Here is a 134,824-nt window from a genome sequence, read left to right as displayed (position 1 = left end):
AGGCTTGTGCTTTGGAGGAAGGGAGCATGAAGAGGGAAGGGGCACACTTGAGTTCTTACTCAACTTCTGGGGGAGTGCAGGCAGAGTCTTGACAGATCAACTGGAGGCCACACTTGCCTCCTCAGCTGCAGGAACTCCCAGCCCCTCCCAGTGAACACCGACCCACCCTCTGGAGCTGCCTGGAATGGTGCTTCTAGTGTCCTGTCTGCTCCTGCCGGGCACAACTGAGCACATTTCCTTGGTGGCCCCGCACACATCCCATCTCCACTGAGGTCTGAGCTCCAAGGCCTAGACTGACTTTCAGCAACCTTCTGCTCTTCAGGCAGAAGGTTTCCTGAGGATGTGACCCCATCTTGGCATCTTTCTATACCAATAAAATTTCTCAGAATATGACGGTGATCAAGTCAAGCCTCCAAGTCTTCACCAGACAGCTAAGCCTCCCTCCTTATCTCCCGGGTCAGAGCTTGGTTATCCCAAGGGTGTAGTGAGTGGTGAGTTGAATGGAATGAGGGTAAGAGGCTGGGAAGCAAGAGGGGGCCTTGGGGGCTAATGAAGAGTTCATGTCTGATGAGGGGCAGAGGCCAGATCCCTGTGAGTCACGTTTGACGTGACATCTGCTGTCCCCAAGGCTCAGGGAACAAGTGGGGAAATGAACCACAGGTCCTTGCCCAGGAACGTGCATAACCGCACAGGACCAGAGAGCTGAGCAGGAGTGGCTCACTCGGCTTCTGCCCATGCCCTGGGCAGGAGCAGACAAGTCAGATTTGGGAAAAGTTGAGTGGTACTTAGAACCTTGGCCAAGGAACTATGAGGGGCTGAAAACCTAGTCCAGACGAACAGGGCAGTCACCCCAGAACGGAGAGAACCTTGGGAGAGTCTCATCTTTATTTCTAGCCAGTTCCCCTGGTGACTGGACAGCACAGCCAGGGCTGAGAACACAGCAACCCGACATGTCTGTGTGCAGCATCTGTGCGTGAGACAGCGATGGGGCCTGGGCCTCCCAGGACCTGCCCCCAGCCCCCGGCCAGCAGCACAGGTACTCACTGAACTCGATCAGCAGCTTGCCGTAGCCCCGGCGCTGGTAGGGAGGCAGGGTCAGGATGCAGGCCACGTTGTAGTCTTCTGTGGATTCCTTTTCCTGGAAAAGAGGGGCAGGTGAGTGTGAGGGAAGGGACCTAGCTCAGGGCAGGACTGAGGAACAGCCTGGATGAGCACTCACCTTGGAGAAGTAGCCCACGATGTGGAAGCCCTTGCAGTCATACTCCGTCATGACGTAGAAGAGGAAAGGGTCTGTGTCATAGTACAGTGTCTTGTGGTCGAGGAAACACTTAGCCAGAAGACACAGGTTCTGGGAGTAACTCTACAAACGAAAAGGTCTGTCACCACGCTGGGTACCCAGCCTTGAGCATGGCCGTTACGCCAGGGTCAGCCTGAAGCTTCTTTGTCTCCCAGGCTGATAGGTGAGGAGCCTTCCTCCCTGGGGCCTGACCCAGTCCATCGGTCAGGCTGTCCGGTGCATGGGCCCTTCTTAGTGTCCAGGAGCCCATGTTTCAGCTCTGTGATGGTGTTCAAGCACCCGCCTCCCGGTGAGCTGGGCAGGTCTGTTCCTGCTCCCCATACCCCCTTCTAACTCTGGCCTGGAAGCCTCCACTGCCCTCTGCCACAGTTACCAGTCAACAAACTGATGTGTCCCCACGAAGAAAGACTGACCAAGGATTATGAGAAAAGCTCTGCCTGTGTGACAGTCTTAGGAAACTGGTTGTCAAAAAAACAACACTCTGCAACCCACAGTCACACCTCGTGAGAACTGATCTGCTCTTCTACAACAGGGGTAAAGAATTCTAGAATGTGACAAAATAACTGCCTCAAGGGCTGCCCCAGCAAAATTATTAATCTTGCTACTTTACTTCTATTCTCACAACTTTCCTGCATTTCAGATTTGGCTTTTTAAGCACCTGCTGGGCACGGCCATTTGGATACCCAAGCCCACACTTAATACAGTTAACAGTGGTTAAAGCAGCATCTTCCTCTCAAGTCCCCCCACCACCCAAGCAAGAGCTGTCCCCTGCCAGTCTAGGTGACTGCCTCTCCCTCCCCACCCTCCAGGCCCCAAGAATGGAGGCATTTCAGTTTTAAAGGTCCCTCCAGGTTATGCCCTTCTTCCTCCCCACAGCCAGACTAAGGCAGGTTTGAAGCCCCAAACCTGTAGTGTCCCCACTTCCCAGCTGACCTCAATCCCACCACCTGAGCTCTGTCCCATGTAAGAGAGCCTTGCCTCATCCTGTCTGCCCTCCAGCCAGAAGAAAGGATCTTCGCCTTTTACACTGTCTCTGCACATTTTTTTGCATTTCACAGATAACGCATTTTTTTTTTTACAAATTGAAGGTTCGTGGAAACCCTGCATTGAGTCTATCGGTGCCATTTTTCCAAAAGCATTTGCTCACTTCATGCCTGTGTCACATTTTCATAATTCTTGCAATAATATTACAAACTTTTTCATTATTATTATATTTGTTACGGTGACCAGTGATTCTCAATGTTACCACTGTAATTGTTTTTTTAGACACAATGTCACTGCACACTTAACAGACTACGGCATAGCGTAAATGTAACTTTAACATGCTCAGGGAAACCAAAAAAATTGGTGTGACCACTTTATTTCGATGTTCACCTGATTGCGGTGGCCTGAAACTGAACCCGCAGTATCTCTGGGGTCAGCATCCATTCCTGCCCTTCAGAACCCACTGCTTGTGTCACGGCTCAAAGGTTACCTCCTCTGTGAAGCTCTGCTGTCCACCTCTTCCGGATCCTGATAACCCATCCTTTGTGTTTCACGACACGTATCACACTGGGATCTATGCAGCCATTAGCATGTCTGCTTTCCCCTGTGAGCTCTCAGCAGAGATTTTGTATAATTCACCTTGTACAATATCTCCCACCACCTGCCCTACAGCAGGAATGCAATAAATGGGGTGAACAGATCTGTTAGCTAGAATGGTCAGTGTTTTCCTGAGCTGGAAGAAGCTGCTCACTTGACTCCCTCAGACTCCCGGCGACAAGGACTCCCCGCTGCCCCTCAGCCACTGACCTTGTTCTTACGTCCATCGATCTCAAAGAAGGAGATGGTGCCCTTTCGGTAAATCTCGTTGCCTGGAGGATGTCGCAGGTCACACTTGGTCTGAGGAAGAGAGAAGAATTAGGGGTGGGGGTGAAGGGTTGCTAGGAGGGTGGCCTCCTGGGACCCCTCATACCAAGTGACGCTGCAGACACTTGAGGCTTCGGCCGTACTTGAGGCAGAACTCGCAGAGGTAGAGGACGGGCAACGTGGTGAGCTCCTGTGGGTATGGGGAGAAGTACCAGGGCTTGAGGCGGTGCCGGCCCAGCTCGATGCACTCGATGTTCTTCATCCGGGTGACGATGTCGTCGTGGCTCCGGTCAGACACCAGGCTCCCAGTCATGCGAGGAGCTGACGGTATTCCATCTGAGCTGTCCTGCGAGTCCTGCCCAAGGCCAGTGGAAGACACCAGGTTACAGGAGACAATTCAAGCAGGGCACTTTACAGCTCACAGCCTTTCCACAGGTTTCCTTGTTCCAACCTAACAGCAAACCTATAGGAGGAGGTACTAAAATCCCCACTTTCCAGTTAAAGAAACCAAGACTTGGAAAGTTTTCATTTGGAATGTAGAAAAGATCACCCAATGCCTGATCTGAACCAGCTCCGCCTCACTCCTAATCCCACCAACACCATCTCTGCTCAGCACCCCTTGTTCATTTTTAAACTAGTCGCTAAAGTCTCCGCCCTGCCTATGTCCCCTCCTTTTCACCCAGCCTCCCTCTTCCTCAGACCTACCTCATCAGTGCCCAAACAATTCGATTTTCGCTTCCGCCCTGGCTGAGCTGCCACTGCCCTACGGGCTGATCCATTCTGCAGACGAGAAAGTAGGAATAGAAGACAGAGCTGTGAAATGAGCCCGAAAGGGGCTACCAGAGGTTAGAAGAAGGGAAGGGAAGAAGAGACGGTTTGGGGGACTCACCTGGGGAAAAACTGAGGCTGGGGCTGTCTCGCTGGGCACTGGAGTCGCTGGTGAAACCACCTCCACCTTCCGTTTCTGCAGAGAGAAACCAGGACAGGTGGGTCAGAAGGTAGAGAAGGTGGGACCTGAGAGGAAAGCAAGGTCCCTGGAATTGCTGAGGGTACCGTTGAGCGGTGGTTGGGCTGCAGGCAGGAGCTGGAGGAGAGCGGCTGGTCGGGCTCGCCACCGGGAATGGCCTCCCGCTCCTTGGGCAGGTTGAAGCGGAGTGTGATCTGGACCGGGATTGGCAAGGTCTTCCCGCTGGCCTGGGCGGAGGCCGGCTGTAGAGATAGGTCCAGGGTCTTCCTCTGGGGCGGGGTTGGTGGTGGGATCAAGAAGGGGAGTAGGGCTCCCTCAGCATGAAGTGATCAAACCCCACCCTCTGCCCTTTCAAGGACACAGGAACAGCCACTGGACTCTGGAAACTACATCTGCAATTCGGCCCCCATCCTTCGCAAGCTGAAACCAGGGTGGGAGGGGACAGCCTCCAGCCCATCCAGGAGCCACTGAAGCCAAGAGATTTAAAAAGTAGGAGGCAGAAGAGAGAAGGCGAAGCAGGGGACCTACTCACCACCTCTCTCTCTGGAGAGCCGGGGCGGGACCCAGGAAGTCCGTTCTTGGTGGGGGTCTTGGCCTCTTTCTTGGGGAACTGGATCTTCTTTAGGTCCAGCCGCTCGTGGGTCACCCATTCATCCAGGCGTTTGTTGACTGCAGCAGTGGGGATGGCTCAGGAAGGAGTGCCAGAGGCTGCCCCGCAACCCTGCAGCCCCACCTCATCCCGGCCCAGAACTCACAGTCAATGTAATGGACGTAGAAAAGCTTCCGGCCACTGATGTCCTTCACGCTCAGTATCTCAGCCAGGGCTGTGGGAACAGCAGAGGCAAGGGCCTTAGACAGACCAGGCCATGAGGCTCCACCCTCCTACGACCTGAACTCCACCACGAGGCCCGATTCCTAAGCCCCAGCACTTGGAACCGCTCGCTCAAGCCCCCGTTAGTCACCAAGTGCCATGCCCGCTCCAAGCCCTGCCCGGTCCCTCACAAACGGCTAAACGCCACGCCCCTCCTGAGTATCTGCGCCCCGCCCGCTCCAGGATTCTAGAGGCCCCACCCCCTCCCCGGGGTTCGGTTGACTCTCCCCCGCCCCTCGCCCTCAGGTTCCTTAGCCCCGCCCCCCGACGTCACTCACGCCACTCATCTTCGTTGTCTTGGTTCCGCCGCAGCACGGGCAGGCGGCAGCCCTCGATTATCTCCCCCTGGGGAGACAGCGCGGCGCCAGGGTCGGCTACTGGGGGGCCTCGGGCTCTACCCACCTCCCCTGGCTCCCTCCGCCCCGCCCCGGGCACCGGACTCACCACCTCCGCCATCTTCCCTCCCTCCACTGCCACTTCCGGCCCCTCTGGGAGACGTCACTTCCGGGACTGAACACGTTGTAGGCCCGGGCCTCCCCGAAGCGGCTTTACGAGAGGACCCTTGAGAGACATCGCCGCCCAGCTTGCTGACGGAGCCGGCGCGTTTGGCTGCTGGGGGAATGGTGTGTTTTAAGTCTCAGGCCAGGTCCTGGGTGGAATCCCCACAACGTGCACAACGATTGGAGGAAAACTGAGTCCGTCACGTGACGCTCACTGGGTGCGACGCCGGTCACGTGGGACTGGTGTTAGTGCTTTGAGGGCGGCCGGGCTGGGGCGTCTCCTACTGGCATAACGATGCGTCGCGGGGAGTGAACTGCGCGTGCTCGGCCGGGAGTTGGGGGGCGGGTCTGGAGAAGTGGCCGGGACTTGAAGGACTCAACGCGTCGCTAAGTTGTGGACTTCATTCTTTAGGGCTGGGAGTCACGGAAGATTTATGGGTTTGTTATTTTGTATAGTAGGTTGCTAATTATAAGAGTAATTACAACATTTTTCATTTATACATTAAACAAGTGCTTAGTTATCGCCTACCATGTGCCAGGCACCATTCTAGGAGCCTGGAATACATCAGTGAATAAAATAATCTCCTCCTCCTGGAGCTTGCATTCTTGGAGGTTGGGAAGAAAAAAAGAGGGGTATAGATAACAAACAGTAAATATATTTTAAAAATAAATTATTTAGTCTATTAAAGAGTGATAAGTGTTTTGGGAAATCAAAAAAAAAAAAAAAAAAGAACCTGCAAGGCGAAGGAAATGGGCAGTTAGGCAAACTGTGGCCTGCAGGCCAAATCCAACCCTCTGCTAGTTTTCCTACAGCCAGTGGGCTAAGAATGGTTTTTATATTTTTTAAAGCTTGGGGAAATATCAAAAGAATATTTCATGACACATGAAAATTATGAAATTCAAATTTCAGGGTCCGTAAACAATGTTTTGTTGGACCATAGCCACACTCATTCATTGACGTTTTGTCTATGACTCCATCCACATTAAAACTGAATAATTGGAACTTCCCTGGTGGCGCAGTGGTTAAGAAGCCGCCTGCCAATGCAGGGGACGTGGGTTCCAGCCCTGGTCCGGGAGGGTCCCACATGCCTCAGAACAACTAAGCCCGTGCGCGACAACTAGTGAGCCTGCATTCTAGAGCCCACGCACCTAGAGCCCGTGCTCTGCAACAAGAGAAGCCACCGCAATGAGAAGCCTGCGCGTAGGCCCCACTCGCCACAACTAGAGAAAGCCTGCGTGCAGCAACGAAGACCCAACGGAACCATAAATAAACAAACAAATAAATAAAATGGATAACTGGGACTCCCCTGGTGGTCCAGTGGTAAAGAATCCACCTTACAATGCAGGGGATGTGGGTTCGATCCCTGGTCAGGGAACTAAGATCCCACGTGCCATGGGGAAACTAAGCCCTCATGCCACAACTACTGAGTTTGCGTGCCTCAACTAGAGCCTGCGAGCCGCAAACTACAGAGTCCATGTGCTCTGGAACCCGTGCACCACAACTAGAGAAGAGAAAAAAAACCTGCACACCACAACTAGAGAGAAGACTGTGCGCCGCAAGGAAAGATCCCGCATGCCGCAACTAAGACCCAATGTGGCCAAATAAATAAATAAATATTAAAAAAAGAAAAGAAGAAGAAGGAAGGAACATGGACTTCTGTTTTCCAAATGTATGTGCTATGGTGCTTAAAAGATCCAGATCCATCAAAATGCTGGCTGAATTCAAGGTGGGGGTAAACAAGCATTTCCTCTAAACTGCACTAATGATGTGTCCGTGACCTTGAGGGCTGAAGATGTTTCTTCTGGGTAAGAGCTCTCGGGCTGGTGTGTTTTTCAGCGCAGAGTTGTCATTGCAGGTGGGCTGTGACCAGGCCCATGGCCTTTGTGGAACATTCCCTGTCACAGTGTCGTGGAAGAAATAACTAGTTCCCGGGAAAGACCCCGAGTCAGGAGAGGGGCCGGAAGCTGAGCCCCACCGGGCTCAACAGCTCGCTCATTTGGGAAAATGGACTTGTGCTCTCCTTTATATCTCAGGGGATCTAAAGGAAAACAAGTACCCAAGACAAAAGTCAAATATTCAGAATGACACCTTTTTGGCCCAGTGAAGGCTTAAAAAAAAAATTCAAGAACACAATTCATTTTCATCATCTCTAGTTTTCAGAGAGGGCTTTTTAAAAAGTGTATTTGCTGCACCCATTAAAATCATTTTCTACAAATGGTTACTATGAGTTGCACTTTCTGGGGTGGGACAGGTGAATGCTGATGTGGGGATGGGGGGGAACAAGGGCAGCAGGGGCCTGTCATAGAAGGGGGTCGTGGCTGTGGGAGAGAAGGTTCCATAGTGTAAACCTCATCCTACCAGCCGAGGGGACTTTTATTCTAAGAGAAGTTCATGAGGAATGGTTGCCGGTGTTGTTCTAGATTGACAAGGTGTTAATTTCTCGGTAGGTTGTAACTTTAAAAATAAAAAATTATTTCTGTTAAAAAAAACCCAAAAAAATCAAAGTGGGGGTAAAGACTGCTTGGCAGAGAGTCCAAGGCTGCAGGCCCAGGTCTGGGAATCCTCAGCATGGATGGCAGCAAGGGCAGGAAAATGCCCGCTGGGCTAGGTAGTTGGCTGGTCCTCCAAGGCTTCAGGGGGCACTCTCGCAGAGGTGGGGGTGAGAGAAAGCCAGACTCTGTAGGGGTCGAGGAACTGGAAGCAGCACAAATACACAATTCTTTAGGGTAGTTTGAGTTTGCATGAAAAGTTAAAATGACTCTTAGAGGAAAACATAGGCAGAACACTCTATGACATAAATCACAGCAAGATCCTTTTTGACCCATCTCCTAGAGAAATGGAAATAAAAACAAAAATAAACATGGGATCTAATGAAACTTAAAAGCTTTTGCACAGCAAAGGAATCCATAAACAAGACGAAAAGACAACCCTCAGAATGGGAGAAAATATTTGCAAATGAAGCAACTGACAAAGGATTAATCTCCAAAATTTACAAGCAGCTCATGCAGCTCAATATCAAAAAAACAAACAACCCAATCCAAAAATGGGCAGAAGACCTAAATAGACATTTCTCCAAAGAAGATATACAGATTGCCAACAAACACATGAAAGAATGCTCAACATCATTAATCATTAGAGAAATGCAAATCGAAACTACAATGAGATATCTCACACCGGTCAGAATGGCTATCATCAAAAAATCTACAAACAATAAATGCTGGAGAGGGTGTGGAGAAAAGGGAACCCTCTTGCACTGTTGGTGGGAATGTAAATTGATACAGCCACTATGGAGGTTCCTTAAAAACCTAAAAATAGAACTACCATACAACCCAGCAATCCCACTACTGGGCATATACCCTGAGAAAACCATAATTCAAAAAGAGTCACGTACCACAATGTTCATTGCAGCTCTATTTACAATAGCCAGGACATGGAAGCAACCTAAGTGTCCATCGACAGATGAATGGATAAAGAAGATGTGGCACATATATACAATGGAATATTACTCAGCCATAAAAAGAAACGAAATTGAGTTATTTGTAGTGAGGTGGATGGACCTAGAGTCTGTCATGCAGAGTGAAGTAAGTCAGAAAGAGAAAAACAAACACCGTATCCTAACATATACATATGGAATCTAAAAAACAAAAAAAAAATGGTCATGAAGAACCAAGGGGCAAGGCGGGAATAAAGACGCAGACCTACTAGAGAATGGACTTGAGGTTACGGGGAGGGGGAAGGGTAAGATGGGACAAAGTGAGAGAGTGGCATGGACATATATACACTACCAAATGTAAAATAGATAGCTAGTGGGAAGCAGCCGCATAGCACAGGGAGATCAGCTCGGTGCTTTGTGACCACCTAGAGGGGTGGGATAGGGAGGGTGGGAGGGAGACGCAAGAGGGAGGAGATATGGGGATATATGTATATGTATAACTGATTCACTTTGTTATAAAGTAGAAACTAACACACCATTGTAAAGCAGTTATACTCCAATCAAGATGTTAAAAAAAGAAAAAAAAAAGTTAAAATGAAAAAAAAATTTTTTTTTAGCTTTCTTTTTTTTTTTGGGCCACACCTCGCAGCTTCTGGGATCCTAGTGCCCAGACAAGGGATTGAACCCAGACCGCTGCAGTGGAAACGCCATGTCCTAACCACTGGACTGCCAGAGAATTCCAGCTTTTTACTTTTTTTTTTTTTAAGGAGAGTGATTGGAGGGGAACCAGAGGGGGCTGCAAGGATGAGGAAGGATGTTTCTATAAGACGTGCATCAGTTGGACATTCTTGGTTGTAAATAACAGAAAACAAAGAATAAACTCCGAATAAACTGGAGTTCTTACCTCCCTGGAGCTGGAGCAGCTCCAAAGCTGGTCAACTCTGTGGCTCAAAGATGGCACCTTTATCCACCAGCTCAGTCGGTTGGCTTTGTTTTCAAGGGGATTCCCCTTAGGGTGGCTCAATGCCCGCTGCAGCCGCTGGGCCACACACTTCTGCTTTCACACCTCCTGTTTCCAGGCATAAACGCCTTCTTGGCATTTCTCAGGAAGTTTGTGTTTTGCTGAATCCTGAGCAGGGCTGATTTCATGGGTGTAAGACCAGTGCAGTTGCACAGGGCCCAGAGCTTAGAAGGATCCTGCACTTAGTTTAATGCTCCATTGTTGACATCTTAAAAATTCTTAATTTTTGAACACGGGGCCCCGCATGTTCATTTTGCACCAGGCCCCACAAATTTCATGGCTGGACCTGATCCTGAAAAAAATCAAGAAAAAAAGGATTATAATTCTCCCTCAACAGTTAAGGCTTAGCAATCCACGTGGAGACGTTACTGCTTCAGAAGAACTCACTGATGTCAGGTTAAAAGCAAAAGCAGAAATAGGACTATGAAAGCCAGAAGTCATCGTGATGAAATTAGTCTTGCTTCTTGTAGCTGTTACCATTTTGTAAGTGTAGGTTTGTGGCCCTGATAACAGTGAGTCAGTCTTTTTTTTTTTTTAAGTTATGGTAAAATATACATAACATAAAATTTACCATTTTAACCATTTTTGAGTGTACAGTTTAGTGGCATTAAGTACATTCACTTTGTTGTGCAATCATCTCCACTATCCATCTCCAAATCTTTTCACCATCCCCAACATAAACTCTGTACCTATTAAAACACTAACTCCCCACCCCGCCCTCCCAGACTCTGGTAGCCACTATTCTACTTTCTCCCTCTAAGAATGTCACCACTCTAGATACCTCATACAAATGGGATCATACAATATCTGTCTTTTTGCATATGGCTTATTTCACTTAGAATAATGTTTTTAAGATTTGTCCATGTTGTAGAATGTATCAGAATTTCATTCCCTTTTAAGGTTGAATAATATTCCATTGCATGGATATACCACATCAATGAGTCATTCTGGCAACTAAAATATAAATTAATAAATTTATATACAAGTATTCTTTATACAAATTTTGTGAATGGTGTTCAAGAAATAACGCCTTTTGGAAGTAAAATAAGTTCTTAAATTGGTCATTTCACCAAGGGGTTCTGTGTAGTACTGCTAATCTTGCTGGAAGATCTAAATGTTACATTATTCAAATACTACCCAATAATGTTCACAGGAGTATTCCAGTATTTTAAATATTCACTATAGGCTACAGTTCTTTGTGAATACTTTAAGACAGGGGTCCTCAACCCCTGGGCCATGGACCAGTACCAGTCCGTGGCCTGCTAGGAACCAGGCCACACAGCAGGAGATGAGCGGCGGGCAAGCCAACAAAGCTTCACTGTATTTCAGCAGCTCCCCATCACTGGCATTTCCGCCCGAGTTCCGCCTCCTGTCAGATCAGCTGCGGCATGAGATTCTCATAGGAGCGCGAACCCTACGGTGAACTGTGCATGCGAGGGATCTAGGTTGTGCGCTCCTTATGAGAATCTAAAGCCTGGTGATCTGAAGTGGAGCTGAGGCATTGATGCTAGCACTGGGGAGTGGCTGCAAATACAGATTATCATTAGCAGAGAGGTTTGACTGTACAGAGACCATAATAAATCAATTGCTTGCAGACTCATATCAAAACCCTATCAGTGAGTGGCAAGTGACAAGCTGCATCTTGCAGAGTAGATTGGACATAAGCAACACACTTCGGGTGTCACTGTCTCCCATCACTCCCAGATTGGACCATCTAGTTGCAGGAAAACAAGCTCAGGGCTCCCCCTGATTCTGCATTATGGTGAGTCATATAATTATTTCATTATATATTACAATGTAATAATAATAGAAATAAAGTACACAATAGATGTAATGCGCTTGAATCATCCTGAAACCACCCTCCCCCCCCCCATCTGTGGAAAAACTGTCTTCCACGAAACCGGTGCCTGGTGCCAAAAAGGTTGGGGACCCCTGCTTTAAGAGGAGAAAAAAAAAGTTGTGAAAGTTATGTAATACTCCAACAGGAAACCAGAAACTGATCTGAAATCTGAATTAACAGTATTGATTTCAACAGCAAGACCAAAATCAGGACTAGCAGATAAAATATTTTCCTCATTAAGAAAGGAGATGAGGGACTTCCCTGGCGGTCCAGTGGTTAGGGCTCCGAGCTTCCACTGCAGGGGGCAGGGGTTCGATCCCTGGTTGTCGGGGAACTAAGATCCCGCAAACTGCATTGCCCAAAAAAAAAAAAAAAAAAAAAAGATGAGGAGATGAGCTTTTACAAAGGAACATATACACCCAAGTTGTTGAAGATGCTTGTGGGCACCCTTTTGACCAAGGTAAATGCAAAATGAAACGAAGGTTTTTACACCTGGTCTAGTTGTTATGAAACAGTTATCAAGAGTATCAGGGCAATGAATGCTTTGTAGGTTTTACATTGTCATTTTAAGAATGATAACTTCTAAATATTAAATGTTTCTAATATTATTTCTCAGTCATTGACTTTGGCATTTAATATGTGTTTATTTCCCTTCTTTTTTTTTTTTAAAGGTGACTTTTTTTTTTAAAATAAATGTATTTATGTATGTATTTATTTATTTTGGCTGCGTTGAGTCTTCGTTGCTGTGCGTGGGCTTTCTCTAGTTGCGGCGAGCGGGGGTACTCTTCGTTGCGGTGTGCCGGCTTCTCATTGAGGTGGCTTCTCTTGTTGCGGAGCACGGCCTCTAGGCCCGCGAGCTCAGTAGTTGTGGCTCAGGGGCTCTAGAGCACAGGCTCAGTAGTTGTGGCGCATGGGCTTATTTGCTCCATGGCATGTGGGATCTTCCCGGACCAAGGCTCAAACCTGTGTCCCCTGCATTGGCAGGCGGTTTCTTAACCACTGCGCCACCAGGTAAGTCCTATTTCCCTTCTTTTATTCCTTTGTATTGTCAGATGTCTGAATCAGGTCGAGATTATTTTTACTTATTGACATGTATAGTCTTGTGGTATACTGGTTCATAATAATAAATGTTTCAATTATTATTGTATCCTTTTTTTTTTTTTACAGAAACCTCAGAAACTTTCAGTACAAGCTTATTCCGTGTTTATGTTCAGTCATTTTTATTTAAAAACATATAAAGTTTTGGGAAAAATACAAAATAACTTATGGGTTTGGCAGGATCATCCATGGGGAGGGAAGGGGAGAGAGAGAGAGAGAGGGAGGGAGGGAGGGGGAGCGAGAGAGAGAGAGAGAGAGAGAGAGAGAGAGGGAGAGAGAGGTAGAGAGAGAACGCGCTCCCTCGAGGCTGGAGAGGGCAAGGACTGTTGCCTTTCAAACCTTGTAGAGGAGGCGTTGCCTTCCCCCACCAAGCCCTCTCTCAGGCTGCTCACTGCTCTTCCTGTCTGCCTCTCCAACATGCTTTCTCAGTTCACATGCGTCTTCCTCCAGGAAGGCCTCTGGACCTCACAGCCCAGGTTGCTTGTCAACCAATGACATCTGCTTCCCCCCCTCCGGCTTCCTCAAAGTCAGGCCCCATGGGGCCAGGGACTGTTTCTGCACCATCCATCCCAATTTCCCCAGTGCCAAAAAAGGTGCCTGCACAAAAGAGGCTCTCAGTGAACATTTGCTGGAGGAATGAATCTGACCCCACAGTCACCCTGTGAATGGGTTAGGTGCTGTACCCATTTGACAGGTGAACCACAAAAGCTCAGAAATCTGAGGACTTAACCAAGCCTCGGAGGCAAGCATTAGCAGAGACACCATTCAAACACAGACCCTTCCTTCCAATCCACTATCCAAACCCCTGCCAGCCCTGCTCCTGGAAAGCAAGAGCCAGTGGGGCAGGGACCCTAGGAGCACAGACTTCACCTCAGCAGAGAGACTGGGGCCGTGGTCTGAGTGGCTACAGCAGTGCTGCCGAGCAGGAGATCCTATAAGAACTGTGTGCCACCTTAAAGGTTATGTGACATTTTCTTATTCTACTTCACCAGAATGGACTTGCATTGTTGTTATCAGGTAGCATTAATTGGTGTTTGCTTCATTTGTCCTAATAAACACACTTCGCAGGTCAGGTGGTCTTGTGAGCTGTAGGGTTAACTTGAGCTCTACCTAGAACCATCCTGAAGATGGAGGGCTCGTGAAGGCTTTTCAGAATTTTTATTTCACCCCAAATATACTTTTTTTTTTTTGCTTAAAAATATTTCTATTCTCTGATTAGACACAACCACTATAAAGCCCTGTCTCCTGCAGTGTCACCATCCTTATCGGCCACATACAAAGTAGCTAGCAGAGAAAAAAGCCGTTGTCCACCCTTCAACATCAGCTTCAAGGATTTGGGCTTGAAAGGTGTTAATAAAGTGTTTGCTAGGGGAAATGGGCCTCTGGTCAGGCTGAGCAATCTCCTTCATGGTGGCACCCGCCTTCGATTCTGCATGTCACCAGCACAGAGGACCCCATCTCCATTCCATCTCTTTAGAAGAGCTTCTGTGCTGAAGCAGTGGAGAGATACTGGTTGCTGTATCACAGGGACAATAATGGTTACACCTACAGATGATGTGTGTGCAGGTCAGGTACCATATTCAGTACATGGTGAGCATCCAAAAATCAATAGGTCTTAACCACAAATAGCATGGTTAAGTGTTTTCAATACCCCACTTATGCCTGCTGTTGCAAAAATGCAACATATCTGGAGCAGGTGCTATCGTGCCCCTCCCCTCTCCCCTCCACATTCTTCTGTACACGGGGAAGGTCTCTCATTGCATATACCTGCAGCTCTGACAGAGGCTTCCTCAGACCACAGGGACGTATCCAGCCCATGCACAGGGAAGGCCGGAAGTTGGGGAAACGAACACCTTCAGAAGCTCCTCTCAACCAATGCCTGATGGGAGTGGGAAGATAAACACCCAGCTCCTTGCCCCTGGGGTGAGACCGCTCCAATTGAGGGCAGATTTTTAAATTTGAAATGTTTCTTAGATGTATCCCTTATACATAATTTTATATAAATGCATATATGGTCTGTGATGGTTAGTTTTATGTGTCAACTTGACAGGATCACAGGGCACCTAGATTTTATTTATTTATTTATTTATTTGTTTCTTTTTGACTGCTTTGGGTTTTCGTTGCAGCATGCGGGCTTTCTCTAGTTGTGGCGAGCGGGGGCTACTCTTCGTTGTGTTGCGCAGGCTTCTCATTGTGGTGGCTTCTCATGTTGCAGAGCACGGGCTCTAGGCGCGCAGGCTTCAGTAGTTGTGACACGTGGGCTCAGTAGTTGTGGCTCATGAGCTCTAGAGCGCAGGCTCAGTAGTTGTGGCGCACGGGCTTAGTTGCTCTGCAGCATGTGGGATCTTCCCGGAGCAGGGCTCAAACCTGTGTCCCCTGCATTGGCTGGCGGTTTCTTAACAACTGCACCAACAGGGAAGCCCTAAATGTGTGACTCTGTTTCTGTTTTGTAATTTAGTTAATGTGTAGCCATTTTTAGATTCCATCTATAAGTGATATCTTATGATAAGTCTCTTTTTCTGTCTGACTTATGTCACTTAGAATGATCATACCAAAGTCCACCCAAGTTGCTGCAACTGGCCCTATTTCATTGATTTCATGGCTGAGTAATATTCCATTGTACATAAGTACCACAACTTCTTTATCCATTTTTTCCTTCCAAGGACAGTTAGGTTGTATCCAAGTCGAGGCTCTTGTAAACAGAGCAGCACTAAACGTTGGGAGGCCTGTGTCCTGTCCATTTTTGGTTTCCCCAAGATATACGCCCATGAGTGGAAGTGCCGTATGCTCTGTAGCTCTGTTTTTTAGATTTTTTAGGAAACACGATGCACTTCTCCAGAGTGTCCATTGGCAATTTACATTCCCACCATCAGCGTAACAGGGCTCCCTTTTCTCCACTCCCTGTCCTGCATTTCTGGTTTTTACACTTTGTGCGGATGGCTCTTTGGACTGATGTGAAGTGATACCTCTTTGTAGTGTTGATTTGCATTGCCCTCCTGTTTGGTTGGCCAAATATATTTTCCTGAATATATTCAGGAAAAACACATACGCCCTTTTTGGCCAACTGCATCCTTGGTGAAGCTCAGCAGCTTATCATGTGCTTTAAGGGCGAGTCCAATCTACCTCTTGAAATTCCTTTCCTGCAATTCTACCTTGCTTACAAGTCCTTTTCAATGACTTACCTCAAGACATTTTTCGATGATAGGTATCATTAACAGTCCCACAGGTTTGTGAATTGCAGTGCCCCTGAGCTACATTTTTCAACTTGTTTTTTTGGGAACTGGCCACAGAACAGCAGGATTGCTTCAAGCCCTATTCTGGTTCCGGGGGCAAGCTGAGCCTTCGGTCAATTCCTCTTCCTGATTGGAAATTAGAGTGGCATGTGCCTGTCCAAACACCTAGGGCTTGTCTCTCGTTGGTTCCCTCCATTCCGCTTCATCATCCGGACAAATTCCAAACTGTGCGAAACAGGATGTTGAAGGTGCTGACTTCCCCAAGTGGGGAGATTGTTAGGAAAGAGGCTGCAGGGGGGAACCCAATGTCCAGGAGATGAGGAGATGAGGTGCCTTTTCCAAACTCTTCCCGATCAGACGGTGTACCATCCTCTGGGTGTCCCATGCATGTTTTAGCTGTAGGAGGGGTCCCCTGCACCTGGAGATTTGGGACCCATGGAATGGGAACCAGGCAGTATTACTCTAAAGGGGCTGCATTTGCTGGCCCATCCTCACCAAGCCTCTCAGCCCCACGAGTGTCCAGCCTTAGGCCCCATCCAGCTGTGGGTCTAGATGTGGTCAGTCCAGGTTGCATCACAGCCCCTGAAGGAATTCTGTAAGAATTTCTCTCTCTCTCACTGTCTTTTTTTGTTGTTGTTATAATTTATTTTTATAATGGTGTATAGCTGATTTTCAATGCTGTGTTACTTGCTGCTGTACATCCACTTGATTCACTTACAGAGAGCCAGCAATAAATTCTTTTTCAGATACTTGCTAGTCTTTTTTTTTTTTTTTTTAATTTATTTTTGGCTGTGTTGGGTCTTTGTTGCTGCGCGAGGGCTTTCTCTAGTTGTGGCAAGCGGGGGCTACTCTTCGTTGTGGTGTGCAGGCTTCTCATTGAGGTGGCTTCTCTTGCTGTGGAGCACGGGCTCTAGGCCTGCGGGCTTCAGTAGTTGTGGTACGCGGGCTCAGTAGTTGTGGCTCGCGAGCTCTAGAGCGCAGGCTCAGTATTTGTGGCGCGTGGGCTTAGTTGCTCTGCGGCACGTGGGATCTTCCCGGACCAGGGCTTGAACCCGTGTCCCCTGCATTGGCAGGCGGATTCTTAACCACTGCGCCACCAGGGAAGTCCCAGGGCACCTAGATATTTGATGAAACATTATTTCTGGGTGTGTCTGTGAAGGTGTTTTTGGATGAGATTAGCATTTGAATCAATAGACCTAGTAAAGAAGATGGCTCTCCCCACTGTGGGTGGGCATCATTCAATCTGTTGGGCCAGAATAGAACAAAAAGGCAGAGGAGGAGAATTTGCTCTCTGACTGACTGTGTGAGCTGGAACATCAGTCTTCGGCCTCAGACTGGAACTGTCACCATTCGCTCTTCTGGTTCTCAGACCTTCATATTTGGACTGGAACTACACCACCAGCTTTGCTGGGCCTCCAGCTTGCAGATGGCAGATGATGGGACATCCCAGCCGCCCTAATCATGTGAGCCAATTCCTTATAACAGAGAGAGAGAAAGAGAGGAAGAGACATACATATAATAAAATATATGTAAATATTAAAATGTAAATATATATCTATATCTCCTATTGGTTCTGGAGAACCTGATGAATACATGGTCATAATACATGTTTTTTATGCAGTCTAATTTTCCTTTGTCCTTTTTGCTTGACTTCTCCCTCCCTTCATCCATGTTTACCACCAATACCCCCCATAACCCAGATTAACACCCTGCTATGTAATCTCCCATATTTTACCAATACTCTTATAATCAAGAATAAACCTACATATAATTGTAAATATGTGCAAATGTACATACACAGGATGTGGGTTTTGTTTGGTTTTCTAGTTACTATAAGTGCTGTACCAGATGCACTTTTCTTTTCTCACTCAGCAATACCTCGTGGGGCTCTCATCAAGTCAACTGTTATAGCTTTAATTCACTCTTTTTTAAAGGCTATAATATTCTACAAGTGGAATTCAGCTACCTGTGGGTCTTTGCTTTGGTCTCAGTTGTATGCCAACATGAATATTGCTACAGTAAATCTCTTACAGGATCTAAGGGTTGGAGTCCCATGAGTGGGATTGCTGTGTTGAAAGATACAAGAATTTTCTATTTTGCTGAATATTAGTTGAGTGTTTCTTTTTTTAAGTAACATATCTCACTTCCACAAAAAATGCATGGAAATTCCTGTTTCCCTGTATCTTCTTCAGCCAAAAGATGCTAAAGTCCTTTAAAATTTTTGCCAGACCAGTGAGTAAAGTGGCATAGCAATATAATTTTAATTTGCATTTCCCAAACTTTCAGTCAGTTTAAGCATCTTTTCCTTTGTTTGCCATTTGGAATTTTCCTTCTGTGAACTGCCTCTTTATAAGCTTAGTTAATTTTTCTGTTGTGTTCTTTGTCCCATCTTGATTTGTAGAGCAATATTAACCTGTTATTGTCTTCTGCTTTGTAAATATTTTTTCCTAAATCTATTCTCTGTCTCTCCACTTTGTCTCTAGCATCTTTTGGCATACATACATTTAAATTTTTTATTTAGTCAAATATGCCTATCCTTCCTGTCATAACTTCTGGGTTTCCCGTCTTGGTTAAGAGGGTCTTCTCATCTTTTAAATTTTCCTGCAAGATTGTTATTATGTTATTTGTTACATTTAAGAATTTGATCCTTCTGGAATTTATTTTGGAGACTGGTGTAAGAAACAGGCCCAATTGTATTTTCTTCCGGATGGGTAGTGAGCTCTGTGCTGACACCTCTCATTAGGTAATACGGCCCTCTTTTTCTGCTAAATCAACATTCCACATGTGTTATATATTAAATCCTAAAATGGACTGGGACCCAGCTTTATATTCTTAATTTGGCTTCATGAATCTGTTTGTCTAATTATCTGCCAATACCATGTTGATTTGATTACAGTGTGCTTATAATGGCTCCTTTCCTGGAAGGCAAGGCCCCCCTCATTATTCTTTTTCATATATTTTGACTATTCCTAGACTTGTATTATTTGAGATAGGCATTACGATCATTTAAACCAATTAAAAGAGAAAACTTATTAGAATGCTAATTTAAATTGCATTAAATGTATATACTAATTTTGGGACAAGTGACCATTTTATGCTATTACGTCTAACCATCCAAAACCTGGGATAGCTTTCTATTTGCTCCATTTTTTAAAATGTCTTTCAATATGATGTTGAAAATATGATTGTTCATATTGATCTGTGCTTTTCTTGATAAATTTAGATTTATCTGTGATCATTTTGAGTTAATTTTTGTGTATGGTGTAAGGTAAAGGTCCAACTTCATTCTTTTGCATGTGAATATCCAGTTTTCCCAGTACCATTTGTTGAAAGACTGTCCTTTCCCCATCGAATGGTCTTGGCACTCCTGTCTAAAATCCGTTAACATAAATGTGAGGGTTTATTTCTGGGGTCTCCATTCTATTCCACTAGTCCATATATCTGTTGTTATGGCAATATCACAGAGTTTTTGGCAGGTCTTTTTTTTTTTTTAATTGAAATATATTTACCTGAAACTAACACAACATTGTAAATCAATTATACTCCAATAAAAATTTAAAAATAAAATAAAATAAAAATCTACCAAAAAAGAAATATATTTGACACGTAACACTGTGGAAATTTAAGGTGTACAACATGTTAATTTGATAATTTTATGTAGTGTAATATGATTGCCATTGTAGCAATAGTTAGTACCTCTATCAGGTTACATAATTATCCTTTCTTTTTAGTGGCTGGAATCATTAAGTTCTCTTAGCAAGTCTGATGATTATAATATAATATTGTTTGGCTGGTTTGGTTTTTTTTAAACTTATCTGGCAGTTTACCTTTTATTGCAGGTATCCAGTCCCTCACATTTAGTGTAACGAATGATATACTTTCAATTCTTTCAATATTGCTTTATAAGTAGAATTTATTTTACATTATTATTTCTTTACTTTTCTTTATTTTTTAAGTTTAAAGGAATCATGTCTGTCTTAAAAATGTTTTAACATACTATTGAATAAAAGTAATGTTCCAGAAAGAATCCTTACTCTGCCACTTATTAGCTATATGATTGGGCAAGTAATTTAACGTCTCTGAACCTCAATTTCTTGATCTATAAAATGTGAATAACAACACTTCTTTCAATTGGTGTTTGTGAGAAATAAATAACTATTGAACATAAAGGGCCCAGCAGAGTAAGTATACAATAAATAGTCACTAAAATACATTTTATTGAATCAAAGACTGCAAGTTTATCTTACGATGTCATGGGGCTTTGGCACTGCTGAGGTCTCCTGAGGTTTGAGAACCTCTTCCTTGGTCTCCATTTTTGGGGGGAGCAGGAGACCAGGTGCTCTGTTGAGGGTGTGGATGGATGTAGAGGCTTTAAAATGGAGATTAATGTTTGGAATAGTTGATAATGGGGACCGGAAAGGGAGCTGCCCAAGGGATGGGCCGAGATCCGGATGCAAATTTTCTTCCTTGTGACAGCCATGGGACTTCTGAGGTCCTCAGCAGATGGAGAGATCAAGGAGACAGTAGGGATTTTTGCTGCACAGAGCATGGAAGACCTGGCTGGAAGAGGGTGTGCAAGAGAATCTGGGAGTGTTCTGGAAAGAGTGGTTTAGAAGTCAAAAAAAACGATGCTGGGAATTCCCTGGCGGTCCAGTGGTTAGGACTCCGAGCTTCCACTGCAGGGGCCATGGGTTGGATCCCTGGTCGGGGATCCCACAAGCCGCACAATGAGGCCAAAAAAAAAAAAAAAAAAAAAAAAGGAGGGGGGTTTCCCTGGTGGCTTAGTGGTTAAGAATCCGCCTGCCAATGCGGGGGACACGGGTTCGAGGCCTGGTCTGGGAAGATCCTACATGCCTTGGAGCAACTAAGCCCGTGCGCCACAACTACTGACCCTGCGCTCTAGAGCCTGTGTGTCACAACTACTGAGCCCGAGTGCCACAACTACTGAAGCCCACGTGCCCTAGAGCCCGTGCTCCGCAACAAGAGAATCCACCACAATGAGAAGCCCGCGCACCGCAACGAAGAGTAGCCCCTGCTCGCGGCAATTAGAGAAAAGCCCGCGCACAGCAACGAAGACCCAGTGCAGCCAAAAATAAATAAATAAATTTATTAAAAAGAAATACCCACCACCATCACCACCAACAACAAAAAACTTTTCTAAATTTGATGAAAACTATAAACCCTCAGACTAAGAAGTTCAACCTACCTCAAGCACAAAAAATATGAAAAAAAAATCAAAGCCCATCATTATCAAATTGTTCAAAACGAGTGGTAAAAAGAAAAGCTTAGAAGCAGTCAGGAAAAAAAAATAGATATGCTACATACAGAGAAATAAAGATAAGGATGACAACAGATTTCTTGCTGGTAACAATGCAAGCAAAAAGACAGTGAAGGAACATCTTTAATGTGGTGAGAGGAAACAGAGGAGGGGACACGTCCCAACTCACTTTGTAAAGTGATTGGTATTACCCTGATACCATCAGCAATGCACAAGTGTTCCAATTTCTCCACATCCTCACCAACACAACCTGGAATAGCCAATACACTTTTGAAAAAGAAGAATGAGATCAGAGGACTTACAAGACAGGATAATATTAGCATTAGAATAGAAACATATGTCAAAACATAGATCTATGGAACAGAATAGGGCCCAGAAAGAGATCCGCACATATACAGTCAATTGAGCTGTGACAAAGGGGTCAAGAAAATTCAATGAGAAAAGGATAGGCTTTTAGGCAAATGAAGCTGGGACAGCTGGACATCCATTTGGGAAAAAAATGGGTTTTGATCCTTACTTTGTACCTCACACAAAAACTAATTCAAAATAGATCATAGGGACTTCCCTGGTGGCGCAGTGGTTAAGAATCCGCCTGCCAGTGCAGGGGACGTGGGCTCGATCCGGGAAGATCCCACATGCCTCGGAGCAACTAAGCCTGTGTGCCACAACTACTGAAGCCCTCACGCCTAGAGCCTGTGCTCTGCAACAAGAGAAGCCACTGCAATGAGAAGCCCGTGCACCGCAACACAGACCCAACACAGACAAAAAATAAATAATTAATTAATTAATTTAAAAAATAGATCATAGACCTAAACGTAGAACTAAAACTATTAAACTATAACTATAAAACTATAAAGCTCTCTAGAAGAAAACGCAGGAGAAATTTTTTGTGTCTTTAGGATGAGCAAAGATCTCTTTAATAGAACAGAACAAGCATGAACCATAAAAGAAAAAAAGTGATGAAATAAATTAAAATCTACTCTTAGACATCATTAGCAAAATGAAAAGGCAAGCCACAAACTGAGAAAAAATATTTGCAATACACATATTGCAAAGTCAAAGACTTGTATCCAGATGTATAAAGAACTCTAAAAACTCAATCACAAAACAAAAAAGAAGAGCAAAACATTTGAATGGAAACTTCACAATAGGTGACATATGAAGCCAGACACAAAAGAGTACATATTGTATGATTCCATTTTTATGAAATTCTAGGAAAGAAGAATGTAATTAATAGTGTCAGAGGGCGCAAGAGGGAGGAGATATGGGGATATATGTATATGTATAGCTGATTCTCTTTGTTATAAAGCAGAAACTAACACACCATTGTAAAGCAATTATACTTAGTGTCAGAGGGGACTTCCCTGGTGGTCCAGTGGTAAAGGATCCGCCTTCCAGTGCACGGGATGCAGGTTCCATCCTTGGTTGAGGAACTAAGATCCCACATGCTGTGGGGCAACTAAGCCCGCGTGCCACAGCTACTGAGCTTGGCGACCTCAACTGGAGAACCCGCGTGCCACAAACTACAGAGCCCATGCACCCTGGAGCCTGCGCGCTACAACAAGAGAGAAGCCCGAGTGCTGCAACAAAGAGACGGCGTGCCGTAACGAAAGATCCCGCATGCCTCAACGAAGATCCCGTGTGCCGCAACTAAGACCCGACGCAGCCAAAAAATAAATAAATAATAATAAGGAAAATAGTGTCAGAAAGCAGACCACTGATTGCCTGGGCCATGGGGTGGGTGTGGGATTGACTGGGAAAAGGCACAACGGAGCATTTTGGGGTGTTGGAAATGTTCTTTATCTTGATTGTGGGGATGTACACATGGCTGTTTGTATATGTTGTGGGGATGTATACATGGCTGTTTGTATATGTCAAAACTCATTGAGTCGGGAATTCCCTGGTGAGAATGATTAATGCCTAGACCTACTAGCCAAAGCATAGTATCACTTATTGATCCAAAAAATTGATCAACGGAACAAGTTACCCTAGGGATAACAGCGCAATCCTATTCTAGAGTCCATATCGACAGTAGGGTTTACGACCTCGATGTTGGACCAGGACATCCTAATGGTGTAACCGCTATTAAGGGTTCGTTTGTTCAACGATTAAAGTCCTACGTGATCTGAGTTCAGACCGGAGCAATCCAGGTCGGTTTCTATCTATTACGTATTTCTCTCAGTACGAAAGGACAAGAGAAATAAGGCCCACTTTAAATAAGCGCCTTCAAAGCAATTAATGATTCTGATCTCAACTTAATAAGCAAGCACAAATTAATTTACCCGAGACTAGGGTTTTGTTGGGGTGGCACAGCCCGGCAATTGCGTAAAACTTAAACCTTTATACTCAGAGGTTCAAACCCTCTCCCCAACAAAATGTTTATTATTAACATTTTAATGCTCCCCATCCCTCTCCTCCTAGCCGTAGCATTCCTGACACTCACTAGTAGAACGTAAGATCCTAGGCTACATGCAACTCCGAAGAGGACCAAACATTGTAGGCCCTCATGGCCTGCTCCAACCCTTTGCCGATGCAATCAAGCTGTTCACTAAGAAACCCCTGCGACCAGCCACGTCCTCCACCACTATATTCATCATTGCACCTATCCTAGCCCTGACCCTAACCCTCACAGTGTGAATCTCTCTGCCCATACCATACCCCCTCATCAACATAAACCTAGGAGTATTATTCATACTAGCAATATCAAGCCTAGCCGTATATCCCATTCTATGGTCCGGCTGGGCCTCCAACTCAAAATATGCATTAATTGGAGCTCTACAAGCAGTAGCACAAACAACTTCACATGAGGTAACACTAGCAATCCTTCTCCTATCAGTACTCTTAATAAATGGATCCTTCACCCTATCAACACTAACTACAACACAAGAACAACTATGGTTATTCTTCCCATCACGACCGTTAGCTATGATATGATCCATCTCTACCCTAGCAGAAACCAACCGAGCCCCATTTGATTTAACAGAAGGAGAATCAGATCAGAACTAGTATCCAGCTTCAATGTAGAACACTCAACAGGCCCTTTCGCCATATTCTTCTTAGCGGAATACGCCAACATCATTATAATAAATATACTCACAACTATTCTATTCCTGGGAGCATTCCACAACCCCTACACACCAGAACTATATACAGCAAATCTCATTGTTAAAACACTATTACTAACAACATCTTTCCTATGGATTCGAGCATCCTACCCTCGATTCCGATACGATCAACTAATAGACTTACTCTGAAAATACTTCCTACCTCTGACACTAGCCTTGTGTATATGACATGTCTCACTACCCATCATAACAGCAAGTATCCCTCCACAAACATAAGAAATATGTCTGATAAAAGAGTTACTTTGATAGAGTAAATAATAGAGGTTTAAGTCCTCTTAGTTCTAGAATCATAGGAATTGAACCTACCCTTAAGAATTCAAAGTTCTTCGTGCTACCACATTACACTACAATCTACAGTAAGGTCAGCTAAACAACCTATCAGGCCCATACGCCGAAAATGTTGGTTTATATCCTTCCCGTACTAATAAACCCCGTTATCTTTATTATTATCTTAACAACCATCATTTTAGGGACTACAATCGTAATTACTAGCTCTCACTGATTGCTAGCCTGAATTGGGTATGAAATAAACATAATAGCTATCATCCCCATCATAATAAAAAACTTTAGCCTGCGAGCTATAGAAGCCTCCACTAAATAGTTTCTAACACAGGTCACCGCATCCATATTACTTATAATAGCAGTCATCATTAATCTACTGCACTCTGGCCAATGAACCATCACAAAGCTATTCAACCCAACAGCATCCATAATAATAACAATAGCACTAGCTATTAAACTAGGACTATCCCCCTTCCACTTTTGAGTGCCCGAAGTAACACAAGGCATCCCCTTAACCGCAGGTCTAATCCTACTATCATGACAAAAACTTGCACCCCTGTCAATCCTTTATCAAATCTCACCATCAGTTAATCTATACCTAATATTAACCATATCCATACTTTCTATCCTAGTCAGAGGTTGAGGTGGATTAAACCAAACACAGCTCCGAAAAATCATGGCCTACTCGTCAATCGCGCACATGGAGTGAATAACAGCCATCTTACTGTATAACCCAACTATAACCATTCTAAACCTATTAATCTACATCATAACAATCCTCACTATATTCATGCTATTTATTCAAAACTCAACTACCACCACACTATCACTATCACAGACATGAAACAAAACACCTATTACCACAACCCTCACCACACTCACTCTACTCTCAATAGGAGGATTCCCACCACTATCAGTATTCATGCTTAAATGAATGATTATTCAAGAAATAACAAAAAATAATACCATTATTCTACCAACACTCATGGCCATCACAGCGCTACTCAACCTGTATTTCTACATATGGCTCACTTACTCCACAGCACTAACTTTATGCCCCTCTACAAACAACATGAATATAAAATGACAATTTGACTCCACGAAACAAATAACCCTTCTACCAACTATAATCGTAATATCCACAATACTTCTACCTCTCACACCAATACTGTCAATCCTAGACTAGGAATTTAGGTTAGACCACACCAAGGACCTTCAAAGCCCTAAGCAAGTACGATTTACTTAATTCCTGCCCAATAAGGACTGCAAGACTATATCTTACATCAATTGAATGCAAATCAAACACCTTAATTAAGCTAAATCCTCACTAGATTGGAGGGGTACATTTCCCATGAATTTTTAGTTAACAGTGAAATACCCTAATCAACTGGCTTCAATCTACTTCTCCCGCCTCGAGAAAAAAAAGGGGGGGAGAAGTCCCGGCAGGGTTGAAGCTGCTTCCTTGAATTTGCAATTCAAAATCATCAGTCACCATGGGACTTGGCAAAAAGAGGGCTCAACCTCTGTCTTTAGATTTACAGTCTAATGCCTGCTCAGTCATTTTACCTATGTTCATAAATTGCTGATTATTTTCAACCAACCACAAAGACATTGGCACCTTATACCTACTATTTGGCACCTGAGCAGGAATAGTGGGCACTGGCCTAAGCTTATTAATTCGCGCTGAACTAGGCCAACCCGGCACACTGCTCGGAGACGACCAAATCTACAACGTACTAGTAACAGCCCACGCGTTTGTAGTAATTTTCTTTATAGTCATACCCATTATAATTGGCGGATTTGGAAACTGACTAGTGCCCTTAATAATTGGGGCACCCGATACAGCTTTCCCCCGTATAAACAACATAAGTTTCTGATTGCTGCCTCCTTCATTCCTATTACTACTAGCATCGTCAATAGTTGAAGCCGGCGCAGGCACAGGCTGAACTGTGAACCCTCCCTTAGCCGGAAACCTAGCACATGCAGGAGCTTCAGTTGACCTCACCATCTTCTCTCTACACCTAGCTGGCGTTTCCTCAATTCTCGGGGCCACTAATTTTATTACTACTATTAGCAACATAAAACCACCTGCCATAACCCAATACCAAACACCACTCTTCGTATGATCAGGCCTAGTCACAACAGTATTACTTCTATTGTCCTTACCTATCCTAGCAGCCGGGATTACCATACTGTTAACCGACCGAAACTTGAATACAACTTTCTTTGATCCTGCAGGAGGAGGAGACCCAGTCCTATATCAACACTTATTTTGATTCTTTGGACATCCCAAAGTATACATTTGAATCCTACCTGGGTTTGGGATAATTTCACACATTGTAACTTACTACTCGGGAAAAAAAGAACCTTTCGGATATATAGGTATGGTATGAGCTATGGTATCAATCGGGTTCTTAGGTTTTATCGTGTGAGCTCACCATATATTCACAGTGGGTATGGACGTTGACCCGCGAGCATACTTTACATCAGCCACTATAATTATTGCTACCCCTACAGGAGTAAAAGTATTTAGCTGACTGGCAACACTTCACGGAGGCAATATTAAATGATCACCAGCCCTGATGTGAGCCTTAGGTTTCATCTTCCTTTTCACAGTCAGTGGACTGACAGGTATTGTCCTAGCCAATTTGTCATTAGACATTGTCCTTCATGATACCTACTATGTAGTCGCACACTTTCACTACGTGCTCTCAGTGGGAGCTGTTTTCACTATTACAGGGGGGTTTGTACACTGATTTCCACTATTCTCAGGATATACACTCAACTCAACATGAACAAAAATTCACTTTGTGATTATATTCGTGGGTGTCAACCTAACCTTCTTCCCACAACATTTCTTAGGCTTATCGGGCATGCCTCGACAAGACTCTGACTATCCAGACGCCTACACGACATGAAATACTATTTCATCAATAGGTTCATTCATCTCATTAACAGCAGTCATACTGATAATCTTCATTATCTGAGAAGCATTCACATCCAAATGAGAAGTATTATCAGTAGACCTTACTACCACAAATCTAGAGTGACTAAATGGATGCCCTCCACCATACCACACACTTGAAGAACCAGCCTACATTAATCTAAAGTAGGACTCAGTGCTTTCACTGCTCAGGGCTTGGGTTCGATCCCTGGTCAGGGAACTAAGATCCCTCAAGCCCTGCAGCACAGCCAAAAAAACAAAAAACAAAAAACAAAAACTCATTGAACTGTATACTCAAAACATATGCATTTATTGTAGGCAAATATATCTTAATAAAATTGATTTTAAAAAACAAGTGAAAATACCTACCCTGCCACTTCTGTACTGTGTCCTCGAATGGGTATCTTCCCTTCTCTGTACCTCAATTCGCTCATCTGTAAAATGGGAATCATAGTATCTCACTGGGCTGTTTTGAGAGATTTAAATGAGGCTCATTCACATGAAGGGTCATGTTGTGAGCACTCCACAAAGGCCAGATAATATTACTGGGGGGGAGCCATCCAATCCCTGCTGGCACCTATGGAAACCCCAGTTCCCTTCAATTGCATCTTGGCCCACACTATCCTGAGAGCAGGATCACTCCAGTTGGTCCAGTAGGACCAGCTCTTGATGCCAAGATCACACAACTCTTGGTGGCCAGGGGAACCCATCTCTCGTGCCCCAATCCCTGCTGATGCCCAGGGACTCTGTGAAGCCCCTCAGACTGACTCTTGGGCTCCCATCGGCCATCAGCCTTGAGAACACCCTTGACCCTGGCTCTATCCAGCCCAGAAGCACAGCACAGGCGTCAGGGTTGTGAGCAACCCAATCTCTCAGGGTTCTCTTTTCATTTCTACACCTCAGCCAGGGTGCGGGCCAGTGGGGACTGGGACACAGGCTCTTCCTGGGGACACCCCAACTTTTCTGCTCCTTTCTGAAGCCTCTGCTATTCCTCTCTTCTCCTCTCCTTTCATTATCTCCCTTGGGGAGGGTGGTAAGTTGATGGGTTCAATAGCTGAGCATTCGTTCTTCCACATCTATTATTTATGACCCGGAAACCAGCACCGTGGCTCCTTCTGTTCCACTGTGTCCTGAGTCAGTGACTAGAGAGGGAGTGTCACCGGATAAAAGGAAGTGTGTGTGTGTGTGTGTGTGTGTTTGACCTGTGATGCTCTCTTAAGTGCTCACCTATTCCAAACAGCTATGAGGAGGAAGGGTGCAGTCCGAGGGAATGGCACTAACACTTGGTTTTGGGTCATGACTGGACTGGAGAGAGATTTTGGAAGTAGAAGAGGCCAGAATGTGGGGGAGGAACTGAGAAGTTGGGGGTGGGGACGGGGGAGCCAGTGCAGTGAGAACAGGCAAGCACACTTTGGGTTGGAGAAGGGCAGAACATGAGTTTAGTCACAAGTGCCTGTGGGCTCTAGCTAGGGAAGGCGGGGCAGGTGCAGGAGACGGTTGGCAGGGGTGGGAAAGGGGAACTCGGAGTTTGGGGAGGGTAGGGAGGGCAGTGGATCGAGCCTGTCTTGCTGCCTGCTTGTTTGGCGAATGGCAGTGAAGCAGCAGGATTTTCTTTCCTCCTTTGCCAAGATTTGAACAGAGTGAAGCTCTGGGATTGCCCTGGACCTATGGCCACTCCAGGCCCCAAGTCAGGGCATCTCATGCTGGATCATCACAGCCAGCCCCGTGGCCCTGTCCTTTGTGTGGCTACCTCATCTAGGACCACATTTCCAAAGGGTCTCGAACCTGGAAATCTGCAATGATCCAGAAAGGCTAGAAGGGGTGGTTGGGTGGGTGTGTCACTGTCAAAATGGAACTTTTTATTTCTCCCTTTAAAATGTCAATTCCACCAGGGCTAGAACTTTGTCCTTCTCACTGCTCTGTCCCAGGCACATTGTGGGTCCACAGTAAATACCTTGCTTGGGTCAAGATCTGAGGGGATTTCCTAGGGTGGGGAGCAGCCTAGTGTCTTCTGTAAGGCTCCATGGGCAGATGGCTGACCATCTCATGGAAACCAAAGGGAGACAGATTTTGACCCTACATCACAAAGGACCTTGAAAAAACAGAGCTGCTGTGAGCATACTGTTGCCTAAAGTGACCACGTTGGGGCCAGAGGTGGGCCTGAAGGGAAGATGACTTGCTTCAAGGCAGAACTGAAGGGCCCCTGTGGGTCTTTCCAGCCACTGCATCTAGGACTTGGCTCCCGAGTCACGTTGTGGTAGGTTCTTGCAACAAGATGTCAGCTCTTGAGTCAGACAGAATTGGGTTTAAATCCTGGCCCCTCCATTAAGCTGTGTGACCTTGGGCAGGTTACCCAATGTCTCTGAACCTATTACCAAATCTGTAATATGGAGATCCTAGTGATACAACACTCACCTCAAAGGCTGGCTGTAAGCATTAGATTCAAAGGATCAGCCGTATACAGCATTTAGCTCAACATCTGGCACACAGCCAATGCTCAGCAAACATTAGCTATTGTTACTGTCCTGGAGATGGCGGGGTGGGGTGGGGGGGAGCTGGTGCCCAGGGCCCAGTGAACTAGGACAGATCACATGTAAAGTAAATCAACTGGTGGGCAGCCAGAAAAGTGTCCGACAGTGCCTTCATTAAATATCCGAGTGCAGGGGCTTCCCTGATGGCACAGTGGTTGAGAATCTGCCTGCCAATGCAGGGGACACGGGTTCGAGCCCTGGTCTGGGAGGATCCCACGTGCTGCGGAGCAACTAGGCCCGTGAGCCACAATTGCTGAGCCTGCGCATCTGGAGCCTGTGCTCCGCAACAAGAGAGGCCACGATGGTGAGAGGCCCGCGCTCCGCGACGAAGAGTGGCCCCCACTTGCTGCAACTGGAGAAAGCCCTCGCACAGAAACGAAGACCCAACACAGCCATAAAATTAAAAAAATAAATAAATAAAGTAATATTAAAAAAAAAAAAAAATCCGAGTGCACTCTTCTAGTTTGATAGAATTTTGATTCATACACTAAAGTTATCACTGGAAGGACAATATTCAGAGATAAGGAAGGTGTCATTTTAGGAGAGTTATAGAAACAGATACTAAGTCCATAACTCGTGCAGAGATTTCTCATACGTGTCAGAGAACTGACAGATAACTTGGTTCTAAGTGCTTTACCTAAGCAGGGAGTTTCAGGCACTAGTTTTATTCTCTGTTAGAACAACCGGATCCAACAAAAGAAATATTTAGATTGTTTTGTAGACAATATTTAAATGGTTTTTATTAAAATCTGTGTTAATACAAAGTGAATCATCTGTAGAAACAGAAATTTTATCAACAATGACAATAAAGTTGTAGTTTTAAAATATTTAGCAAACATAATTAACATTAGGCCAACATTTAAAAATTCTCAGAACAAGAACAAGGTTAAAACACTGATTTTGAGACTCCCACTTGGAGCTAAACCCACAAGAGAGGCTGAATTAGTCCTAAAATGAACTTAATGCTCCTATGGCTCCCGCCCCCACTGAACTAACAACAGAAGCAGAAACAAACCCTCCATGGAGGGAAGCTTTGCCAAGTGAAGCCTACAGGATTGTTTGATCTCACAACCACCACCAAACACATGAAAGTAAACTACTGTGAGTGAATATCAGCAGAAACAAGAAACCACTTATGGTATATGGTGTGAGGTAAGGATTCAGTTTTGTTTCTCCCTCCCTATTGTTCCAGCACCATTTTTTGAAAAGATTCACCTTTCCACATTGAATTTTCTTGGTACCCTTATCAAAAGTCAATTGACCATGTATATGTAGGTCCCTTTCTGGTCTCTCTAATTAGCTTCATTTACCTATATCTTTATATCATTATCTATATTTTTATACTAATATCCCACTTTCTTGGTTACTGCAGTTTTTTTTTTTTTTACTTCAAAAAAACCCTTCTTCTTCTTCTTTTTTTTTTTTTTTTTGGCTGAACCACGCAGCATACAGGATCTTAGTTCACCTACCAGGGATCGAACCCACACCCCCTGCAGTGGAAGCTCAGAGTCTCAACCACTGGACCATCAAGGAAGTCCTTCCAAAAAAACCCTTCTTTTTTTAAAAAAAATTTTTATTTATTTATTTTATTTTTGGCTGCGTTGGGTCTTCATTGTTGCGCCCGGGTTTTCTCTAGTTGCTGCGAGCGGGGGCTACTCTTCATTGCAGTGCGTGGGCTTCTTATGGCGGTGGCTTCTCTTGTTGCGGAATGCGGGCTCTAGGTCCGCGAACTTCAGTAGTTGTGGCACGCGGGCTCAGTAGTTGTGACCCGCAGGCTCTAGAGTGCAGGCTCAGTAGTTGTGACGCACGGGCTTAGTTGCTCCATGGCATGTAGGATCTTCCCGGACCAGGGACTGAGCCCGTGTCCCCTGCCTTGGCAGGCAGATTCTTAACCACTGCGCTACCACGGAAGTCCCAAAAAAACCCACAAAACCCTTCTTTAATCAAATTCCAATATATAGCTTTAAAATAAAATTTGAAATCAAGTAATGTAATTCCTCCAACTTTGTTCTTTTTCAAAGATGTTTTGTCTATTATAGGTCCTTTGCATTTCCATATACATTATAGAATCAACTTGTAGAATCTTTTGTAGATTCTGCCAGTATTTTAATTGAGAATGCACTGAATCTATAGAGAAATTTGGGGAGAACTGATGTCTTAACAATATTGAATCATCCAATCCATGAACCTGGTTGTTAGCCCAGTGGGTTAACCCAGTCCTCAGCCTTGTCATCCTGTGGCTGCTGCAATTGCCCATACATACTTATCAATAGGCATTGTCAGTGAATCTCTTGATTTCCAGATATTTCCGCTGTCCTCCTTATGAAACAGAATCCTACCTCCTCATTATAATCAGATTTTGTTACTTCTGCCAGTGTAGATTCTGTTACTTCCACCACCAGGGAAGTCCCCATTATCTCTTAATATATTACCTCTCCTCCATGCTTTCCATATGTTCTTTCTGTGACTTATTAATAAAATGATTAGATAAACCACAAGGAAAAAATACTTGCAAGACAAATACCTGAAAAACTACTTATATCCAGAATATATAAAGAACCCCTGGGCTTCCCTGGTGGCACAGTGGTTAAGAATCCGCCTGCCTATGCAGGGGACACGGGTTCGAGCCCTGGTCCAGGAAGATCCCACATGCCATGGAGCAACTAAGTCCGTGCGCCACAACTACTGAGCCCACCTGCCGCAACTCCTGAAGCCTGCACGCCTAGAGCCTGTGCTCTGCAACAAGAGAGGCCACCGCAATGAGAAGTCCACGCACCACAACGGAGTAGCCCCCACTCGCCGCAACTAGAGAAAGCCTGCGCGCAGCAACGAAGACCCAACGCAGCCAAAAATAAATAAAATAAATTTTAAAAAATTTGATCAGCGTGATAAAAACTCTCAGAAAAGTAGGAATAGAAAGGAACTTCTGGGGCTTCCCTGGTGGCGCAGTGGTTGAGAATCTGCCTGCCAATGCAGGGGACACAGGTTCGAGCCCTGGTCCAGGATGATCCCACATGCCGCGGAGCAACTAGGCCCGTGAGCCACAACTACTGAGCCTGCGCATCTGGAGCCTGTGCTCCGCAACAAGAGAGGCCGCGATAGTGAGAGGCCCGCGCACCGCGATGAAGAGTGGCCCCCGCTTGCCACAACTAGAGAAAGCCCTCGCACAGAAACGAAGACCCAACACAGCCAAAAATAAAAATAAATTAATTAATTAAAAAAAAAACAAAAAGAAAGGAACTTCTTCAACCTGATTAAAGGCATCTAGAGAAAAACCTGCAGCAAACATGATACTAATAGTGAAAGAGAATGCTTTCCTCCTAAGATCTGGAAAAAAGGTGAGGATGTCCATTGCTACCACTTTAAATCAGACTCGTACTGGAAGTTCCAGCCAGTGCAATAAAGTAAAAAAAAAAGAAAAAAGAAAAGAAATTAAAAGGTATCCAGCTATCTGAATTGGAAAGCAAAAAGCAAAGCTGCCTTTATTATAAACAACATGATCATCTATGTAGAAAATCCTAAGAAATTTACCCTCCACTCCAAAAAAAAAAAAAAGCTACAAGAACTAAAACGGGAGTTTGGCAAGGTTGCAGGATGCAATATTCAACAATAAATTATATTTCTATATACTAGCAACAATCATAAATTTAAAATTTAAGAATATTTAAAATACCAAAAATATTGAATACTTAGGGATAAATTTGACAAAAAATGTGCAAGACCTATACACTGAAAACTACAAAACAAAATGCATAAAGAAATTAAAGAAAACCTAAATAAGGGTAGAGATATACCTGAGATCATGGACGGAGAGACTTGATATTAAGATGTCAATGCTCCCCCAATTGTAGAAATTGACAAGCTGTATCTTAACATTTATAAGAAAATGGAAAGGATTGAAAAAAAAAAAGAAGAGGAAAGTTGAAGGATTACAGTACCTGATTTCAAGATATATTTTAATGCTACAGTAATTGAGACTTTGTGGTATTGGCGTAAAGATAAACATATAGATACATGCAACAGAATAGAGTCCAGAAGTATACCCATGCATATATGGTCAGTTGGTTTTCAACTAAGGTGTCAAAGTAATTCAATGGAGAAAGGATAATTTTTTCAACAAGTGGTGTTGAAACAATTCAATAACTGTATGAAAAACAGGGAAAAAAAGAAAAAGAAAAAGAAAGAAGCGTGCCCGTACTTCATACCATGTACAGAAGTTAACTCGAAATGGATTATAAAAAAAAAAAAAATGGGACTTCCCTGGTGGTCCATTGGTTAAGACTCTGCACTTCCAAAACAGGGGGCGTGGGTTCCATCCCTATTCGTGGAACTAAGATGCCACATGCTGTGCAGGGCAGCCAAAAAATAAAAAATAAAAAGAAATGGATAGACCTAAATGTAAGAGCTAAAACTGTAAAGCTTCTAGAAAAAAAAAAATTGGAGAAAATCATAGTGGCCTTGGGTTTGACAAAGATTTCTTTCTTTTTTAAAAAAAATTATTGAAGTGTATTTGCATACAATATTATGTTAGTTTCAGGTGTACAACATAGTGATTTGATATTTTTATAGAATACACATTATACAAAGTTATTATAAAATATTGACTATTTTCTGTGCTGTACATTACATCCTTGTGTCTTATTTATTTTATAACTGCCAGTTTGTACTTCTTAATCCCCTTCACCTATTTTGACCCTCTTCCCACCCCTCTCCCCTCTAGTAGCCACTCGGTTTGTTCTCTGTATCTGTAAATCTGTTTCTGTTTTGTCATATTTATTCATTTGTTCTATTTTTTAGATTCTACATATAAGTGAAAACATACAGTACTTGTCTTTGTCTGACCTATTTCGCTAAGCATAATACCCTCCAGGTCCATCCATGTTGTTGCAAATAGTAAGATTTCATTCTTTTTTATGGCTGAGTAATATTCCATTATATGTCACATCTTCTTTATCCATTCATCTCTAGATGGGCTAGGATTTCTTAAACATGACACAACAGGCAAGAAGTACAAAAGAAAAAAAAATGGACTTCAGCAAAAATAAAAATGTTTTATTCTGCAAATAATACTATTTTGAAAATGAAAAGGCAAGACACAGACTGGGAGAAAATATTTGCAAAGCATCCATTCAACAAAGGACTTGTATTTAGAATATAGAAAACCATGTATAACCCAATTTTTTTTTAAAATGGCAAACATTTGAATAATGCTTCACTAGATAAGATATATGGATAGCAAATAAGCATATGAAAAGATTCTCGAAAAACCTCTGGTAAGACTTCTACAGAGAAATAGAAAGTACAAATAAATAGCATAATGAATGAAAAGTGACACATAACTATAGTTACAGCACATATGAAAAAGATAAGAAAACTGTCATCAACCTCATGCCAATAGATTTGAAAACTTAGGTAAAATAAATTCCAAGAAAAACACAACTTTTCAAAATTAACTCCAGAAAAGTGGAATAGTCCTATAAATAAGATATATTCCTATATATTAAAGAAACTGAAATAGTAGTTTAAAATTTTCCCACAAAGAAGTTATTTTTTAAAGAAATCCTTATGTGGAGATATACGTAATTCTGTATTTATGAGTCAATATAATGATTGTTTTAAAATACTCTCCCACCCCCCAAAAAAGGGGAGAGAGATGAAACAAAAATAGCAAAGCTGATAACCTACATAAGCTGAGGGATGGCTATATGGGGGTTAATTACACCATTCTCTCTAATATTGTGTCTGAAAATGTTCATAATGAAAGGTTAAAATAAATAAATAAAATAAAATCTTTCTGCAGAGAAAACAACAGCCACAGTCAATTTTACTGGTGAGTTTTACCAATCTTGCAAGTAATATATCATTCCAAATTTACATAGACTCTTCTGGGGAATAGAAAAGGGGGGATTTTTCCTCAAGTCATTCTATGAGGCTGGTACAACTTTGATACCAAAATTAGGCAAGGCCGGTGGGGGGAAGAAAAGGAAAACTACAGCCATTTTATTTACAAATACAGTTGTAAAATTTCCTCCTAAAATATCAGTGAATCAAATTCTACAATGTAACACACTGTGACCAAGTTAGGTTTATCCCAAGAATACAGGATGGTTTACTATTAGGAAATCTATGTCATACTCGGCATTAACAGATAAAGGAGAAGAATCTTCTCCATAAATACAGGAAAAGCATTTGATAAAAAATCAGCACCCAGGGAATTCCCTGGCAGGCCAGTGGTTGGGACCCAGCTCTTTCACTGCTGGGGCCAGGTTCAGTCCCTGGTAGTGGAAATAAGATCCCGCAAGCCTCACGGTGCAGCCAAAAAAAAAAAAATTAACACCCATTTATCATAAATGCAGTAAACTAGAACTAGAAAGAAGCGTCCTTAACTTGGTAATAGATATGTACCAAAACAAACAAACAAACAAAAAACAACAAACAAAACAAAACCAAAAACAAAACCAAAACTGAATGTAACCTAAGGACAAGAACTGCAAAAATATACTCTGTATTTAATGACATTATTGGCGGTAAAGTTGGTATCATTATTCTGAGTGTTTTGTGTATAGTATGAGACAGACCAAATGAGTAATTGTCTGGTATCACTGAGAGATGAGATTTTTTTTTATTGTTGTAAAATATACGTAATATAAAATTTACCATTTTAACCATGATTAAGTGTACAGTTCAGTGGCACTAAGTATATTCACTAACAATGTTGTGTTAATTTCTGCTGTTCTTTCTTTTTTAAGGCTGAATGATATGCCACTGTATGTATATACCACATTTTGTTTATCTGTTCATCTGTCCAAGGACATCTGGGTTGCTTCTACCTTTTGGCTATTGTGAATAATGCTGCTATGAACATTGGTGTACAGATATCTGATTGAGTTCCTCCTTTCAATTGTTTTGTATATATACCCAGAAGTGGAATTGCTGGATCATATGGTAATTCTGTTTAATTTCTTGAGGATTACTCTTTTCCACAGCAGCTGCACCATTTTTCATTCCCATCAGTGATGTACAAAGAAACCACTTTCTCCACATCGTCGCCAACACTTGTTGTTTTGTTTTTCTGATAATAGCCATCCTAATGAGTATGAAGTAGGATTTCAGCGTGACTTTTCTTTGCATTTCCCTGATAGCTATTATGTTGAGCATCTTTTCATGTGCTTATTGCCATTTTATATCTTCTTTGAAGACATGTCCATTCAAGTCCATTGTTCATTTTTTATTTTTTATAAATTTATTTATTTATTTTGGCTGCATTGGGTGTTCGTTGCTGCACTGGGGCTTTCTCTAGTTGCGGCGAGCAGGGGCTACTCTTCGTTGTGGTGGGCGGGCTTCTCATTGCAGTGGCTTCTCTTGTTGCGGACCAGGGGCTCTAGGCGTGCGGGCTTCAGTAGTTGTGGCTCGCTGGCTCTAGAGTGCAGACAGACTCAGTAGCTGTGCTGCACAGGCTTAGTTGCTCCGCGGCATGTGGGATCTTCCCGGACCAGGGCTCAAGCCCGTGTCCCCTGCATTGGCAGGCGGATTCTTAACCACTGTGTCACCAGGGAAGTCCCATTGCTCATTTTTTAAATTGGGTTGTTTGGTTTTTTTGGTTGTTGAGTTTTAGGAATTATTTATATATTCTGGCCAAAGATGGAACAATTTGAAGTTCAATAAAAATTGTAATAGATTAAAGCACATCAAATATGTTTAAATCTATGCATTCATTAAGATATTTTTAAAATGCTTACTAATCAATTTTAGAGGATGTTAAAGAACCAAGGCATTATTCTGAAAACTGATAAAGAGAAATTCTATACTCTAAAAAAATCATTTTTAGGTATATACCCAAGAAAATTCTGGATACATGTGTAACAGGAGACATTCACAGGAATGTTCTTAACAACACTGTTTATAATAGCAACAAACTGGAAACCCAAATGGCCATCCTCAGAATGAATAAATAAAAAACTGTGGTACATTTACAGAATAGTATACAGCAGTAAAAAACTGAACTATGAAACAGACAAATATTAGTAAGGCGTTGAGTGAAATATGCAAGTAACAAAGGACAACAAATAACATGATACTCTCTTCATGGAAGCTCAAAACTAAGCAAAACCAAACATGATATTGTGTAGGCATGTATACGTGAGTACAATTTTTTTCTTAAAAATTTTTTTTTCTTTAGAAAAATCAAAGGAATAACAAATACAGAATTCTGGATGATGGCACTCTAGACACGGGGATAAAGAGTGGATGAACAGGTGAGGAGCACGTGGGTAGATGTTAAGTCCTGTTGGTGTTCTATCCAGCCTCTTGAGTTTTGCAGTGGGTACACTGGAATTCAACATATTAATTTAAAAGTTAAAAGTTATAAATGTATAAATTTTTAAAAGAGGATCATGCCAGCATCAATGATCACTGTGTGTCATTAATCAAAGGTTATAGGGCTTCCCTGGTGGCACAGTGGTTAAGAATCCACCTGCCAATGCAGGGGACAAGGGTTCGAGCCCTCGTCCGGGAAGATCCCACATGCCCTGGAGCAACAAAGCCCGTGTGCCACAACTACTGAGCCTGCGCTCTGGAGCCCAAGAGCCACAACTACTGAGCCCAAGTGCTGCAACTACTGAAGCCTCGCACCTAGAGCCTGTGCTCTGCAACAAGAGAAGCCACTGCAATGAGAAGCCTGAGGACCGCAACAAAGAGTAGTCCCTGCTCGCCGCAACTAGAGAAAGCCCGCGCAGCAACGGAAGACCCAGCGCAGCCATAAATAAATAAATAATTTAAAAAGGATTATAATTAATCCATTCTGTCGTCCTGACGTCTGCCTCCTCATAAAAAACAAGGTGACTTTTCTAATCCGGGCAGCCACATGAGAAACTGAAATGAGTGGGAGGGGTGGTAACTGTTTTCACTTTTCTCTTCCTGTTTTTTTAGAGCCTGGGAAAGAAAGTCAGAATTTCCAATCTTTTCCAATTCCCACATGATTCCCTAATTTAGAACGAACTTAGAGAAAATAAAAAGGCTTCCTCCATCTGGGGAAGACTGCCGCCTGCCATGGAGCAGCCTCATTCTGGGATGAGGAAGCCGCCTTGGGGGTGGGGGGGGCCGCGGTGCTCCAGGCCCACCCTCACCCCGCTCGAACGTGCCTTGGGCTTGGCCTTGGGGGAGGCTGAGCTCTGCCCGGACCGCTGCACCCCTGGCGAGGAGTTACAGGACGTTTAATTAGTGGAAATGCTTTGGGAGACGGCTCGACCCCAGGAGGAAGCCGTGGGGAGACAGGCGGGGGATGTGACCCTGCGGGTTCAAGCGGCTCCTGGGGGTCCCGGACCTTCTAAAACAGAGGCGGCAGGTTGCAGAGACGAGGCTCCAGAGATTTACCTCTGGGTGCCCCCTGCCCTCCCATTGCCCCCGAGGGCCGGCAGTGTGGATGATCTTAAACAGATGAGCCTGGGCCCGGCTCGCCTGTGGGAGCGGACGCGGCGCGGAGCCTCGGACCATCCTAGCGTGCAGCAGGCTCCGCGAAGCCCACGATCCAAGCACTGCCAGGTGGAGAGGTCCGGGCACTTCCCTTTCCCCTCGTTGCAGCCAGATTGGGGAGGACGGGAAATTAAAAAGTGCTTCTGCGGCAACAACCACCGAGAAGCACCGACCAGCCCTTCTATCAACTAGGAAACCGTGAGGAGTTCAGCCACCTGGTCTTTGAGGGCAAAGCAGGCCCGAGCCCTACCCTGCGCAGGGCGGGCGGTCGAAGCCCAGCAGCCCTGGCTTTGCTCCAGACCCGGCTCGGGGTGACATCACCAAACTCCTCGGATCGGAGGAAGGGGGCCCCGAAATCCCCTAAAAACATTGTGAGTAATCGCCGGCCCCGCCCTCCAGGCGGGGCCCAAACTCGGGGACGAGCCGAGCCGCCCCGCCAGCCCCGGGAGCGGCCCCCAGGCGAACAGCCTCTCGGTGCCCCGCGCAGCGCGCACTGGCTCCGAGTCCCCAACAGCGCCGGCACGCACGGCCTCCCGGTTCTCCGCGCGGCGCTCACTCGCCCCTGACCCCCGCGAGGGGCGGCGGCGGCGGCGACGGCGACGACCCAGCGCGCAGGCGCGGTCGGATTCCCGGCAGTGACGCGGCGGCGGGCGCGCGCAGCGCATTTCCGCCTCTGGCGAATGGCTCTGCTGTAGCGCGCGCCGCGGGCCCAGCTGCGACCCCGGCCCCGCCCCCGGGACCCCGGCCATGGACGGTGAGGGCGACCTCTGACCCCGCGGGGTGGCGGCGCTCTGGCCGCCGGGACCGCGACCGGAGCCCCTGCGTCGCCCTCCGACCCTTCCTACGCCGATGGGCGCTGCGCAGGGAGCGGCCGGCCGGATGGTGGCGCGGGGCGGGGCGGGCGTTCGGGGGTCTGACTCAGTTTCCCCTCTGGGTGTGGGGTGTGGGGGGAGCGTTGACTGAGTTTCCCCCCGGGGTCCGGGGGGGCAGTTCCGACTTAGTTTCCTCGTTAGGGGGGACTGTATCTGACTCAGTTTCCTCTCGGGATGGGGGGTGAGGGTGCCCTCCCTTGATTTAACTTATGAAAATAGAAAAGACCCTGACTCAGTTTCCCCTGGTGGAGGGAGGCCCCCATCCCCGGCTTCCCTCAGGAAGCAGGTGCTTCTGGCTGCTTTACCCCTGCCCCTTAGTTTCCCTGCAGGTTCCAGGTGGCAGGCCCCGACTCCGTGTCCGTGGGAAGGGGCCTGGCTCCATCTCCTCGCTGTGGGGAAGCAGGCCTTCCCTGGTGAGGACAGGATGTGGGCTTGTGCTGACCCTTGTCTCCCTCTCCTTTCAGACCTCTTCCCCCTCATCTTCCCCGCGGGTAAGTGGGCCATCCTTTCTCAGTGGGTTGGGACGAGCTCCCCAGGGTCAGGGGCAATGGGGTCAGCCACCTGATGGGGGCTGGCCTGCCTGTCCCCCACAGAGCCGGCCCAGGCCTCCGGCCCCTACGTGGAGATCATCGAGCAGCCCAAGCAGCGGGGCATGCGCTTTCGCTACAAGTGCGAGGGCCGCTCAGCAGGCAGTATCCCAGGCGAGAGGAGCACAGATACCACCAAGACCCACCCCACCATCAAGGTCAGCACAGCGCCCGGGTGGGGGACGCAGAGTCAGTATGGGAGGGAGTTGCGTTCAGGCCCACACGGTCTGTGTCTGAGAGGTGGGAGGTGGGTCTGGAATTTCTGAGCCTCTAGGGTTCTCTCTGTACTTTGGACAGATCAATGGCTACACGGGGCCAGGGACAGTCCGCATCTCCCTGGTGACCAAGGACCCCCCTCACCGGCCTCACCCCCATGAGCTTGTGGGGAAAGACTGCCGGGATGGCTTCTATGAGGCTGAGCTCTGCCCGGACCGCTGCATCCACAGGTGAGCTCGTCATGGGTGGCAGGGGTGGTGGTGAGATGGAGGGTGGTGAGATGGAGGGCGGAGAGGCGGGGCAGCTGTGTAGCTAACTGTTACAGTGTTACTCCTTTCTGGAGGGAGGGCAGAATTCCTCACTCCTTGCTCTGTCCCCAGCTCTGCAAGCAGATTTCTTTGTCTTGAAATTGTCTGTCTCTCTTCTCTCAAGCGGAGAGGAGCTCCTTGTGAGCTCCATGGAAAAGGAATGGGTCCCTACTCACCTCTGAACCCCTAACCCCTGTGGCTGGAAGGGCGAGTCCCTCAGTGTCACATCTTTCGTAGTGGGAAAGAAAACCACTGAACCACCGGTCTCCCCTGAAGCTTACATACTAGTTGGCAGAGGCAGGCCATAAATAAATATACAAATAACTAAACAAGATAGTGTTAGGGAGTCATCATTTCAGTGATGAAAATAAAGCAGTAATAGTTTGGAAGAAGAGTCCGAGGTGGGGGAGGCGAAGGAGCTGGTCTCATTCCTTTGGATTGGGAGGTCAGAAGGGCCTCTCGCAGGTAAGACCTAAATGTGGGAAAGCAGAGACGCACCGAAGGAACACGCCCAGCAGAATGAACAGGTGCAAAAGCCTTTGAAGTGGGAATGAGTTTCATGTGTTTGGAGAAGGGAAAGAAGCCCCTGTGGCAGAGGGTAGGGAGCCGGCAGGGACTGCAGCTGGGGCCAGGTGCCAGGTGCCAGGGCCTTGTCAGCCAGAGTAGGGAGTGGCTTTCACGGTGGCATGGTTGGGGACCATTCAAGGGGCTTAAGCACGAAGTGCTCACCTGGCGAGTGGGTGGGGGAGAACGGGCAGAGTGGGCAAGGCAGGAGGGCCCATGCTCTTCTGGAGACAGTGGGACTGATGCCCGGGGGGGCCTCAGCTTCCAGAACCTGGGGATCCAGTGTGTAAAGAAGAGGGACCTGGAGCAGGCCATCAGTCAGCGCATCCAGACCAACAACAACCCCTTCCAAGGTGAGGGCGGCGGCGGCAAAGGCCTGGGCCTGCCTGGAGCACCTCCAGCCTCTGTCGCCCCCTGAGGCCACCTTCCCCTCATCTGTCCCTCGCTGGCCAAGACCCACAGTACAGATGGAATCTTGCTGTTTACCATTGGGGAAAGAGACCCGGAGAGGGGACATAGGGACCGTGGCGTCCAGGGTCACAGGTGGAGTCAGTGATGGGTCTAGAACCTTCTCTTCCTCCTCTTCTAGGGCTCCTACCATTTCACATGCCCTCAAACAGCCCTCCCAACCCAGAGCTCACCCCTGCACACACACACGTCCTGCTCCCTCCCCTGCCCAGGCGCGCCTGACCATCTGTTTTTCTGGCAGTTCCCATAGAAGAGCAGCGTGGGGACTACGACCTGAATGCCGTCCGGCTCTGCTTCCAGGTGACAGTGCGGGACCCGGCAGGCAGGCCCCTACGCCTGTCGCCTGTCCTCTCTCATCCCATCTTTGACAACCGTGAGTGGCCAGGGAACTGCAGGCAGGGAGGAGGGGTGGACCTGTGAGGAGGAAGTGGGGGCGGGCACGGGGGCCTGCAAAAGCTGCTCTGGCTTCGTCCGGTCATCCAGCGTATTCGTCGTCTCCTCTGTGCCCAGCACTGTGCTGGCCGGGGAGACGAGGCAAAGAAGACCCAGAGCTGCCCTTGAGGTGCAGCTTCCAGGCTGGCAGGGAGTCAGATGGGAGACAGGCATTTCCAGTATGTGATGAGAGGGTGGTATGCCCAGAACTGTACTAATGACTCCAGGAAATGAACTCCCAGAAATGAGATAATGTTAGAGAGTAATAATTCAATGATGAAAGCTCACAGGAAGTTCACAGATGATTGGGCCGACATTGATCAACTGCAGTCTTTAATTAAGTAGCCAGCAGGATGAGTGAAAATAAAAGGCTTTTGGAGCCCCGAGGCCCGGAAACCAGGATGAACCGGGGTGGGGGGGGCGGTCAGGAGGGAAGGGTTCATTGCCAAGGTGGGTATGAATGGGCCTTGAAGACTACTTGGGTCAGGTGGAGAAAGAGGAGTTGTGATCACGTTGGTTCCCATTGGACTGTAAGCTCCGTGAGGGCAGAGACATTTAGGTTTTGTGCGTGGTTATATTCTTCAGGCCTAGAACAGAGCTGGGGACAGAGTAGGTGCTAGTAGATAAATAGTTGCTGAATTGGTTGGGGTGAGGAGCCGATGGGAATGGTCGAACCTTGGCTGCAGAGGTACAGTCAGCAAGTTCTAGACAGCCTTGACTCTGGGCTGGGCAGGAGCCTTGCATTTCCTGCAGGTCAGCCCAGGAGACCTCTGGTGGTTCAGGGCTTCCTTCCTTATTCCCACACCCTCAGGCGCCCCCAACACTGCCGAGCTCAAGATCTGCCGAGTGAATCGGAACTCTGGGAGCTGCCTTGGAGGGGATGAGATCTTCCTGCTGTGTGACAAGGTGCAGAAAGGTACATACCCGGGAAGAGGGCTGTACTCTTTGGATCAGGAGGTGAAGGGCAGGGCTGAGCAGACATGGTGAGTGTCAGGGAACTGGTGTAGACACTCCCCCAACACCTTGGGGACAGTAGGACGATGTATGTCCAGAGATAAGTAGCAGCAATTGTAGGGGGCGGCGGGCTGGGTGAGCTGAGCACAGTGACCCACGAAGCCGCCCCATCTCTGGCAGAGGATATCGAGGTGTATTTCACGGGACCAGGCTGGGAGGCCCGAGGCTCCTTTTCACAAGCTGATGTGCACCGGCAAGTGGCCATTGTGTTCCGGACGCCCCCCTATGCGGACCCCAGCCTGCAGGCCCCCGTGCGCGTCTCCATGCAGCTGCGGCGGCCTTCCGATCGGGAGCTCAGCGAGCCCATGGAATTCCAGTACTTGCCAGACACAGGTACCCAGCTGGGGAGGGTAGCAGCAGGGCTGTTGGGCTCCAGCCAGTGGGGGTGAGGCCAGGCCTGGATGTGGCAGCTGTAGGTGAGGGTCAGAAGCTGGAGTCGGGCGGGGATTTACACACTAATCAGATTATCTTTCTTGCCTCATTTCATAGTAACGATACCCAAGACTTACTGAGCTCTTATTACAGGCATGGCCCTATGCCAGGCATATCAGCGAATTACCTGATTTTATTCTCTAATGAACCTTTTGAGGTGGGAGTGAGCATCTAACCTGCCTGAGGTCACATACTCAGTAAGTCGGCAGACCCAGACCTCATCTGAACCCAGGCCGTCTGGCTCCAGGGTCCTGTTGCCACCCCGGATCTCTCTTATCACTACCACACAACCATGGTTTGGTCAAGGCTTTCGGTCATCTGATCAAATAGGAACAGCCAGAGTGATCCTTTATTCAAAGTCCGTCATCCAGCCTGAGAGTGTTTCCTGCCCTGGGAACTGTCTAATAGAGTCTAGAAAGCAACCCCCAAAACGGCCATCAGTTCATTCCACAGATAATCACTGAGTGTCCACTTGGTGCCAGGGCCTGTGCCAGGTCATCTGAATACAAAGATGAATAAGACATGTTCCCTGCTCTTTGGAAGCTCAGTCACATGAGGAAGACACACATGCAAAACAGAGCCTTAAGTCACAGAGTAACGTGCGAAATGGAGGTGTGTGCAAAATACCGTGGGAGCTGGAGCCGGCTGTGTGGAGGAGTTGGCATTTAAGTTGGAGAAAGACCCAGAAGTGCATTTTCTAGGCAGGTGGAGCAGCACCTGGAAGAGCACGGGTGTTGGAGAGCGCACGGCACAGCACGTTTGGGGACAGCTTTGTGGTGGGAGCTGATGTCGGTGGTGAGCAGGCCCCAGCAGGAGGGCTGGTTTGCTTTGTTTGCTTTGTTTTGTTTTGTTTTTGGCTGCGCCACGTGGCATGTGGGATCTTAAGTTCCCCGACCAGGGATCGAACCCTCGCCCCCTGCAGTGGAGGTGCAGAGTCTTAACCACTGGATCGCCAGGGAAGCCCCAGAAGGGCCTTGAAGGTTGGACTCTAGGCATTCATCCATGGTCGCATCCTAAGGCAGTGGGGAGCCACCAAAGGTTTCTGAGCAGAGAAGTGACATGAGCAGATCTGGAACTCGCTTTGGCAGCGGCATGCAGAGGATCTGAGATGGGGAGACTCGGGGTGGGGAGGCCATTTTGGAAGATGTTTTGGTCATCCTGGGAGAGAAGGTGCCGTATGAACCTTGCAGAGGGAATGCAAAGCGAGACGATCTCACCTACCGCCGGCCTCCTCGGGGACCCTCAGCCCCACGGGCCCTTTGTGTACAACACACACCAAGCCCAGTCCCCCTCAGGACCTGTGTTCTAGCTGTTGCCTCTGCTTGGAATGCTTGGCCCCCAGATCTTCACGTGATGGGCTCACACCAGTGCTTCCCTGGCCACCTCTATACTAGATTCCTTGATCTTCTGGTGGTGTTACATCACCCTGTGCCTCTCCCTCAGAGCTCCTACCACTTGTATGTGGTTGTGTCTTCGCCCCTCTGTCATTAGGATGTCAACTTTTGGGAGCCGGAACCTTGTCTGCTTACTCAGGGCCATATCCCAGTGGCTCAAATGGAGCCTGGCACGCAGTAGGTGCTTGGTAAATATGTGTCTAGCGGGTGAATGGTAGGGAGTGAGAAAGAGGAAGATGCTGAGGATGTGTCCAAGGTTTGGGGACAGGGCAGAGAGGTAGGGAGGGAACACAGAAGGAGAAAGAACCAGAACCAGGTGTTTGAGGTGAGATGGTGAGGTTGGCTTTGGACTGTTGGCGTCGAGTCCTTTGGGGTTATCCAAGTGCAGCAATAGTTAGAAAGTTCTGAAAGCTCCAGACTGAACTCTGAAACCATCAGAGAGAAGATTAAGAGTCTGTTGAAGTCTTAAGCTGGTCTGTCGTGCCTGGGCTGCCCCAGAGAGCAGAGGGCACAGTGCCAGGCCTGATCAAGCCTGGAGGGGAACAGGGATGTCAGCTGTGCCCCTGACCTGGGAGTACCCGTGTGGCCTTCAGAGGGCAGATTCAGCTAACAGAGGTCTTCTCACAAAGCCATGGCATTCTTATAATTGTTTTGTTTTGGCGGTGTTGGGTCTTCGTTGCTGCGCGCAGGCTTTCTCTAGTTGCAGCGAGCAGGGGCTACTCTTCATTGCAGTGCGCGGGCTTCTCACTGCGGTGGCTTCTCTTGTTGCGGAGCACGGGCTCTAGGCACGCCGGCTTCAGTAGTTGTGGCACACGGGTTCAGTAGTTGTGGCTCACGGACTCTAGAGCGCAGGCTCAGTAGTTGTGGCGCACGGGCTTAGTTGCTCCGCGGCACGTGGGATCTTCCCGGACCAGGGATCAAACCCGTGTTCCCTGCATTGGCAGGCAGATTCTTAACCACTGCGCCGCCAGGGAAGTCCCCATTCTTAAAATTGTTGAGTGTCACAGAGTCACACAGCTCTTCTCATTGGCTGAGAAGGTTTGGAGAAAGGGTCTTAGGGAAGTTTGTCCCGTCACCTACCTCCCAAGGGTCCTTTGAGAGCTTTGGGGGTCCAGCTGGGGAGAGTAAGACCCGCCTTTCTCCATTACTTTCCCAGATGATCGTCACCGGATTGAGGAGAAACGCAAAAGGACATATGAGACCTTTAAGAGCATCATGAAAAAGAGCCCTTTCAATGGTAAGAGGGGCAGTGGGAGAATTAGAGAGAAGGAGGGGGAAGGGGGACCTTGGGCGCCAAGAACTGACCCAGCCTTTGCCTCACAGGACCCACCGACCACCGGCCTCCGACCCGGCGCATCGCTGTGCCTTCCCGCAGCTCAGCTTCCGTCCCCAAGCCGGGTAAGGATTTCCTTAAGGTTGCCCCACCAGAACTATAGGCTCAGATCTGTTCAGCGCGTGGTTTAGACCCATTCTGGGAGGGAGACGAGCAGTCAGTCTCAGCAGCAGACGTCTGAAGCCTGCTCTCTGTTGGGCTCCTGTTTCTCGGGGCCTGAGGCCTAGTTGCCTGTGTCACAGCCATCAGGGAAGTGGTGAAGATTCAGATTCCTGGGCCCCTAACAGACCTGTGGAATCAGAGGCTCTGGAGGTGTGGCCCAGGAGCCAGCAACCTCTTGGGGATGAGAACCCCTATGCCAGTTAAACCCCACTTTGGAGACCTTGAGATACAGAAGTTTCAGAAATGCACAGTCTCTGCCCTCAGCTCTCCACTGAAGTGGGGCAACAAAAAAAATCACCTCTAAAGTAGCAAAACAGCAAACTGAATGTGCTGCTGTGTGGCTCAAAGAAGAATGACGACCCCCTGCTTACTGGGTGTTGCTTGGGCCCAGGCCCGCTTAGGGCTTGGTCTTTCAGCTGTAAGATGAGGTTTCGCCAGCTCTAAAAGCATCCTTCTCTGAAAGGCTGTGAGAGTTTTGTGGGCTAGGGTAGACAGGGAAGGCTCCAAGGAGTTGAGGCTAGAACTGGACCTTACAGGCGAGGTCAGATTGGATTAAGAGGAGGGTGCTAGGGTGCTGGCCGTGACGCCACAGAGAAGGACTGATCCTAAGCAGTCTTGACAGCAGCTGGGGTCCAGAGGATGGGGTGGGCTTCTGAGGCTTTCTCTGACACCTGCCTCTCTGTTTCTCTTTCCAGCTCCCCAGCCCTATCCCTTTACACCATCTCTCAGCACCATCAACTTTGAGGAGTTCTCCCCCATGGTCTTTCCTTCTGGGCAGATCCCAAGCCATACCTCGGCCTTGGCACCGGCCCCTGCCCCAGTCCTGGCCCAGGCCCCAGCCCCTGCCCCAGCCATGGCATCAGCCCTGGCCCAGGCCCCAGCCCCTGGCCCAGTCCTAGCCCCAGGCCTTGCTCAGGCTGTGACCCCACCTGCCCCCAAGACCAACCCAGCTGGGGAAGGGACACTGACAGAGGCCCTGCTGCAGCTGCAGTTTGATGCTGATGAAGACCTGGGGGCCCTGCTCGGCAATAACACAGATCCAGCCGTGTTCACAGACCTGGCATCCGTCGACAACTCTGAGTTTCAGCAGCTGCTGAACCAGGGTGTACCCATGGCCCCCCATACAGCTGAGCCCATGCTGATGGAGTACCCTGAGGCTATAACTCGTCTGGTGACAGGGTCCCAGAGGCCCCCTGACCCAGCTCCCACTCCCCTGGGAGCCTCTGGCCTCACCAACGGCCTACTCTCGGGGGATGAAGACTTCTCCTCCATTGCGGACATGGACTTCTCAGCCCTTCTGAGTCAGATCAGCTCCTAAAGGCAGGGACCTGCCCTGCCCAGAGCACTGGGTTGCAAGGGATGGAAGCCCTCCCAAAGCAAGCACTTACGGATTCTGGGGGGGGTGTTCTCCAGCTGCCCCCTACTTTTTTGGGTGATGTCTTCCTGGGGAGGGGGGTGCATTTTATTCTTCTATTGGCAGTATCTATCTCTCTCTCTCTTTTTGGAGGTGCTTAAGCAGAAGCATTAACTTCTCTGGAAAGGGGAGAGCTGGGAAAACTCACACTCTTCCTTCCCTTATCCTGATACTCAGCTCCAGTCTCTATAGGGAATTCTGGGGTCCCTCAACCCCACCCCCCAGCTTCTAGTACTCTCCTAGAGAGAGGGACAGGCTGGAGCTATGGCCTTTGAGGCCACAAAGCCTTATTACCAAGTGTCTTCCTCAAATCGTGGGTTCATTTACACCTTGAGCCAAAATAATGCCCCTGTTACCAGCCCCTGTGTGGTGCTGGCATTCTTTGTGCCTAACCACCAGCATTTGAGGGGCTGGCTTTCCTACCCTGCAGAGGGCTCTGCCAGCTCTTTCCTTGCTGGGTTGTGGTTGAAGGGAACTGGTGGGATAGCACTGGCCCTCTCCAGGATCCAGGGAGGTTCTCTCTGAGACTGCTCTGTTCCCCCTTTTCTCAAGTGCCTTAGTAGTAGGGCGAGTTGTTTGGAGGGTCATGGGGAGAGCAGGCTGGCTGCTCTCCAGTCAAAAGGCTCAGTTTTTAGTGAAGAATCAAAGCATTTAGACTATTGCTTTTTCTACTCTGAACTAATAAATTCATTGCCAAGCTGGCCAGAGATTTGCCTTCTTTCAGCAAACACTCTGCACACTCTTTGCTGGTCATTTCAGGCTGGACGTTGGTGATACAGAGTTGGATGAATACATTGCTATCCGGGAGCTTGCAGTCCGAGGTTGCCTGAGGAAACGCCTAGATACCAGCCGGTGGATGAAAGCAGGCAGCTAAGGGGGTGGGAGTTGGGGGGAGGTCCCAGCCTAGTGAGAACCCGGTAGGGCCCAGTAGCTGTGGGGATGGAGCATTTTCAGGAAGGGTTTCACAGAGGCCACACTAGCTTCAGGTCTTACATCAACAGAGGAGGGTGGATTTCGCAGAGGGACTAGCCAGCGTTTGTAGGTGAGCGGGGTAAGAGAGAGGTTGAAAGCTTCGATGGGGCCAGTCTGTGAAAGATCAAGAACGCGGGGCTAAGAGGTTTGGAGTTCATCCCTTAAATGGATGAGGGAGTGTTTGCATCTGTTGGGGAAGGGGAGGTGCCAGGTAAAGGTCTATGCTTTGATACCCTGCCCTGGGAGCACCGAGAAAATCTTAAATCCGAAGCCGCCGTTCCACCACCGCGCGCGCGCCCAGGAGTCCTGAACAAAAACAAATCGACTTCCAGCGGGACTAGAACTGGACGTACTTCCGGCTTGGCCCGACGCACGCGCAGTAAAGCAGGCCCGCCAGAGGCCGTGGCCCGCTAGGGCCTGCCTTGGCTAGTGCGCATGCGCACGGATAGCAGTCTACAACAGGGGCGCCAGGTAATGCGCTTCAGGAAAACCCATCCTGAGGCCGGTGGCGGCGCAGGGTTTTGCGGGAGGGTGAAGGCAGGAGCAACCGGGCTTCAGTGGGACGTGCTGCAAATCTAGCGAGTCCCCTGGGAACACAGTAGGCCCAGGGTGCAGACTCCGATGGACGGTGTCTACGAGGGAAGATGCCAGCTGGCGGCGGAATGTTGGCGAACCGGAAAGCATCGAGCGAATCGTGCTTCGCTCCAGGCTCTTGGTCAGGGGGCAGGGTCTGAAGCAGGTGGGCCACTCTGGGACCAGGCCAAGCTGTACTTACGCGTGAGGGGCGGAACCCGAGCGTGGTGGCCAGGTCAGGACCCCGGCGAAGCTGCCGGGGGTGCTTGGGGAGGTGGGGCTTGATGGAGCAGCGGCGCTGTAAATGGGTCGAGGGCGAGCTCCAGGAGGGACCTGGCGGGGTGAGAAGGCTAACCACAGGAAACTGATGGCAGAGCTGCCCGCAGTGTGGCCAACTTGAGGCCCAGAGGGGAATGAGTGAGCCCAGGTCCTCCAACCCAGGCTGTGCCCCGCTCTTCTTGGCTTTCCCAGTGTCCTGAAGTGACATCCCGTGACCCCCAGAAGCCCTGTCACGGTCCTTCCCACACTCCCTGAGTGACCTCATCATGCTCATGGCTCACCAGTCCCAAATCCTTGTCTCCAGCCCAGACTTCTCTCTCCAGTGCGCCAGCCCACTGGACATCGCACACTGACATCCCTCAGGCCTCTCAAACTCTCCGTGTTCCAGAGAACCCCAGCCAGCCCCAGCCTGCCCTTCCCCCTCCCCGTCTCAGCCATGGCCTTACCATCCTCCAGGGGCTCCAGCCAGAAACCTGGCCACCACCATGGATTCTGCATCTTCTCCCCTAGCAACTCGAGTCCACCTCCTCACTGGGTCCTGGCAAATGTGCCCAGTTCTCCCCATCTCCACTGCTGTCACCTAGTTTCAGCCACCACCTGTTCCACTGGGGCTGCTACTACAGCCTTCTCCCTGGCCTTGACTTCCCTGTAGCCAAAGGGCTCTGACACCCAAATCACATCACCCTCCCTTTGAACATCTATCACACCAGAGCCTTCCACCCTGCACTGTGAGGGCTCCTCACTACAGTCCACCAGGTGGAAGCTGGGACACAGTGTTGGGAACTGCTAGCCCAGGAGCTCTAGTGCACCCATTCACAGCCCTTTCTGATTCAGCTCCAGCCTCCTTGACCCTGGGTCCCTACATAGGCTGACTCCAGTCCAACAGGACCCCCCAGGCTGGTCCTACCCAGGATACCTTTGCCTTCTCTACCTGGTGAACAGGACATTGAGCCTTTATTTTATTTTTACATTTTGGCCACACCTTGCGGCACGTGGGATCTTAGTTCCCCGACCAGGGATCGAATGTCCCGACATTGAGCCTTTAAAACTCAGCCCCGGGACTTCACTGGTTGTCCAGTGGTTAAAACTCCACGCTCCCAATGCAGGGGGCCCAGGTTCGATCCCTGGTCAGGGAACTAGATCCTGCATGCCGCAACTAAAGATCCCACACACCACAATGAAGATCCCGCGTGCCGCAACTAAGACCCAGCGCAGACAAATAAATAAAAAACAAAAGAACCCTCAGCCCTCACATTACCTCCTCCATGAAGCTTGAGCCCCTGAAGCTCTGTTTCTCAGAGCCAAGCTCATCCTGCCAAAGCCTCAGTTTATGGACCCCAGGGCCTGAGTCTCAGCAGGGCTGAACTAGGCATGTGATGCTGGGCAAGTCAGTGCCCTGTCTGGGCCTCAGATCCAGAAAACAGTTTAGACACGATTCAAGTTTGGACCTGCTGATGCCACTCACGGGAAAGGGCCCAGCCTGCTGAGGAACAAGGGGTCATGGGCTGGTGAGGAGAGAAGTGGGTCAAGGGCTGATTTCCTCTGGGACATGGAAACATCTCCCAGGCAACTAAGGCAGAGAAGCTACTACCTCTGGAATTGGGGCCTGCCAGATCTGGCCAGGTGACTGAGGGAGTGCCAGGCTTGGGGGCTCAGTGTCTACAGAGAGGAGATCGGGGCCTGTACTGGGGACAGGGCCTTTAAAGAGGGCATGGGCACGCGCCCCTCGGCCCCTAAGCGCCTTTCCTCTCCTGCCCAGTGGGGCTCTGCCTCTGATCTCAGCCCCGCAGGTCTGGTTCTAGGGCAGGGGCCTGGCTCCAACAATTAAGCAGAATAGGTACAGGGTGTGGCCACCTGCTTCCCAACAGACCAAATCAATGTTTGTGGGACAGAAGCCTAGGGTGGCCTAGCCTCAGAGAACCCTTCAGTTTGTGCCAGCCCAACCCTGAGCCACTGTCCCAGGAGCTTGGCCGGGGCCTGAGGGGGCAAAGCCCCTTCCCCCATCATGTCATGAACACCTGTGTGGACACAAATAACGGTGGCTTCTTTATTCCCTGAAGTCCCCTTTTCTCCACAGAATATTTACAAACGGGGATGGGGTAGAGGGGCAACTTCGCCACCAAAATGCCACCAAATAATGGGCCGGGGAGCGGGGGCAGTGCTAAGATGCGCCTCGCGCAGGGAGAGTCCCTGAGGAGGGCCCGGGGCCTGGTGTGGCCCAGGTGCCCCGAGCGAGAGACCGGGCAGTTCCAGCAGGTCCGCAGCCGGGCTGAGGCTGGACCCGACGGCTTCAGGCCAGGTCGCTGGTGGGGGAGCCCAGCTGCTTGGAGGCCAGGAGCAGGCGGGTGGCCGCGCTCTCCGACTCGGCCTGCAGCCGCCGGTTGTTGTGCCGCAGGCTCCGCACCTCCTCCTCCAGGGCCGCCCTGTCTGCCTTCTCCTGGGGGGAGGTGGGGCGAGGCAGGAGTCAGCGTGGCCGGCCCCTGGCCCCTCTCCTGGGGCAGCCCTGTGACTCCCCACGACCCGCAGCCACCGTATCACCTTCTGCAGGTCATCCTGCAGCTTCCTGAGCATGGACTCCAGGTGAGAGACCTTCTCAGACAGGCTCCCGGGTTCCGGCCTGAGGACACGGGATTCAGGACTCAGTGGGACCAGGGCAGGGGGCGGCACCATGGGCTGCGTTCCCAGACCCACCCGCCTGAGAGGGGCCCAACCCCTGTCTTCTGACTTGGGTGTTGTGACAGCAGAGCCCTGGGACAGAGCTTCACTCCAGTGGGTGGGCATGAACACTGGGCACGGGGTGAAGGGGTAGATCGGGTGGGAGGCTTACTCAGCGTCAGATTTTGGCGTTCCCTTGGCATCTCTGCTCTCTGGGATGGGCGGCCCTGTGGGGACAGAGGGACCGTCTGGGCAGGGAGGTAAAGGGAGAAAGCCCCACCCTGGCTCCGCCCGCAGCGCCCTGGTGGCCTCACCCTCGCGGGAGAGCGACTCCAGGATGGTGTTGCAGGTGGAGGCGATCTCTGAGATGGACTGCCACTCGTCTTCCAGGGTCTCGCTGCCCGCCTCTGACATGACTGTGGGCACCGGAGCTGGGCTCAGCTAGGGAAGCGCAGGCCAGGCCTCCTCCCGCCCCGCTCCTAGACCCCCACCTTGCTCCAGACTCACTTTTGCTGATGGAGTTCCTCAGAGACAAGGTTCGTGGCAAGAAGGAGGCCCTCAGCTCCGGGGCTGGGTCACCCCTGTCCTCACAGCCACTGGGGCTGCCTGGCCCGTCCTGGGGGTCAGAAGTGGGTAAAGATGCAGTGACGCCCACCATCACCACGGTGCCCACCCCTGCTCGTTGGGCTCCAGAGCGTTGCTTCTGCTCACCTGGGTGGGGGGTGTCTCCCTGCCAGCACTGGGTGCTGCCGGCTTGGCCGTAGTGGCAAGGAGGAGGTCCGGGGTGGTGTTGGGCAGGACTGGGGCCTCGTCGGACAGCGAGCTGGGGAGAGCGGGGATGGCTCAGCACTGGAAGCTGCCCCCACCCGTGGACCCTGCTTGCAGAGGCCTTCCCGTCCAGCCTCATGGGCTAGAGGAGAGGGAAGGCCGAGAGGACGCACCTGCAGGGTGATGGAGGGTTCTGGCTGTGCAGGAACTCAGTCCTCTCCTCTGCCAGGTCCCCGGGCCCTGGAGGACCACCGCCATCGTTCAGGCACACTTGCAGCAGCTGCTTCGTGGTGGGCAGTAGGGCCACTGCTGGGGCCTCATCCTGCACCAGCTCGGGAGCCCCCCGCCGGCTGGGCTCCTGCAGAGACAGCATGTACAGCTCCGAATAGCTCCTGGGGGAGGAAGGAGTAGGTCAGGCAGGAACACCAGCATCACCAGCCCCACTCCCAGCTGTGCCCGAGGCTCGCTTCCAGGAGGAGGAGAGCTCTCCAAACTCTCTGACAACACTGAAAAATGTTTGCCTGGCTACTGGCCATTTGTCCAGACCTCGATTCAAATCGCAGTGCTGCCCTTGTGAATCCTAAGCAAATCACGCTGAATGTCAGTTTCTCCATCTGTGAAATGGGGATAATAGTACTGATCTCCTAGCTTGCTGTGAGGATTTAAATTACGTGAGAAAACCACTTAGCATAGAGATCCAAAAAGTACTGCCTGGGGGCAAATCCAGCCTCTGCCTTTTTCTTTTCTTTTTTAGCAGATGTGCCTGTTTTTGTACTACTGAAAGCTAAGATTGGCTTTTACAGTCTTAAACAGTTGAAAGAAATAAAAAGAATATTTTATGACATGTGAAAGTCACATAAAATTCACATTTCAGGGTCCATAAATAGTTTTCGTGGCATGAGGCCACACTCATCATTTAAATGTCATCTCTGGATGCTTTTGTGCTACCGTGACGGAGTCGAGTGGCTGCAGCAGAGACCAGATAGCCCAGAAAACCTGAAATATTTACTATCTGGCTCTTTACAGAAAAGTCTGCATATCCCTGGTTTAATGCAGTAAGTAACCAATAGTGCGTAGAGGGTGTCTGTGAGAAATATAGCGGGGGCTGCTCTTGGATCTTTCGGGCGGTGAAGATGCAAGCTTAATCGGCTTCATTCTACCCATAAGGATAGTGCAGTTCAGAGGATTAAGAGACGCGGGATTCTCTCAAGAAGTAAAGGCCTCCACGCGAGATTCCTGTCGCTAATGGCCACACGGGAGGCACGGGATAGGCGGTGGCCAGCTGCCCGGTCCTCCCACCTCCCTGCGTCCCGACGTCCTGACCTGCGGGGTCGGCCGCTCTCGTCGGGGGTCAGGACGGTGACGCAGACCTTGGGCGCCGAGCGCAGCAGCTGGGCAGCGGCCTCGGGGCCGAGACTGGGCAGCGTCTGGCCGCACACGCGCAGCAGGCGCGCCCCGGGCCGCAGCCCCGTCGTCTCCGCGAACGTGAAGCGCTCCACGTGCGTGACGAAGCCCTCGGCGTCCACCTCGAAGCCCAGGCGGCCTTGGCCGTCGCGGGGCAGCGCCAGCTCGCGGGTCTCGCAGCCGCGGCTCACCAGCTGGGGCGGGGCGGGGCGGGGCGTGAGCGGGGCTGCCGGAGGAGGGGCCGCCCCAGCGCCAGCCCCGGGGACCGTCCCAGGTCACATGGGCCCTTCCACACCCCCGAGGAGGACATTAGCCACCCACCCCGCAAAAGAGGGCCTGGGGACCCCCAGTTCCAGCCCTGCCAGGCTCCCGGTGTGCCCCACGACCCCGACTTCCCCTTTCGCAGGAGAGGCGGCGGGAACGAGGGGTTCCAAAGCAGGCTCCTTCCCCGCCGCGCGCGCGCGCAGGGACCTTGCACCCCAACCTCACTCCCGCGCCTCACCTGCAGGCGCGTCACGACCTCGCCAACGGCTTGGCCGGGGGGCCCGTCGAACCGCAGCATGATCGCCTCCCCGCGGCCGTGGTACAGGTCGAGCTGCTGCTCGGAGAAGGTCCAGGCCAGCACGTCGCGACAGGCGCAGTTGAAGACTACGCGGCCGTCGCGCGGCGCCACCAGCACCAGCGCCTCGGCCGAGATGCCCAGCAGGCATGGCACCTCTGCACCGTCAGGGCCGCCCGCCTCGGCTCCGGTCGCGCCCCGCGCCCCGGGCGCAGCGCGCACGCCCCACACCAGCGCCCCTGCCGCCTGCAGCTCAGCGCCCGGGCCCCGGGGGGACGCCCGCCGCCTCCCGCCCAGGGAAGGCAGGCCGAAGCGGGAAGCCGAGTCCAGCGACGTGGTGGTCACCTCGTTGGTGGCCAGGTCCTGCAGATACTGCTGGCGCGTGCGCGTGGCCATGGCGTGGAACTGGCGTGCGTGGCCCGCCGCCTGCTCGCCATTGAGCGCCTTGGCCAACAGAAGGGCCCGGAAGTCGGCGTTGGCCGCAAAGGGACCTCCGCCAGGGGGCAGAGCTGGCCCAAAGGCCGGGGTGTCCTGGGTGCGGCTCACAGCCACCCTATGGGGAAGGAGGCGGTAGTCAGGGGCAAAGGGAGGGCCCAGGAAGACCTACCCTTGGCAGAACTGGCACCCCAGGCGCCCACCTGTAGGAGGTGTGCGGAGTGCAGGGTGCGTGGGCCCGCACGACTAGGAATACGTGCTGGAAGTGCGAGCGTATGGTGGTGGGGCAGAAGGGCTTGCTGCCGGGTTCCTGGAACACGATGGTCACAATGTTGTTGCCAATGTGGCGCTTCCGCAGGAGCTGGGGGTTAGAAGGTGGGGGATGTGAGTGAGACCTAAGAGCCTGGGCACCACTGGCTCCCCCCGACCTGCCCCTGGTGAAGGCCTGGGGTGTTTGTCTTTGGGGAGGGACACTAGCCTGGAGAGTAGTTAAGGGTCAGCAGAGTTCAGACCGAGATTCAAACACTGCCACCCACACAGCACCCCTCCATGGTCCCCAGAAGCCCATAGCCAGCCCCCATCCCCAGGGCCCCCTCACACCTGCTGCTGGTTATTGGGGGTGTAAGGCAGCATCGTGGACACGTGGAACATGATCTCATGGTCCTGGTACGTGGTGTAGAGGGAGTGCGTGCCCGTGGAATCCGCTGTGGCCAGGAAGTTGGGGACACCGAGGGAGAGCAAGGGAAATCTGGACGGCTTGAACCTGCCATCCTGCTTGCAGTCTGGAGCCTCTGTACCCCCAGCCAGCAGGTGGACAACCCCTTTCCGCCACCAGCCAAGGTCCAGGCCATGAGCTCCAAGGGCCTCAACCTTGGCTGCTTCCCTTCCCCTCCCCCCACAGGATCCAGCCTCCAGCCTGGGATTGGGATGGGGGGATGCTGAGATAGAATGAAGACAGAAATGAGAAATGGCCTGCTAACAGGGAATTGGGGGCGGATGTCCCAGGAGAAGACAGATGTTGGCCCAGGCACCAGCATGTGTGGAGCAGCTGAGAGAGTGGAAGGCAGGCAGGAGGTGCTGGATAAAAACACCTTCCAGGGGCCCTGGGACCTTTCCAAGCAGGGAGGCAGGGTCTGGGCTGGTGGAATATGTGTGTTTGATGGAGAGAGTGGTGCCCACAAACCCCCTTGGCCCAGCTCAGCCAGTAGGGCACCGGGGCCTTGGGGGATAGTCCCAGCCCCTCCTCCCAGCCGTGGCTTGGCCTTTGCAGCCCTGGACCCACGTCCTCAGCCTACCCAAAGAACTCTCCACCCCCGGCCCCAGACCCAGGACAAGATGGGACAGAAAAGTGAGCAGGCAGCTGGTTTTCACCAAGGCAGCCTGCCCCTCAGCCTGGGTCTGCCCCCACCCCGGGCCCCCTGGGCCTCACTTTTGGTGTCCAGCTGGGCCCGGTAGCTCTCAAAGCCTTTGAGCCGCACCACGTCACCCAGCAGGGTGAGGAACTGCATGAAGGAGGGTCCTGCGTCCTGGTTGTTATACATCTCCTCCTCCGAGCCCTGGCCCGCCCGGCAGTACAGGATGCCCACCTTGCGCTGGAAGCTCAGCTGCGGGGGAGGGCACAGGCAGAAGGCACAGGCCTCAGTCACCCAGCAGCACCCCTGGGCCTTGGGGAATGGACCGGGACACTGGCCTGGGGGCAGAACTGCCTCCGTGTGTGGCCTGAGCTCTGCCCGCTCTAAGCCACTTCTGTGTCCTCGCTTATCAAGTGGGTTCTGTCTCTCCTGCTCCCAGTGCTCAGGAGGGCAGAGGAGATCAGGTGAGAAGGAACCGGCAGGGGGCTGGTTGCCATATGACCACAGAGGACATGATTCGCGGAAAGGACCCTGCACAGAGTGCGCTCGATCCCAATTAATGTCCACGTTGTCATCCTCCTTGTCTCAAGGCCAGCCTGTCCTCCCCTCCCTCAAATGCCAGGCACCCTGAGCCCAGCCTCTGGAGGCCTGGAGCCCTGTACCACCTCTGCTTACTCTCTGCTCCCGGCTCCTGTGGCTCCTTTGCATCTGGGGTTAACTGTGCACAGCTCAGGGCGCCCTGCCACCACGCAAACAAGCCCAGGGCCCCTCCAGCTCTGGCCTCCCGTCTTCACGCTAAGCACGTCTACGCCCACAGTCCCCACTTTCATTTCATCCCTCCTCACACTACAGCCCCACTTCCACCCCAGCTCCTAAACCCCAAGCCCCTCTTACGGCCACGGGCACGGCCTCATCCTGGCACCCTCTCACCTTAGTTGGCACTTGGGACAACTGGAACTTCACTCTGCCTGAGACCCCAGGGACCTCACCCTCTCATGTCTGGGCCTCTTCTCCACCCACGCTCTTCACCTTCAGTGGCCACAGCAGCCATCTCCATGGAATGATATCCCCAACTCTGCCTCCAGCCCAGACCCCTCTCCCGAGCTCCAGCTGCCCAGATGTCCTTCCAGCCCCTGGCACCTCACCTCCTCACTGTGACTCCCCCCCTCCCACTCATCCTCCAGGGTCCCTGCCTCCAAAAACTACCACTCCCAGCGGCCGAGAAGCAGGGCAATCTCACAACACCCCCACCGTTCCAGTCGGCCACGAAGGCCATCCACTCTGTCCCTGGACTGTCACCTCCTCTTCACCTCTGCCATCGTCACCACCACGTCTGGCTGAGATGACTGCGACAGCCTTCAGCCTGGCCTCCAGTCTAGCCCCCACACTGCAGCCCGAGGGCTGCTCAACCTCTCAGATCTTCCACGGCTCCACAGTGCCCTCAGGACCAAAGGCCAGCCTTTCCCACCCCTTCCCCCAAGCCCTACTCCAGTCACGCTGAACTGCCCACAGGACCCTGACATGACAGTTTTTAGTCTCTAAGCTCCACCCAAGTTGTTCCTTCTGTCCAGAAAATGCCTGCTCTTCCTGGTTTGGGTTCTTGCATTTCCTCCGTGATGCTGAACCAAGGAAGGGCTGTCAGCCCTACCTTGGTGCCCCACAGAGCCCTCAACATTGCCCTGTCACTGTTATCCTGCTCCATCATTATCCATGATTCTCTGTGGTCTCTCTCCCGCACCTGTCTGTGAGCTACTCAAGGACAGCATCTGGTCTAGACAGGTCTCCAGCATCCAGTCTGGGACCTGGTACCAAGGTATGAGGAAATGTTTGTTGAATGACTAACAGACTGAATGACAGAGGAGGAGAATCAGGGCCAATAGGCAGCTTTCAGCACAGGGTAGGGAAGGACCTTCAGTGGGCTTGAGTGGTCCTACAGTGGAATGGGCAGCCCCAGGAAGGAGTGAGCACCCCAGACTGGCAGGAGACCAAGCAGGGCGTTGCAGGGCAAACTGACAGGGAAGGAGAGGGACTTGCAGGAACAGGGGGTGGCAGTCAGATCAGCGCTCCTCAGCTGAAATGCACATAGGAATTACCTTGGGATCTTCTCAAAGTGCGGGCTCTGAGATTCAGTAGATCTGGGGTGTAGCCCGAGAATCTGCATTTCTAACAAGCTCCCAGATGATACGGACGTTGCTGGTCTACAGACCTTACTTTGAGAGGCAAGGTTCCAGATGACCTCTGATGCCCTCCTTTTGAAAAGGCAGCTCTCCTGGGGTCCCCATCCAGCCCAGGATCAGGGTCAAGGCTAGGTGGCTAGGAGCTGGGCAGGCTGGGTTCAGACCAGGTCTAGCTGTAGGGCAGGGGTGTCCCACCCACTTACCACTTGCTCATCCAGCGTAAGCAGCGTGCGGGGCACCTTCGGTGAAGCTGAGCCCAGGCGCAGGCAGGTCGGGCTCAGCCGCGATGCCACGTGCTCTAGAAGCTTCCTCGGGGACAGGCCTCTCGGGGGCCCTGGCGGCAGTGCGTCCTCCGAGATGGTGCCGCGAAGGGTCCGGAGCTAAGGAGGGGATATAGGGGCACTCAGGATACATGCAGGCCATTCAGAAGGCAATCCATGGTCTGATTCCCATGACCCCGGCCCACCTGCGTGGTCCGCACGATGATGCGGTAGCTGTGCAGAGTGCCCCCTCCGCTGCTCTCCTTCTCCTCCCGCCGCAGGCTCACTGCCACCGGGCCCAGCACCTCATCCAGTCCGAAGAAGTTCTGGTGTTCTGGGGGGAGCAGGCGGTGGATGACCGGCTCCGCCCCCTGAGCAGTCCCACCCTCGCTCGACCACGTCCATCACAAAGTCCCCGCTCCAGGTCCCACCACAACACTAGTTCAGATCCTACATTAAGTCCAGTCCCCTCGCCAGCCCTGCCCACGTTCTACCAACCCAGATCCTGACTCCTGTCGGCACTTATACACTTGGCCCTAGGCCTCACCCCTGCTGCAGCCTCACAGATGATATATCTTGCCCCAGACCCAGGCGGGCCACATCTGCCTGCTCCAAAGCCTAGATCCTGCATGGCCTCGCCCACCATGCCCATATTCTTCCCCAGGATGTCTGGGGCCCTCCCTTGTGGGCACTGATGAGAACAAGGTTCCCGGGTGCAGGGGTTCAGTTTTCACCTCACAGAAATGTCCATAGGAAATCCCTCCCCAGCCGGAGGAGCGTGAGGATGAACCAGATGGGGGCAGCGGAGCATGCCTGGCTGGGTGGAGGCTGGGCTTGGTCTTAGGGAGGTGGTTAAAGCTGGGCAGCCTCGGCCCAGAGACAGAGCCTGAGCCTTCACGTGGCCAGGGACTTGACAGGGAAAGGGCAGCTCACCACAGGTGACAGGGACCTTGGCCCCTCCCCAGCGGCCCTCCCCTCACCTTTGCCGTAGAAGTACTTGCGGTAGTAGCCAGCGCCCAGGTCTGCATGCTCCAGGCTGTAGGCCGAGGTTCGGTTCTGTGGCTCCTCCAGGACGGACACGGCCGCGTTGGGCAGCGAGGGGGGCACAGGTGGAGACACCAGTCCACCCAGCCCCAGCTCACCCTCACCCCCGAGCTCACTCACGAAGCCAGGCGCCTCAAGCAGCAGGTCGGAGCCGGCAGTCTGGTCCTGAGCCGAGGCGGGGGTCCCAGAGCCCGCCTCTGCGTGGCCCCCCGTCCCCCGGGGCCTCGGAGCCCAGTCAAAGAGCAGGCTCTGCACGTCATAGTGGGCGAACCAGCGGGGCTCGGGCACGGGCGGGAACTCGGGCTCCGGCTCCTCGACCGGCAGCCCCAGCAGCGCCAGCGGGTCGGAGAAGAAGCGGGCGGGGGGCGCGGCGGGGCGGCCGGTCTCCTCGTGGCTGTGGGCGCGGGCGCGAGGGCTGGCCGGTGTCGGGGGCCGGGCCTCGCCCGCATCACTGCCGCTGCGCAGGAGCGGGCCGCGGGCTGGCCTGGGCTCGAAGGTGTGTGGCGTCAGCGGGGGCCGCGCCGGCTGGCGCAGCTTGCGGGCGAAGAGGTCATCGGTGGGTGCAGGGGCCGGGCCCCGCCGAGGACTCCCCACGCCGCCGGCCCACATGGGCGTGCCTCGGACCTGGGGACTTGGCTCTCCGGGTGCCGGGCCGCATTGGCAGGCACGGGTGGTTGGTGCCCAGCCGGCAGGCCGGTTCCTGCCCTGAGGGAGGAGGGGTCTGCTCAGAGGAGCCTGGGGAGAAAACAGGAACCCGGGCCCCCAGCCTGGTCCACCACGCGGGTTGACTTCCGGCCCCCTCCGCGACCATCAAAGCCGCTTCCGCTTTCCTGGCCACTTCCTCGTCTGCCTGGGGCTGAGGTTTCCAGCCCCCTCCTCCAGCTTAGTGCTGGGCAGGGCTGTCGGGGCCTTGGCCCTGAGGGTCTTGGAGCCTGGGCGGCCCTGGGGCTGCCAGGGCTCCCCAGTCACCACTCACACACCTTGGCTTTGGTCTGGGCCCAGAATGAGGGTCCCCACCAAGACCTGGCCCAACCGGACACATGATCTGTCTCCACTCGGACGGGAAACCCATGGGGCCACTGGTGTCTGGGTCCTGTCCACTTGACAAAAGGAGGACGTCCTGTCCCCAGAGACCTTCCTCCCTGCTCCTCCCACTTCCTCCAGGATCCCAGAGGAGCTGAGCACCCAGAGGCTGGGTCTCAATGCCCTGGCCCTCACGGCCTCAATACCTCAAGGACACAGGGGTTCCCAGGGAGCGCTGGCAGGGCAGCAGGAACAGCAAGAGGACTTCCTTCAGCACAGGAAGTGGCCCCAACTCTGGGCCCAGCCCCCTGCCCGGCCCCACATCCTGAGGAAGGTGCTGGGGTCACATTAGCTCAGTCATGGGACCTAAGTCAACTTAACCTGAAGGACAGGCCTGGGCTCACCCTCTTGCAGGCCTCTGTAGCCATACCTGGGGGTACGGGAGGGAGTCATGCTGACCAGGCCCCTTTGCTGGAACTGGGACCCATGGGGACTTCTGCCTACCTGGCCTCACTGATGCTGAGAGTCTGAACCCCATATGACAAACAAACTGAGGTCCAGATAAGGGGATGCTCTGACTGAAGCAATTCCATATCAGCTAGGATTTGAACCTGGGTCTGCCAATCTCCAGGGCCTAAACAGTGCTGTACCTCCCCACTCCTAACCCTGTGTGAGTAGGTGTGGGGCAGGTGGGGGGTTGGGCTAAGGCTTGAAGTCTCACAGGATGTAAGAGTGAGACACCCAAGGCCCCAGGGACCTGCTTAAGTGCGGAAAACGTGTCGAGACCAGGGGCAGATGCAAAGGGTGGTGTGAGAACGTGAGGGGGAGTCACCCTCAGGTGAACCCAGGATGGAGTGGGTGGCTGGGACAGGGATGTGGGTGACCCACTAAGGGTGCAGGCACCTGCTGGTGAGTCTTTGTGCATCATCCAGTGACACTGTGTAGGGCTGGGCTAGGAGGGGATGGAGGCAGAGGCTCTGCACCCCTCAGCTAAAGCTCCAGGACCAAGTAAGGCTCAGAGTGCCTCCTCCCTTGGTTTCTCCTAGGACAAGTTTGTGACACTGACCCTGAGTCTCTGTTCTCTCACCTCTAAAATGGGGTTAACCATCCCTGTCCCCTCTCAACACTGCTGGAAGACCGAAAGGAAGGTGAAGCGACTGAAGCTGGCCTTGTGTTAAGTGTGTGGTGTCAGATGCAGGCCCTGGCTCCATGTGCCAGGCTCCAGGGCCTCGGCTGTGGTGTGTGTGAAGTGTGTGTGATGGGGGTGACAGGGGACATGAGGGAGGGGGTCTGTGCAGACCCCTGCTCCGTGTGGGTTGAGCTCTGTGTATCTGTGCGTGCACAGCCCATGGGCTGCCTCTTGCTCTGGCCCAGTGCCGGGCTCTGGCCTGCCTTGGGGGATGTTCTTGGGCTCTGCCCCCCACCCGGCAGCTTCACACAGGGTCCATTGAGGCCGGGACATTCCTCACGGCCTGTGTCACTGGGGAGGAGGGGGCCGGCCCGCTCCCACAGATCCGGAAGGCCTGGCTGCCCCAGGAGGAGGCGCTGGACGCTTCCCAGCACATCTGGAGGTCATGACCCCGTTTCTGCTGCCAGGGGGCGCGACAGATGTTTCCTCCCAGGCCAGGCCCGGGACTAGGGGGCGGTGTGCAAAGGCTGGGTTGGAGGCCGCCCAGGGAGAAGGGGAGCCCCAGAATAGGGGGAGCACACAGCCGACAGGCAGAAGGGCAGTCGCCAGTGCCGCTGAGAGGAGTCGGGAGCCACCGCATCCGCTCACCCGCACACCGGGCGGGCCAGGCCGTCCCGCAAAGGAGGTAGGGGGCAGCACCGGCCAGAGGCAGGGGACTGGACGTGCTGACTTGAGACTGGAGCCCAACGGGAGGTTGGGAGCGTGCAGGCGGCGAACGCGGCGAGGACCCCCTCCCACCCACACACCACCCGGGCCCACGCCAGGCCACTTTCTTCCCTGTTCCGCCCGACCGCGGTGCCTCCGCTCCCCCCTCTCCCGCCGGTACCTCTGCCGCCTCCTCCCGCGCTGGGGTCCAGCTGCCTGCTCTCCCGCTACAGCTCCGGGCGCCGGCTCCGCCTGGGGGCGGGGCTATGCCGGGGGCGGGACTGCAGCGGAGGGGGCGGGGCCGGCCCGGGAGTCTTCGGCGGCGGGAAGCGCAGCGGGCGGGGACTGGAAGCCTGGCGGTGGTCAGTCTGAGCGGCTGCCCCACGACAGGCCCGGCCCAGCCCAGCAAACTGTCGGGCCTCCAGTCCTTGGCTGAGAAACCGGAACAAATGTACCTGCCTTCCAAACCAACTGGGAGGGCTAGACCGGGACAACTAGTGTTCAGCTCCAGCGGGGCACAGAGCAAGTGCTCAGGAAGTGCCGCTGTTTACGAGCAGTAAGCACTGGGCCCTGCCCTACACACGCTCTCACGTATTCTTACAACACCTTAGACAGGTATTATCTCTTATTTATAACTGGAGAAACTGAGGTTCAGAGAAAGGCTTTGGCCAAGGTCAAGGCTAACAATTGTAGGAACCTGCCACTGGAGCTAGAAGTCTTTGAACATTTGGGTGTGAGAAATGGAACAACTGCAAACCTCAGATCAAGGCTTGAAAAGGCAACAGGCTTGTGAGGAAGAGGATCCAGTCCTACTTGAACCCTACCCTGGTCTAACTTTGATCTTCATCATAGCCCAGCCCCACATCTTTCATCCCCCTCTCTGTGCTCATCTACCCTCCACCCAAACACCCCCAGATGGAAGAAGAAACTACCAACCAAAATCAAAAATAGTGTTATTAATTCTGGTGTCTCCGAAGCACGAAAAAAAAAAAAGAAAGAAAAAAAGAAAAAGAAACCCCCCTCCCCACATTTCAGCCCCAAGTCCAAGGCCAAGGGGCTACCCCAGCAGGCAGTATAGGCCGAGTGGCCAAGTCAGTCCTGGCCATGGGCTTGAAGCAGGACCAGCCCATGGGTTTGGCTCTTAGGGCCCAGCTGGGATGCTGCCTGCCTCAGTTTGGGGAGCCCAGGCCCTGAATTAGGATGAGAGATCAGGGGCCAAGGTCAGAGGTCTGAGCTACTCAGTTCTGGTGCTCTGGCTAAGGCAGCCAGAGGTCAGGGTTCACATGTGGGAGCCAAAGCCACTCAGTTCTGTGGTCCAGCAGAAAGGGCCAAAGGCTGGGGGTCCAAGTTTCTGAATCCTGGGCTGGGACCCAGAGGGCACCAGGCCACTCAGTACTGATGCTCCAGCAGGGGCTGGGCAGCCGGGCTCTCACGCTCCTCAGCGGGGGCAGGCCAGTCGCCCAGGGCCCCAGTGGGCGTGCCACTCTCAGGAGCACTGCTGTCCAAGCAAGGAATGTCCTGCACTGCTCTGGAGGGCGAGGCATCGGTGCTGATGTCCGGGCTGAGGCTGAGGTCTAGGGGCGCCTGAGGGAGGGGAGATAGGTTGGTAGGAGAGCAGACCTGAGCTGCCCAGGACCCGACCCTCCCGTAAGAACCTTACCTGAGATTTGGGGGTGCTTCCTTTAGGGCTCCCTGAGGCTGGCTCCCCCTCGGATCCCCCTAGCCCCTTCCGACCGCCCAGGCTCCACTTCCCACTGGGACCCTCAGAACTAAGGAGGCCAGGGCCAGGGGGCCTTGAGGGCCTGGGACCCTCAGTGGGGGCAGGAGAAGCGGGCGATGGTCCAGGGAGCCGAGGGGGTGGCCACTGAAGCAGAGGAGGGGGGCGCCCATCACCAGAGCCGCTCAGGGAGGGCCTCGGGCCCCAGGCAGGGCCTGGTGGGAGGGGCTGGTCACCACCGCCTGTGGGAGACAGATAAGAGAGCAGAGACTTCAGTCGGCTAGACTGCCCTCCCCACTCAGCAGTTCAGCGCGGCCCTGCCTGCTCACCTGCTGTGTTCTCAGGTGTGGGGTGTGCCAAGGGGGGGTTATTGCTGAGGGAGGTCAAGCCGCCGCCTCCACCACAGTCCGAGTCATCCACGTTCCCGCCGCTGTTGCAGCCGGCACCACAGCCCTTGTGAAGCCTGGGGGAGGGGAGGTGGAGAAGAGGTTGGTAGGGGGTGGGAGATACAAAGACCTCACAAGCACAAGTCCCCAACCCAAGACAGGTCACCTACCATCTCAGAGCCCAGAGTCCTATTTCTAAAAGATTTTTGCCATCTACTTTACAGGGCTTTTTTCTTTCTTTTTTTTTTTTTAAGGCCGTACTGCATGGCACGTGGGATCTTAGTTCCCTGACCAGGGATCAAACCCGCACTGCCTGCAGTGGAAGCACGGAGTCTTAACCACTGAACCACCAGGGAAGTCTCTACGGGGCTTTTAAGGGAGGGCTTATCGGGGACTCCCCTGGTGGTCCGGTAGTAAAGATTCCACCTTACAACGCAGGGGACACGGGTTCGATCCCTGGTCAGGGAACTAAGATCCCACATGCCGCAGGGCGACTAAGCCCATGGGCCACAACTACTGAGCTTGCGCGCCTCAACTAGAGCCCGAGTGCCGCAAACTACAGAGCCCACGGGCCCCGGAGCCTGCGCGCCACAACTAGAGAAGAGGAAACCCGCTCGCCACAACTAGCGAGAAGCCCACGCGCTGCAACAAAAGACACGGCATGCCTCAATGAAGATCCCACGTGCCACAACTAAGACCCGACGCAGCCAAAGAAATATAAAATAAATAATAAATAAATCTTAAAAAAAAAAAAAAAGGGAAGCGTCATCAACGGTGCTTCAGGCTAAAGGCCACCTTCAGCTCCGCTGAGGGGGCAGGGTGTGCGGCTGGGTCAGCTCGGGGAAGGGGTCAGCTCTCGGGGCTCAATCCTGGCTCCAGCACTTCCTCAGTCAGACCCCGGAGAGAGCTGCTTCCTCTCTCCGAGCCCCGGCTTCCTGCCCCGTGACCCCGGCCTCGCGGGCTAGAGGCGGGGGGTCGGAGCTCACCTCTCCCAGCTGCGCAGAAGCCAGCGGGCGATGGCGCCCAGGCTGACGGGGCCGCCCCCCAGTGCCCGCAGCTGGGGGTGGCTGCCGGCCAGCGAGGTGGTGAGGGGCGACACGTAGATGGGGTAGCCCAGCGGCTGGTCGCAGGAGGAATTGATCATGTTGCGGAGCGCCTGCTTGGCGTTCTGGATGCTGCCTCGCTCGGGGTTGCGGTTGCGCAGGAACACCAGCTCCTGCTGCTGCCCGGCCCACAGGCCGCGCACGCACTCGCGGTTCACCTGCAGAGGCCACACGCGGGGGTCAGGAGGCCGCGCCAGGAAGGGGGCCGGGTCGGGCGAGCGGCCGTCCCCACCTTGATGACACGGAAGCTGAGGTGGCGCCGGTTGAGCATGATGATCTTGTACTCGTCGGAGGCGTCATCCAAGACGTGCCGCAGCGCCAAGAGCGAGGGCGTGTTGCTGAGGATGGCGCTGCGCCAGGCCGGGTCGCCCTCGTGAGAGATGACCAGCCGCTCCTCGTTGGCTGCGATGGCGTCATACAGAGCGGCCGGCTCCTCATACTCATCTGGGGACGTGAAGTGGTCCTGCGGGGAGGACGGAGGGCTGAGGTCGGCGGCCCCTGGCCTGGGCAGAGACTTCGCCCCCGCCCACCCTGCCTGGGCACACCTCTCCCTACCTGGTGAAGCTTGAGGGCCATGCGAACCCCAGGTGCCACCACGCGGTGAAGCAGGTCCATGTCAGCAAAGACCCACTCATCGCGCGGGGAGGTGATACGGAAGTCCCCCTTAAACAGGGCGTGCAGGCCGTAGAGGAAGGGCTCCAGGCTGGGGAAAAGGAGGAGGGGAGGCGAATGCACAGGGGCTCCCGGGTTCCTGAGCTCTGACTCTATGTGCAGGGGTCAGAGCGGAGACCGCTCTTTATGCTGGGCCTCAGTTTCGCCATCTTGACAAGGTCAATCTCTGCCCATGTCCCTCACAGGGCGGTGAGGAGCAGGCAAGGTCACAATGGGTAAAAGAGCCACACTGAAGGAAGGACTGATCTGGCCCCTGGGGGCTGAGGCCAGAGGCCCAGAGCTCTTCATGGAGGTAGAGGAGGGGAGAGCGACAGGCCCGGCTGGACTTGCGGGCACTCACCTGGCCGACATGCTGTGTGAAGCTGTCCCCAGGGCCCGGCGGCCCAGCACACACAGGCCAAAACACAGCGTGACCAGCGGCGAGTTCCAATCCTGGTCCACAGGCTGCAGCACAAGGACCCCCGTCCCCAGAGCCCAGCTCAGACCTGGGACAGGGAACTTGGGGTGGGGGCTGGGGCCCAGGCCAAGGGAGGCTGAGGGTGAGAAGAACCTGCACGGGGACGGGGGAGGCCGAGGGGGAGAAGGCAGCCCCAGGGTAGCGGTGGCCGGACCTGGCCGCGCCGGGAAGCGCAGTATTGGATCCACTCCAGGTGCACGGCACAGAAGGAGGGCAGCGAGAGGCCAGAGAGGCGAAGGTCGTAGTCCTCATCCACACTCAGCGAGAAGGTGGGGTCTGAGTCAGCATAGCCAGGTGCCCGCACAGGACGCAGGGCTGTCGCGATGCCCTCGTGGCTCAGCCAGGCCTCCAGCTTTGGAGAGCGGCTCACATAGTAGATGATGCTCTGGGAGGAGAGGGCTGGGGTCAGTGACTGGAGGAGTGCCCTCGCCCTGGCCACTGGAGGAGACAGCGTCAGGGTGAAGAGGCTTCTCCGTGGGAATTCCCTGGCGGTCCAGTGATTAGGGCTCCATGCTTTCGCTGCCAAGGCCCGGGGTTCGATCTCGGGTCAGGGAATTAGGACCCCACAAGGCATGCGGCGTGGCCAAAAAAAAAAGAGGCTTCTCCCTTAGACTGAGCTGAAGTCGGCTTCCCAGGACACCCGTCCTGTGTCCCATCTCAGCTCCCTGAAGCCCCACAGGCAAGTCTGCTGCCCTTCTCTCGGCCAGGGAGGGGGAAGGGGAAAGCTGACAGGAAGCAGCCCTCCTCACGGAGCATCCCCTGGAGGGTGGTGCACTGTGGCAAGTGCTCAGACGCTTGCCCGTCCCTCCTGCTGTTTGTAAGGGGAACTGAGGCCCAGACAGACGACAGACTTGCCCGCAGTTACACAGCAGGGCAGGGTGAGCTGGCCAGCACCACAATACCACGATGCTGTGGCATCCAGACCTCAGAGGCCCCGGAAGGTCAGACTAAGGTCGTGGGGCTGCCTGCAGGCCAGTGGGGCCTAAGTGCCCCTAGGTCTTGGGCCCCTTGAGGCAGCTGAAGTGTGACAGCCACAGGGCTTCCCCTCAGAAAAAAGCCAGAGGCACGGCGTCTGTGCCCAAAGTCTGGGGCTCCTGGACCCTTTAAGAGTTTCTGCTGGCTTCTAAGCAGGGGTTTGGGCAAATGGAGAGGAGCTCTTGGAAGTAGGCAGCTGACACAGCCGGCATGGATGGGCAGCGTGAGGCCGGCAGCTGGCAGCCAGTGAGGTTACTGGGATTCTGTGTGCTGCCCTGGGATGGAGCCAACGGGATGGGCTTCTGCCTGGGGAAGGGGTGGGAAGTCCAGAGCTGGGGAGGCTGACGCAGCTGGCCATGAACAGAGGGCACCTAGGCAGTAGGGGAGTCCAGCAGGATGGCTCTGGTAGGACATGGAAAGGCTAAGAGCCTGGGCAAAATGGCCACAGTACAAGCCAGGAAGAGCCAAGGGCCTCAAATAGCTCCCTGGGTGGTGATGGTGGGGACACCTGGAGGCCACGGCTATAGGTGGAGCCTCATCAGTTCGGTTCCCGGCACACAGCAGCTTGCCTGGTAGCTGGGAGCCTGGCCCCAGCATTGCCTCGGCTGTGGCAGGTGAGTGGGCAGTCTGGGGAGGGCTGGGTGCCCCCTTACCAAGAGGAAGGGGCACCAGGAGCCTAATGGGGTGAATGGGACAGGAGGGCTGTGGGGCAGATTGGGCTCCAGGCAGACTGGCTCCAGACTGACCTTCTTGCTCAGAGGGCATCTCCACAGCCCCCAAGAAGAACCAGAAAAAAAAACTTTGGGGACCGGGGGAGGAGCTGGCCTGGCACACAGAAGTGCTCCATTAACTTGCACAAGCACATGGTGTTCTACGGAACCAGCAATCCTGGGGCCCAGCCTTTAGCGTGGTTCTCAGGAGTAACAGCGCCCGCCTGTAAGCATTTACTGGCCGCTCAGTGGCTCTGCTCAGTGTTTCACGTGGGGCAGCTCACTGAATCTTCATAAGCATCACAACTGCGGCATCTTTTCTGCCTTCATCCCACCTAACCGCAAGGATGGGTCTGTGAGCCTCAGTTTTCTCAACTGTGAAAGGGGCCGATTACACTGACCTCGCCTCTTCCAAGAGTTACTAAAAGAATCAAACAGCAGAATGAATGTGCCTGGGCTTGGAAATGCTAAGAGCACCCCAAGGCTTGGCTGCAGGTGGATGTCAGGGCCAGTGTCTCTGTGGCCACGAGAGTTGTACTGAATCTCTCACACAACTGCACTTAGTGACTTTCACGGAAGGACAAGGGGTGGGAGGTGCCAAGGGGGGCTAAATCTGCACAGGAAGGCTCCGCCTGGTCTGCCAAGCCCAGGGCTGGATGGGACACATCCCTGAACTGCCCCAGGCCCGTGGGGCTGCCCTGCACACCTGCCTCCCCCCAGGCCCCACCTCAGCAGCCCCCATTCATCCTTCCGAACTTCAGCCCACACTCCATCCTGGGAAGAGCCTTCCCTGGGTCCTCCAGGCGCCTCCACACGGCCGTGATTCTGCCCAGCCTTTGAGGCAGCTGCGGCAAGTCGGCTTCCCCTCAAGAAGCTGGGCAGGGGCGGCGCTCATCTCAGCCTGCTAGCTGGGGGCCTGGCTGGGGTCTGCTGTACCGCCACGAGAAGCCTACACTGGCCGAGAGGGAGGAAGTGGGGAGACCTGGGCAGGAGCGCCTCTCTCGAGGTGGGGAGAGGAAGGTGGACAGGATCGTAACCCCTGGGTGACCTGCGGCTGGGAATGTCTTTTTCTGGACCACAGCCTCTTTCTTGGTGACAATAAGGATGGGGCGGGCTCACAAACCCTTCCCTAGGAGTGGACGGGTGGAAACATCCACAGTAGAGAAAGTACAGTTTCTCTGACAAGCGACACAGACGGGGTGCCCACTGGCAGCGAAGGACAGCTGGGGGATGCACAGGACTGCCCTAGAGAGAACCTCAGGTGGGCAGGCTCACCTGGACTCCAACAGGCCACCCCTTCTGGGCCCACGACAAGCCCCAGGGCAGATGCTAAGAGAGCATGAGGGGACCTGTGACCCCCTACTCACCCCACTCCTGCAGCGCCCTCATCGTCCCTGCCACCTCACAGAACTGCGAGAATCCCCACTTCTCAAGGGGGTTGACAGGCACAGCAAAGAAGGCAATACCTCAAGCTTCCCAGAACCCAATCCACGGCTCCCTTCGGACCCCACACCGTGCCTCACCAACCCCCTGCCATGTCACTATAGGCCTCGAGACCCTCAGGCCTGGCTTGGCACGCCCAGGCTGAGACAGGGAGGACCAGGCCTGGGCTAAGCCTAGCTCTGGCACTTCCTCCTGATTCTAGGGCCTCAGGCAAGTCACTGGCCACATCTGAGGCAGCGGGACCTCTCCTGGAGGGCGTGGTGGGCTTCACCCAGCTCAGGAGCGCTGCCTGGCAGAGCCCACCCCTCAGTGAGCACCGCTGCTTGGCAGCTGCTCCTAAGATCGTCGTTCCTGCCACCACTGTTACTATTATCGTCACTCTGTACTGGGGGACGTGGGGCGGGGCTGGTGGTCTAGAAGGCTGGCATCAGCAATACCCCTCCCAGGACCAAAGCCCAGAGAGGATCTGTGCACATGCTGCCCACCAGCCCCCAGGACTCACCACCCCACGTGAGCCTCCTGGAGGAGGGTGACAGGAGGCCCCCCGCCCCGGGCTCCCCACCATCAGAGTCACATGGGTCTCTGAGGCCCGCTGTCCAACAGTGACACTTCGGAGGCTGATTAAACTCTCTGAGGCCTCTGCTTCCCTTGGGCAAAACAGGCTCCCAAGGATCCAGAGGATGGCCTTCGGGATGCTCCTGGCCAGTAAGCACTCACCGGCGGGGACCCCTGCCCCTCATACCCTGACGTAGTAGGTGATGAGGATCTTGCGGAGGTCGAAGACCTGCAGCATGGAGGCAGCGTTGTTGTCGCTGATGCTGTAGCCCTCCAGCACGTACTTGCTGGCCGTCACTTCCCAGGCCAGCCAGCGCTGCCCAAAGGCGGCATTGAAGGACAGGACCCTCGGCAGGTGGCCAGGCTCACAGCAGCAGCAGCCCTCATCCTCCTCCACGCCCTCTGTGATGGCCTCCACCTCACGCTGCTGGCAGTATGTACCTGCGGGGAAGGGGGGCTCCAGTCAGGGGGCCACAGGGACACCCCAGCCTACCTCCTCCCCAGACAGTGCCCAGGCACCTCCCCGAGATGCGACGCGAGTAACCATTACTAAGTGAACCGGTTAACAAACAAGCCCCTTTCTCCTCCTGACTCCCAGTGGCCACGGTGGGGTGGAACTGGGGCGTTGAGGGTTGGGGGGAGGGGACAGGGTCTGGTCCCTCATCTACAGATGCAAAGACTGAAGCTCAGGCTCATGTTGCTCCCGAGCTGTGCCTAGAGCCCCTCTGCACTTGTGAGCCCCTTCTGAAGCTGGCATCTGCCAGGTACAGCTTCCTGAGGGCAAGGAGCCGGCTCACTCACCAGGGCTTATGTGTGGCCCCCCAACCTGGTCCTGGCCTGAGACCGCAGAGCAGGCCAGCGGGAGCTCCAGGTCCGAGCTTTCATCAGAGCAGCCTGGTCGCTACAGACCTGCCGCAGTCAGGACAGGGACGGGGCTGGGCCGGAGAGAGCCTGCCGCCTCACTGCTCGGACTAGGAAACCCAGGCCCGGCGGGGAGAGCCCCTTGCTCAAGGGGCCCAGCAAACCGGAGCAGAGCAGGGCTAGAGTCCAGCCCCGACACACTGTCAAACTCGGCCCCGCGACTCACCCCGGAACTCTAGGCCACGCAGCTGGAAGGTGACGAGGCCATTGCCGACCTCGACGAGGTGCACCAGGGCGTTGAGGTAGTCGGAGGCCAGGACAAAGCAGTCGCCGGGGCCGTAGTTGCCCCAGCGGCCCAGCACCAGGTCCCCACACAGCGTGTGCTGCAGCGAGCGAGTCAAGTGCTCGTAGAAGATCGAGTTGAGGTTGTTGTCATCAGCTCCTGGGACCCAGGATGGACGGACAGATGGACAACGTGACAAGTGAGCAAGGCTCCCTCCAGGAAGGCCCCGCCCTAAAGCCCCCGATGGCCGGGTACACACCAGGGTTCCGGTCCAGCTGTGTGACCAGGCGGGTGTTGGAATGATCCACACGTTTAGTGCTGTTCAGAGAGAGGGCGGCAACACAGGTGGCCAAGAGGGCGAGGCTGCCCAGGGCTCAGACGACTGCTCCCGGCAGCCCCAAACACCTCCCCTCCGAACCCGCACCCCTGCACTCTGAGGCAGACGCCACGACAGCCCCATGACAGAGGAGGAGGCTGAGGCTCAGGGACATGAGGGGACTCACCCGGGACCACACAGCCAGGAAGCCCAGGGTGTGAGCCCGAGGCCTCGGCCTGGCTCGAGTTTTGCCCCGTTGGATCAGCCACCTCCCTGAAGCCCGCAGCGCCCCACCCAGCCTGGGCTCCAAACTCCTTCCCGTCTCCCAGCAACCTGCCCCCCGGTGCAGCCATCCCGCTCCTCTGCCAAGTCCCTCTCAGGGACGCCCCCGGCACCTGCTTCTGTGTACCACGAGACTCACTTGTAGTCGCGCTCCCAGAACTTGAGGGGCCGCGCATAGGACATGATGAAGACGGCGCTACCCAGCAGGGGGTTGAGCGGCGTGGAGAAGAGTGCGGAGAGCAGGGCCTGAACGAACAGCATGGCCGAGTCTGGGCACGAGTCAAGGAGGTGGCAGGCACGCAGGACCCTCCCCGGCCTCCCTCACTAGCCCCACACCCCCCTGCCAACCCGCCTGGCGGCCCCTAGCCCCATCCAGGCCACGGTCCTCCCTGCACACCCACACCCAGGCAGCAGGCGGCAGGCTGGGTACGTGGCACGGCGAATGGCTGGGCAAAAGCGTGGAAAGCTGAGCCCCACGTGATCTGCCAGGGCGCGATGTAGGTCAGCACAAAACGCAGCTTGTACAGCAGGTCCCACAGCTGCAGGGTTGGAAGGGGGGAAGGTAAAAGATACGCAGATCACTCACAGAGAGGGAGGGTCCACCAAGTACCCACTCAGAGCCTTGGGGCTACGCCACTTGCTGCCTACATGGGAGTCAAGCTCAAGATCACTCCCAGCCCTTACTCTCTGGACCTGCCTCGAAACTCCCCGATACCATCAGCAGCTCCAGACAAAGCAGCCAAGGGGGCGTTAGCCATTTAATTCGTAGAACCACCCCGGGAGCCTCCTACTGCTGTCCCATTTCTCAGATGAGAAAACTGAGGTTCGAGAAGGTAGAGCAGTTAAATGACTTGCTCAGGCCACACCACTCTCAGTGATGAGGCTGGGCCTCAACTGTGGTACCAAGAGTTAAGAGACAGTCACAGGCCCTGCCCTCAGAGGGGGACACAGTCTGGATTGCCACCATCCTGGGCCAGGCCAGAAACCAGACTAGAATGTCCACATGAGTGAGCTGAAAGCTCAGGCCTGCGCTGGGGTCGCCCTGCAGGTACCACTGCAGACCTCCAGCAGAGCCGGGGAACGGTCCTTTGTTCAAATCCCAGCTGACCACCAATTCTCCAGGAGACCTGAGGCAAATCACTTACCCGCTCTAAACCTCAGCATGCTGGCTGCCCCGCCAGGAGCCGCTGCGAAGGCCCCCAGTGTGGCTAACGTGGACTGGGGAAGGTCTCCCGCACCAAGGCACGAGAGGCCTGCTCCCGCTGCACAGCCTGGAGTCTTGCTGCACAGTCTCACCTTGCTGCAGAGCACGGACATGAGGAAGTAGTCTAGCAGGAAGCCCTGGGAGAGGCGCGGGTAGTCGAAGTGGAACAGCAGGACGGTGAAGGCCAAGGTCAGGTACTGCTGGGGTGGGCAGCAGAAAGCCGAGCGCAGCAGCTTCAGCCCAGCTACGGTCATCAGCAGCGCCCGGCAGCTGTGGGCAAGGGGTGGGCGTTAGGCACTGGGCGGAGACTCGGCACAGTGGGTGTGGGTGCCCATCCCTTGCTGGCCCTGGCCTGGGTTCTGTTGGGCAGGGCCCTGCTCTTCTGGGCCAGTGACTCTTCGTCTCTGCTCTCTAAAGAGGTCGCCCCTTCAGACGCACTGGAGAGACACGTCTGCTCTTCAAGAGGCAGCTGCCTCACCGGAAAGGGTGTCAGGAGCTGGGGGCCTACTTAAGCTTGCTGGGCAACTGAGGCAGGTGTCCTTCCCTCTCTGGGCCTCAGTTTCCCCCTGTGTCACACAGAGATGTAGACGGTGGGATGGCAGGGGGCTGGCGGTCCTCACTAGAAACAGAACTTGTCCGGGTGGCTGACGACCGTGTGGGCGTCCACTGTGAGGGCGTTGAGCACCACCGCAGGGTAGATGAGGTACTTCTCCACACACTGCAGTCCGGCGTACAGCTTTTCAAACCACATCACCTGGGCAGCACCTGCAGCAAAAGGTGGGAAGGTGGGACTGCTGCCTAGCACCGGGTCCTCCACATTCCCCTCCAACCACGGGGCAGGACAGGTGTGCTCTCCAAGGGAACCTGGACAGACGGCAAATCCCAGGGCGTGGGGATGTGGCATTCTGGGTCCCTAGAGACTCTGAGCGGTTGTGGGGCGGGGGGTTGATCTCTGGCAGCCCAGATGAGGGCGATGAGGCCCAGGTCGGGTGTGTTGGGGGCTTAGGGCAGGTGCTCTGCCCATTCGGCTGTCTGTGAAATAAAGGCTGATAACGACACCCCAGGTGCCCACCGGAGCCAGGGCGGGCTGGGTGAGGCCCAAGTACACAGTGATCCTCAGCCTCAGGGCCCTTCGGAAGGGGCCCCTGCCACTTGGCTCGAGCTGACTGCAGCCACATGGAGATGCTGGCCCAGTGGGCAAAATCCTTCATTGTCTATGGAAAAAAAGGCATGTGGACCTTCGCATAACAAATCCAGATGTTTATGGCCTTCCCTGTTGGTCCAGTGGGTAAGACTCCGCGCTCCCAACGCGGGGGCCTGGCTTCGATCCCTGGTCGGGGAACTAGATCCCACATGCATGCTGCAACTAAGAGTCCGCATGCTGCAACTAAAGATCCCACAAGCCGCAATGAAGATCCCATGTGCCGCAACTAAGACCCGGAGCAGCCAAGATATAAACACATAAATATTAAAGAAAAAAAAAAAAAGAGTAAACAAATCCAAGTGTTTAAATATAGACTCAGGGGCGTTTGTGTTGCAGAATCCAAGTAAAAATGCATGCCAAGCTAGTGTAGTTCATTGGTAGCCAACTTGTAATTATCGACAACATGTCCCTTTAAGGTCCTGGAGTTTACTTCTCCCATCTTCTCAGAGATCGGAAGGCAAGTGGGAAAAGGGTAGAGCAGGCAGGGTGAAAGTGAGGCATGGGCTGAAGCGGGCACAGGAGTGGGTACAGAGGGCAGTGAAGGGGCCGCAGGGCCAGTGCCAGCACGGACGGGGCGGTGTGGGCAGAGGCTGCCCCCTGCTGGCACTCTGAGCTGCGAGGCCTGTGCTCCCATCAGGCTGCAGGTCCGCTTGGAAATCAGGGCAGGAGGGGTGGAGGGGTCCCAGCCCGGGGCGGGGGGCACTCACCGCGCACTTCGTACTGGCTGTACTCCAGTGGCTTCAGCACGGGCTGTGACAGGCAGAACCAAGGCAGCTGTTTGCGGAGTTGCGGCAGCAGGTAATGTGTGAAGAAGCCCACGGCCCCAGCCAGCGCATACAACACAAAACCCAGCACGGACTGCAAGAGGGAGAGGTGGGAGGCTCAGCCAAGGGAAACAGGCCACAGGGCCACGGGGCCACCTGGTACAGGTCAGCCAGGGGCGGAGAAGGACGTGAGGCCATGGCTGCCCAGGCCCTCAGGGCAATCGGGCTCCGGCAGAGACTGAGGTGGGGGGAGGGGGAGGGGTGGTCTGCGCCACACGAACCTTCAGGGCAATGAAGACGGTGCTGGCGCTGATGGCAAAGGTGAGCACAGCAATCACCACACACATCACCAGGTCAGAGTGCAGGACCTCACGCTGCAGGGTCAGGAAACACCAGCTTGGGTGTCCCCGCCACCCAGTGGCTGACCACACCCCCGCACCCCAAGACTAGACCCTGACACTCCCGGTCCTCACCACTGACTGACGCATCTTGTCTGGGAGTGGGTCTGGGGGCTCGGCGCGGGCCGTCTCCAAGCTCCGCTCCTCCAGCTCAGGGAAGAGCCTGCTACGGATCAGAGACCTGGGGGGCATGAGAAGAGTCAGGGGCCTGGGTCTGGCGAGGCAGCCCCTCCTCCCACAGACACCCCCCGACCCCTGCCATGCACAAACACACACGCACACACACAAACACGTATACACGTGCGCACACAGGTACATGCGGGCACCCACCAGAGCACGGTGGGGTCACTGCTCTGCCGGCTTAGGTGGTAGGACAGCGCCACCAGGAGGCCACAGAAGACAGAGAAAAGGACGGGGACGTGCTGTTCTGGCCAAGGAGTCTGGGGAGAGAACCCATGCTGGTCAGAGTGGATGAGGATAAGCATGGCGGCGGGGGGCGGTGAGGGTGCCCCCCCCAACCGTGGGAGAAGCCACTGCTGAGCCCAATTCACAGCCCTGTCTCAACAACCCCCTGGGCTTCGGTATGCCCGCCACCGACAGGTCATCCCTACCTTGATGGCTCCGAGGCAGAAGCCGTAGAGCAGGGCAGCAGCCAGCAAGCTGCGCGAGAGGCTGAAGACCGCAGTGAGTGGGCTGGTGGCGGCTGCGAGGTGAGCGACAGCCTTTAGTAAAGCCCAGCTCCTACCTGCCGGCCGCCCACCCCACCGCCCCCCGCTGCCCCTCAACTCCCCCAGACCCCATCCCCAGCCCACTGTTCTCTGCTTCCCCCAGCCCAGAGAGGCCTTCGGAACCCCTGGCATTCTTAGGTTTAAACCACTTGCCTGCGGAGGGGACAGGAGGGGAAGGGAGGGGAGGGGAAGAGATGGGCTCTCAAAATCTACCATGTAGCCGCGGGAGAAGGCTCAGCGAACGGCCAGAGCCACAGCCATAATCCATAGCCCCTCCTGGGCCCCGCACTGCCTCCTCACCCCCGAGCCACCCATGGGCCCCATACCTGTGCCCCCAAAGCCGTGCATATCTATCTGCTCCAGCAGGTACATGAGACAGGTGTTCACCTGGGGCAGGAGGCCCAGGAGGAAGACGAATGGGAAGCACAAGGTGAACACTGGCAGGGAGGGGAAGCGGAGGCCCAGTCAGCCTGCAGGCTGCCCCTCGGCCCACCCTTGGGGCCTCGCTCCCTGGGCAACCTCAACCCTGCCCGGCCTTACCAGTGGCTACATCACGGGCGCAGAAGAAGAAGGAGGCGGAGAAGAGCGTGAGGCCGTAGAGGGAGACAGGCGGGAAAGGCTGAGCTGAGCCCAGGGCGTCCAGCAGCCAGATGAGCAGACAGCAGATACAGAAGTAGACAGGCCGGCTGTATGCGATCACCCAGTTGTGGCCCTGGGAAGGGGGGCCTGTGAGGAGCCGGGCCTCCCCTACTGAACACCCTACTTGCACGTGCACACACACACGCTCACGTGTCCCGTGCCTGGCCCTGGGTCCAAGATAAAAAGCTTGGCAGGCTGGGGTCAGAAGGACCAAGGAGCTAGGGGTGACGGGGGTGGTGAGGGAGCCCTGCCTCTCCCCCACCCGACCCCCTCCCCACCTGGTCTCAGCCCCGCCCAGGGCCCAGGCCTGAGCCTCGCGGGGAAAGGTGCTGCTCTGCTGGTACTCACGTGCATGGGGGATGCTGCATCAGGCTGGACGCTCTGGAAGAGACAAGAGCTACACTGGTGATGAGAGCCAGCGCCCACGGGAGGGTCAGAGGCCCCAGGATCTGTTCGATTCTACTTCTGGGCCCTTATGAATGACCAGGGCAGGCCCCTGAACTGTCCTGAGCTTCAGTTCTCTCATTTGTAAGATGGGGTGGCTACAGGGGATCTGAAGCATCTTATCTGCTTTCGAGCTCAACCCGCTCAAGAGGCGTCCTGGGAAGGGGGGTGCATCTGGGAAGAGATGGGAGGGAAGAGACCCAGGAAGCCAGGCCTGACCTTCAGCAGGGAATACTGGCAAGAGGCGATCACCAGGCAGAACTGGAACACCCAGATGTCGGTGAAGAAGCCCTTGAGCAGCAGCAGGTAGCCCAGGAAGGCGACGAGGCTGCTCAGGCCGACACCGAGAATGTTCTCCACCAGCCCCCGTGTCCTGGAGAGACAGCAGGGTCAGAGCACACCCACCTCCTCACCTGCTAGTGGGGCAAGGGGTTAGGCGATGGGGGAAACAGGACCCAGCCACAAAGGCCCATGTCCAGGCCGGTGTCCATGCCAGCCGTCATTCTGAGTATGTGAAGCTATGTCCTCTCAGGGCCAGGGCCAGGTGGCACCCGCTCCAGGAAGCCACCCCACTGCTACCCTGCATCCGATCCCAGTCTTTGCCCCCTCTAGACCCTGAGGCCTCAGGTGCCACCACTCTGGGATCTGCCCATCTCCGGCTCCCGCTCGCTATGCTACGCACAGGCAATGCCCCCAAAACACCGGTCACAGCACCGGGAGAAATCCAGAGCACAGGAAGCCAGGACACAGGTTCCAGGCCCAAATCATTCACCCAGACAACAAACATCATCTGATCTCTCTCACTTTCTGGGCCTCAGTTTCCTCCCGAAAAAAGGGAAAGCTCAAATGGTTCGTTAGTTTTTCAGGGTACAGGATTCAGTTTAATTGACACTCACGCAGAAGCAAATAAAAAACAACACACTGAACAGGAACAATGTCTCCAGCAAAGCTTTGGGAGAGGAGCGACCAGAGCACCACCCACTTGGCCACCCCTCTGCACCCAGAAGAACCTAAAGAAATCCCACTGCAGACTCCAGCTCTCCACGCACCCTCAGCGACCCCAGCAGTTAGGTTCTCCGTTGCCATGACAGCCTCCACACATTCAGAGTCTGGAAGGCCAGGGGCCAGGGATGATCAAGGCCTGGGGGCTAAGGGGGTGGGTGCTCACCGGTCCAGCAGGGCCAGCAGGGCGAGCCGCTCGTAGCGCACAGAGGTCCAGCGGCCGGGAAGAAGCCAGTACTTGTAGCTGTGCTGGGCCCGGGGCGGCGCCTCCTCCATCAGTGTCTGCTCCTGGGATTCGTGCAGGGAGTCCTGGTCCAGCAGGTCAAACTGCGGTCCCCATGGCCGCGGCCATCAGCCCCGCACCCCCCGCCCCCGTGGTCCACTGCCACCCCCCAGCACACACTGGCTGGTCAACACAGCAAGTCCCCACCATGTAGCAGCCCCTCGGCCTGCTCTGACCCTCCATCCAAGGGCCTACTCCTTCCTCCAGCTTCCCAGGACGGGGCTCAGTGGCCGTGGGGGCTTCCGGGGCTGCTGGACGCCAGAGTTACTAGCTCCTGTGTCTGTCTTCCCCACTCAGGCAGCATCTCCCGCCTCTTCCTGGGCTCAGAGAAATCCACCTTATCCTTCAGGAGCCAGCACAAACACTACCCTCCTCCCAGACAGAGCCCTCAGGGTCACTCTGACCCCCTACCCTGGAGCACATGGCGCGCTGGCCCTGAGGACAGGCCTGGGTGCCAGTGCCAGCGCTGTGAGGCCCTGGACCAACTACTTAACCTCTTCGGGCTTCTCGTGTCTTTAATTCAATACGTGTTTATGGGATACAACTACGAGCCTGTCCCTGTGCCGGGCTCTGGAGAGCCCAGCAGCACGGCCCCTGCCTCTGGAGGAGACCCTCGGCTGTGGAAGGACAGCACTGCTATCCCACGTGACCGTCAGGAGAATAAACGCATCAGAAAGGGGCACGTGGGGCTTCTGGGCGCTGCCCATGGCCTCTCTGTGGCCCTGGGTGTGTGGGTGCGACTTTCACGACTACTGTTTAACTCTGAGTCTGTGTCTCATACATCCTTAGTACTTCTGTTATTCCCTGGTCGACCACATCAGTTATTGCTCACGTCGGGATGCTTTCAGGAATGAAAGGAGGCGCTCTTACTAGCTCTGCTGAGATGGACAAACTCGAACAGCATGCCTCAAGACCCCCCGCGTCAGGCGCCCAGCACAGGGAGCAGCGCTGCCACCGCTAGGTGAGCCCAACTGCCCCTTCTGCAGGTGCCACTGCTAACACCCACCGTCCCCACTAACTGTGGGCCCCTCCAGAGTAAAAAATACTATTCCAGACACGTTCGTTGAACGAGTAAATAAGCGACTCCTTGAGCCATTCAGGTCCAGGACCTGCGCACCCTGTGCTGGCCATCAAAGGTCAAGACAGCTACCTCAGGGCCCCTGGAGCCCTCACTCAGGGTGATCTGTTCCTCCTGGTGCCTGGGTGAATGCTCGGCGGTCTGCACCCCTCCCCCTGCAGGTCCTTCCCCGACGCTGGCTCCTTACCTCTGGGATCTCCAGCGGCACTCGGCGCACCTGCATGCCCTGCAGGACCACGGGCCGCGGCTGCAGCAAGTTCAAGCCACCTGTCGCCTCTGGGACGTCAGCCGAGTGGAAGCTAGAGGAATGCGAGTGGCGGTCCCTGTGGGAAGAGCAGTCGTGAGGGTCGGGGCTGTGGGTGAGGCTGGGAATGGAATGGGGTCGAGGCCAAGGCCAGGCCATGACCAGGGGCCCAAGGGAGCTGCTCAAATACCCAGGAGCACGGGGGTGTCCAGAGCAATCAGGTGGCAGAAGTGCCTCCCTCCCAAGTCCTGGGCCTCCTAGAAGGCCCTGGAAGCCTCCTGCTTGGAAGTGCCACGGAGCCAGAGACCCAAGGGATCCTTGCAGGCCCACCCTTCACCGCTCCCTGCCCTTCACCGCCGCCCACCCTCCTCTCCTCCTAGAGGTCTGAGCTGCTCCTGCCCAGCCCAAAGAAGGAAGACAGAAAACTCCCCAGAAATGGCAGCCCATCGGCTGCTGGGCCGGGAGAGCCCAAGCTTGGAGACTCACCAGGTTCCATTGGCTGCCTGCTCCCCCTGCTGCCCTACAGGGTTCTCGTAGCCGCCTCCAGCCAGGCCAAAGGTGTAGGAACGCCGCACGCCTGGGGCACAGGTGTGGGACACAAGGCAGCCTGTCAGGGACAGAAGCACCGAGGCCCAACCCACGTGGGCACCAGGGCCATCAAGTGAGGAAAACCCTCTGCTGGGTTCCCCTGGATGGCAGCCCAGCCCCTGGGCACCAAGAGCGCAGCTGCTGGGACGATGACCCTCAGCGGGAGGGAAGGAGGCTTGGCCACGGACCGGGGGAGGGGCTCACCGCTCTCGTCATAGAAGTAGTGCACAGCACCCTCGGAAGTGTCATCGAAGGTACAGGCCTCGTGCACGTTGGCGCCGGCCCGAGTGAGCAGCAGCGAGGAGGCGAAGTGCAGGGCAGAGGGCAGCGTCAGCGCCCGGGAATGGGAGGCAGCCCGGCCCCGCTGAGCTTCCTGCAGGCTGCTGGGGAGGGGTCGGCTCATGGTCAGCACCCCTTAGAGCCAGCCGGCCCCCACCCCCGTCCAAGCAGCCGGCAGGTGCTCACCTGGGCGGCGAGCCCATGAGCGAGGCGGGGGGTGTGGGGTTGCTGCCGGCATTGTGACGCCTCCGGATGGCCTGCGCCCGCCTCACGCTGCTTGAGCGGTCCCGCTTGCCAGTCTCCTCGGCAGCTGATCAGAGAGAGAGGCCCCCCGAGCATAAGTGACAGAGGCTTGGACAGAGCCCGAGGGAGGGTTGGGGGACGGGGGGAGACAGGTGCCCCTGCATGGATGGAGTTAAAGGTCAGGCCTAGTCCAACCGTATCCCGCCTCTGTGGCCCAGCCAGGTCACCTAACCACTCGGGCCTCAGTTTCCACATGTGGAAACAAGGACGTGATCTGCTCTGCCCCACTGGCGACCCAGGAGGATGAGCGTGGCTACTGAGAGTCCTCAAAGAGCAGAGGCTCAGGTGCTACCTGCAGGACCTGGAGCCAGGTGCCTGAGGTCTCTGCCTCGGTCTCCTCACCACTCCAGCCTTGCTTATCTGAGGCGCTTGGCAGCCAACGTCACTAGGTCGCTGCGTCCTTGTCCATCTGCTGCCTGAGACAGAGGCTGACCAGGTCCGCTCCAGCTGCCCCTGGCCCAAACCCACGTCCCTACCGAGCTCACCTCCCCCCAGCTCTGGAGCCGGCACTCACCTCCCCCCACAGCACCATCCTCCTGCAGCTCCCCCCGCCAGCCAGGCTGGTTGGCCGCAGGTCCCCGGCGGGCCTCGGCGGGCAGCACAGCGGGCTCACCAGCTGCCAGCTCCACCCCCGCCTGGACCTCCAGCTCAGCCTTGGAGCCAGCCAGGGGGCCCCTCAGGCCATCACCCCCTGCCCCGTCCATGCTCAGCACGCGGGCGTGCGTTTTGGCGCTGGCGGTACTAGGCGTCCGCTGGGTCCCATAGGGCCGCTTGGGAGGCACAGCCGTCCCCTCCTCAGCCCCGTGGGGGGCCCGTCGTTTCCGGGGCCCCCCCGCCGCACCCCGAGAACTCTCAGGGGAATAGCAGGAAGTGGACGAGGAGCTGTCGGTGCTGTAGCGGCGCTGGGACCGGAGGCTGGAGGCCGGGCTCAGTTCACTGCCCTCGCTGGTGTCATCGTCCTCGAAGAAGTCCCCACCTTCCAGCAGCGACCGCCGAGGGGCACGGCCAGCGGGGGAGTGTCTTCGCACAGGTGGCCGCCGTTTGCTAGGCCGCAGCAGGGCCAAGTCTTTGGGCCGTACAACCAGGAGCGGCTCAGCCGGGCCCGGAGGCGTCCCTGCTCCTACGACTGTGTCAAAGGAACGCAGCGTGTCATCTGAGGGGACCCCGGCATCTGGTGAAGCGGGCAGCTCTGCCTCCGAGGGTGGGTCTGTGTCGCTGCCCTCGGGGGCCTGCCCACCGGGGGGGCTGTCCAGGTGGGTCGAGTTGGTCTTCTCACTCTTGAAGCTGCTCAACGTTTCCCTGTCGGTGCCACTGAAGCAGGAATCCGAGGAGCCGGCTTTCTGGGGTGTGGGCTCACCCGAGCCCCGCCGGTCCAGGGGCTGGTAGCCACCCGCTCCCCGGCGTTGTTCCCGTCGACTGCTGGTCCTCACCAGGGCCCGGTCGGGTCGGGTCAGCGTCAGGAAGCTCTTACTCAGCTCCTGGCTGAGGCTCCCCTTCAGCAGGGGGCTCATGGGAGTGTCAGCCATGCTGCTCCCACTCCAGGGGGCGCCATCTCCAGCCAGGGGAGAACGTTCTGAAGAGTCCGTGCTGGGGAGAGATGGGTCTGGGGCAGCCCCCGGAGGCGTCTGGGGAAGGTCTCCAACTATCAGAAGAGAAGAAGACAGAAGACGACAGAATGGCATTCTACAAAAGGGACTGGTGGCTGAGGGGGTCCTATGGCCCCGCTTTCTGAGAACCCAGTGGGGCAGGACACTGAGAAGGTCCCATCTGAGAGAACACAGAGAGCGCAGGGAAGAAAAAGTTGGGGTGACTCAAAGACAAGACAGCTAGTCTTCTCCCCAGGCCCTTGCCATCATGCCCACTCACTCAGCTTCTCCTGTGAGCTTAGCTTCAGCATCTCTCGATCGGCAGAGGTCACGATCACGTTGTTGCTGCCCTGCTCCCGCACCAGCTCCTTGATGTCTGCAACCACAGCCCCAGAGGCGTCAGCAGGACCTCAAGGCCTCCACATGCCACCCTCTGCTCCACACCACGACCTTCAGCTCTGAACAGCAGCCACCTACCTCTGAGGGGCCCAGAGTCCTCCATCCGGGGCAGCAACTCCTGAGCAATAGAAAAAAAAAGTACGAAGGAGCAAACAGGGCAAAAAGTAGGCTCAGGACATACGCATGTTGGGAAAGGCTCTCAGGAGAGGAGTGGGGGAGGGAGAGGGCCAGGACCACTCACCGAGACCTGGTTGAAGCCAAACACGGAATGCTGAGAGCTACAGCGTACCGGGGGTGTGGAACTCACTTTTCGAAATACTGTCATCTCTACTCCAGGGTCCCTAGCAGTGGAAATAAACAGTAGCTTTCAGCTAACCTTCCCTCTTCACATAGTACTTCTCCCACCATCCCCATCACTCTACTCTCCGCACATATCCCCCTGATAAATCCAGGGCCAACCACAGAACGTTCAACCGTTCTTGGACCCAATGTTCCCTAAGCCCCTTCTCCATCCTCCAGTGCTCAGGCCCAGGCACCAAGGACCCTCCATTATCCAACACAGGCCCTGCCTCACCCCACCTGGGCAGATTGCCGTCCCCCTGGGCAGGCTCTTCCTCTGGCTCCCCCATGGTAGAGTTGCGCTTCTCCACAATCTCGCCCTGGTCGAACATAGCATGCAGCCGATAGTTCACAGTCTTGATGGTAGCGAAGATGACAGCCACCACAAGGCAGTACACACCAGCCACCATCAAGCTGGGGGGCAGGACCTGGAGGTGGCAGCAAGTCAGGTCCCTCTTCACACAGCCCTGCCCCCGTGGGGTGGACCTACCGCCACAGTCAAGGCTAGGATTCACAAATTCACAACAGGACTTCATCGCCCCTGCATACAACTAGTAAGAAGACCCTGTCGGGAAACCCTGTCTTCTTTCTAACTGGAGAGAAACTAGGTGAGGGTCTCAAGGTCACCCAGGCCAGAAAATTTTGGCCTCTCCTTCACACACTCCAAACTCTGCACTGAGTCCTCTTCCTATATTCTAGTGCCCAAGCCACAACCCAGAATCCCTGCCAGGTTGCACTCCTCCGTGACATCTGCCCTCCCTTTCCCCGGCGGGAGTTACAGGTGGCGGCAGCGTCTCACCATGTACAGCAAGAAAGGAAAGGTGAGCAGGAAGATCCAGACATAGAGGTGGAAGCAGTTGGAGAAGGTGCTCTGGTGCGGATCGAAGAACCAACCGCCGGTGAGCGAGGCCCACACCCCCTGGCGCAGGATCTGCAATACCTGCGACCCCATGGCCCCGCCGCTGCTGCGCGCGCCCTCCTCCCGGGACCCTCATGGGGGCGGCCCCCGGCCCATGCCCCGCGTGGCGCCCGAGGGCCCCGGGGCCCGGCCTCGCGCTCACGCCATGGCCTCCCCCAGCGGAGGAGAGAGGTCGGTGGGGCTCGGGTGCGAGCAGGGGGCGGGGCCGGCCCGGGCAGTCAGCGGTGCGAGACCCAGGCGCGGGGGTGGAGACGCATCAGAGGCGGGGTCCGGGCCCCCACCCCCGGCCCAGATCTGCTCCCAAGGGCCGGGCCGGCAGGCAGGCGCAGGGCACGGGCCGGGCACCCGTCGGCGGCATCCAGAGGTGGGCGTGGGGTGGATGCTCTGGGGGTGCAGGCGACGGCTCCCTCGGTTCCGGCCCGGGGAAAGCCCTGGTACCCTGAGGTCCACTTCCGGGGTCACAGGTCACTCGCTTTTGGCTCCGCGCTCGCCCCGCTTCTGCGGGAGCCGGCCCAAGGGGGAGGCCGGAAGAAGGAGCCGCGAGCCGCCAACCTGCAGTGGCGCATGCGCCCAACGAGCCCAGTTGGGACCCGGAAAAGGAAAACCTGGCGTCTTGAATGCGCAAGCGCAGGGAAGTGGTGGAGCGATAAGAAGCGGGAGAGTCCTTTGGGCGTGCGCAAAGTTCAGGTCTAAGGGAAGGGACGGTCCGAAGGCAGAAGCGCTTGGGCGCATGCGCACACCTAAACGTTGCCAATCGAGCGGAGACCACTGCGCGGAACCCAAGGGATAGTTGAGGGGCCATCGAGTAACGGCGGAGTTAACTGGCGCAAAATTCTCCCAGTGAGTTACAAGAGGCGGGGAAAAGGATGGAGGCGCGGATCTCCCTTGGCTAAAGCGACAGTTCGCTACGGGAGCACGCCCCTCTAGGTCCGCCCTTTTTAGCGATGGACCTGAAACGTCACGTGCTACCTCTACTTCCAGGTCAGAGCTCAGACTTAAGATTGTAGAGAGCGACCCTCCAAGAACAGGCAGGAATAGTCGAAGTAGGATAGCGTCGTTTTTCTTAAAGTGACAGGCTCAAGGCAATTGGGGTCAATCCAGCGGTTACGAGGGCGGTTTAGCTATTCTGAATCCAATCACTGAGCAAATTTCTTGACCGCAGTTTAAGGTGTCCGCCCCTTCATGGGGAAGAGGCATGAATAAGTGGATTGTTTCCCAGGTGAGGGAAAGAGGAGAGCCTTAGACAACTCGTTCCAAGAGCTCGAGGTGCAGCCAGTTCCGTCCTCCTTGTCTTACCCACCCCCATCCCACTAGTTCTGCAAAGCTGAGCTTCTGGCCCCAGTTTCAGATACGAAGAGAATGAGGCGCAGAGAGGATGGGTCACACAGCCCTGCAACTTCGGAGCCAAGACCAAACTCGGGTTTGCCCCTCTCCCAAGCCCGGTTCTTTGCCCCAATTTTGCTGATGCGGATGTAGGGAGTGGGGATGGCCCGTCCTTAGTAGAAACCAACTTGGACCCTAAACCTGCTGTCATGGGGGGTCGGGGCTACCCTTCCCCACCTTCTGCCTCTCATTGCCCGCCTACCCGGGAACTCCCAGGTCCAGTCGCCCCGCAGCCTCTGGGAGGGGAGCGGTGCTACCCGCCCGCGTCATCTGATGCTGTTTCCTGCAGGAGGGAGAACAGCGGAAAAAAGTGAAACTCCACCCTCCACCTCTGCCTCCCGCCCCCGGGGCCAAAGTACAAAGGGAGGAGGAAGAAGGGAACGGGGTTGGAGCCATCGGGTTGAGAGAGCCCAGCCGGGAAGAGGCAGCTTGGCCCAGCTAGAGACACTCCAGCCACCCGCTGCGCAAAGAGACCCAACCGGAGTCCAGGCGCTGCCCCTTGCTGGCCCCACCTTACACTTGGCGGGTGCCGGAGCCAGACTCCCAGGACTGCTCCAGACTGAGGGACGCCCGGGTCCCTCTGTGCCAGCCATGGTGAGACGCCGGAGGCCCCGGGGGCTCACCCCCCGAGCCTGACCACACTGCCCTAGGTCGCCTTCCTCCGGAAGCCCGAGATGCGGGGGGCCGGGAGGCGACACTCCTGGCTCCCCAGAGAGGCGTGGGTCTGGGGCTGAGGGCCAGGGCCCGGATGCCCAGGTTCCGGGACTAGGGCCTCGGCAGTCAGCAAGGGTGGGAACCAGGGGCACCCAGGGAAGGTCCCCCACACCCACCAACGCCAGCTCCCAGCCATGGAGCCCTTAAAGAACCTCTTCCTCAAGAGCCCGCTGGGGTCATGGAACAGCGGTGGCAGTGGGGGCAGTGGGGGCGGCGGCGGAGGTTGGCCAGAGGGATCCCCGAAGGCGGCAGCTTATGCCAACCCTGTGTGGACAGCCCTGTTTGACTACGAGCCCAATGGGCAGGACGAGCTGGCCCTGCGGAAGGGCGACCGTGTGGAGGTGCTGTCCCGGGATGCAGCTATCTCAGGCGATGAGGGCTGGTGGGCCGGCCAGGTGGGAGGCCAGGTGGGCATCTTTCCATCCAACTATGTGTCTCGGGGCGGCGGTCCACCCCCCTGCGAGATGGCCAGCTTCCAGGAGCTGCGGCTGGAGGAGGTGATCGGCATCGGTGGCTTCGGCAAGGTCTACCGCGGCAGCTGGCGAGGTGAGCTGGTGGCTGTGAAGGCAGCTCGCCAGGACCCCGATGAGGACATCAGCGTGACAGCTGAGAGCGTGCGACAGGAGGCCCGGCTTTTCGCCATGCTGGCACACCCCAACATCATTGCCCTCAAGGCCGTGTGCCTGGAGGAGCCCAACCTGTGCCTGGTGATGGAGTACGCTGCCGGCGGGCCCCTCAGCCGTGCCCTGGCCGGGCGGCGTGTGCCCCCCCATGTGCTCGTCAACTGGGCCGTGCAAATTGCCCGTGGGATGCACTACCTGCACTGCGAGGCCCTGGTGCCTGTCATCCACCGAGACCTCAAGTCCAACAACAGTGAGTTCTGGGGAGCATGGGTGGAGGGTGGCATGGCCCAAGCACACACCTACTGCCAACTCTCAGCTGAGCCTACCTGGGGATCTACTAGAAGCAGGAGTTCCTCCCCTAGGGGAAACTCAGTTGACCAGGGGTGCCCATGGGCTCACACTAGCCCCAAAGCAGGAGTCCCAGGCACGCAACAGAGTCCTTCATGCCCCATCCCCAGAAGGAGTCCTTGACCCCAGCTCACAGCTGCCAAGTTAAAAAAATTGGAACCTCTCACGTGGACCATAAGCAAGTTGCCTAACCGTGGCCACTACCTCAAGGAAGGAGAGTGCTGGATGCTGGCACCCCCTCATCTTCAGGGAACTCCCCTGAAGTTCACCGTTGTCCTGTTGGTGCCTCCTCCCCCCTCCACTTGTGGTGGGCAGCTCCTCCAGAACAGAAATCTCAAAGGGGGAAAAACCACCCCCTTCCCCTGCCCCGTGGTGGTCAAAGCTGGGGCCAGGGATGGAATTCTGGCCCCACCCCTCCCCCCCGGCTGCATGATCTCTAGCTGGTTATTTCAACTCAGAACCTCGATTTCAGACTCTGTAAAAAGGGAGTGATCGGGAGGGTGAAACGGCTTAACAGGCTGGGCATCCGATGCCCGGCACACAGTGGGTCCTCAGCCATGGGTGTGGATGTTTGAAGGCTGGATCACCAAGAGGGCTTTGCCTGGAATCAGCACTTGGGAGTGGGCGTGGCGGGGCTAAGAAAGACTCAAGCGGTAAGGCACTCCATCTCCAGCCATTTCAGGTCCTACGCACTGCCCAGCATGGGCCCAAGACAAGCAAGTGACAGGTTTGGAGAGCTTTCTGAAGCAGACGAGCTTCACACCAAGCCCAAAGCAGGGAGTGTTCAGAAAGGTACCCAGTTGGATGCAGGGCCTGACAAGAGCAAAGGCAAGGAGGCAGGACCCAGCACGGTAGTGGGGACCTGGGCTGGGCCTGCTGGGGCCTGAGGTGCAGCTGTAGAGCAAAAGGAAGGGCCGGTGAGGTCACTGGAGAGGCACGGGTGGCTCTTGGAGGGGTGAGCATGGATATTTTGAGCCTCCTGGCCTGGGCTGAGCATGGATAAGAGGCTTGTGGGGAGCAGAACACCAGGGCCCAGTGATATCCAAGTCCTTGCCAGGGCCAGAGGGGCCACCCCACCCACTCCTCTCATCCACAGTAGGGGGCAGATCCCACCTCTCAGCCTCCCTCCTGGGCCCTAGCCATCTAGGGACCCCCACTCCCTGCCCCAGCCTGAGGGGGATTCCCCGAAGGCCTGGGGGGAGGGGACTCCCGTCTTCTGTTTTTCCTCCAGTTTTCTTTCCAGAAAAAATGGAACAATAGCCCAGGCTCCTGCTCCCCACCCTCCCCACCGCTTCCTGCGTTTCCTGCTGCCCCTGAGCCGGCTTCCTGCCCCTGCTCCAGCCTCTGCTCTCTCCCCAGCCCAGCTGCCTGCAGGGGAGGAAAGAGCTGGGGGTAGGGGGTTTGTGGGAGAGGAAGGAGCCAGGGATTGCACCCCTACTCCCCCCCAGTTCCCTCCCAGAGTCTGGGTGGTGGTGAAGGGCAGGCAGGGTGCCCTTAGCCTCGCTGAGCCTGGCCTCCCACCTCGCAGACCCCAGTCCTAGGCCCAGGCTGCTGTCTGCGGCACTGGGGGGGGGAAGTCCCTGGGATGGGGGGGGCGCAGGCAGGAAACAATGGCGTGATTTTCCTGGACAATGGGGGCCTTGTGAGGAAGCCTGGCAGGGAGAGGAGGGGGAATTCTCTAGGCCCACGAGTCACAGGACTGACCAGCCAGCCCAGCCTGGGCCTGACCTCCCCCAATTCTCCACCAAAGGACCCCCCGCCCCCCCATTGGAGACCTGAGCCAGGCCTCCCAGAAAGGAGAAGTAGGGACCATGGGAGGGAAGCGGAAGAGGCGTAAGCTGCCTAGGCCACTCCCAAGCTTCACAGAGGCAGCCCAGGAAGGGGGCTGGGGGCCAGGTCCCTTTCAGAGGCCAGGGAGCCCTAAGGGGATGCTGGGAGGAGGATCTCTAGCCCCTTCTCCTCTGAGTGACCCCTGACCGCCCCATCCCCAAGGTCTACATCAGACACCAGAAGAGCAACTTGGGTTGGAACAAATTCAGGGCACTTGGAGAAAAGCAGGGGACACGGAGGTGAGGATAAGGCTTAACAGGTGTCAGGTCAAGCTGGGGGGTAGGAGGCGGCAGAAAGGCCACCAATAGAAAGAAGTCCTGAGACTTTGAGTGAGTTGCTGCTCCTCTCTGGACTTCAGATTACCTGACCAAAAAAGGGAGGCTGGCCTCCCAGCTTGAGATACTGGCGCAGAAGGTGTTTCACCAGTCTGTGAGGTACCACAAGTGGCTAGAGACCCGACTGAGAAGCAGCCATCAAGAGGATGGGTGGGTCCTGGCACCAGAGGAGGCGGGAGTCCCTCTCCAGCTACCTGCCCCAGCCTGCTGCGGTTCTTCTCTGGAATGAACTTTCGCAGAGCTTACTGAATGGTCCAGTTCTGAGTCTTCAGCAGCCGGGCCGGAGGCTGTTGTGAAGCTGGAAGTAAGATGTGATAGAGGTTGGAGGAGAAAGTCAATCTGAGAGAGATTAGCAGCAGAATCTTTAGGACAACTGTCAGATCCTGTGCTAAAGCTTTAAAAAGCGTGATCTCGCTGGACTTGCCTGGCGGTCCAGTGGTTAAGACTCTGCGCTTCCTCTCTACAGGTGGCACAGGTTCCATCCCTGGTTGGGGAACTAGGTTCCCACATGCCGCTTGGTGCCGCCAAAAAAAAAAAAAAGTGATCTTGTTTAATACTCATGATGACCCTCTGAGGTGGGTTTTGTCGTCATGCTCAGCTTTAACTGTTCAGTACTCAGCTCCAGTTTGGCTAAGAGGAGAGGGTAGATTGCAGGATCATTCTCTGAATTTTGAGAAATTGTGGGAAGATTTGCCAGGCACGGTGGAAGGATGAAGATGGTTGTTGAGGACATCAGGTAGGGCAGCTGATGGGCAGCTGGATCGACTTCTGAACTGGAGCTCCAAATGTGGGAGATGCCAATGAGGAGGGGGCAGCTGGCACCTGGGAGAGTCCAGGACAGCCTGGGGGCAGTGGGCCAAGGTCAAGGGGAGGCCAGGCTCTGAGGAACGCCAGCATTGAAAAGGCTAAGGGTGGGGAGGCCCTGAAGGAAACAGCAAAAGCAGCCAGAGGTCCTGGGAGCCAAGGGCAGCAGGGAGGGGTTGAGCAGCAGTGCCAGGTGCCCCCATGAGGCCCAGAGAGCTTGGCCAGCAGCAGGATCAGGAGTTGTGGCTTTAGACCTAGAAAAGCGAATACCCTGCTTCTGTCACCTCCTCTGAGAAGTCTTCCCTGACTCGCCGGGCTGTATTAGGTGCCCGTGTCCCCCACTATGGTGCTGTCACTCTGGGCAGGATTGCTGAGAGGTGTGCCCTGAAAGGACGTGTGTTCAGAAATGTCATTGGCTTGGATGTCACTTCTCTACAATGCAGTTGGCTATAACCAGAAAAGTAGAGAGGCCTCTTCAGAACCTTGAAAACTCTATGATTTTGTCCTCTTTTTATTCCTCTAAAACTTCTCTCCTTTGAGCCATGCTTTTCCTGGTGAGAGATCTGCAAGCTGCTGCTTCTCCTCTCTGTACAGAGTATGGTGGCCCCATTTGGGACAAAGCCATGAGCCCTTGCCACGTCTATCCACTACTACATTTGTTCCAAACTCCTTTCTAGCCAAGAACCACCACTTTCTTAGACCCCTTTCTCTCTCTTCACATCCAGCTGCATCAGTGGATATCTTTTGGAATCTTTCCCCTGGGAGCGGCTGCGCTAGCCACAATGGGACATGGACACCAGGGGTCTGTAATGCCTGCTGGGCTTCCTTTCTCACCAGGGGGTTCCCTCTTGCTCCCCACCCCGAGGCAGGTTCTGATTCACACTCCTGCCTCGGCAAAATGACAAGACACAGGTTTCTCTTGAAATCAAAGTTACAAATGCTGAGAGGCTGCCATATTGCCCACTTCTTTCTTTTCTTTTTTTTGGCTACACCGTGGCATGCGGAATGTTAGTTCTCCAACCAGGGATTGAACCGTGCCCCCTGCAGTGGAAGCGTGGAGTCTTAACCACTGGACCACCGGGAAGGTCCCCATATTGCCCATTTCTATTCCGTGCAGTGTTAGGAGAAAGTTAGAGCACTGGCTTTGGAACCACACAGACCAGGTCGTGGCATCTGCTTTATTTGCATATGCCCTTGGTTAACTCAAATTATTGCTCAGTTTCTTCTTCTGCAAAATGGGGATAATGATGTCTACCTCATAGATTTTTTTTGTGTGTGTGAGTGCTAATGCTGAGTGTAAAATGCCTGGCCTCTAGTAACCCCTTGGTAAATGTTTCCCAGCATTGTGCTTATTGTCTGATTCTACCCCAACCCCAGCTGTGAGCTCTCCAGGACAAGATTTAGACCAGTTCACCTCGGTGTTCCCAGTACCCAGCCAGGATGTCTGTCAGATGACAGTTTGCTCCCAGCTCCTCCCTTGTCCCCACCACCTGAGCCTGGAGCACCACAGCCCTTCCTCTCTTCCCCAGTTCTGCTGCTGCAGCCCATTGAAGGTGACGACATGGAGCACAAGACCCTGAAGATCACTGACTTCGGCCTGGCCCGCGAGTGGCACAAAACCACGCAAATGAGTGCTGCAGGCACCTATGCCTGGATGGCTCCCGAGGTTATCAAGGCCTCCACCTTCTCTAAGGGCAGCGATGTCTGGAGGTGCGACTGGGTGGAGGCTGGACAGATATGGGGCTGCAGAGGGCAGAGGTGGCTGCCAAAATCTAGGGCTGGGCAGACAAGCAGAGCCCAGAGGGAGGGACACAGACCACTGAGCTCTTGGTTGCCTTGGGATGAAATGGCAACGAATAAGTAGAGGAGGGGACATAGACCCTTTGTCTCACCCACAGTTTTGGGGTGCTCCTGTGGGAACTGCTGACTGGGGAGGTGCCCTACCGTGGCATCGACTGCCTTGCTGTAGCCTATGGAGTGGCCGTTAACAAGCTCACACTGCCCATACCATCCACCTGCCCCGAGCCCTTCGCACAGCTCATGGCCGGTAAGGGGATGGGGCAGGAGGGTGAGGGGCAGAGCTCCTTGGCCCAGGACATATACACTCACAGACCCCTTCTTATCCTGTCCCCCCTCCACTCCGTTTCCCCAGATTGCTGGGCGCAGGATCCCCACCGCAGGCCCGACTTCGCCTCCATCCTTCAGCAGTTGGAGGCACTAGAGGCGCAGGTCCTGCGGGAAATGCCGCGGGACTCCTTCCATTCCATGCAGGAAGGCTGGAAGCGCGAGATCCAAGGCCTCTTTGACGAGCTGCGGGCCAAAGAAAAGGTGGGAGGAGTCGGCGTCCCAGGGTTGGAAGGGGACGCGGGGAAGGAATGTCTCCCCGGTTTCCATGGGGCAGAAGGTGGGGGTGAGCGTCTGAGACCGTACCCGACTGACTCCACCGCCTCCATTGTCCCGGGCACAGGAACTACTGAGCCGCGAGGAGGAGCTGACCCGCGCGGCGCGTGAGCAGCGGTCACAGGCAGAACAGCTGCGGCGGCGCGAGCACCTGCTGGCTCAGTGGGAGCTGGAGGTGTTCGAGCGCGAGTTGACGCTTCTGTTGCAGCAAGTTGATCGCGAACGGCCGCACGTTCGCCGCCGCCGCGGAACCTTCAAGCGCAGCAAACTCCGCGCGCGCGACGGCGGCGAGCGCATCAGCATGCCACTCGGTAAGGGGCGGGTCCCAGCACGCCGCCCGCCATTGGCTTCGTGGGCGGAGGGGTGGGGTCAGGCGGGTGTGCTGGCCACACCGGGATTGGTCTAGGGCGTTGGTGGGTGGGCCTGTGAGCTGAGGCTGGAAGGGGTGGGGCCAGGAGTGTGTTTTCTTTTGTGGGCGGGTTCTGGCGGGAATATTTGCATGTCGGCCTGGGAGTGGCTACGGCCGGGAAGGGGCGGGGCTCATGAAAGTTCTGAGAAAGTCGAGGGAGTGGGGTGGGCCGCCTCCTGAGGATCTCCGACTCCGCTGCTCTTCCCCGGGTAGAGGTTTGCTTTCCTTACCGAGAGCCTGGGGCCCAGGAAGGCAGTGAGACCGACCCCAGTCACCCAGCCACTGTGCCAGGCCCGGTTCCAGCACTGCCTGCGTGGCCTGGGAGCTGCCGAGGGGCCCTGCGGGTTAGGATCCAGTCTCTCCTTCACCACAAACCTGCACCCTGCTTCCCTCCCAACCCCAGACTTCAAACACCGCATCACCGTGCAGGCCTCTCCCGGCCTGGACAGGAGGAGAAACGTCTTCGAGGTCGGGGCTGGGGACTCGCCCACCTTCCCCCGGTTCCGGGCCATCCAGTGTAAGAAACTTCGTCTTCCCTTGCCCATGCCCTTACCCCCAGACCTTATCCTTTTGTCAGTCAAACCTTATCCTTGGAAGTGGATCCCACACACTGTCTCCTCCTCTTCCCCCCTGCTCCCAGGCTCCCTCCCCTATCCATCTAAACTGGTACCTCTACGTTCCCTAAGCAGCATGCATTTTACAGCTTTTTTCAGTCTAGCAATTGTATGACACTATGTCCCATTCATTTTCCTAAACACTTTGCTAATATTAACTTAATTCCTCACGAAGACCCTGTGAGGTAGATGTCCTTGTTATTATATAAGTTTTACTAATGAGAAAAGTAACTGCCTAATGCTGCACAGCTAGTAAGTGGCAGAGTCAGAATTCAAACCCATGCAGTTTGCTGCAGTGGCTGTACTAACTACTAAGCAGCAAATGCCAGGTGAAGAAGGACTAGATGAGATGCCTCACTGCCAGTCCCAGGACCGCACACCCACCTACACCGCCCCAGTTCTGTTCAGATTCTCCGTGGCCCAAAGCTCACCCTGGGAATGGGATGGGGCCCAGCCTGACCCACCCCCCACCCCCATCCTCCAAGAAGTAGCTCCTGGAGCTCGATTCTCATGATGGGAGGACAAGGATCAAGGTTCTTGACCTTAGCTCAGACTCCTTCCATCCCCCCCCCCGCCCCACCGCCCGCCACAGTGGAGCCTGCAGAACCAGGCCAGGCATGGGGCCGACAGTCCCCAAGACGTCTAGAGGACTCAAGCAATGGAGAGCGGCGAGCATGCTGGGCCTGGGGTCCCAGTTCCCCCAAGCCCGGAGAAGCCCAGAACGGGAGGTGAGTGCCTGAGTGCCACCCACCGAGTGTCTTCTGCCTCCCAACAGTCCCGAGATTCACGAAGCACAACTCCCCTCTCGTCCCCTCACCAGGAGAAGGTCCCGCATGGACGAAGCCACGTGGTACCTGGATTCAGATGACTCATCCCCCTTAGGATCTCCTTCCACACCCCCCATGCTCAATGGTGAGTGGCCTTGTCTCCCCGCAGCAGACTGTTGCTGCCCTCCTGTGGGTACTGTGGGGAGGCTACAAGAAGCCAGCCTTCAAGGCAGGCCATTCCTAGAACCCAGGTCTGACCCATCAGCCCACAACTGAGCCGGATCCAGCCTAGGCCTCAGGGACCCTATTCAGAGCTGGCCTGCAAGAGGGCTCTCCCCTGGCCCTGTGGCAGCTGCTGTGCCCTCAGCAAGCTCTAGGGAAGACAGGAAAACAAGGAACGGTGCCCCCCATTTGGGACCCAGGGGAAGCTGGGCTGAGAGAAGAGAAGGAAACTGTGCATGTGGGGTGGAGCTAGACAAGTGGCTGCCACACTGTGCTTCTCAGAGTCCCTTCTGGGGAGCCTGTAGGTGGAGAAGAGGATAAGAAATCTGAACGGGTGGAGATCTAGGGCCAACTCACTGCATCTGGGGCAGTTCTGGACTTTTCTGTTTTCCATAATGGCAATAGCACTTACTGTGTGTCAGGCATTCCATCCAAGCAACAATCTCATGAGGGATTATTATACCCATTTGAGAGATGAGAAAACAGAGGCTCTGCGAGGTAAAGTAATCTGCCTAAATCCCCCAGCTAAGGATTTGAACCCAGGGAGACTTTGGCTCTCATGCTCGTAGTGAGCTTTCCCAGAAACTTTCACTTGAAGAAAGGGTTTCTCACATACAAACTACTTGGGAAGCTAGGGGGTTAGCAGAAACTGGGGCTCCTGTGTCAGAGGGACAAGGGCTCAGCTCAGCACTGCCCAGCATTGGCAGGGACTAGAAAGTTGCAGCCTCCCTTGCCCGTGGGTCCCTTTAGAGCCCCCAGCTGTACCTGCTTCTCACAGCCAGAATATAGGACCTGGCTTAGGTGTTATCAGACCAGAGTCCTATTCAGCAAACAAGTTAGACTCACTCCTCTCACCCCACCCAGCGCGTCACCTCCACCATTACCTGAGCTACATTTCACAGTAATAACAACAGCAAACGTTTACTGGGTTCTTCCTATGTGCCATTTTATAGAGGAGGAAACTGAGGCACAGAGAGGTTAAGTGGTTTGAAATAGGGCATACAGCAGAACGGGGATTTGAGCCCAGGTCTGACTCCAGAGGCAGGGCCCTGCAGCCCCGTCTGCCACACCATTTTCTGCTCCAGCAGTTGTATTGCCCCAAGCTAGCTGTGCTGCAGGCACTGAACTGAGAATTGGAAGGCCAAGGGGGCTGCTTGGAGTTACCTGCTCTAGAACGTCCCAGGCCAGAAGGGTCAATGGAGAACTTGAGGTCCTGTCAACCTGGGTGTGTAGTCTGAAGGAGCCCCTGACCATATTCTGCAGATCCGTTTGGCCTTACCCTCCCTGAGCTCCCAGGAGCAGGGACACAACGGCCTGGACCCCATCTTTCTCCGGCTTGCCCTCTTACCTAAAAGGATATCACCTGTCCCAGCCAGCTGCTGGCTGAGCACTTGGTTCCCCTCGTGCAAGCCCACCCTCCAGCCATCTTGGGCCCACCCACGAGTGCATGACCTTGACCTCCCAACCACCCACAGAGTGAAAAACCTGGCTAAGAATCAAAGACCCTGTGAGATTGTCCCAGGCATTAGCCACACCACTGGGGAGGCCCATCTCCCACCCCTTGTCCACACCTGGGTGTTCTGGCCCCTGGGGAACTGGTTGCAACGAGTGGCAGATTGGTGGGCGCAGTCAGCCTGCACTGACAGCAAGTGCCCCATGAAGCTTGTTGCCCTGGAGCCACTAACTACCACGTGGCCGTGTCCTCTCTGTGAGGCCCCACAGAAGCGATTTCACCTTCATCTCTGGGTCAAGAATGGTTTTTCTGCTTTCTCCTTAACAACAGGGTTGCCAACTCTTACTACCTGGGAGCTTAGAGGCAAATTAAAATCCTTGCCGAGTTACCTGGGGCAAGTCGCTTATTTCTGGGAACCTCAGTTTCTCAGGATATCGGCCTCAGAAACTTCTTTCCATTCTTAGTTTGTGTGCTGACCTCCAGCTTCACTTCACTTTGTTCCGTTTTTCTTGCCTGTTTTAAACATATTTTTCCCCTGTTCTGTTTAAACTCACTGTAAATGATCAGTTTCTTCACCTGTAAAGTAGGGTAACAGCAATCACCTTACATGGTTGTCACAAGGATTATAAGAATGGACTCTTCCATCAAACATGTATTGACACATATTACAAGCCAGGCATCAATGTGCTAGAGATCAACACTGCCCTGACCTCGGGGAGGGCCTAGTCTGGTGGAAAAGCAGACTCAGAGATAAACAAGGACAGTAGGGAGTAGCACGTGGTGGGGTGAGGGCTGTACAAGGCATAACATGAGCAAGAACTGCACAGGTTACAGGGGATTCTGGCAAAGCTTCTAAAAGAGGAAAAACCTCTTGTTTTCCTCTCCATTCTACTCACTTCACTTCTGACACCAGATGCCTGGGGGTTTTCCCCACATCGACCAGTTCTGGGACACCAGCTGGGCGTCCTACAATCCAATCCAATTCTAACACTGGAGTTAGTTTGTGTCAGACCCCACAGGTTAAGGGTTCAGGCCCACAGGACCGCTCCTCCCCACTTCAGACACCAGTTGTAAGTTCGGGTTGTCACCTGTGCTCCCCACCAACCAGCTATAAATCAGAGGTCCCCACGACCCCCTCCTCAGATCTGATAATTTGCTAGAACAGCTCACAAAGCTCAGGAAAGCCATTTACTTACTAGATTACCAGTTTATTAAAAAGGATACAGGTCAAGAACAACCAGATGGAAGAGATGTGTTGGGCAGAGTATGTGGGAAGACACAGAGTTTACACGCCCTCTCCAGGCACGCTACTTTCCCAGCACCTCCACTGGTTCACCAACCCAGAAGTTCTTGGAACCCTTTGGCTGGGTTTTCATGGAGGCTTCATTACATGGACATGATTGATTGATTAAATTCTTGGCCATTGGTGATGGGATTCAATCTCCAGCTCCTCCCCTCCCCAGTGCAGGTGGAGGCTGAAAGTTCCAACCTTCTAATCACATAGTTCGTTCCCTTGGCAACCAGACCCCATCCTTAGGAGCTTTCCAAAAATGACTGCATCAATATGAACTCAGATGTGGTTAAAAGAGCTCCTTATGAATAACAAAAGGCGCTCCTTTCACCTTTATCATTCTAACACTTAGGAAATTCCAAGGGTTTGGGGAGTTCTGTACCAGGTATGAGATGAAGACAAAATATACACTTTTTTATAAATCAGAATGTCACAGCTTCACAGAGGATGTGACATCTCAGCTGGGTCTTGAATGGTAAATAAGGGATCACTGAGAGCCGAGGTGGGGGAGGTGTGCTGAACGGAGGGAATAGTGTGTGTACAGCTGTGGGGCCCACCACACCTGAGGAAGAGGAATCCTGGTTGGAACTCAGAGGGAGAGTTGAGAGCCAGGGACTCACAGGTCTGAAGCAGCAAGTGGGGTTCAGGCCTGCAATCCCCTCGGTCTGCGGAGCCCAGTGCAGCCCCGGCACATGGGCCAGCAGATGTTTGTTGAATGAATGAGTGAAGCTGGAAAGGCAGGTAGGAGCCAGTTCAGGAAGGGCCTGGAAATTGATGGGGGAGTTTTTAAGCAGAGACTTGTCTTTAGCAGATTTGCATTTTAGAAGGCAGTGGCCACTGCAGCGGTGGGGTGGGGTGGGGGGATAAGAGTCAGAGAGATGGGGGGAATTCCCTGGCGGTCCAGTGGTTAGGACCCCTGTGCTCTCACTGGCAAGGGCATGGGTTCAGTCCCTGGTCAGGGAACTAAGATCCCGCAAACCGCATGGTGTGGCCAAAAAAAAAAAAAGATGGGGTAAGGGTTGTGGCTGAGGACAGGGACTCCAAGCAAAGTCCTGGTTCATAGCAGAAGCTCACTTTTCCCAGCTTTGCATTTCTTCCTCTGGACACCCAGCCCAGTGCTCCACTCCAGGCAGGCCCAAGGAAGAGAGAGAAGGCTTTGAAACCCAGACATGGAGCTTAGACTTTCTTCTAGTGGCAGTGGAAAGCCATGGCAGGTTCTAGAGCTAAGGAGGACCTGACAAAATTGGGGTTTGTGGGAGGCCATCACAGACTGCCCTACATCCTCAATGACAGGTTCCCCAGACCCAGCCCAGGTGGTCTAGGATGGAGTCGGGCCAACCCTAGGCCCACAAGTTAGGACACAGATGTCCTGAAATCCAGGGCAGTGTAGGCTTAGCTGAGCCCTTAACCTCTCCAAGCCTGGGGCATGAGGATCAGACGACACAATGCCCCTAAGTCATTCAGCTCAGGCCTGACTCAGACAACTCATCTCTCTGAGCCTCAACTTCCTCATTTCTGGAATAGGGACAGCGATGCGTGCCTCTCAGGGCTGTTGTGTACATTGGAATCGACCTGTGTGCTACCGCTGGAGGGGGGGCAGGCAAGCAGAAGGACCAGGGCTGCCCAGCCAGGAAGGAGGTGGGCACAGAGCACGGGTCCCAGGCCTGTCCCTGGACCCCTGCGGATATCCATTGAGGCCACTGAGGCCCCGATCTGGCCTCAGCTTGCTTGCTGGTGGATCCCCTGCCTTCGCTCCAGCCCACCCTCCATCTCTGGGCTTCAGGGCACCTGGTTGCCTCCCAGGCTTTGCTCCTGCTGGTTCCTGAGACTGCGATGCCCACCCCACCCCGCCCCTTCTGAAAGGCCAGAATGTGTGTCTGCTGGGGGAGGCGCGGCGGCCTGGGAGGAGTTGGGCTGGCAGAGCAGTGGAGTCAGGGAAGCTGTCGGAGGGGAGCAGAAGTCAGTCCTTGCTCCAGGGCCGCCGAGGGGCCCCCCCCGAAGTCGGCCTAACCTGTGTACCCGCCACCAGGTAACCCCCCGCGGCCGAGCCCGGAGCCCGAGGAGCCGCGGCGGCCGGGCCCGGCGGAGCGCGGCAGCGGCTCCGGGACGCCCAAGCTGATCCAGCGCGCGCTGCTGCGCGGCACCGCACTGCTCGCCTCGCTGGGCCTCGGCCGAGACCTGCAGCCCCCGGGGGGCCCGGGCCGCGAGCGCGTGGAGCCCCCGCCAACGCCCCGCGCCCCGCTGCCCACGCCGTCCCCCGCCGAGCCGCCTCCTTCCCCGCTCATCCGCTTCTCCCCCGAGATGCCAGACACCCAGGCCTCCCCGCTGAGCCCCGACGCCCCCGGCTCGCCCGCCCCCGCGCCCCTGCTGCTGGAACTGGGTGTCCCCGCCGGCCAGCCGTCAGCCAAGAGTCCCCGGCGAGAAGAGGAGAGGCGCGGTGAGTGGCCTCTGCCTGGTGACAGAGGGGAGGAGGGGCTGGTGGGGACGTGTAGGGCAGTACGGCCGGGGCCACAGCTGTCTGCTGGACCCCAGACCGCCCCCTCAGGGCGATGAGGATGCACCGTAGGGAACTGAGTTCCCCGTTCAGCCATCCATTGGGGGTGCGGGCGGGGGCCAGGCCAGGCCAGTTGTGAGATAATAGAAATAATGAAGATGACGCTAGCGAACTCCTACTGGTTGCTTACTTGTGCCAGGCACTGTTCCTAGTGCTTTACAGAGGTTGCCTCATTCAATTATCGAAACAAGGCTGTGAACTGGGTATTCTGGTTATACCTATTTTTTAGATGAAATATCAAGGGACTGCAGGCTCCCACTAGTAAGTGGCCGAGCTGGGATCCAAGCCCAGGCTCCTCTGCTCCAGAGGACTCCTCACTCTTAACTGCTGCATAGTAAACAGATGCACCACCAAGCATGAAGGGCCATGGAAGCTATGAGTCCCGTAACTCACTGTACAGATGAGGAAACTGAGGCCCAGAGCAGGGCAGTGCCTCCTGGGGACACCCAGGAGTTGGTGACTGCCTGACCTCGGCCCCCTCCCCCTCCCTTCATAGGAAGCGCCGTCTCACCCCCACCAGGGATATCACGCTCCGCTCCTGGCACCCCAGGTACCCCACGCTCACCGCCTCTGGGCCTCATCAGTCGACCTCGGCCCTCACCCCTTCGCAGCCGCATCGACCCATGGAGCTTTGTGTCAGCCGGGCCACGGCCTTCACCCCTGCCCTCGCCACAGCCTGCGCCCCGCCGGGCACCCTGGACCTTGTTCCCAGACTCAGACCCCTTCTGGGACTCTCCACCCGCCAACCCCTTCCGAGGGGGCCCTCAGGACTGCAGGGCGCAGACCAAAGACGTGGGTGCCCAGGCCCCGTGGGCGCCAGAGGCAGGGCCCTGAGTGGGCCGGGCTGCTCCCCACGCTCCCACCGCCCTCCAGGAGCCTCAGCATACACTGGAATAGGAGCCGGGCATGCCTCTGTAGCTGCCTTGGTTTCGCCCAGGGACCCCGCCCCCTCTGGGGGTCAGGAACACTACACTGCACAGGAAGCCTTCACACTGGACGGGGGGCCTGCACCCCTCCACACCTGCAACGTGTGGGTCCCCCGACTTACCCGCCCCACTGGGGCCCAACACTGTACCCAGCTGGTTGGGAGGACCAGAGCCTGACTCAGGGAATTGCCCCCAGGGGTGGTGCAGGGAGGAGGGGAGGTGCAGGGGAGAGGGGCCGGCCTTAGCTGTCACCAGCACTTTTGACCAAGTCCTGCTACTGTGGCCCCTGCCCCAGGGCTTCGTGCCCGGGCCCCCCTGCCCCGGGGGTCATCTGGGGCCGGGGCTCTCTGGGTGCCTTCCTGCTGCCCCGGCCAGGGTTGGGACCATGGCCTCGGGATCCAATGAAGCCAAATAAACTCCCCAAGCTGTCTCCCCAAGCACAGCCTGTCACCTTCTTGGAGGTAACCAGGGGGTCCAAACCGTCACATGACCCTGGTGACCTCATTCCCTCAGCACAATGGCAGTTGGCCTGGGCCTAGGCTGGGGTGCTCTGCACCACATCCCTCTCCTGGGATCAAGTCCGCTTGATCATCAGGCATTCAAGGCCCTTTTCAGCCTCCCTGGCACCCACACGCTCGGGCCTCACCCATCTTCTCCCACCCTCACCAAGCCTTTCCCACCATTTCAAGCAACTGTGTTTGCTCTGATTCTTCCTGTTGCTGTGTGGTCCAGGCTTATCCTTAAGGCCCAGCAACAACATCACCTCCCCTGGGATGCCCTCCTGGCCATGCTGCTCCCACCCCAGGCAACTCGCTGAACTCAGGAGCCCACAGCCCTCTGGGTGGCATCTTGGTGGTTTGTCCTGGGTTTGTTTCTATCCCGTGGTCTGGACACAGGAGGGGGTCCCCCACCCTGACACCTGGCTCCACTCAAGCTTCTCTTAATGCCGCGGGGTTCTGCGGACTACCCGTCCCACACCACGCCCTAGGGCAGGGGACCCTGGGCTCAGCGCCTCCATGGTTTATGTGAGTCGGGGTCCAGGCTCCCTCTCCCCGTCTCCTGCGCATTCCGTGGCAGCCAGACCTACTGTGACTCCAGTGTTCACCAGGGTGGGGACTCAGGAGAGCTGGGCATGAAAGGTTCTCAGGAAGCACTCAGAGTGGAGGAAGCATCATCTGTCCAGGGCGCTCCGGGCATCCTCCACTCCTGTCCTCACCTCACCACCCTGCCCCACCTGCCCCATCCCAGGTCCCACCAGCCCTCTCCCACTCCACAGCCCAGGCTGCCACCTTTCCATCCGGGATGCTTGCACTAGCCCCCTCCATAAGTCCCCTGAGCCATATGTCCTCAAGGCCCTGTGTCCCGACCCCCAATCCCCACCCCACCCCAGCAGGCCCCTGCTTTTCTCACCACCCTAGCTCTTTCCCACCTGGCCTGGCCTCTTCTCTTCCCCAGCTGAAATGTCGCTCCTCAGAGGAGCTTTCCAGGTGGTGTTCCCCTCCCCCAGAACTCTCCCCCATTACCCAGGGCGTTTCCTTCAGGGAGCTTATGATGATGTGAACTTGCCCTGTGTCCTTGCTAACAGGTTTCTTGTGGGAACACCAGGAGGGCAGGGACCCGGTCTGTCCTCTCCCCTAACGTCCTCTGGGTCCGGGCACCTGCTGAGCGGGTGAATGGGGTCTGTGACTGAGTGAGCTCATCCTTGAATAAACCACCACAGTGTGACTGGGAGCCAGTCAAGTTACCTCTCGGGGTCTCGCCTTCCTCCATCCTGCCCCGGACCGCCCACCACCCGACCACCCAGCTTTGGCGAACTGGGCAAAAAACTTCTTGCCCCAGAAACTGGGAGGAGTTATCCAGCTCACCTCCTCGCCTCACCCTCCCAGTCCCACTCGCCCCAGCTGATGCCCCAGGCTTCCCTCCCTCTCCAGCCACCCACGCAGCACCTCCTCCCAGCCCCACCCTGCCCGGCCCCTCCCAGGTGCCTGTGGTGGAGCAGTCGGCTCCCAGGGCACCTCTGATGGACTCTGGGCGGCACACCATGGGGGCTCTGAGGCCCTGGGCCCGATACGGGCTACTGGTTATGGCCCACCTGCTAGCCCTGGGGCTTGGGGCTGCAGTGCTCCAGGCCCTGGAGGGGCCTCCAGCACTCCGGCTCCAGGCCAACCTCAGGGCCGAGCTGGCCACTTTCCAGGCGGAGTACGGGGCCTGCCTGCCACCCAGGGCACTGGAAGAGCTGCTGGGCACCGCCCTGGCAGCCCAGGCCCACGGGGTTTCCAGCCTGGGCAATGGCTCCGAGACCAGGAACTGGGATCTGCCCTCGGCCCTACTCTTCACTGCCAGCCTCCTCACCACCACGGGTAAGGCCACCAGAAGGCTGGGCAGGAAGGGGCTCTTGAGGCCATTGCTACCTGGGGTCCCTGGGGGTGCAGCCCTCCCCCCAGCCCCAAAGTGCTAGACAGAGCCCAGGCCTTATTAGGCCTGTCATCACAGCTGGGGCTCCCCACACCAACACACCCCAACTAGTGCCTCAACTTCAACTGCCAGGAGGGGTGTGGGCTCCTCAGTCCCACCCCCAGGCACCCTTTGAGACCCAGGAGAGGTGCCCAGACCCCGCGGGCCTGAGGCAAGACCGGGAACATGAATTATGGGATGGATTCTTGGATGGAGGGAAATGGAGTGAACCCAGGGAGTACAGGACCACCATCCCAGAAGGAGTGTGAGGGAAGGCTCCTGGGGGAGGAAGTCCCCATGAGATGTTAGCCAAGGCAAGAGGGCACAGAGATAGACACGAAGGAATTCCTGGCAGAGGGAACAGCATGTGTGAAGGCCCAGAGAAATAAAGCAGTGGGACCCACAGCCCTGGGGGGATTTGTCCTGCAAAGTGTCTGAATATTTTTTAAAGGCCATTTTCCATCTTCTTTTTTTAAATTTTATTTATTTATTTTTGGCTGCGTTGGATCTTCGTTGCTGCACGCAGGCTTTCTCTAACTGCGGCAAGCGGGGGCTACTCTTCATTGTGGTGCGCAGGCTTCTCATTGCGGTGGCTTCTCTTGCTGCAGAGCACGGGCTCTAGGCGTGTGGGCTTCAGTAGTTGTGGCACGTGGGCTCAGTAGCTGTGGCTCACGGGCTCTAGAGCACAGGCTCAGTAGTTGTGGTGCATGGGCTTAGTTGCTCCGCAGCACGTGGGATCTTCCCAGACCAGGGCTCAAACCTGTGTCCCCTGCATTGGCAGGAGGACTCTTGACCACTGAGCCACCAGGGAAGCCCCATTTTCCATCTTCTTTTGGAAAAATTGGGAAACCTATTTGCACTGAGCCAGAATCCTTGTTGGAGTAGAACAGGGCCTGCCCTGGGGGCAGAGTACGTGCTCTCCAGCCCACCCCCAGTCCCCACCACTCCCTTTTGTCTTACTTCTGACTCCTCTAGGTATTTGTGTTTACAACCCTGGACCAGCCGACCCTGTTCCCCCAGCATGCCCCACTCTTTCGCCTCTCCCTGCCTTTGCACACGCTTTTCCAGCCTTGAATGCCTTCTCTCATGTGTGCTGCCTCTTTTGCAGCCCTTCGTGTCAGGTGTCCTGACTGGTTTTCCTGCCTGCCTTCCCCACTGGAGCCTGGGCAGACTCTGATTCCAGCACAAGGCCTGGCACCCAGGATAACTTGATATACCTTTGGGGAATGAAAGAAGGGGTAACATTTCACCTGGTGGGTTTGGAAGTGGGGGTCAAGGGCAGAGCTGAGGAATCTCTCAGGAAGCCAGGCTGCCTTGGGGTAGGACAGCAGCTCTCAGAACTGTCCCAGCTACAAGAGGCCTGAGTGGACTGTCTCTTTTAATCCTTTCTTGTTCCAGAAAATTAAAGAGTGGCCCGGAGAGGTTAAGGGACTTGAGTAAGACCCCAAGTGAATGAGGAGCAGAGCCAGAGCGAGCCCCGGCCTGAACAGTTCCGGCAATCTCGGCCACCAGAGGGCAGCCTTCTACCGGAGGGAGGCTGGAGGAAGTGGGTACCCGGCAGGCATCCCACTCAGGTGCTCATTACCCATGCATCTCTCCTCTCCAGGTTATGGCCACATGGCCCCACTATCGGCAGGTGGAAAGGCCTTCTGTGTGGTCTACGCAGCCCTGGGGCTGCCAGCCTCCTTAGCACTTGTGGCTGCACTGTGCCACTGCCTGCTGCCTCTGCTCAGCCACCCGGGTGCCTGGGTAGCCATCCACTGGCAGCTGACGCCGGCCACGGCTGCGCTACTGCAGGCATCTGGACAGGGCCTGCTAGTGGCTGGTATCTTCGTGCTGCTGCCAGCACTGGTGCTGTGGGGTCTGCAGGGCGACTGCAGCCTGCTGGAGGCCATCTACTTCTGCTTCAGCTCACTCAGCACCATCGGCCTGGGGGACCTGCTGCCTGGCCGTGACCATGGCCTGCATCCAGTGCTTTACTACCTCGGCCAGTTCGCACTTCTGGGTGAGTCCAGCTGCCAAGGAGCGGGACAGGGAGGAGAGGAGGGAAGAGGAGCCTGGACTACAACTCCCATAAGCCACTGGGGAGGCTGAGCCTCACAGGTTGGAAGGACCCTGCCCCAGGGCAGGGTGTGGGAGGTTTACTCCCAAGTGTTAAGAGAATTGTGAGCGCGGGTCACTCGCTGGGAGGTGAGTGGGGAGCAAAGTCAGCACCCTGAGAGCTGCCCTAGTAACCTCTCCTCCCCAGGTTACTTGCTCCTGGGGCTCCTGGCCATGCTGCTGACCGTGGAGACGTTCTTGGAGCTGCCACAGGTCCGTGCCATGGTGAAGTTCTTCAGGTCCAGGGGCCCTCTGAACGCTGAGGACGAAGGTGGCATCCTAGGCCAGGATGAACTGGCTCTGAGCACCCTGCCACCCTCAGCAGCAGCCCCAGAACGGGCCCCAGCTTGCTGACAGGTGTCAGTGATGGAGTTGAGCTCCTTTCAGGTGGAGAAGCCTGAGGAGGAAGCCATCGGGAGTGGCTGGGGAAGCCTCTGGAGGTGGGAGGGGAAGGGATGGATGTGAGGACCTCAGGGAATAATGTGTTAATAAAAAATAAAACGGGCAACACCGCCGACTGTTTTCGTCTCGTTTCGAAATGGGACTTCCCTACAGCAATCAGCAACCCAAACCCCATCATCCTTCGAAGGCAGAGGTCAAGCCTCTGGTCTGGCCTCCGCCGGCATCTGAGAACCTCAACTCCACACAGCCCCAGTAAGGATCCCAGACAACCTTATCCGCCGAGACCCCACCCCCTTCCGTCTATTGAAAGCCCCAGTCGTCCTGAGAAAGCCCCGGAGCACTGGCTTGGACTTTTCTAACTTTATTGCTCGCGAGGAACAGGAAGAGGGGGGAGGGCGCGGGCGCGGCAGTTCACGAGCCGTCCCTCTCCCTCGGGGCTGGCCGGCCGGGTCCTGCCCTCGGGGAGGGGTTCTGGGGGGCGCGCCTGGGACCCCCCAGCCCACCACGAACACACGCACACACACTCACACGGACTAATAAATACGCCCGGGCGGCGCGGCCGCTCAGCCGCCCCTGTCCGTCGGGGCCTGAAGGGCCGCGCGTCCCCTCCTGGTAAAGGGTGACGATGGCCCCTACTGGCCACGCGCGGCATCTGGGAGGGTCCGGTCCTCCGGAGCGCAGGCCCAAAGCGGCGACCGGGCGCGACGGGGAGAAAAGCTGCGGTCTGGACGGACCGGGAGGGGCGAAGACGTCTGGGCCCTCGCGGCCTCAACTCAGCACACAGAGTCCGCGCCGGCTCAGCTGCCGGCTCAGCTTGCGGCGCCGCTGCTCCAGGCCGCGCTCCAGGCGCTCGTCCTCCTCCAGGGCGCTGGGAGGCAACGGGTTCAAGTCAGCCCCAGCGTCGGGGCCCACAGGCAGGCCGCCCCCGGGGTCCAGACCGAGCACGCCTCCGAGAGCCCCCCTGGAGCCTCCCAGCTCCCAGCGCATCCCGGCCCCACTCACGTCCGCTCCTTCTGGTCCAGGTTCCGGACCAGCTCGTCGCGCTGGTTCACCAGCGACACCAGCTCCTCCAGCAGGAGCTGCTCCCGGTGCTGCTGCGCGGCCGTTTTCAGCCAGTCTGAGGGCAGAGGAGGCTGCGGGTCAGGAGGCGCCAGCCCCTGCCCCGTCCTGGTCCCCGGCCTCCGGGCCCCATCTCCCACCTTCAATGGCCAACATGGCCCGTAGCTCCCGGCTCAGCAGCTCGAACCTCCGCTCCAAGTCCTGCTCTTCGATGCTGGGGGGTGGGGTGCCAGGTCAGGGAGAGAGGAACGGCAGGGAGCGCCCAGGGTTCTGACCGCTCCCTGGCACCCCCCCCCCGCCCCACCTTACCGCCAGTTCCCATAGATGGCTGGACCGAGGTCAGAGCTATACCCTAGTCCCGGCTTGGAATCATCTCTTCTGTTTTTGTTTTTTGGACGGCATGTGGGATCTTAGTTCCCTCAACAGGGATCAAACCCCGGCCCGCTGCAGTGGAAGCACGGAGTCCTAACCACTGGACCGCTAGGGAAGTCCCTCTTTTGTTTCAACTGTTCCCCAACTGCTGGGTGTTTATATTGTCTCCTCCCCTCATCCCACCCCCTTTTTAACAAATAAGAAACAACCCAGAAGGATTATTTAGATGGATATTATTCATAAACAGCAAGTATTAGACTAAAATTATTCTGAAAAATGACCCAAGATGTAAAAAGGTGGCAAAACCACCTCTACCATGCAGGACTATAAAGGCAATGAAGCCCGAGAATTGCTTCTGACCCCACTCAGGAAACCAGCTCAGCTGTCTCTAAGGCTCAGTGTTCCTTACTGTAAAGGAACAGGGTCAAATTGGGGCACTCAGCACTGACCTGCCACATTTTTATTTGGGCCTCGATTTTCTCATTCATAAAAATAGTACCAATTTAAGAAGTATACACTTTATATAGGAAATTAGGGGAAAAAATAAGATGGTTGAGCAATTTCTTAAAAAAAAAAATTCAGAGAAAGAAGAAAGCAGTGAACAGTTCTAATTAAAGTAGTTAAGATTCCATGTGCTCTGCCAGCCCTGGGTGGGCAGGGGTGGGGCCTGGACAGGGAAGGACCAGCACTCACAGCAGCTGCAGCTGGTCCTGCCTCCGGATGAGAGCGTTCTTCTTGTTGACCAGTGTGAACCACTCCTGGATCAGTACCTCCTCCTGCAGCCTGTTGGCACCTGAATCGGGCCAGGGCAGTCACCAGGCCTGCCACTGACCCCTGTGTCAGCAGCAGGGAGGCTGGGGGCGGGGGGATGGTGTCTGCTCCCTGTGGCATCTCAGAAACTTGAGCTGTGTGCCTCCAGCACGCTGCTCCCCGGCTGGGGGCCTCAGGGTGCCCGGCTGTAAATGGGGACGATGACCCCAGCCTTGCCTCCTCCCACTCCTCCCAGGGTCAGAAAGAGCTGCAGGGTGGGGTAGACATGGTGGCACGTGCTGGGGTGTGGACTCCAGATGCCCGCCCCACCTGATTCCATGAGGCTCCTCAGCTGCGTCTCCACCTCGGCCGCCCGCCCATCTATCTGCCTCTGTTCCTGCTCCAGGGCCTGTAGCTCTGCGCACACATACTGACTTGTGTCCTGGAACCGTTGCTGGGGTGGAAAGTGGGGGCAAGGGACAGGGTGGGCTGAGCCCAGGCCCTGCCTAGGAAGCCCACCCATCGCTCCTCCCACCTCAGCCCTCCTTACCAGCCCGGCCTCCTCCACTGGGCTTGGGGGTAGCTCCTCCGATGGGGGAGTTCCACCTGTGGACAGATACCAGGCTAAGGCACCCCCAACTGACACCTGTCCCCAGAAGGTCCCCAGCTCAGGATCTGTGAGCAGCCTGAGTTCAGCTGAGTCGCCACCCCTTCAAAACTACTCACCAGGGGCCTGCTGTGGGGCAGGGCTGGGGTCAGGGCTCACGACTTCCTGTGGAGGAGGAGGCCAGTAAGGGCTTGGAGGGGCTCCCCAACAGCCCACCCTGGGGCCAGCCAGAGCCCCACTCACACAGGGGAGGGGGGACCTCAGTTCCAGGCCCTGCAGCTTCGCGGTCCTGCATGCACAGAACTCCACCCACATCCCTTCTGGGGAAGCGCCTCCTAGAGCAAAGGCCTTCACCGCCCCTGGCCCTGTGGTCCTGGGCCAGTCCCCTCCCACTGGCTAAGGCTCGCAGTCCTCGTTCCTGGGGCCTCACAGGGCTTTTGTGAGTCAGGGGTGAAAGGCTGTGAGGGGCCCAGCTGGGGCCTCTCCTTCCCCCTTCTGCCCCCTCCCCCACAAAGCTCCCTCAGGCCACCTCAGACTCTGTCACCTAGCTAGCATCTCCATCATGGCCAGGGCCCCACACAGTGACGCTGAGCTGAGCTGATGTGGCCACCAGTACCTCCATCTCCTGGCCGAACGGGGCACCCTCCCACCTTCTCAGCCCCCACAACTAGAGAATGCTGTGCTCGCCGAACAACACTTGGAACAGAACAGGCAGCTGGACCTACCAATTTCAGCCCGGAAGGGCAGCGCTGGCCCCTCATGTGCCCAGCCCCTGGCAACTTGCTGGCACTGTCAGCCCTGGGGGCCCCCAAGTTTCAGCTCAGCTGATAGCCAGGCCCCCTTGATGGCTCCTGCTCTGACCACCTTTCCAGGTCACAAGGTGGGGAGAAAGTGTTGAGCCACCCGCCTGTCCACCCCACCCTGCAACTCTGAGAGGCGCCCTGGACGTCCCCTGCTCAGGGGCCCTCCTCTCTGGCCTGGGTAGGTGGCGGCCTCTTCACCAGCCGCCCCCCATGCCCTGCCTGCTGACTTTACTCTCAAGCCACAACTGAAGGCTCTCCCTAAACCTTCGCCCCCGATGGTGTCACTCTCTTCACACCCCCTCTCAGCCCCCAGCCTCGTTGCCATGGCCTGGTGGCAGCTCCAGCCTCAACTCCTACTGCCCCGAGCCCCACCCAGATGCCACCGTCCGGCCCCAGTGGTGGACTTTCACTTCCCCAAATTATTTCCTCAGCCTGGAGCGGCCTCTGTCTTGGGCAGCTGGACGCCAACTCGACCTTCCTGACCCAGCTCAGCCCCACCTTCTCCAGGGGCCCCTTCACAGGGCTTTCTTCCTCCCTCCCTAACTTTCAGGCCTCCTGAAGCCTCCCCGACTCCCACCCTAGCCCCCAGGGCCTCTCCCGTCACAGCTGTTGGTTACCCCTGTCTCCCTAAGCAGCAGCAGCCCCTGCAGACAGGTTGGGGTCCAGAGAATGCACTCAGGGCGCACCGGTTAACAGTAATGGCTGATATGCATTAAGCATCTATTTGTGTGTTGGGTGCTGTATGTGCATCGACTCATTTAGTTTTCCCAAGAACACTGTGAGGCGGGGAAGGTTACCATCCCCACTTTACAGATGAGGAAACAGAGGGTCAGAGATGACGCTCAAACAGGGCCCAGTCCAGGCCTAGGGCTGTCTAATCCAAAAGTTTGTTCCCAAGCTTGGCCACCAATTTGCTGTTTGCCCCTGGCCCAGTCACACCCACTGGGCCTGTGTCCTTGTATGTAAAGGACATACAAGCCCCTGGGGGTTGCAGGGGTTGCAGAAAGACATCTGGGGAAAAACACAGTCCCCCCCTTTTTTAAAAAATTTTTTTAATAGAGTACACTCAGGTTGGGGTACTCCTCTTTTTCGTTGTTTGCTTGTTTGTTTGTCTGTTTGTTTTGGCTGCACCGTGCGGCATGTGGGATCTTAGTTCCCCGATCAGGGATCGAACCCGGGCCCCCTGCAGTGGAAGTGCGGATTCTTAACCACTGGACTGCCAGGGAAGTCCCTCACAGTTCCCCTCTTTTGACAACACCCTGCAGGAGTACCTCAGTGCCACTTTGCAAAAAACTTTCATGTCTTTACTTCTCACCCTCAGGAAAAGAGCACAGAGAGATTAAGTGGCTTGTCCAAGGTCACACAGCCAGTTCATAGTGCTGGGACCAGTAGAGGGCGCCATTTTAGAGTTCAGTGTCAGAACCGGGGTTCACACCAGTATCAACTCCCTTATGTTTTCAGATCCCTGAGCCTCAACATTCCCACTTGCAAAATGGGGTAACTGTTCCTTCCCAGAAGGAGCAGTTGCTGAGGGGTTGAGGGGGCAGACCAGGCATAAAGCAAGTGCTCAACCAATAGGGCAGGCGGATGCAGGAGAGCGGAGAAACCCCAACCTCAGCAGCAACTAAGCTTACTCACGGCAGCCTTGACGGGAATTCCAACGCTTCCTCATGTCTGACCCAAATTCCCCTTTCTACACCCTCATGTGTGGCCCCTCCTCCAGGAAGCCTTGCTGGGCCACACCAGAGGCACCCTGCCCTCCTCATGGCATTGCTTCAGCCCTGCCCCAGCTTCAAGGTGCCTGACTTCATCCCATCCAGGACTCTGGGAGCTCGCAAAGCCAGGGGCAGGCCCTACCTCCTCCTACTGTATGCATGGGGGATGGGGGATGGGAGTGGCCAATGAGGAAGCATCCCCTCCAGCCCCATGGGTCATATATCTCCTGTGGGACAAGGGTTGGAGGGGGGCCTGGCTTGGAAGGACCAGACGCTGGGACTTGGGCCCAGAAAGATGGAGCCTCCTGTTTTAAGATATAAAGAGCCATTGAGACACGTTAAGGCGGCTTTGGCCAGAGGCCAACACAGGCCAGAATAGCACAGTTCCTATGGGTGCCTCTGATGCCCTTCCTGTTTCTCATTCATAGGCTCAATGGTGCACCTCCGACCCTGCACTCAGTGGTCCTGCTCTCCAGGCCAGCCTCATCACCACCTGCGGACCTTAAGGGAGGTGACTGGCAGTTCCCTAAATGAGACCTGAGCTTTCCTGCTGCCCCATTTTTACTTGTGAGGTCCCACCTCTTGAGAACCAGCCCTCCGATTCTTCACCGGGGAAAAGCTGCCCATCTTATCAGCCTGGCTCAAGTGGCTGCTTCTTCCAAAAAGCCTCTCCCAGTTTATTCCCTCTTTTCCTCAGAACTTAGGGGTCATCCCTGGGCAGCTGAAGGCTTGAAGCAGCCTGACAGAGCTGCCCCTGCTGTCCAGGACGGTGCTGCTGGAAAGCCCATGGCCGGGACTTCAGTGGCTGCGAGTCCTTGAGCAAATCCCTGCCCTCTCTGGAACCATCTCCTCCTTAGTGTATTGACCATGAGACACCCTGGGAGGCTGACCTGAGACCTGCAAGGGATGGGAGAACATGGGCACCCAGCAGAGTCTCCCATCTCCAACTTTCCATTATCAGAGAAGAGAGGAAACTGGTTTCCGGTGTCTGGAGTTAAGGACCCAAGTCAGAGTATCTTGGGATTGGGAGGCCCTGGAGAGCTCCCTTGAGTATAGAAACCCTGTTCCCAGCTTACAGGAAAGTGGTGGCTGCCGGTAGACCCCGCACCACCAGCAGGGAAAGAAACGCCCCAACCCACTTTACAGTCTATAAAGAGCGCTGACTACACAGAGCCTTCTGGTAACTTCCTGCTACAGCCTGATTCCACTAACTGGTTGCCGAGCGTTAAAAAGCACTAGCCTGCATCCCAAGGCTGGCAGCAAAAGCCAGCGGCAGGACTTCCCTGGTGGCGCAGTGGTTAAGAATCCGCCTGTCAACATAGGGCACACAGGTTCGATCCCACATGTGGCGTAGCAACTAAGCCCGCGAGCCACAACTACTGAAGCCCGTGCTCCTCAGCAAGAGAAGCCACCGCAATGAGAAGCCCGCGCACTGCTCCCACGCGCAGCAACAAAGACCCAACGCAGCCAAAAATAAATAAATAGATAAATTTATAAAAAAAAAGCGGCGCCAGGCCGCCGGCCTGGGCACTGGCGCCCCCGCTGAGGAGTTGGCGGAGCTACCTCGTCCTCGAGAGGGACTTCCGCAGCACCAGTGCCTCAAATCAGACGCCTCCCCGCATCTCGCAGAGGCCGGCCGCCCTGGAGCCACCGCCTCCCGCCCCGCGCCAGCCCTGCCCTTGGGGCCCCTCAAGACCCGCCCCTGCTCTGCCCTGCTCCCCCGACCCCCGCGCCGCTGGAGGGCACTCACCGCCGCCGCTCCGGCAGCTCCCGCGTCCGGGTCGTCCCCCGAGAAGGAGCTGCTGTTCCGCAGCCGCGAGCGCCTCTTCTTCAGCAGGTCAGCGTCGCGCACGTGGGAGAAGGAGCCGTGCGCTCGGGGCGGGGGCACGGGCCCAGCCTCCGCGTTGACCGACGGCCGCCGCAGCCTCACGCCGCCCGCGGCGCCCGGCGCCTCCATCCCGTTCACCAGCCCCTCTGTCGGGGGCACGGACGCCCGGGCTCCGGGGCCGTCGGCCGGGGCCTCTGCGGAGCGCGCCTCCTGGACGGCCTCGGCCCCGCGGTCCTTGGAGGCCGCCTCGGGGGCCGTCCCGTCCGCGCGGGTCACGGCTTCCTGGGGCTCCTGGGACGCCTCGGCCCGGTGCTCGCGCAGCCGCTGCGCCAGGCCGCTGGCGTCCAGTTCATCGGGCGGGCTCGACTGGGCGCTGGCCACGCGGTACGTGCCGGCGCCGCCGCCGCCCTCCAGCTGCACCAGCTGCAGCTCCTGCCCCGTGCAGAAGGCGCGGATCTGGCACAGGTACGTCATGACGATGAGCTTGTCGGGCACCGACAGCAGCACCATGTCCGCCGGCTCCAGAAGCCGCGACACGCCCAGGGCCGCGAAGCCATCAAAGGCCTAGGGACGGTGCGTTCGTTCGGGTCAGCGGCGGCGGGTCGGCCAGCGACGCTGCCGCCCCGCCCCGGAACGACGAGGGGGTCCCTGCAACTGGCACGCCTGGGTTTGCCAGCAAGCCTTCACCTTCCTATTGGGGGAAATCTAGCAACATGGCCCGCCCCTGTGTTACCCAGCAACTGCACACCAAATGGGGTGGTTTTGGGAAAAACCATCTGGTGGAAATATGCTGAAAAAAAACAAAGCTAAACTCAGGAAAACGAAAAATATAAAGACCAAAAGGGTACTAAGTGGCAGAACTTCCAAAAGCCACAGCTGGGGCCATGAAGCCCACAGATTCCTCTCCTACACACAGGCGGACAAGGAACCCAAATCTTAGCTTAGGCCTGGCTCTGGATCCTCCTTCCCTCCAGGCACCACTCCCACCCTGTCTCACCTGCTTGTTGTTCTGTTTGATGTTGAGTGGGTCCAGGGAGGCAAAGTCGCTGCAGAGAAAGCGCTGATCAGAGGCTGGATTCACACCACCCTCCCCTCCTGGCAGCCTCCTCCATTCATTCCCACTCCCTCTGGCAGCTCACATCTTGTCCGGGTAGAATCGGTGCAGGATGGCACAGAAGGCCAAGCCGTTGCGCCAGGATGTTGTGAAGTTGGTGATGCGGACGCCACGGTAGCCGGCGGTGACTTCCTGGCACCACTCCAGCAGGGACTGACTGAAGCTGACCGGGGCGGGTAGTGCCTGGGGACACAGGGATGGGCTTAGGGAATGTGGACGTGGGACTTGTGCCCTCTGCCCCTTGGGCACAAAACAGCTCCAGCTCTGGGTTTGCAGGAGTCACCACGGACCACTGGCCAGGGCCTTAGGGTCAGGCAAAAGGGTTTCCAGCTCCAGTGTTATCTACCAAGGTCACCTAAAAGGTCAGTGGCCCCCAGGCAATATCAGAGGTCACCAGCAGCCACACCTCAAGGTCAGCCCAGAAAATCAGCTTTAGGGGTGTCCCGCTCCATGCAACCCAGGGAAGACAGGGCGGGGGAGCCAGGGCACCCTGAGAGAGGAGAGGGTGAGGGGCTCCTTGAAGCTGAGCCCCTGTCCCACCCCACCCCAGTCGGCCAGGTGGGTCCATGCAGAGCCGCCATTAGCTCAGCCCAGGTTAGTGGGAAGCAGCAGACTGGGCCCTCGGCGGCCCCCATCCCTACCTGGCTGCCCGGCAGCCTCCTGTCCTCTTCAGGCTCCTCTGGGGAAGAGGCCCCCGAGGGCCTGGGCACCCCAGCCCCTGCCCCACTGGCCACCTGCGCCTCCATCAGGCTGGCCTCTGGGAGGTTTCCCTCAGCTTCTTTTCCCTTCTCGGTTCCTGAGACCCCAGCCTCTGCTTCCTGGGCCTCAAAAATACCAGATTGGTTCTCTGAAGCCCCTGAAACCTCCATCTCTGCTTCCTCGGCCCCCCAAACCCCAGACATGGCCTCTGAAACCCCCAAAATCCCAGCCTCCACCTCCTGGCCCCTCAAAACTGTAGTTTCTGCCTCTGCTCCCTGGGACCCTAAAATTCCATGCTTTATGACTGGGGCCCCTAAAGCCTCATATTTGAGGGTCTCCCAGAGTCCAGTCTCTGCCTTCTGGACCCCAGAAGTCTTAGCCTTTGCCTTCTCAGCCTCTAAAACTGTAGTTTCTGTCTGTTGAGTCCCCAGACCCTGAGCCTTTGCCATTCTAGCCTCTGGCCCTGAGAACTGTGAATCTTCCACCTCTGTCTCCTGGGTCCCCAATGTCTCAGTCTCTGTCCCTGGGGCCCCTGAACCCCCTACCTCTGTCTCCTGGGTCCCCAATGTCTCAGTCTCTGTCCCTGGGGCCCCTGAACCCCCTACCTCTGTCTCCTGGGTCCCCAGTGTCTCAGTCTCCATCCCTGGGACCCGTGAACCCCCAGCTGCCATCTCCTGGGTCTCCAGTATCTCAGCTTCTGCTGTCTCAGTCTCGATCCCTGGGACCTCAGAACCCCCTAACTCTGTCTCCTGCATCCCTGTTATCTTAGATTTTATCTCTGAGACCCCTGAACACCCCACCTCTGTCTCCTGGGCCCCCAATATTTCAGATTCTGCTATCTCAGCTTCTATCTTCAGTACCCGTGAACCCCCAGATATCTCCTGGATGCCTAGTATCTCAATCTCTGACATCCTAGTCTTCGTCCCCAGAACTCCTGTACCCACAGCCTCTGTTTCCTGGGTCCCCAGTACCTCACACTCTGCCATCCCGGCCTCTGCCCCTGGGGCCTCTAAAACCCTTACTTCTGTTGTCTGGGTCCCTAGTTCCTCAGACTCTGCCATCTCAGCAGCCTCTGACTCCAGGACCCCTGATCTCACTGCCTCTGTCTCCTGGGTCCCCAATATCTCCACTTCTGCTGTCTCAGTCTCTATCTCGGGGAACCCTGACCCACCCACCACTTCTGTCTCCCGGGTCCCCAATAACTCTGACTCTGTCACCCCAGTTTTTGTTCCCAGGACCCTCAAATCGCCAGTTTCTACTTCCCAGACCCTCATATCCCTGGACATCACCCCCCGGTCAGCTGCTGGTGGGGCCCCCTGGTACTGACTCACCTGGGGCCTGGCACTTGCTGCTCCAGCAGAGGGGCCCTGCTCCAGGCCTGTCCCCCCAACACCAGGGGCTCCACCCCTCACCTCTGCACCCTCTCTCTCCTGGCCCGCAGCAGCCCTGGCCCCCTTGAGGTCACTGAGATGCCTGGATTGCCCTGCCGGCTCTGCTGGGGGTGGGCTCAGGATGGCGGGAGCCTCTTCCCTGGTCCTGACCCCTGTCCTCCCCTGAGAGCCTCTTGGAGGAGCCTCAGGAGTTCCCTTGAATCTTGCCTCAGATGTCACCCCTGTAGCCTCTGGTCCCTTAGTGTCCACGTGTCTCACCTTTGACCTCTGCTCAGCATCCACCTGACCAACTTCTAAACTCTCTTCAGCCTCCCCAGCTCTGACCTCTGACCTCCTACTGTTCACCTCTCTGACTCCTGACCCATGTTCAGTGTCCACCCCACTAGCCTCTGGCCTGTCGCCAGTGCCCCCCTCCTCAACCTTGGGTTTCTGCCCTTCCAAAGAGTTGCTGGAATCTCTGTCCTCAGTGCCTGGGCCCAGCCCGGTTCCCTGGGCCGCTATCCCTTTCTGAGGGCTTGCCCAGGCCTGGGTCTCCACAGCAGAATTCACGCCTGCTGGGGGAGCCCCTGAGGCGCTGGGGGCCTCATCTCCCCCTTGAGGGACTGGGGGCCAGGGGGCATCAGAGCCTTTCCGGAGCCGAGGGGCCGGGCTGGGGGCCGCGTCCTGGCCTGGCTGTCTTGAGGACCTGAGGAGAGAGCAGGAGGGTGTGTTGCAGGGGCTCGTTTGGCCCCCCGCTCTCAGTGCCCCCCCACCTCTCAGACTGCTGGGACCCTGGAAAGGCAGGTTGGCAAGGGGTGTGCAACTTCTTAAGAGTAGACAGGGGAGGGGGGGCTGGGGCTGACTCCAAAGCTCACCTTGTCTCTGGTGGGGTTCCGGGGGGCCTTGGGGCCTTGGGCCCCACCTGGCCCCCTGCTACAGGAGCTGGTTCTGACCCCTGGCCCCGGCAGGCCCTGGCTGGGGGCGCAGGGGCACTCACAGGGGCTGGGCTGGTATCCTCGGCGCTAGAAGGGCTGGCAGCTGGGTGGAAGGAAGGGGGATGCTGAGGCCTGGGCCCTGTGACTGGAGGTCCAGTCCCCACCGTCCCAACCCCAGCCTGGGCCTCACCTGCCTGCCGGGGCCGAGATCGGCCCTCTTCCTCCTCCTCACAGAGTGTCTTCAGCTCCCGAGAAGTATCTGGGGGTGGGGTGTTGGGGGCAGGGTCAGCCCAGGGAAGGGCCCTGCAGGTGTGACCCCCTCCCCCCAACTAGAATGCTGGGCCTACCTGGGAAACGCCCCACCCTCAGGGAACTGCCCGGGCCTACGAGAAGAGACAGGCCCACAGGTGCAGAGGAAAAGAGAGACAGGACAGACGGAAAAAAAAGCCTTAACAGGCAAAAGGGAGGGACGAGGTTGGGTAGTGAGGGGTGGCGAGCCTGGACTGCAGCCCCTCTCTGCGCTTTTGGCCCAGCTGTCTCGGGGCAGGTACGTGGGCAGGCACATACTCAGGGGTGAGGAGAGGACCAGGGGCACAGGGAGGTACTGGAAACCCATTCTGCAGGACAATCAGGGCTGCTGGGCAGGTTGGGACCACCTGGCAATAGTGCACTCTGACCACTGGGCGTGCACAAGCTGGCCCTGCCCCAAAACAGCAAGTGGATTTTGGCCCAGGTCATCCTCCACCCTCCCTAGGTCTTGGTGATCTCAATCCACAGCTGTGAGCCCACCTGGCTGGAGGACACGAGCCCGCGCCTCCGGGCCCCCTGGACCATTAGCCTCCTCCTCATCACTCTCAGCAAAGTCTTCCAAGTTGCCCACGTCACTAGGCTTCATGCTCATGAGGCTCGCAAGACTCTGCATGTCATCGTCCCTGGGGGTCAGAGATCAGGGGTGAGGGCTACGGTCAGAGGTTATAGACTAGGGCCCAGGACAGTTGGACACTCACGTGGCGCGGCCCTCCCGCAGCAGCACCCCAGAGAGAGTGAGGCTCAGCTCGGCCTGCACCACCTTCACCGACTTGGGCTTCAGCCGCAGCCGCAGTGGGGCTTGGGCAGGCACAGGCCCCGCATGGCGGGCCAGGTCCACCTCGGCCGTGGCCAGCACCTTCCGCTGCCCCTTGGACTCCTGGGGGCCGGAAGAAGGAGCATCAGTGCTGCCCCAGAGTCCCCGAGACCCCAGGCTCCAGCCCGCCCCAGCCACTCACATTCTCAATAACAAACGTCCACTCTTTGGCCTCGTACTGGTCCACGTGTGGGTCCTGGGAAAAGGGGGCACCGGTGAGTACAGAGGCTGCTGCGGTGGGGACAGGGCAGGGGACAGGGCAGGGAGAAGAGCCTGTGCTGGCTCAGGAGGTGATTGTGTGGGGCCTTCACACATGTTGAGCCCTCCTGGCAGGTATGCTTCCCAGCTTCTGATCCCAGCTCTCTTCATGTGGCGGCTAAATGCTACCTCCTCCAAGAAGACCTCCTGGGCCACTCACACTGAATAGGCCCCCTGCCATGATTCTTGGTCTCACCCCTCTGTTCTTTTCTATTTGGATGGATAACGCACCAGGGGCCTCCTGTGGCTGCCCAGGGTTGCAATCACCGGCTCATTCCCATCTGTGTAGGGGGGCTAGAGACTCACCCTGTATAGGGTCACAGAGATGTCCACATTCTCAGGTACCATCCACACCACGGTGCCCCGGTATGGGTTCTGGATGCCCGGCTGCCAGCTGTGGGCCTACAATGAGCAGTCTGAGTCCTCCCCCCAGTCCGAACTCTCCCCCTCACCCCTTGCCCTTATCTCCAACCTTGACCCCATCTTTCTCTCCCTTCTACGGATTCTGATCTGAACCTGAACCTGACTCCACTCACCCATCAGCCCTGACCCACTTACCCCACCCCCCCCAATTGGCCCCCCCAACCTGGACCCCCAGTTGACATCCTCCCTCACCTTGGAGCAGATGCGTCGGTTCCGCCGGGTCCACACTACCACCAGCTTATCCGGTTGCCTGGGAGGCGGAGCCGGGAGAGGGGGCTACTCAGTCAGGCCCACCCGGCCTTTCTATCTCCTCCAGTCTTCCTTCTGCCCACATCCCCCTCCCCCAGGACAGGGCCCAGACAGCCCCTTATCTGGGGCCACAGGGAGCAGGGTGGGGCTGCTGAGGCAGGATGAGGCCTGGGCCAGAGGGCAAAGGCCTGTGGGTCAGCAGGGAGTATGAAGAAAGTCATACAGAGAGACAGGCACACACAGAGATAGACAGAAACACAACAAGTACCCTGCAAGAAACACAGACTCAGAGACACAGAGAGACAGACTCAGAGTCACAGAGAGACAGACTCAGAGTAAAAGAAGTCCATTCACTCACAAATATTTGTAGAGTGCATACTATTACCCCAGCCCAATTTGGGGGCAGAGCCAACAAAGGAGAGGCAAGACCCTTCTGGGGCAGGGAATGGGTCATGTGAGGAGGGTCTGGAGAAGGAAGGCTCCAGGCAGAGAGGATGGCAAGTGCCAGGGTCCGAGGATGGCAAGTGCCAGGGTCCCAGGATGGGGGTAGGTGTAAGGTCGGGAGGGGAGGGCAGAGGTTGGGAAGTAGGCAGAGAGGCATAGGGTCAGCTTGTCATTCGATACCCTCCCAGGACCTTCCATGCCCAGCCCTTTGCTTTGCAGGGCCCCTGATTCCCGCAAGGGGCACCAGGGAAGACTTCTAGAAGGTGGCATCTAAGCCAAAACAGCAATATGCCAGGGCAGACTCAGAGGAGAGGCAGAGATGTGGGGAGACAGAGACAAAGCGAGAGGAGAGTGTCAGCTGCGCGGGGCTGAGTCCCAGACACATGGCTGGGCCTGGAAGGGAGAGGGCCCCTTTGCGTTGGAGGGGCCAACTGCTGCCCAGGAGGGTGGGGATGGTTAGAGGATCATCAGGCAGATGGCAACATAAGAGCCCTCCTTGCCTGTACCCTGTCCCTTGCCAGGATGCTCAGGTTCACCCAGCTCACTGCCCCTCTGGAGGCTGAGCCAGGATAACTGGCTCTCCTGTCAGCCCCTGAGGATGCCGAGACCCAGAGAGGTTAGGGGCCAGGCAAGGGCACACAGCTGAGCCTAGAGCCCTCCAGCCTGGAGCCAAGTGTCTCTCCTGGACCCCAAACTGCAGGCGATGGCTAAGGGCAGCCATGGGGACTTCCCAGAAAGGGGAAGAAGACAGTGAGAGCCTAGGGAGGGCGGGGCCTGGCTAGGCAGCCTGACTCAGGCTGGGCACGCCCTCCTGGGGAGCTGTGACCTGGGCAGAGGCAGCTTCCTAGCCAGGGCTCCAGGCGAAAAAGCCCAGGAGGCCCTGCCCACCGCCTGTGACTCAGACACGTTAACACTGCCCACACCCTCAGCCAGCTCTCCGGGACCGTGCCCAGCGTCCCCCCCGTCTTCACCCAGGATGCTGGGGCAAAAGGCAGAAGCTATAGGCCAGAGTTCAAGTCCCAGCCCTGTGCTGTGTTACCCCAGCCAGCCCGTCCTTTCTGGGCCTTGCTGAATGGTGTGAGCCACCCTCTGGCTGGCCCAGTCAACATCAGGGATATGACAGCTGCCCAAAGGACCCCAGGCCTCCTGCTCACTCCCCTCCCTTTGGACCCCCTGGTCCCTTCCTGTGCTTTCACTTGGGAGCCTAAATTTAGCCCCGCCTGGCGGCTGAGGCCCCCACAGCTGTGCCCTAATCCAGCCAAGGGAAGCTGACACTAGCAAGCACGTATATTTAGGGTGTGACGCAGGGGCCCAGGCAGCTGCGGGTGGGGGAATGTGAACGAGATGCCCCGGGTCCTTTGGCAGTCTGGGCTGGGGGGTCCTGCATCCCCTTACCTATCTCCCCCCACCCCACCACCTTGCCTTCCCGAGGCTCTCTCCTCCACGACCCACAACCTCCTAAGTCCTCAGGCCCTTTTAAGCTGCTCCCCGCCTCCCTCCTCATCCCTCCCAGCGCTCAGTTTCCCCTTTTAAGGATATTGTGGAGACGGATCCAGCCTCCCAGCGCCCACTCTGGCTGAAGGGGCGGGTGGTTCCTCTGGTTCAACAAATAGGCAGCGGAGGAGGGGGCAGCATCCTTGTTCTGAGCTGGACTAGGGCCCTGGTGTTTGCTGTCCCAGCCCCTCCACCCGAAGACCGGCAAAACTTGCTCCCTTTTCTGATGCCACCTTGAACCATCCCTCTGGCCAAAACCAGGAGGCCTCCCTTCCCCCAGCCCTGAGTGCAGCTGAGGCAAGTGTGGGCCCAGACAGATTCTCAGGCCTGCAAGTCCTGACCTCCACTCCCCAAAGGCTGCCCACACCCTCAACTCGGGGGATGCCACAAGCTGCAATGGCACTTCTCTGTGCCTGGGTCACCAGGGCCTAAGCTGGGGTAGACGGCCTCTTTGGCCACTGGACTGGGGGCAGGGTTCTCAGGCCCCCAAGGCCGGATGGGGTCCCAGCCAGTCTGGGGAGTCCCCCAGGCCTCCCTCCCACTCACCATTTCTTGGTGCACTCCACCACCAGCTCGTGGTAACAGGCCACAAACTGGAACTTGGCGGCCCGCTTGCCCACGCGCTGCAAGCGCTTCCACACCGAGGTCATGGCCCTGCCGCCTCCACCGCCCGTTCCTCAGACCCGGGGCTCCCGCTGGCCCGCGATCGCTGGCCTGGCCCAGGTCCCCATGGCCTCCGGGCTCCTATCGGCGCCGCCCGCCCCGTCCGTGGGGAGGGGTCCGAGGCGCGGGACCCGGAGCCGCTCTTGCCGCCGCCGCCGCTGGGGCCCGCTAGGTGGTCTGGCTGCGTCGGCGGGGTCGTCTGGGGCGCGTCGTGTCGCTGGAGCGCTGAGCGGAGAGCGCGCCGTTTCCTGGAGCCGCACCCCCGTCGGAAGGCGGGCGGGGCTCCTGCGGGGGGCGGGGGCCGGGGCGAGAGCGCGGGGGCGGGGCGGCCCGGCTTCCGGGGCCTCGCGCGGGAGGGAGAGCGAGGGGCGAGGGGGACGCCTGGACCGCAGTGCCCGCTTGTTGCGCGCCGAGGCGGTGTGGAGGCGCGGGCCGGGTGGGGGGCGCGCGGGCCGGGTGGGGGGCGCGCGGGCCGGGGCAGGGAGCCACCAGCAATTGGTGCCGCCCTCGCGAGCGCTGCCCCGGCTGCCTCCCTTCCTGACCGCAGCCCTGGGAGGTACGTACTGGTGGCCCCATTTCACAGGCTGGGGAAAGAGAGACCCAGAAAGGAGAAGAAACGTGAAGGATCACAGTGCGCTGAGCCAGAGCCAACTGGCCTCAACACTGGGGAGAGGCAGACTCCTGCTGCCACCCACGTATTAACCGGAGCAGGAAGGAGCAGGGTCAGGGGCCAACCCGGGTGGCCCTACCTGTGGGCAGCACCCACTTGCCAGTTTCAGAACCTGACTCTCCAGCTGTCAAGTGGGAAGGTAGTCCCAACATCCCACAAGCAGATGACTTCCAACAAGCGTGTGACCTTGGGCAAAGTACTAACGCTCTGAGCCTCAGTTTTTACCTCAGTGAAATAGGGATAATTATAGTTCCATCTTTTACAACATCATTGAGAGTGAAACCTTGGAAAGCATTTAGTGTAGAACCTGGCTGATTTTGCCGGTCTTATTAAACGAAATCCGTTATCATGGACGGGAAAGAGTGTGTGTTTACTCTCCCTCCCCTGGGAAGCCTGCCCCGGGGCGTTAACCGCTCTGTTCACACCTAGATTAGAGCCCTTATCGGCAGCCCGCCCGGCTGCCTGCTTGGTAATGAGCCGCTGCAGGTGTCAGGCGCAGAGTTATGAGACCTGCCATAGAGCAGCACATCAGCCTCTTCCGTCTGCCAGTGTGAACGCTCTGCTAGGTTTGTGAATGGACAGAAGCCTGGTCCTTGATAAATACTCGGTTTGAACAGGACGTCTGATCTGCCAGGAGTGTCAGCTGAGTTGTGTCCAGGAGGCATGGGGATGAGCAGCCGGTAAGCCTAAGTGCGCAACTTTGAGGTCCTCTCCTCTTCTCTTCGTTTCAGGAAGCTGTGGGGTATTGTGTGTGTGTGTGGAAGCCTTAGCACCCACCATTCGCAAATGTTCAGGCTTCTTTGGGGGAGGGGAGGGAACCTGACACCGGGTTTAGCTCCTAGACCCAGCATCGCGGTTCTCCGTTTCCTCTGTAAGAGAAAGCCTTTTACATACAACCCTGAAGGTTGCAGGTGCTGTTGAGGGGAAGCCAGGCACACAATGAGGGTGTCGGCGCCGCTGGGAGTCTCATGCATCCAAGCCCAGAGGCTTGCCCCCATCTCCCCTCCGGGGCTTGTCTGGCCTCTGGGGAGGCCTGGAGCACTGCGACTTCATCCCCCTTCTGCCTCTGCAACTCTTTCCTCCCGCCCATAGGTCACTCACTCGTCCCAGGCCCTTCCAGGAGGCGCCCTCCCCTCTCTCGCCTAGGGCCCCTCGGCCCGGCCCGCCAGCCCGGGCCCACCCATTTCCTGTGCCGCCCCAACCCCGCCCCAACTCGGGGTGGAAAGTTTCTCTCCTCGAGAAGGGCGGCTCCTTCTCTTTCCTTCCCGGCCGGCCAGGAAAGCCCAAAGCGAGTGGGGAGGGGGGTTGAGCTCCAGGCCTCCGGCCAGAGAGGGGAAGTGACTCGCCCGCACTCACACAACCAACCGCGGGACCAAGCTGGGGCAGCTTGGAACGATCGGCAGATGGGCGACTCTGCCCGGGCAGCGAGGGTTCGCACCCTGCCACCGCCGAGCCTCTTCCAACTCGGGGTCTCGGGCACCACCTGCTGGCGGAGCGCGGGGCAGCACTTGCCAGAATCACCGCTTATCTTCCCGCCCCTGAGCCAGGCAGTCAGAACACAACAATGCTGAGACAGTTATTTATTTATCTATGCGCCCAGGAGGCTGGCCCCTAAACTTAAATATCCAGCGCGGAGCCTTGGCCCTCCCGGCCGTGGGTGGTGCAGGAATGGGTCCTGGAGAGCCCTTGTCTAGGGCCATGGAACCCAGGGACCAGAGGTGGGATGCCCCTGAGCCAGCAGCTGCCAATAGCAGCAAAAGGTGAAGAGATAGGAGCCAGGCACTCATCCCAATCACAGAGATGCCAAGGGGAGTGCTAGATGCTTTGGACCCCACCGCCAGACTGAAGGTCGGCCAAGCTGGAGTACACACATGTGGGAGAAGTGGAGGTCCAGTGCCATGGGCAGAGGCTGTAGCCCAGGTACCTACCCCAGTGCCAGCTAACCCAAAACAGGAGAGAGAGGGTAGGCAGTTTTGCCCCCAAGGGGCCCAGGTCTTGCCCTCCTCCTGTGAGGTGAGGTGGTATGGGGGAAAGCAGGCACTATAGTCTGAATACTTGCTGAGGGGTGAGTGTCTGAGCCTTTTGCATGGGTGCATGCCCCCCCCCCACCCTAGCTCTTCAGAGGCTGATGTGGAAGGCATCTTGCAGCCACTGGTCTCGGGCATTGTGCGTCTGGGGCACAGTGAGGGGTGGCGGGTCTGGGGGCAGGCTAGCATCAGGAGGCTCGTCATCATCAGATAGGCCAGCATCAGGTGGGTAGGAACTGTCTGAGTGCAGGGAGGATGACAGGTCCTGGCACAGGCTCAAGTCTTGGCACAGGTGCTTATAGTCCTGGATCGACTCATACAGGCCCCACAGCTGGCACAGCAGGGACATGTCCAGCTGCCGCAGGCCCACCTGCAAAAGACTGAGAGTGGGCTGGGGTTGGGGTCGAAGCCACCGCCCTAGCCAATCTTCCCAAGCACAGGATTTTGTGGACATCAAATGCCATCTACAAGCTTTGAATCTTTAGGCAAGTCACTGACCCCTATCTGCAAGATGGGGACAACATTTATCTAGCAGAATAGAATGAAATAACACTAGTAAGGCATTTAAAAATACATGGTAACTATTACCATAAACGGTAACTATAATTATTGTTACCATATCCCCTCTGACCCAACTGGCTTCTGCCGATCCTCTAGACCCAGATAGCGCGTTGCCTTATGTGCTCCGCCCCGCCCCAGGACCCTCAAGCTCGGCGGCAGCCCCCATCACCCCGCAACGCCCAGCTGACCGAGGCAGGGCTACTCACCATCTCCTTGCGCAGCGCCGCTAGCGCCGAGTCGAGGTTAACAGGGCGACGCGGGCCGGGGGGACCCGCGGCAGTTCCCGCGTTGGCGGTGCCGGCGGCGTTACGGGGCCCGTCCGGTACGCGGGCGGCCCGGCTCAGCTCATCGTGGATGCGGCTGCGCTGGCTGTAGACGCGCTCTAGCTCTCTCCACGAGCCCCCGCTCGCGTTGAGAAGACCGCTGAGGCCGCGCGGTAACGGCGGGAGACCGGTCAGGGCGCAGCCCGCGCCGCCTGGCGCCTCGGCCGAAGGCAGCCCATTCATGGCCGGACCGGTAGAGGAGGATGCCGCCTCCTTCCCTCCAACGCTCCGCCCGGGCCGCCGCCCGCAGGCCCCCGCACCTCGCGAGCCGAGCCCAGCCGCCGCCCGCAGGGAGTGCTTTGTTCCTACCCGGTTCCTCTGACTCCGCCCCCTGCCCACCCCTCCGTGTGGGCAGGGCCTCTCTTAAAAGGGCAACGGCTGTATGTGACCACGTTGCCCCAGGTCGCAGAGAGCAGAGAATAGGCAGTAGGCCACCAATAGAAGGGGAGCAGGATAAAGGGGTGAGGGAAGAGGGCAAAAGCGGAGCGTGCGGTTCTTTCGAGGTTCTCCACCCCCACACACAACACTTTAATTATTTATTCTGCCTTATTATAACTCTCAAGGATCTAAAGGGGGGGGGGTCAGGAGACTGAGGGTAAGTCCATAATTGATCCCTAATTGACTGACACCCTGTCAGTATCTGAGTACCTGGTCTGGGCCTGAGGTGGGATAGGATGATGGTGTCGGGATGCTCGGGGGAAGGAGGGGAAGCTACCAAGGGGACTGGAACCCCAAATCTCACTCAAGCGTGGGGAATGAGCACTGGATGGCTGAGGAGGTTGCAGGGTTCCTTTAGAGATCCACGTCTCCTGTTTCTGCTTTTGAGGAGGCTGTGGCCTCCTCATCAGAATAAAAGTATCACATAGTCCTCTCCCGCCTCATCCTCTGAGTGGGGAAACTGAGCAGAAACAAGCCCAACTCATCTCTCAGGGCATCAAGGAGACCAGACTGTGATAGCATGAGAGGCCAAAAGTAGGAAAAAGACGAGCAGAGTTGGGGCTTACATGCACACTCAGAACCAAGAAAAGAACAAATCACACAAGAGGAACAGCTGTTTTTCTACAAGGGATTTTCTCAGGAGGGGTTCTTTAGTGTTGCAGCTGCTGCAGGCTGCACAGAGCTTCAGCACAAGCCCGGATAAGGCTACACAGCTGGATGCTAGTCTCCAGGGAGGTGCTAGAGCCCAGCTCAGCTGAGGCCCAGGTCAGTTTCTGCAGGAGAGCCTCTTGTGTGCAGGCCACGACATCTGCATTTGGAGGCACAGCAGGAGGGGGCGGCCCCTGGACTGCCTTGAGCCCTGCTGCAGCTCCCTCACAGTGCTCTGGACGGGGTACTGGGGGCTGAGGGGCAGGCCGAGAGCCCAAGGTGGGCTCCGAAGCAGAGGCGAGCTGGTGCTCCCGAGCTTGGGAGAGGGCAGCCTGGGCATTCAGAGCTAAAAGAGGAAAAAGCCGGTGGAATGGTCAGGATATCTGGCTCACCTCAGCCCTGAGCCACTTCCCTACTCTTTACTGTTCTGCTCTCTCTCTAGTTGAGATGTTTCCCCTGCCCCAGCATAAGGCAACTTATCCATTTTCTTCTTTGTATCAGAGTTATTTATGCCCTTGCTTCATCTCTCTCATCAGAACTATGCCTAATAAGCTCAGACTCTCCATCTCTGGCACACGGTAGGTGCTTAGTGCTCTTACTGAATGAATGGTCCTTTCTAGAGCTGAAAGGAGAAAGCAACTCACCCCCGCCTCACCCACAAATACCACTGTCACCTCCCACCTACTGTTCCTGACCCTCTTTCACCACACTTCTTCACCAAGCACACTCGACCCCTCACCCGGATTATCTTTATCCACGTCTGAGTCGAGCTCCTGGCAAGCCACGCAGTAGATTTTCCGCTGTTTGTCTTGGAGGAGGATCGTCTAGGAGCCAGAAAGCACACGGGGCAGGGATGAGACGCCGGGCGATGGGGTCCAGAGGGGAGCGCTGGGGAAGGGCCGTGTGGCCTGGTCCGCGGCCCCATCCTGGATCCCACGTCCCGAGTCTCTCCTCACCCCGCAGTCCGAGCACGTCTCGCCCAGCATGCGGTAACCACGCAGCAGGTAGTCGCCCATGAGCCGGGAGATGCGATCCTGCCGCTCCCGCCGCGCTTGCAGCACCTTCGTCTCCGCTTCGGTCGGGGGCTCCCAGGAAAAGTCGTCGACTTCTGGGGGAAGAGAGGCACGAGGGGCCGGGAGGTCTTGCCGAAGCAGGCTGCATCCCGCAACCCGCAACCCGCAGCCACAAACCCCCGCAGCCACAAACCCCCGCAGCCCAAGTCCTCACCAGAGCCGTTCAGGGCCATGTTGCCGTTGTCGCCGCTAGACTCACCGGAAGTGACGCACAAGCAGCGCGCCTTCCGCTTGGCTCCGCCCCCTCCGTGTGGGGCCGAGGATGAGGGCGGAAATGACGCTCTGTGTGCTCCGACGTCGCGATGCCCAGAGTGGGGCGCGTCTGCCGCAGACTAGACCCTGTCCCATTGGTGCCTGTGGACAAAAACTTTCGACTGGCCGGGCCTCAGGAGGGGCGTCTCCGTGATAATGCAGCTCAAAGTCGCAGGACCCGGAAGTGGCTGCGCAGAGTCGCTCTTTCTGCCCGCCGCGGAGGGAGGGGACCAGTTGGCTTGAGAAATCTTCGCTGGCCTCCGCCTCCCCTGGAGTTTCCCTTTCCGCACTGGCAGGACCCGGGGCAGGCGGGGCAGTGGCAACATCACAACACCCTTGACAATAACAAACGGCCCCTTACGCGTGCGTGGAGCCTCCTCGGGCCTCAGTGCTTCTCACTTCAACTGGCAAGGCAGGCCAGGCGGCGATCGTTCTCGCTGCCTTTCAGATTATTTCAAGACCCCTCCCCTTCTGCACGTTCGGTGTTCCAGTCTGCCCACCCCCTATCTTCCCCACCCAAAGGCCTGGGACTGATGCAAAGTCAGCCCCTAAGAAGACATTTTGTTTTGGTGAAGTTTGAACCCTCGAATAGCCAGCTGACCGCGGGGTGGGGGTGGAAATCGCTGTGCTGGGCATGCGCAGTTTCGGTTCCAGCCGCAACTGAGTGATACATGCTGGAGGGTGGGGATGAGGGGTTTATTACACATGCTTGTGACCGTTATGCTCTTGTTGAGTGGGTTGCTGTTAAAATTACTAGTGCTCCCTGACCATTGGCTTTGGTGGGGTTTTTTTTTCTGTTCTTTTTCCATACACCTCCTCTCCCTTAGTAGGTTTGAAGAAGCCAGGTGGAGCAGGCAGCAGTCCCCAGATGTGCAGCCTGCAGTGCCTCTAGGCAGTACACCAGGGCAGTGGAGAAGGAGCTAGGACTTAGACTCCCGTAATCTCATCGGCAATCTCCTTCTCTGACTGGCAGCACATGCTTTCAGTTTTACCTGAAGATAGAATACCCTCCTCTTGGCCCCATCTTCCTCCTACATAGACTCCCTGGAACTTACATTTTCTGACCCTTCCTGCCTCCTGCTTCCTTGGAGAGCCCTGTGCCCCACGTCACTCTGTCCATCTACCAGCAGCCTCTTGGGCAGCAGTGTACCTGACTCAGGGCCTGACGCCAGGTCAGTTCTGCCAAACTGACTATAGGGACTCTTGGACTCTAGCCTATATGCACGGACCCTCCAGGTCCTTACTATCTTCAGCTCCCAGCACGCCCCACCCCCCACCGAATTCCTCGATGCACCCTTCTGTGTCATCATAATGGCCAATATCCACTCAGCAGCTTATCCTGTCTGACACCAACTAAGATCCTTACACTCATCCTCCCATTTACTCCCTTTCATTTATTCCTCATGACAACTACTCTCTTCTGGGTGGGGTTGGGGAGTGGAAAGGTAGCGCCTCACGGTCCAGGTCTGCCCCATTGTAATAACCAATGACTCATCCTGACGTGCAGCAACAAAGACCCAATGCAGCCAAAAAAAAAAAAAAAAGACTCATCCTGGGAGTACAGAAGTTTCCACCTCCTTTCAGGCAGCATTTACAGAGATGCACACACATATTAAACATGAATGGAGGGAAATTCACTACTGCTATGGACAAAAAAATAGATGAATCATTAGAACTTTGCTGGCTCACTTGGGAGAGGAGGGGCAGGGCATGTGATGCTTGGTAAGGAAGAATGGCAACAGCTGGGTCATCTTACAGCTCAGCCCTTTCTACAGGCTATCAGGTGAATCTTATATCTATTCTGAGATGACAGTAAAAGGTCTCAGTTTCCCCCCCCCCCAATGGGTCTTGGCTGCTATAAGGGAGCTTTGTCCCTCTTCCGGGAAATTTCCTTGAGACAAACTTCCATAGGAAACCATAGATGAGGCATTTATTACTCTTTGGGCTCCTATTGTCTTACTTTAGGTTTACAGTACTGCTACAGGTGCCCCAAAGAAATCTAGATAAATTCTTGTGATCAGCTCCACTGCCCTAGAAAAGTCTCCTAGCGCTTCTGTTAAAACAAGGCAAAAATGAGACATTATTATGACAGGGGGACAGAAATACCCTCTATCAAGGTAGTCTCCTTTAAAAGAAAAGTCACGGCTGTGCAAGTCAAGCCCAAGTCCTGACAGACATCTATAGAACGCTCCACCCGACAACAGCAGGTCATATTCTTCTCAAATATACATGCTCCAGGACAGACCATATGCTAGACCATAAAACAAGTCTCAATACACTTAAAAGGGTTGAAATAATACAAAGTATGTTCTCAGATCACAGTGGAATGAAATTAGCAATCAATAAAAGAAGGAAATTTGGGAAATTCACAAATATGTGGAAATTAAACAACACCCTCTTAAATAACTAATGGGTCATAGCAGAAAACACATGGGAAATTAGAAACGACTTGGAGATTAATGAAAACACAGCATACCAAAACTTGTGAGATACAGCCAAAGCAGTGCTTAGAGGGCAATTTATAGTTGTATATTCTTATATTTAAAAGAAAAAACAAAGTCTCGATTCAGTAACCTAATCATCCACCTTAAGAAACTAGAAAAAAGAGCAAACTAAACCCAAAGCAAGTAGAAGGAAGACTAGAATAGATTAGAGCAAATCAACTCACCTACAAGTTAGTTCTTTAGAAGATCAACAAAATTGCCAAACCGTTAGCAAGACTGACCAACTCAAGCCCAGGTCAGCCAAAGGGTGTGAACCTTGCAGCTCCAGCTGGAAAGCAATGTTGCTGTGGTTGCTGAGTCAAGGAGTCCCCAGATGTGAGATAGATAATGTCAGGACCCTGCCGCCTAATAGAGGGCTTTGGATGGCAATGTTCTCAGCTAACTGTGGAAACAAATCATGGCTGATCAAACTATCTAGATCACTTATGCAGATGCCCATGCTAAAGGCCCATTCTCTGATGAGACTGACATGAATCAAGCTGTTGTTCGAGCCTGCGCTGCCCAGATTGTCTCCATTTCTGCCTGGACCCATCATGATACCAGATATGGCAACACGTCCACCAACACAGAGTGGGCACAAAGTGAAGGACTCTATGCTGCTGATGCAGAGGCCACCACTCCATGCCAGATTTGTGATCCCGGTCAAATGTTCATCTGTTTGTCCTGTGAAGAGGAGGCTACAGTGTATGTGGCATTGCCCCTGCCCACTCCTGAGAGATTGAATGCATGGGACCTTTGACTCCTTCCTGGGGCTATGGATGGTGTCTCACACTTTTTCAGGTTACAGTGGTACTGTTTCAGGCCAATCAGCCAACTTTGGTCACACCATTGTGCTTCTTGAGACTAATCTGTGTAATGTTTTTGGCTTTCTGGACCAATGGAAGTCTAACAATGGTGCACCTTTCATCTCAGGCCACTCAACAATGGGCTGATAGTCTAGGTATTTGGTGGTTCTTCTATCGTCACTGTCATCCACAAGCATGTGGTACTGTTGAGCATTGACATAGCTCCTCAAAAATTAACTCAAAGAGATTTCTGGCTCTCCCTCCTGGTCCACACACCTTAGTACAGCAGTTCAATAACTGAATGTGGCTGTCCCCAGGATGGGACCATCTCATCTAGGCCACATCCTTCATAATGATCGAGATGAGAGGGGTGGGGTTTATATAGACCAGTTTTGAAAATTTAGGGTTCCACGTTCACCATTCCTGGACATAATGCTTCTCTCTTTCCCTGAACAGCAACCCCAGGTCAGCCTGATTGGTGCAACTCCGGGTGATAGCCCAGTCAGAAAGGGGCCTAGGGGATTCTCAACCACCTGGATTCTCTTATTTGACTGACACGGTCCTAGATCATGAGAATACCTGGAGCGCTTGGCACGCACACCTCTCTCTTTGAGTCCCCCAACAGCGGTCTACACGTAGAGTGGGGGACATAGTGGGCTCCTGTATGTTTTATAAAAATGTCCTTGTCCTTCTTGCACCTGACCCTTCCAGATGAAAAGTGTTAAGTAGGAGGTGATTGGAAAAAAGGTGAAGTTCTAACTACTAGAATAGAACACATCGATTTTGTGACAGTGGAGGGAGAATAACAACGTTGGCACTTGGGGAGGGGACACCTCAGACCCTGGGAGAAATGGGAGAAAGAAAGAGACTTATAGTCTTTGTCTTTCCAAGCCACTTGGAGCCTTCTTCACTGAGGACAACATCTTGGTCCAACTCGCCCAAACTATTTCAAGTGACTTAAATTTAACTGACTGCTGAGTCTGCCATGCTCCACTAGACAGTTCTGACCTTGATTTGATTGCCATTTTGCTTAACCTTACCAAGAGATTGGAAGCAGCAAGGGGTAGCCTCAGCTCCTGTACCTCCTACATAAAATACCTGTCAACAACATCACCTCCAGATACAGATCCCAGGCCCAATCCTGTAGCTATCACCACTCAGTCATGCCATGGAGTAGATGAATGGCATCTGGCTGGTGGCATGGACAAACAGGACTAACTGCCCTTAGCCAAGCCCTCCAAAAACAAGGGCTAGACTTAATTATTTGGATTGGGCTGGAAGCCCTAAGGCCTACGGACTTGAAGGGAGGCACTGTCAACCTGGGCCCCCCCTAGCTGATGTAAGTCCCACTTGGGGGCGCCATGTTTTTTCCCAGAAGCACCACTAGTACCCTTGAGACTGTATGATTGATGTGGAAGTCACACATTAACTTGTCTCTCTCCAGAAAACAGAGTGACTTGAAATTTATCCTTGACTTTAGCCTACTTGCAAACTAACACATGAGCCTGCCACAGGTTCATGCATGCTGGCAGAAGACAGGAGACTCCTGGGTCAGAGAAAAAGGACCTTCTTACTC

The 134,824-nt window shown here is 55.2% G+C and overlaps 9 protein-coding genes across 25 annotated transcripts in view; 3 read left to right on the top strand and 6 right to left on the bottom strand.

Annotated features, from left to right (window-relative positions):
* KAT5 (lysine acetyltransferase 5) overlaps positions 1-5,459 on the bottom strand; it is a 7,346-nt gene extending 1,887 nt beyond the window's left edge. The window contains exons 1-11 of one of the 5 annotated variants that reach the window (XM_061202047.1): positions 5,428-5,459; positions 5,262-5,328; positions 4,868-4,936; positions 4,645-4,781; positions 4,199-4,381; positions 4,035-4,109; positions 3,851-3,925; positions 3,252-3,500; positions 3,089-3,178; positions 1,220-1,360; positions 1,045-1,138 (exon numbers count right to left, since the gene is read on the bottom strand). In XM_061202047.1, the coding sequence (XP_061058030.1) occupies positions 1,045-1,138; positions 1,220-1,360; positions 3,089-3,178; positions 3,252-3,500; positions 3,851-3,925; positions 4,035-4,109; positions 4,199-4,381; positions 4,645-4,781; positions 4,868-4,936; positions 5,262-5,328; positions 5,428-5,439 (1,192 nt within the window). In that variant the 5' untranslated portion in view covers positions 5,440-5,459. Of the gene's footprint in view, positions 1-1,044; positions 1,139-1,219; positions 1,361-3,088; positions 3,179-3,251; positions 3,501-3,850; positions 3,926-4,034; positions 4,110-4,198; positions 4,382-4,644; positions 4,782-4,867; positions 4,937-5,261 lie in introns of all 5 variants that reach the window. The other 4 variants (XM_061202048.1, XM_061202050.1, XM_061202046.1 and 1 more) reach the window with 4 other exon arrangements.
* Positions 5,460-40,171: 34,712 nt separating this feature from the next.
* RELA (RELA proto-oncogene, NF-kB subunit) lies at positions 40,172-49,639 on the top strand. Its single transcript, XM_061202022.1, has 11 exons — positions 40,172-40,494; positions 41,077-41,103; positions 41,206-41,357; positions 41,497-41,645; positions 42,549-42,640; positions 42,997-43,128; positions 43,999-44,103; positions 44,322-44,534; positions 47,184-47,264; positions 47,351-47,425; positions 48,218-49,639. Exons 1-11 carry the CDS (start codon positions 40,488-40,490, stop codon positions 48,838-48,840), a joined length of 1,656 nt encoding a protein of 551 aa, XP_061058005.1. The 5' UTR covers positions 40,172-40,487; the 3' UTR covers positions 48,841-49,639.
* Positions 49,640-52,793: 3,154 nt separating this feature from the next.
* Positions 52,794-64,505, bottom strand: SIPA1 (signal-induced proliferation-associated 1). The gene is made up of 16 exons (XM_061202021.1): positions 64,453-64,505; positions 61,351-62,119; positions 60,577-60,704; positions 60,314-60,490; positions 58,011-58,185; positions 57,182-57,285; positions 56,785-56,942; positions 56,090-56,699; positions 55,507-55,781; positions 54,357-54,575; positions 54,127-54,238; positions 53,923-54,031; positions 53,730-53,831; positions 53,588-53,642; positions 53,299-53,377; positions 52,794-53,197 (listed from the first exon to the last, which is right to left on the bottom strand). The coding sequence occupies exons 2-16, from the start codon at positions 62,021-62,023 to the stop codon at positions 53,051-53,053; spliced, it is 3,123 nt and encodes a 1,040-aa protein (XP_061058004.1). The 5' UTR covers positions 62,024-62,119; positions 64,453-64,505; the 3' UTR covers positions 52,794-53,050.
* Positions 64,506-65,207: 702 nt separating this feature from the next.
* On the bottom strand, positions 65,208-87,028 carry PCNX3 (pecanex 3). 4 transcript variants are annotated; one of them, XM_061202023.1, is made up of 35 exons: positions 86,313-87,028; positions 85,754-85,941; positions 85,416-85,515; positions 85,253-85,292; positions 85,056-85,151; positions 83,704-84,831; positions 83,073-83,196; positions 82,812-82,990; positions 82,506-82,596; positions 81,963-82,098; positions 80,581-80,741; positions 79,632-79,785; positions 79,317-79,349; positions 78,870-79,041; positions 78,656-78,766; positions 78,213-78,304; positions 77,932-78,041; positions 77,677-77,782; positions 77,485-77,577; positions 77,147-77,297; positions 75,856-76,000; positions 75,328-75,505; positions 74,462-74,570; positions 74,171-74,300; positions 73,693-73,751; positions 73,377-73,592; positions 72,477-72,730; positions 68,761-68,991; positions 68,490-68,593; positions 68,033-68,180; positions 67,710-67,940; positions 67,361-67,635; positions 66,318-66,451; positions 65,932-66,230; positions 65,208-65,855 (listed from the first exon to the last, which is right to left on the bottom strand). In XM_061202023.1, exons 1-35 carry the CDS (start codon positions 86,463-86,465, stop codon positions 65,661-65,663), a joined length of 6,126 nt encoding a protein of 2,041 aa, XP_061058006.1. In that variant the 5' UTR covers positions 86,466-87,028; the 3' UTR covers positions 65,208-65,660. The 4 variants fall into 4 exon arrangements, with proteins under 4 accessions (XP_061058006.1, XP_061058007.1, XP_061058008.1 ...); XM_061202024.1 differs by having other exon boundaries at positions 82,812-82,987; XM_061202025.1 differs by having other exon boundaries at positions 80,581-80,702; positions 86,313-87,027.
* An 18-nt stretch (positions 87,029-87,046) lies between these two features.
* On the top strand, positions 87,047-103,542 carry MAP3K11 (mitogen-activated protein kinase kinase kinase 11). Of its 5 annotated transcripts, none has more exons than XM_061202040.1 (11): positions 87,047-87,272; positions 88,105-89,402; positions 93,999-94,179; positions 94,368-94,516; positions 94,622-94,797; positions 94,937-95,180; positions 95,682-95,795; positions 96,485-96,620; positions 96,713-96,804; positions 101,655-102,062; positions 102,676-103,542. In XM_061202040.1, the coding sequence occupies exons 2-11, from the start codon at positions 88,664-88,666 to the stop codon at positions 103,011-103,013; spliced, it is 2,577 nt and encodes an 858-aa protein (XP_061058023.1). In that variant the 5' UTR covers positions 87,047-87,272; positions 88,105-88,663; the 3' UTR covers positions 103,014-103,542. The 5 variants fall into 5 exon arrangements, with proteins under 5 accessions (XP_061058023.1, XP_061058020.1, XP_061058019.1 ...); XM_061202037.1 differs by having other exon boundaries at positions 87,775-89,402; XM_061202036.1 differs by having other exon boundaries at positions 87,747-89,402.
* Positions 103,543-105,125: 1,583 nt separating this feature from the next.
* On the top strand, positions 105,126-108,013 carry KCNK7 (potassium two pore domain channel subfamily K member 7). Its single transcript, XM_061203642.1, has 3 exons — positions 105,126-105,465; positions 107,166-107,564; positions 107,808-108,013. The coding sequence occupies exons 1-3, from the start codon at positions 105,126-105,128 to the stop codon at positions 108,011-108,013; spliced, it is 945 nt and encodes a 314-aa protein (XP_061059625.1).
* A 393-nt stretch (positions 108,014-108,406) lies between these two features.
* On the bottom strand, positions 108,407-124,196 carry EHBP1L1 (EH domain binding protein 1 like 1). Of its 5 annotated transcripts, none has more exons than XM_061202032.1 (20): positions 123,851-124,192; positions 121,310-121,367; positions 121,001-121,096; positions 120,579-120,632; positions 120,321-120,499; positions 120,103-120,245; positions 119,504-119,572; positions 119,254-119,416; positions 118,340-119,084; positions 116,951-117,127; positions 116,335-116,492; positions 116,193-116,241; positions 115,118-115,759; positions 110,969-111,014; positions 110,793-110,848; positions 110,573-110,696; positions 110,186-110,285; positions 109,261-109,334; positions 109,064-109,178; positions 108,407-108,929 (listed from the first exon to the last, which is right to left on the bottom strand). In XM_061202032.1, the coding sequence occupies exons 1-20, from the start codon at positions 123,952-123,954 to the stop codon at positions 108,830-108,832; spliced, it is 3,252 nt and encodes a 1,083-aa protein (XP_061058015.1). In that variant the 5' UTR covers positions 123,955-124,192; the 3' UTR covers positions 108,407-108,829. The 5 variants fall into 5 exon arrangements, with proteins under 5 accessions (XP_061058015.1, XP_061058014.1, XP_061058013.1 ...); XM_061202031.1 differs by having other exon boundaries at positions 116,951-117,133; positions 123,851-124,191; XM_061202030.1 differs by having other exon boundaries at positions 116,951-119,084; positions 123,851-124,196.
* A 2,006-nt stretch (positions 124,197-126,202) lies between these two features.
* On the bottom strand, positions 126,203-128,603 carry FAM89B (family with sequence similarity 89 member B). Its single transcript, XM_061202020.1, has 2 exons — positions 127,432-128,603; positions 126,203-127,034 (listed from the first exon to the last, which is right to left on the bottom strand). Exons 1-2 carry the CDS (start codon positions 127,729-127,731, stop codon positions 126,756-126,758), a joined length of 579 nt encoding a protein of 192 aa, XP_061058003.1. The 5' UTR covers positions 127,732-128,603; the 3' UTR covers positions 126,203-126,755.
* On the bottom strand, positions 128,601-130,287 carry ZNRD2 (zinc ribbon domain containing 2). Of its 2 annotated transcripts, none has more exons than XM_061202019.1 (4): positions 129,907-130,287; positions 129,591-129,742; positions 129,374-129,458; positions 128,601-128,980 (listed from the first exon to the last, which is right to left on the bottom strand). In XM_061202019.1, exons 2-4 carry the CDS (start codon positions 129,648-129,650, stop codon positions 128,637-128,639), a joined length of 489 nt encoding a protein of 162 aa, XP_061058002.1. In that variant the 5' UTR covers positions 129,651-129,742; positions 129,907-130,287; the 3' UTR covers positions 128,601-128,636. The 2 variants fall into 2 exon arrangements, with proteins under 2 accessions (XP_061058002.1, XP_061058001.1); XM_061202018.1 differs by having other exon boundaries at positions 129,862-129,968.
* Positions 130,288-134,824: the final 4,537 nt, after the last annotated feature.

This window comes from Eubalaena glacialis, chromosome 10 (genome assembly GCF_028564815.1).
Source record: "Eubalaena glacialis isolate mEubGla1 chromosome 10, mEubGla1.1.hap2.+ XY, whole genome shotgun sequence".
NCBI lineage: Eukaryota > Metazoa > Chordata > Mammalia > Artiodactyla > Balaenidae > Eubalaena > Eubalaena glacialis.
The sequence above is the reverse complement of the archived record's forward strand: the minus strand, read 5'-3'. Positions and strand labels throughout refer to the sequence as shown.

Coding starts and splice junctions, on each gene's coding strand:
- RELA (XM_061202022.1), top strand. Junction 41,104..41,205: donor CCCCCTCATCTTCCCCGCGG/GTAAGTGGGCCA, acceptor TGTCCCCCACAG/AGCCGGCCCAGGCCTCCGGC. Junction 43,129..43,998: donor TCATCCCATCTTTGACAACC/GTGAGTGGCCAG, acceptor CCACACCCTCAG/GCGCCCCCAACACTGCCGAG.
- SIPA1 (XM_061202021.1), bottom strand. CDS start 62,023: ATGTGGGCCGGCGGCGTGGGGAGTCCTCGGCGGGGCCCGGCCCCTGCA. Junction 60,491..60,576: donor TCATCGTGCGGACCACGCAG/GTGGGCCGGGGT, acceptor TCCCCTCCTTAG/CTCCGGACCCTTCGCGGCAC. Junction 53,643..53,729: donor GGAGTCGCTCTCCCGCGAGG/GTGAGGCCACCA, acceptor CTGTCCCCACAG/GGCCGCCCATCCCAGAGAGC.
- PCNX3 (XM_061202023.1), bottom strand. CDS start 86,465: ATGGGGTCGCAGGTATTGCAGATCCTGCGCCAGGGGGTGTGGGCCTCG. Junction 78,305..78,655: donor GCACGGCTTTGGGGGCACAG/GTATGGGGCCCA, acceptor CTCACCTCGCAG/CCGCCACCAGCCCACTCACT. Junction 78,042..78,212: donor TCTGCCTCGGAGCCATCAAG/GTAGGGATGACC, acceptor TTCTCTCCCCAG/ACTCCTTGGCCAGAACAGCA.
- MAP3K11 (XM_061202040.1), top strand. CDS start 88,664: ATGGAGCCCTTAAAGAACCTCTTCCTCAAGAGCCCGCTGGGGTCATGG. Junction 94,180..94,367: donor AAGGGCAGCGATGTCTGGAG/GTGCGACTGGGT, acceptor TCTCACCCACAG/TTTTGGGGTGCTCCTGTGGG. Junction 95,181..95,681: donor GCGCATCAGCATGCCACTCG/GTAAGGGGCGGG, acceptor TCCCAACCCCAG/ACTTCAAACACCGCATCACC.
- KCNK7 (XM_061203642.1), top strand. CDS start 105,126: ATGGACTCTGGGCGGCACACCATGGGGGCTCTGAGGCCCTGGGCCCGA. Junction 105,466..107,165: donor CAGCCTCCTCACCACCACGG/GTAAGGCCACCA, acceptor TCTCCTCTCCAG/GTTATGGCCACATGGCCCCA. Junction 107,565..107,807: donor CGGCCAGTTCGCACTTCTGG/GTGAGTCCAGCT, acceptor TCTCCTCCCCAG/GTTACTTGCTCCTGGGGCTC.
- EHBP1L1 (XM_061202030.1), bottom strand. CDS start 123,954: ATGACCTCGGTGTGGAAGCGCTTGCAGCGCGTGGGCAAGCGGGCCGCC. Junction 110,697..110,792: donor CAGTGGAGGAGGCCGGGCTG/GTAAGGAGGGCT, acceptor TTTCCACCCCAG/CAACGGTTCCAGGACACAAG. Junction 109,335..110,185: donor CAGGACCAGCTGCAGCTGCT/GTGAGTGCTGGT, acceptor CCCACCCCCCAG/CATCGAAGAGCAGGACTTGG.
- FAM89B (XM_061202020.1), bottom strand. CDS start 127,731: ATGAATGGGCTGCCTTCGGCCGAGGCGCCAGGCGGCGCGGGCTGCGCC. Junction 127,035..127,431: donor CGGCGCTGCGCAAGGAGATG/GTGAGTAGCCCT, acceptor AGTCTTTTGCAG/GTGGGCCTGCGGCAGCTGGA.
- ZNRD2 (XM_061202018.1), bottom strand. Junction 129,459..129,590: donor AGACGTGCTCGGACTGCGGG/GTGAGGAGAGAC, acceptor TCTGGCTCCTAG/ACGATCCTCCTCCAAGACAA. Junction 128,981..129,373: donor CGTGGATAAAGATAATCCGG/GTGAGGGGTCGA, acceptor TTCCTCTTTTAG/CTCTGAATGCCCAGGCTGCC.